A 132,369-nucleotide genomic window follows, 5' to 3' on the forward strand; every position below is an offset into this window, starting at 1 on the left:
AAGTGGAACAGTTTTATTATGATGTTCTGCACCCCTAGGAAGTCTGTACCTGTCTGCACTATACCACATATCAACACTTTGGTTGTTCTTGTCCATATCTGTTGCTGCATTTCAGCTGCTGTGATGTGGTCTCTCTTCAGATAATCAGAATCTGTTTCGTTTTCTGTTTTTGCTTGCTATGGGGCATCTTTGATATTAACTTGTTTATTTTTTATATTATAACATTTATTTTTGCTTATTATGCAGCACTAGAAGATTTACCTCATGTTGCTTGGGTCCTTAACTCAATTTTTGTTTTTTGGAAAATAAAATGAAAATGTACATGCTTCATTTAGATCATTGCACTGCAATAGGGCCACGGATGAGGGGTTCAATATGCAGGATGGCTTGATGAGAGAGGGCACTACCCTAGCTCTCTTCACTGCAGCAGTTTGGGGCCAGGTGATAAGTACCTCTCTGACCGCTGCAGCACCAGGGGGCATAGCTGGAGGAGGGGTGCATGTTCCCTAGCTGAGGCAGGCCCAGGTTCAGCTACCCTCTGTACTCCCCAGTCAGAGTGAGGAAAGCAGCAAACTACTGGCATAGTCCCCATTTCTGGCCCCTTGCTGCCCCTTGTGGTCACTCTATAGCAGGGATATCAACATGTAGATGTCTACATCAGTGTTTCCCAATTTTATTGGGCCACTGAACTCTTTTAAACTTGAAAGAATTTTGCAGAACCCCTAACAACAGTCTCATATATGGAGCTGAAAAAGTAGACCACAAATAAGTAAAAATAATAAACAAATGCTAAACAAGGTCTTGAGATCAACATTTAGTTTCTTTGCACATATTTAAAAACAAAATTCACAATATTAATTTAAAAAACATTCATAAAATATTATTGAAATATAATTTTCTCGCAGAACCCTTATTTTCACTTCGCGGAATCCTAGGGTTCCTCGGAACACTATTTGGGAAACACTGGACTACATGACTAACCTGGGTTTATCAATTAATCCTTTGGACTACATACATTTCCCTGCCCCATCGCTGCCTGCACATATCAGCTCCTGCAGAGCTACCTTCCCCCTGTGCTGCTGCTTCTGTATTAGAGGCAGCAGTGTGGGTGGGAGGGAACGGGAGGAGGGGGAGAGATGGAAACCGAAACATATGGGGAGCCAGCTTTTAAGTGGACTCTCCATCCCATGCTGGCTCTGCAGACCCACTTGCCACCCTTGCTATCTCCCACAGAGGCGGGGGGGGGGGGGGAGAAGGGCAGGTAAAGCTGGTGCTCATGGGAAGGTGGCTTTTAAGCAGGCTCCCCACAAGAACTGGCTCCTGCCTCTCCCCTTCCCCTCCTGTACTGCTGCCTCTGTTAGAGGCAGAAGCATAGGATTGGGAAAGGAGGGGAGGGCAGGGGGAAGAGTCTGCCATGGAGCAGCCTTTCTCCATGATGGGCCCGGGTTTGCTGCGGACATAGGCTGCTCCATGGATGTCAGTGCAGCCTCTGTCCATGGGGAACTTAGGTCCACCGCAATCAGGGGCTGCTGCCACCCTACATTGCTGCCTCTGTATCAGAGACAGCAGCACGAGGTAGCAGAGGGCTTCCTTGGAGTGGGGCTAGGAGCACACTGGCTGCCTGCCCTGCCCCCAGAAACTATTGAATAATCATATAACTGCGGTTACACGACTACTAAATTACATGCTATCTAACATTGCTTCTATACAGCACAACTGTCCCTGCTTTCCATCCCATAGGCCCTGCTGCCCCCATGTGATCACTCTATAGAAGACCCTCCCTTTCTGTGTTATGAGAAACGTTCACAGTCCAGGCACATCCCATTGTCCTAGTATACCATAACCAACCTCTTACCTTGTTTTAAGTTAAGCAGAAGCTGCAGACCAAATTTGGTAGTCCTAGCACTTAGGGTACGTCTAGACTACAGGCTTTTGTCGACAGAAGTTTTATCAACAGATACTGTTGACAAAGCTTCCGTTGGCAAAGAGTGTCTAGACTACATCCAGTGCTGTCGACAAAGCAAGCCGCTTTGTCGACATGACAGTGTAGACGCAAAGGACAGTGTAGATGCAACAACGCCTTCTGTCGACAGAACTCTGTCGACAAAGGTGTTATTCTTTGTAGAATGAGGTTTACAGCTGCCGACAAAACTGTTGAGTTCTGTCGACGTTATATCGATAGAACTCAACGGCTGTGTAGACGCAGGTATAGTTTTGTCAAGAAAAGTCCATTTTTGTCAACAAAACCCTATAGTCTAGACACACCATTACTGTTTAGGAGGAGTTCTTAACAGACAAACTTTCTCAAATATATATACATTGATAACTGACTATGGGCACAACAGACATGCACTACTGAAACTGGGGAGTTTTGCATCTGGCTTTAATGAAAAATACTATTTTGCCCAAATTCTTTTTCTGTATTGGAGGGGAAACCATCAAATAATGGCAGAAGGTAATTTGCGGTGTGTGTTTATTTTTTAATTCTGTACCTGGGATGTTCCTCACTTCTGTTCAACTGTCCTGGAGTTGGGCTATTCTGGCTAATACTGCCCTTTGTCAGGTTCTAATTTACTGCACCAACATGAAACAAAAGTATCAAGCAACATTCATTCAGAATGGAAACAAGGGGACATTTCATTTGTTTATTGCTCCACAAAGAACAGAATTTCTGTAGGCCACTCATTCCCCATAAAATAATTTTATGATGCTCTCAAGTTTGCCTTCACAATTCTAATAACCTCTTATGTTTGATTTATTTTCATGCACAGATTGATCCCATTAAGTTGGGCATCAATCCATAAACATCAATCATAGAAAGTTTGCAAACAGGTGCAAAGCTTGCTTTTAATAAAATATCAAGATTCAGAGGAAAATGTTTACTTGCAATTGTCCTAAAAATTATATGTATAGAAAATATATATTTACCCAGAGTAAATAAGCATTCTATATGCTAGTTGTACCTTTTGAAAGTAGTTCTGTCTGAAGAGCCAAGGATGTGTAAAAACATCTGGTGATCCACATCTTAAAAGATTTTTAGGGTTGCATTATTCTGTTGAGTGCAATGTGACTGGCATCTTCCAGCCTGACTGTATGGGGGAAGCTGCATCTTGCTTGACAAATTGTGTGCATCAATGAAGCTTTTTGCATGCAGTTTTCTAACTTCCAGGTGCAAATATGGGGTTTGGGGGGCATGATGGTTTTTTGTTTGTTTTTTGCTAGTACACTCCTTCAACACTGAATACTTGGCTCTAGACCAATATTCCCCCAAGCACAATCATTTCTGTTATGCAAGCACATTGACATTTTTTAAAACAATACACATGGCCAAAGAAATGCCTTAAATTATGGCAGGGGAATGGTAACCAAAAATTATGTATTAAACAAGTTTTTCTAGTGCTCTCATGGCAAAGGCATGCCAGTGTCTCTTTCCCAAGTCAATGGCAATCCCATTTGTTGACAGAAAGATGCTGAAATATTTTCTGACAAAATAAAGATCATGAAACCAAGTGAAATAACACTGTCTTTTTTTTTTCAAAATTCCTTGATTTTGTGAAATCTGCTGTTGATTTGTTGCCTGATCTACGATTGCTTATGAATTTCCAGTTACTACTTTAGGGTTGACAGGTTCTTTGTCCCAGGATCAGGCCCAGTATTCAATTATTCTATGGTTGGGAACCGTGATGTGCACAGCGGCAACACTCACACTCTAGGAACTCTTGTATATTTACAAGTTTTTAGGTGAAAGGTCCCAAACATATGTGAGCTATCAGTGCTGAGTGAAAGTTCCCAGATAAAAATACTAACTTTGCCTTAGCTCAATCTACAGGACATGGCCGTTAAATCTTTTGTGTTACAGCCAAACTGCCACTATAAACCTATTGTAGCTTATTATAATAAACATATAATCAAAACCAAAAGGAAATAATAAATGTGTATATCTATAGGCCAGCAAACAGTTTAGCCATAAAAGTGACAGATTAAATCTGGTAAAAGTGCAGTATCAAAAGCAAAAAAGGGAATACTGCATGGTGATAACATCAGTCACAGATAGTAACAAAGGCGAGGGTTTCATTTCCATCTGCTATAAAAATGTATAATTTATCCTATGCAGCCCTCACTGACAGTTGTGTATAATATTACGCTGACCATAATCCTCAAGATGGAAGCACACTGCAGCAGACCTTTTAATTAATTCTTTCTGGCATCCTACGCTAATCCAGTTTGGCTAAAAATAAATTCTGAGGTAGGTGTAGGGCAGATGATATTTTGATAGCTTGGCTTGATACGCTAAGGGGGAAGAAGCTGTTTATAAATATCTAAACACTTTTCAGGCATAACTAAAAAACTGTCATCGATACAGGAAACTTTGAAGCTACCTTTCTGTTGATGAAAGCTGGAGCAAGCTTAGAGTAGAAGGCTGTGTGCAAAGACCTGCCATTTACTACATGTTCATAGAAGGCCTAGTATAATGCATCCCTGCTTTGAATGCAAGCAGACACAGACACTGTTGTGGGTGGAGGCAGTTCTTTAAGGCTTCCTTGTACCAGCATCACTGTTACCTTGCCTGAGTTCAGCTTTAACCAGCTACTCGTCCCTCTTGTGGTGCATGTAACAGTGTTATCTTCAAGTCGTCATTGTCAAGTCAAAGTCCAGTCTCAAGTCACTCCAGTTCAAGTCAAGTCACGTCTCAAGGCTTAATTTTAAAAATGTCAGGTCACTTTTGTACAAGCCATCAATACTGATAAATAATAATCACTATCTGTTTTCATTTATTAATATAAATCCAAATTGTACCTGCCATACTTGCTAACTACTAGTATGTCTTGCTTAATTTGACTACTCAGCTAAAAGGTAACAAACTACACACTTTATGTATTTATACAAACATATTCATAGTAGCCTTGAGCTACAGCTATGTAAAACTAGGTGCACAAAATGAAATTAGAAATAAAAAAGTCTTCATTCATTAACAAAGTTAGTATTTAGTATTATATTTGAGAAATATTATCTTTACTACCACATTATCACCCAGTCTGGCACGATGTGGGCACATTACAATCCCTCCTCGGCTAAACACCCTTTCAACCGGTGCACTGCTGGCAGGAACCATAAACACACTCATAGCAGCCTTGTGCAACAATGGAAGGCTTTATCCACTACATTTCTAGAAAGACATAACATCAATTCCATTATCTGTTGCGGGTATCTTAGCAGCTAGCACTTGATAACGCCGCAGCTCATCATCAACATTTCCTGACTGTGGCGTGGTGGTGCTAGCTGGCCTTCAATAAACATATAGTGAGGATGCATGTTTTGATTTTTTAACTAGTGGGCCATCAGCATCAGAGTTTGAGACACTGTCACAGCCAGAACAGCTAGAGGCAGACAAACTGTGAGGATTTGAACAAAACTGCTGAAGTTGTTAAACAATATCTACTTTCATAGCATTAGTTTTAGCATCATCAGAACTATTTTTTTCCAGCCACTAGAAGCAAAAATTAGGGTTTAACACAGCCACCAGAAAGTACATGAAATGAGTGAAAGCCAATGGTGGTTTTTCTGTGCCATCCAAAGGATTTGGTAATGGTATCAGACCAGCATTAATGCAAATGCCAATGAAACGTTTTTCAATACTTCTTCTTAAAGATGTAACCATGTTCCCTAAGTATGTTGGAATAAATTCCAAAAGGTGGTGGTATAGTCCAATTATTGATGGCACCACTGCTGAAATCGTAACATGCTATTCACCTTGCACTTTATCTGTGGCGTCCAGAAATGGCTGAAGTAGCAACGCTAGTTCTCTTAGTTGGGAATAATCCCTCTGGCTGGGTTTTAAATTATACTGGTTTTGTTCTTCAAGCAAGTGTTTCAGCTTTTCTTCATCCAGGGACAAAAAAGCATTTATTTGTCTGAGAGTACTGTTCCACCTTGTAGCATTGGTTTGGGGAATACTAGATTGAAGACCAAACCTTCTTTCACAGGCTTCCTTGAATAAGGTACTTGTGTGAAGAAGGCTGCAGATTTTTGACACTTTTGCCTGGGTACCATATAACTTCGCCTCCTTGAGACCATCCCCAACAGTGAGTTGCAGAGTCTGAGCAAAGCAACTTAGTCTCTTAATTGGAGGTCCGCTTGAGTTTACATGATGGATGACTGATGTAACGACTTCTGGGTTTGTCTTCCCATAATTCTTCATTTTCCAAAGTGTCATCTTGCATATCAATTTGCTGCTGATTCATGGTTGTTAAATGCTATGGTGAATGCTTTACGCATGTTTGCAGCATTGTCTGTTATAATGTATCTAATTTTATCCTTGATTTTCTAAGAATCACATATGTTCTCAAACACTTCTGCAATGTTCTCACGAGTATGCTGGCCAAGGAACCTTTCACACAACAACAATTTTGTCACGAGTGCATACCTTATCATCATGTGGACTATTACTCCCCAAAAGCCTCTCGTTCTTCTATCTGACCAGATGTCAAGCGTCAATGCAATTGTGTCCACCTCAGTCAGAAGTGCTAACACATCAGGTTTCACATTATGATACAAATTGTCCAGTTCTGTCATAACCGAAGACCGACTTATTTCTTGTGACTGGGGATCCAACACATGACAAAATCGCCTGAACTGCAGTTTTTCTGCTATTGAAAGTGGTAGTGAGCAACCAGTTCCCTAACCAAAGAACTGACTATTCTTCTTTGTTTGGGATGATTTATTCCATAAACACCTTGATCATCATGCTTTATAATGAAATCCGATATTTTAAACTGTGAGGCGGGATCAATCGTGGTTTGTCGCAGATAGTTTTCACACTCACTGTGATTTCCCGGATGGGTTTTTATATGGCGCAAAAAATTGGAAGTTGTTGCAATGCCATCAGTGATTACAACCCCACAGAATTTGCACTTTGCTGATCGTGTTTTCTCTGTTTTTTTGGTCAAATCAATAAATCCAAAGTTCATGACATTGAGTTTTCTTGCTCATTCTTCACAGATGGATTTTAACTTTTTGTTTATTTTAATATTTTAATTTTATTTTTGTTCACTTTGAAATTCCAAAAATGGCGTATTAATGTAAAATTTCATAGACACACACATACAATCAGTAAGATTTTCACAAATCCCAAGCCAATAGACTATTTTCACATTGTTGTTGTATCTCTATGTTAAAACTGGAAATTGCGCCTAGATGTGTTCAAAACAACAAAAAACCAATGGAACACATTCACCACGTATTGCATCGTTTCAAAAGAAAAATAACCCACAACAATGTAGCATATTGTTGACAAGTAAATACGATATTTTTATCAATTTATTTTTTACAAATCTGAAATCTCACATCTTCATGCATATAATAATTGTTTACTTGACTGAAGTACTTAGGGTTGCCAGGTGTCCGGTATTCTGTATTTTCTGATTTTCCTGGCTGTGCACTGGACAGAAGCCTGGCGTGGGAGGGGAGAGCAGCTGGAAGGTGGGGCCACAATCGGCGCTAGGAGCCTGTGATTGCGCAGAAGCCTGGCGGGGGTGAGGGGAGTGGCTTGGACCTGCCCCCGCCAGGCTTCTGATGCGCCCAGAGCGCTGCTCGCGGCCCCACCTCCCAGCTGGGACTCCCAGGCTGGGCGGCGGGGCCACGATCGTCGCTCTGGGCGCGTCAGAAGTGGGAGGAGTGGCTGTGACTCCTATCCACTCCCCCCGCCCTCGCTAGGCTTCTGATGTGCCCAGAGCGGTGATCGCGGCCCCGCCTCCCAGCCTGGGAGTGCCAGCTGGGAGGCGAAGCTGTGATCACCGCTCTGGGCATGTCAGAACAGTGGCATTTTTGGACAATTTTTTCCCCAAGTCGATTTAACAAAATTAGCAAGTCTCAAGTCGAGTCTTAAGTCACAAACAATGAACCCGAGTCGAGTCACCTAGGCGACTTAAGTCGGACTCGAGTTCAAGTCATGGGACTTGAGTCACTTCCTTTCTTCTCCCACTGGTAGGGCTATTATAGGATGTGGAAATTGTCCAAGTCAAAGCCTACAGCAGTTCCCCTTGTAGGGAGAAGGAGCTTGTTAATTAAATTGGGGCCTTTTCCAACACCTGACCAGTGACAGACTCTGGTTTGCAACCAATAAGCATGTTGCACAACCCTTTATCATTGTGGAGGAACCTTCTTCATGCTTTCCATTGGTAACAGCTGCATGGAGTGAGCAAGAGGAATAGTCTTCAGTCAGTTTGGCTGCCTCTTCTCGTTCTGGCTGAGAGAGAGACAAAGACTTGGGCAGACAGCTGCAGTCCATTTTTTTCCCCTCTACATCAGCAGGCGGGGACAAAGATGTCCTTACTCAGAACATCAAGGCTACATCTACACTGCCGGCTTCTTGCACAAGGAGCCTTTTGGGCAAGAGTTTTTGTGCAAAAACTTCTTGTGCAAGAGCATGTCCACACCTCAGAGTGCATCAGAAAAGTGATGTGCTTTTGCGCAAGAGAGCGTCCACACTGCATGGATGCTCTTGCGCAAGAAAGCTCTGATTACCATTCTGTGAATAGTAATCAGAGCACCTGTGCTTTTTCCCATAGGGAAAAACCAAGAACCCTCTCTGGAGCATCCACACTTGCCGTTTTGCACAATAGCTGTAGCACAAAAGGGAGTTATGCCTTGTATAAGGAGGCTTACCTACACCGGCAAAAGCCCTCTGTTCTGCCGTTTTACTGTTGATTTACTTGTGCAAAAGCACATTTGAGGTGTGGACACACTGCAGTTTTTTGTGCAGTCATTTTTGTGCAAAAACCTTGCAGTGTAGTCGTAGCCCAAAATGAAGCACCAAGTACTTTCAATACATGTACAACATTCAGAGGCCTCACCAAGATGTTGTGTGGTCATGCCAGCAGCAGCTGCACACACCTTTAGGACTGTGAGAAACAAGGCAATTTCCCGCCCTATCCTTAGAAGACATTATTGAATTAAGTTTAAGTATCTTTGGGTTCCATTGTACTAAATGAATAGTTCATGTATGATTGTGTCCTCCTTGCGGGAGGGCTGGTATACCTCCTCCAGGAAACAAAAACAATGGGTAGTGATTAACAATGGATAGTAATTAAGGGCAGTCACTCAGATTGTCATAGCGCCAGATACCAAGACTCGCACGCACACACAAGACTTTGGAATAAGTAGCCTGACCTTAAATGGACGTAAGGATCTTTTTTCTAATCTAGCAGATAGGACTAGGGGGGCCCAAACCTTGCAGAAGGGTTGGAAAGACTTTAGCCTAACAGGGCCCAATAAGACTGATAAGCAACCTCTACTGAGCTTTTAGCATGCATACAGAAATATTTTTAATGGCTTCTGTGTAATGCTTTTATCTAAGAATGCATGTGCTTGCTTCGAGCTTACAGTTTAGGAAAAGAGCTGTACAGCCTTAAAACTCCCAGGCAGGAGGGAATGAGACATGGGTCTCTGCCCAGGAAAGAAGACATTTGGAAGCTGGAAACCTTTCAGTACATGGTTCCTCAAGGCATTAGGGTGGCTGGGGGAGGAAATACAGATGCAGTTACCCTGAAACTAATAGCCAACCCAAAACAGGATTTAGAGTTAATTATTTTGCAGCAGTGCTTCACCATGCTTGCAGGTAGAGTGCAGCAGCCTATTAACTCCGAGGCTTGAGCAACCATAATCATTATGCAATGAATATAAGGCAATTATATCTTCACCATAGGAGGCTTATGTACATACAATATACTTGCCTTTCTGCTCAGTCTATTGCTCTCTGGTGTGAAAAACATCTTTTCAGAAAGCCGTTCTTATGTATTATTCTCTTTTCTGTTTTGTGGTTTAAAGCGCTTCTGCTTCACTTCAATAGTTTTATATTTGCAAGAGAGATGTTCATTATGCTTGTCTTATTTTTAAGTAAGCTGCACATATGGAATGTCTTACTTCCCTACCACAGCACAAATGAAATCGCATACACCTATGGCCACAATTAGCTATGTGTGCACAAAACTGCAGTGAATGAACATGTAAGTTAGTCACATGATTACAGATTTCTTTTGCGTACAAAATTCAGCTATACTTCTGGTTTTATAAAGCAGAGATTAGTCCCTCAGCCTTATACACAAGAACTCAAACCATACATGAATCACCATGCCTGATATTTTGGTTTAAGTTGACAATATCAAAATCCATGTAGCAGGGATCTGGGTGGTTAGGGGAAGCAGTAGGATGAAAAGAGAAGTTTCTTCTTAGCTCAGGTAACTATAAGAGCAATTGCAGATTCCACAGTTGCAAAGACAGGTTTGAGCTTACTGCAGGGGTTTCTAAACGTCGGGTTGTGGCTTGTAAGGGTAAAGGTGCTAGCAGGCCACGTGATGTTTTGCTTCCCTGAGTATTCAGAGGATGGCCGTTCCCAGCGGGTAAGGTTCACCATTCCTGCCCAACTGGAGCTGCATGAAGTGGTGGCCCATGCCTGTGGATGCTCAGATTTAAAAAAAACAAAACAAAAAAACCACCCCCCACATCTCATGGCTGCGCAACTCAAAGTCTGAAACTCCATACCCACTGTATGTTATATTGAATTGATAGGTTTCATTGTTTTTGTTCTGCGCCGACCATAGTACCTGATGCAGGATAAAACATACAGCGAAGACCTGGGTGTAAATATGAAGTTTCAGTAGGCAACACTTGACAAATAAGTGCTTTTAAAAGCAAAGACATGATACAAAATAATTGATTTAAAAAAAGCCACAGGTGAACAAAAGTCTGGTTTATCCAATCAGAACAATACCAGTTTGTGACAATGCAACTAGAAAAAGCAATCTAAAAGCAATGAACTACACAACCTAACACTGGTATGTTTGCCAGGTCTTGGAGTAGCTGAGACTGTGAGGGTCTATATTTTCCTCAGAGGCTAGGTTTCAAGTGAAAGGATGTATTAGAGACAGGTGCTGCATTTCCTGTTTTCATTGTTACTCTCTCTCTTTTTGTGCAGCTTTGTCTTGTGTTGCCTGGTGTATGCACCTGCAACAAAAATTTAACTTTCAGATGAATAATGGTAGGTTAAGCTTGTGTTTTTAAAATTGTGTTTGAAGTATTATTTGTACTCCTTTTTTCTTGGGGGGTGTTTTCTACAACTCTTTTCCTACAGACTATGCTGTACATAGTGAGATATAACAATATTTTTGAGGATTTCTATAGTAAGACTCCAGAAACTGTTCAAGACAACATATTTATAAAAACATTTTATTAATAAAATGTTTACATCTTTTTTGCACAATACATTAACTTGGTAGTGATTTTGCATGTTATTACATTATAAAAGTTTATTATGTATGCTTAAGCGGAACCAAAGCAGTTTACAATATGCTAACTCAGATTTGCAGAATATATACTATAACGATATAAACTAAAATAAGAGATCAGAAGCCAAGCTTTCCTCATTAGCATCTATAAACCAACAATACAGACCTACTGTGTGCACTCTCAGGACCAGCCCAAGAGAAGACTGCTAAAAAAAAATCAAGTCTTAAAACATTCATAAGCTTGGCAATTCATTCTTACAATATTTCATCACTAGTAATCAGACTATATTTCATGCAGTGATACAATGGTGGTAAATCTGTGCATGGTAAAGTATTACAAATGATTCTGTAACTGAGTTTCAATTTTGTTTTAATAATGGATGTTATAGAAGGCACAGACCTTTTAACCCTTACACCAGGTTAACCCTCAACATAGTCTTTAAAGGCAGAATATTAAGGAGGACAAAAATTGCAGGTACAAACACGATTTTCCCCACTTACATATACAGGCTCTTACTCTATTGCAAGAATTATATGCATAATCAAGATTTTTACTTTTGTGCCCCAATCACAGGAATTTAAATGGTTTGCTTGTTTGTGTAAACTAAAAAACAAAACACACAAACCATCCCACTACAACATGTGGAATGATTTCTTCATTCTGAAGAAAAACAATAATTAAAAATTTGCCAACATTTATTACATGTTGCATCAAGGTCTTTCTACCATTTCCAGTCACTGTGCTATATGAGCACATAGTGTACTACACACCGTATTTGTCAGTTTCATTGCCCTGGATTCAAGAATATAAATGCTCTGAGTCTTATTAACAAAGTCTTGCAAAATTTTATCCATTCTAAGTAATGTTTTGCACAAATGAATAACACTTTTTACATCATCTTAGGAGTATGTAGAAATGTGTGTGTCTTGGTTGCAGTGTTTTCACAAACAGTTTTGCAAGTCCATATTAATATGTTATCATATTGTTTACAAATATTTGCTGCTACGGAAGACGCTTCAAGAATAATAATAAAAACACACCTGTTCCCCCTTACAACTTCAGACTCTCATAATATAGTGCAAGATGTCAAGAAAACATATTAGGTTTAAGGTACACTAAAGCTTAATGGAAAATAAAAATCAGAACAAGTTACAAACAAGGCAGGAAAGTAGAGATGAACTCATCTTCACTGACTATTCAAGTAAAAGGTTAGAATATGGTCAAGAGCAATAACTGGATGGAATTATTAGAAAGGAGAATTAAGGCTAGAGAGAAATAGGGCTGATCTTCCAACATCTGAAAAATTACAGTACATATGCAAAGAGGAGAAACAAAAATGAAGCAAAGAAAAATAAAATCACATCTAAAGACAAAACAAAAATACTTTTTAACAGATTCAGAGGTAACAGGTTTCTTTGACACAAAAGTCAACATCAATTTTGGAGATTATAAAGTGACCAACTCCAAGTTCTTAGATAACAAGGGCAAAGTTAACAATTGTTCCTTTTGGGAAAATGCCAAATCCTGTAAGTGTGCTAGAATTAGAGTAGTAACAAAATCTGTTGTAATCTTTAGAAGTTAGATTATACCCCTCATGCAGAGAAACACACAGGTGTGCAAGAGGGGTACATGGCAGCCACTCATGTCACCTCCCTTACTTGGAAAAGAAAAAAAGACCCACGACAAACCTTATTCTTAAAAATTCAATCCAATTTTAAATAGCTATGTTCACATTACATACAGGTTGTCAACATCAGGGGCAAGATTTTTATAAGAATTCCACATCTTTTGTTGTCAGACGGAGAATTTTTGAAAAAGCTGTCCATTTCATTTAAGCACCTACACAGCAGCTGAGCTCTTAAACCATAGCCAGATCCCATAGATTCAATCTTACAATATATATTACAGTATGGGACCATCTGTTAAGGGCTCAAAAAAAGCCCAGTTGCCAGTAAGGATTTCAGGTTAAAACCGAGTCTGCCTTCAAATCTATCCAAAAGTTTTCTTCTAAATACCCTCTACAGCAGAGCTACTCAACTTTGGAAGCTCCGGGGGCCACAATGATACTCACAGCACATGTTGAGGGCCGCAACTTAAGTGTGGTTGCATATGCATGCAAAAATATATGCAAATAGCTTTTTTCACACTGACGAGTATGAATACAAAGATTAAGGCAAGACTACACAACACACAGGCCCCATTTAAGTCAGTTATGTTCATATTAATAAAATGTAATATTTACCCGATTTCCACCCATATGACAGCATTTTTTAAACGAACAATGACACTCCAGGAATGTAACTACTAAAATGCATATTAACAGAAGACCATTATATTGACTACTTTTTTTGTTTTGGCTCCCACCCACAGGCCAAACAAACAAACAGGCTACAGGCCGCATGCGACTCATGGGCCACGTGTTGAGTAGCCCGGCTCTACAAGATTGCTTTGTATGACACAGTCTGGATAAACTTCAGGAGGGTAAAAAAAATGTACAGCCAAGTTGGGCCTCTTTGGTTCCAACTGTATTACGAGGAAGATCTGCAATTATTTCTCAAAGCTCTAGAGAATCAAAAGGCATTTTTTCTGAAATAGGCATTGGTGTGAAATATTACAGGCAAGTACAATCTGGTACATGGATTCTTACAAGAAACATCTGTCACCACATTCTTGGGCCAGAAAAATAGCCAACAGCTTACAGGTTTTTTTTATCCTAGAAGCCATTTTTATTTTTATCTCAAACATCCACATGCCGACACCCAATTTTACACGCAACAAATTGTCTTTTTTGTTGTTGTCTAATAAAACATACAGCTGGGAAAGCAATGTGAACATTAATTTTGCAAGTTTTCTTCGTAGAATTTTATAGTGTGCTTTTATGTAGTTTGGTTCTGGACACACGGTTCTTATAGTAAGTGACTGTAGCTCCACAAGAATGTATGAAGAGAATACTACTTGTGATCACAGACTACATAAAGATTGCAAAATCAATCTAAAACATTGATTTTTAGCTCTTATTTAGTTTCAGGTTAACTAATAAACCTAATCGATTTTTGGAAGCTTCCAAGAACTTCAAGTGAGTAAACTGAAATTATTTCAACAAACAAGAAGTGGTCTGGGATAGTGCTGGTAAGAGTCTATCTATGAATAATCCACATTCTTACCTGTTTTAGGTATTTAAATTTTTACTTGTGTTTAGTTATTGCTGTATATGAGCAAGGCTTACTGAAGGAGTGGCAGGCCATGAAGGTCAGACAGCAGTATCTACAATAAATCTGCAATTCCCAAGGTAGTCAATACACCAAAAATATAAAACCTTATTCGCAATAAATATTAGAGATACTTCCACCAGGAGGGAATCATTAAACAGCACTGATAAAATTATGATGGGGAAAAGAAGTGTTTTGTATCTAGGGCTGTCAAACAATTAAAAAGTTAATCATGATAAAATGCACAATCAGGGTTTTAAATAGAAAACTGAAGAAAACATTCAAAAATATTTAAATATTTTCAAATATTTTTATTTCAATTACCACACAGAATACAAGGTGTACAATGCTCATTTTTTGTTACAAATATTTGCATTGTAAAAAAGTAGTATTTTTCAATTCACCTAATACAAGTACTGCAGTGCAATCCCTTTATCATGAAAGCAGAACATACAAATGTAAACTTATGTATAAAAATAATTGTATTAAAAACCCCAAACAATTACAACTTTAGAACCTGGGAAGTCCACTCAGTTGTCCTTGTACAGCCAATCCTCAAATACGATTATTTATATTTGCAGGACATAATCTTGCCTCCTTCCATGTTTACAATGCCATCGGAAAGTAAGAACTGGCATTCACATGGCACTTTTGTAGCTGGCACTGCAAGGTATTTACATGCCAGATATGCTAAAGATTCACATGTCCTTTCATGCTTCAACCACCATTCCAGAGGAAAGCATCCATCATGATCACGGGTTCTGCTAGATAATCTAAAGTAGTGTGGAATTGTGCATGTTCAATTTCCTCAGATGTTACTAGCAGGTTGAGTTTCCTTTTTAGTGGTGCAGGTTCTATAATTTTTGCAACAGAGTGTTGTGCTTTTAAGACTTCTAGAAGCATGCCCTCTCAGATTTTGGAAGGCACTTTAGATTCTTAAACCTTGGGTTGAGTGTTGTAGCTACCTTTGGAAATTTTGATTGGTACCTTCTTTGTATTTTGTCAAATCTGCTGTGAAAAAGTTCTTAAAATGAGTAACATGTCGTCTGAGATGGCTACAACATGAAACATATGGCAGAATGCAGGTAAAACAGCAGGAAACATACAATTCTCCCTCAAGGAAGTCAATCACAAATTTAATTAATGCATATTTTTAAAATGACCCTTGCCAGCACAGAAGCACGTCTTCTGGAATGGTGGCTTAAGCATGAAGAGGCATATGAACGTTTAGCATATCTGACATGTAAACACCTTTCAATGCCAGCTACAAAAATGCCTTGCGAATGCTTATTCTCACTTTCAGGTGACAAGGTAAATAAGAAGTAGGCATTATCTCCTGTAAATGTAAACAAATTTATTAGGCCTACTTCTTGTTAGGGATGTAAAAATGCGCTTAAAAGTGTAACCATGTAACCACAAAAAATCATAGTGGTTACATGCACTGTGGGCTCTGCAGCATAAAGTTTAAATAACCTTTATACTGCATAGCCCGCAGTGAAGCCTGCTCGGGAGGCAAAGGCTACAGTGAAGCCACCTCACCGGAAGTAGGGTCAGCAAGGGCTGCTGGCCCCACTTTCAGGGAGGCGACTTTGCTGCACCAGCTGGCTCCCCAAGAGATGGACTGGCTAGAGTTGCCAGCCTCAATCCTGGGGAGACTTCGTGGTGGGCTCTGTAGCCAGCTCCCAAGGAGCAAGGAGCTAGTACGTAACCTGCGGTCAGAGGATGGGGAGGAGAGCTGGCTGGGCCCACCACGAACAGGGGCTGCTCCAGCAGCCCCCGCGAGGCTGGAGCCCTGCCAGGGGTGGGCAAGGAGCTGCTCCAGCCCCTATCAGTTTACCAGGTAAACTTTTACATCCTTACTTTTTATTCAGCCAAATCACTAAGACAGACTGGACTTATAGGATCTAACGTTTTACATTGTTTTGTTTTTCAGTGCAGTTCTGTAACTGCAAAAAAACCAAACCAACAACAACAACAAAATCTACATTGTAAGTTGCAGTATCACAATAAAGAGACTGCATTACAGTACTTGTATGATATAGAATTTTTCAGTTCATTTTGTTTATCATTTCTACAAGGCAATATTTATAATAACAAAATTAAAGTGAGCACTGTACACTTTTTATTCTGTGTTATAATTTAAAACATATTTGAAAATATAGAAAAACATCCAAAATAATTAATATATTTCAATTGGTGTTCTATTGTAAAACTGCCATGAATAGTGATAAAAAAATAAAACAATTTTTGAAGTGAATTGCACAAGTTAACTGAAGATATTATTGAGGCTGTCAACCTGTTTCTCAAGTAATATTAAGTAAGGAATTGTTTTATTTTTATGAAGAACCTGTTGAGGTTAGCTTTTAAATCATGCAAGACATTCACCTTGAATGATTTTATTTTCAGCCACTAAATTGAGGACTTTGCCATCTATGAAGGAAATGACTCCCTGATGAGAGCTGGGCAGTGAATGATGAATGCCCAGACTCCTGACCAATTTAAAGAATTAGATTTCCAAAACACGCATGACTATCATTATTGCCAACTAAACTGTCTCAAAGGAGATGAAACACTCCCATCACAGGTGCTTGTAGAAAGTTATATTTGTTATACCTATATTTACATAAAAGGTTTATTTTGCGCAGAATGTCCCCCTCAAAAGTATTAGAGACCAGATCCGGTAGCACTTCAAGCAAATAATACTACGGATTTCACTGGAAGTTAAGGGCTGCATCAAGTTAAATATAGGGAAGACAAATAAATGAGCTAGTAATACAAGATCTCTCTAATAAGCTTCAGCAATTACTTCAAGAATTCTAAACTTCTTGCAAGCAAACAATTTAATTCCCAAGAGAATTCCAATTTCTAGCCTCCATGGGATTTTTAATAATCTTGCCCCTAGGGGAAAAAAATGTTTCTGCCTTTTGTGTAGATAAACTAGCAGAGCAGGTCCATTAAGAGATCTAGTAGGAGGATCTCAGCATGCACACAAAGACATGGTACTGTAAAGCCACATCCATCAGAAATACAATTTCTAAGCATATCTAGGACTTAAAAGTTTAGTTCACTGTGGTTTTTCCCTATGCCTTCATTTTGGAGCATGCTTATCCAGCTCCCAAAGCTTTATCTTAGACACATCAGCCAACAGTTGCTACATTTTTGGACTTCATCTGAAAAACAATTAAGTCTTGTCCAAGGTCTGATAAAGAGCTAAAATGTTTCCACTTTGTCAGCTTCAAAAAGATACAGAAGGTCATTATTGAAGGACATACATTGCATTACAGAGGATAATGTTAGTTTCATCCATTAGTCAAATTTTACCTCAGAAAAGTACATTTCCTTTGAGGATATCAGAGGCTAGATACTCAAGAGTGCATTTCTGTCATTTAAGTTGAGACCTTAGAAGTGCTGAGCAATGGATCTACTTCAGAAAAGTGTGTGTGTGTTTTTAGAAAGTCAAGGAGAACCACCAATGCTCACCTTAGTGAAGTATTTTGTTAAAAGGCAAATAATCTCTGATCAGTTTAAACAGGCTCATAAAAATGTTATTTAGGGACAAAATACTTAAGTAATTTCAGGTGAATACTATGTAGCATAAATGAAGTCTGATGGCTTGAGGAGATGGAGTTTGCAGGAAAGCTATGTAGCTCTGTCAGAGATGAAACTACACCAATCCAAACACTAAATTACATGGACATCTCTGATCCAGGAAGAGGTTTAATCATGTATTTGTATTTCAGTTTCCAGATTATTTCCAAGTGAACAATGATGTTGGGAACTGGGATCAAAAGAATATAGATCTTAGCATTCTGACATTTTATACAAGTAAGATATTAACAAGATGCTGTTTCAGCTAATATTCATGGAAATATTTTTAGGTAATCTGATAATAAAGACATGGAAATAGTCAAATTAAATCTAGCAGTGGGTGATTCAGAATCAGACAACTTAATTGCACAGAGGGAAAAACTGTATTAATACCTCATTCAAGTGGGTAGAGCTACAAAGAAATTAAAAAGATTTCAAAATAAAAGGAAGAAAATGTATGAGGCATCAGGACTTAATCAGAAGAGGAAGGATTTAAAGATGATGATGTATTAATGTTAGCCTATCTTGCCAGTGACCAAATTTACCATATGCCAAACTGTATTCAGAAAAAAAATGCTGGTCATAAAGAGGGCATATTCCTGGGACATCGCTCCTAAATTCTTAAAGATTCACTAAGCATATGGTTATATGGCTTCACTGGACTCTTGAGTACTCTACTGGGAAGATTACTACTACAATTCTATATTCAAATATCTTCTTTTCAAGTAATGCATATGGGTGTAGCTAAACCAAGTATTCTATGAAAAAATACAATGGGATTTAAACCTCTACTTTTATGTACAAGGACATTAAAGTGATAATTTAAAGGATATGGATGTTTACAGTTCCCTGAAAGGATCTTCTGCATGAGAGATGTTCTTGATTTTTCACAGATATTTCTTTTTTAAATATGCTGTTAATATGTTGCCAGATGTCCGGTTTTGAACCAGACAGTCCAGTATTTGAGCTTTCTGTTCAGGAAACAAATTGAGAAATTATAAATGTCCGGTATTTTCTAAATAAGATGTAATGTAGATTGTGATGTAATGTCAAGTGTGTCCAGTATTTTTGTTGAAACCATCTGGCAACCCTAGCTGTTCAGTGTCTGGAAACTTGTCAGATTTCCCATAAATTCTCAAGCTCAAAACACTATTAACAAGCCTGGAGAAATCCCATGCAGGTGAACATATTGTAGAAAAGATAGTAAAGGCATCTCGTACCTTGGTGTGGAATGGGGAAGGAGACTTCTGAAGCACTGCCAGCATCAACAGTTTGCTGGCAGAATCATGACACCACGTGGTAGTAAAATATATGCAATAGTAACTCGACTGAACCTACTATTAAGTATATACTCAATCTTATCCTGGCATAAGATGATGGAACAAAAAGCAATTATTTGTAACTGAAGGTACAAAATATTTTCAGAGTGGGATTACAATAACACAATGTTATAAAACTAGCATTACAAAAACGGTGACCTGTTGCTTTCAAATAAACACTTTCTCCCCACCCCAAAAGAAGAATATATTTTTGTTTTCCTGAAATGGAACTCTGCTACAAAAGCATACTGAAGTCTCAGAAGAGCATAGTGCTTGACATCTTTTTGGGACTAGCTTTAAAATCAATTTTTAAATCTAGCTTCATTAAGTGGATAACCACATCCTGGTCTGTTATTTTTAGAACTCTGCCAGTTGGCTAACTGAAGACAGAGCAAGACTTTCTAAGAAGTTCAGCCTTCAATGACTGCCATTGTGCAAGGACTTTGAGTAACTATATCATTAAGTGGTCAGTTGCTAGCTTGCTTTGATATAACACTGTATCATAGCTTATTTAAACAAAGTTTAAAGTTTTGTGATCTGTTTGCTTCAAATGACACACAAAGATTTCAGTCACATTATTATATATCTTAGAGCTGAACCATGCTGTAAGTCATTACATAATTATATCTTTATTGTAAAATTCTTTGTTACGGCAAATTTTTTTATAGGAGCTTCAAGCCAGCCTCCATTTATGTGCACACAACTTTTTGGGCACACACAATAGACCTTATATGCTCATAAACCATCTGCATGTGCAGGAAGCTTGAGCACATGCATATCCTATTCTAACAAACAGAAGTGCAAAGTCAAAGAACAACATACCCACAGAGGTCACATTTTAAAAGCCAGGCCTTAAGAAGTTTTAACCCTAATATTACATTACAATTATTAACCCCTTTCAGAATATACTTTCTATCTCATCAAGTTACAATAGTGAAATAGTTTTGCCTGAAGATAGCATTGAAATAAGGATTTTGAATATAAATTTAATCTGAAGTAGAAGCTGTTTAATATCCTACTTATTCTTTGAAATTTCCTTCAGCTAAAATATTTAAAATTATGGAATGGCAAATTACAAATTAGGAACAAATATCACCGACATGGCTTTAATTTCAATATCAAAGCTTAAATTCAAATATTTAAAATACTTTATTAGGCTCTTCCTTTAAAAAATATGAAGTTCCCACTAGCTCCGGAGGAAACTAAAAATAAATAATGAAAATAGCATAATAGGATAAGGTCAATTTATAGTTTAATATAAAATGTAAGAAAAACAATGTAACAAAGCTAAAAGCTGATTCACTTAAAAAATGCCAAGTAGTTAAAAATGATAATTTGGACTAGACCCTGGAATCAAGAGGTAACGATCTACGCTACCATACATGCCTTGCATTTGGTTTCCTGTTTGTATTTTTGTTCCACAGCCAGCAAGAACTGGGTGATCTGCTGAATCAACAAGCCACATGCTTCACCAACAGCAACACCTACCAGCCATTTCCAAGCAGAAATGCAGAGGTGACAGGACGGGAGCATCATCCAGCCTTCTGGCAGGGTCACTGACTGCAATATAAGACCTCATGTGCAGAGACAGAATTTTTGGAGATCCCCAGGGACTCTATCCATGGGTGTGGAATGGAAAGACTGAAGAAAGCTAGATTTCTCAACTGCTTTTACATAATTTATAATACTTTAGGCACTGGTCTCATAAATATAGCACAAAAACTTTACATAAGCGAAGCAATAAAAAGCATTGCCCAAAAAAAGAAAGCCTTACTAGAACTCTAGATGGCATCTGGTGTCAGTCAGTCATGCTCAAGTTTAAATTTAGAAGGAGTTTCAGCTAGGTTCTCTTCCACCACCATTTTTAATCGTAAAAATGTTTACAGAAAACAAATAGGTGCTTATAAATGTATCAGTATGCCATTAAATGGTTAAGCCAGCATGAAAAAAATAAGATTGTCTATAGTCTAAAATTCTTTGCTTGTTTGTTCATAATACCTTTACATAAAAAGTGCAAGTGGGATGTGGGGACCAGATGGGCTGATTTGCTCATTTTTATCAGTAACTTATTCTGTAGCCATCTACAACCAATTCCCTCACTGTACTTTGAATTAGCTACAATTATATTTAAAATAATATTCATTATAGCAATTGAAAGGGTAGCAGAATAGCCTTATGATTAAAATCACAATTTCCAACATGGCTGTTTCCTCCCCCTTCCTCATCCCTCTGAACCACGAAAGTGCTCATTTCCCTTTTACAAAACATTACATATAATCTTGATTACAAAATTATTAAACATTTCAGTCCTGCCATCTACATATTGACTATCCTTTCAAGGAAGGCCAAAGAACTGATGATGGATTCCCTTTGAATACAGGAGACACTATACATGTTGTAAGTAAATAGGCCCACGTTATCATGACTGCGGTGTCTTCTGGGAGCTGTCAGATGAGCTGGTCCATTTTTGTGGGACCTTGAAGTATGAACATCAGGCAGATAAGTATCTAAGACCAATAATATATACCCAACATAAACCATTCGCTACCAAGACCACCTACTTTCAAAACAAGTCTGATTTGCTAAAGTATCCGTCAACAACAGCGGGGTTTTGTCACTGAAGGCTGTCTTCTAAGTTTGAAGCCCTTACCGCTAGATGGGGGATTGGTATCAGTTGATGGAATTCTACGACCTATACAGAGGAAAAAAAGTTTATAGTAAGATTTATATTAATTATTGTAACTATTTTTACAGAGCATCTCATATCTGCAAAAGCATTTACTCAATGGATTGTGCTTCTGAGACAGCCGCTCAGAAGGGCAGGTTTCCTTCTTCCCTGAACAAATATGGAGATTTTAGGACTCCTCACCCCTGCTCTGGCCCCTTTTCTCTGGGTAAAAGTGCCTGAGGAGGGGTGTATTAGCTCTAAGCTTAATGTTTAAACAACATGATCTGATTTGGTATTTTTCAAGCATCAAAATGTATTCAAAAATCAACTATAGAGCAATACCCTAAATCAGTGGAGGGCAACCTGCAGCCCATTGGGTTGCCAGCTGTGCTCCCCCCTCTTACCCATTCCCCAATGCCTCCAGGTGCACTGGAGCCCTGCACTTACTCATTCCTCCTCCCTCCCAGCACTTTTGAAGGGTCTGAATCAGATGATTTGCGGTGTTCAAGCTCTAGGAGGAAAGGGGAGAAGCAGAGGTGGAGCCCAAATCAGCAGATTCATGGCCCTCCAAAAGTTCTGGGAGGGAGAGGAAGGAGTAGGTAAGTGCAGGGCTTCAGCTTCCCAGTGCATAAGAGGCATGTGGAAAAGGGGCAGTGCAAGCTGCAGGTGGAACCTAATGGGCCACACGTTTGGCCACCACTGGATTTCAATCCTGTGGCCTACTGAGATGAAGGAGGGTCACTCACACGCCTCATTCATTGGTCTTCGTTGCCCATTGCTGTCCTAAATGCACAAGAAAAATACCTTCCTATTTAAATAATCATAAAAGAACCACAGTAGCAGTTAAAATATTTTTTTTTAAACTTTAAAAAAGTAAATTGAATTTTTTTTTTTACTTTAAAGTAAAAAAAAAGTAATTAGCTGTACAAGCTTTGATAGCTGTGATGTGTCTATGAAAGGATCTCCTCTAACTTTATACTGTTTACTTGACTCAGGACAAAGCTAAAGGAGATATTCGCATGTAAGTGCTCACTGTTATCATAGCCATCTGAATGACAACTCAAATCCTCACTACATAAGAGTGAAGTACTGCACTGTATTACCTTGTGGGTACTGTTTGCATTTCTTCAACGTAAAAGTCAATTTGGAATAATGTGGAAACATTATTTGTGGTCTAATTGAGTGACAGGGTAATCAAAAATTTCCTAAAGGGAATCCACACAAAAATGTGTTTTGTTTTGTTTTTTTAATTAGATTTAGTCATTGGTGTGCCATAATTACACAATTACTACTCCCCATTAGCCAATTATGCATTGGGTAAGACATTACCCTAATCAAATCTAGATGCAGTACTCTGATTGGAAATACTATTTCCCCTTTTGCATTTGTGTAGGTTTTGCATTTGTGTAGGCTCATTCATTTCCTTCCCTCATCCTTCAGTGACCTTGAACTACTAATTGAAACATTCACTAACAGACAGGGTAAAATGACACTGACTTTTATGACTTCAGTGACCTGCTTGCTATTTATCCATGGTGTGGATCATCATAGTAGATTTAGAATCTCAAGGCAGAAACTTTTAGAGGTCAGAGGAGGACCAGAAACCAACAGATCATTTTGCAATCTTGTATCTCTATCAAGTGGTGACAAATATGAACCCAGTACTCTCAGCAAAATAGAACTTCAAACTAATGTAGAAGTCAAGTTTCTGCTCAGGTTTCCATCAGAGAAAAAGGTGTTAACTAAAGAAGTACTTACTAATTTCTATAAAGAGTTCATTTATGTTAATTGCATTTTTAGCACTGGTCTCTACAAATACGGCGTGGATGGAATCTGCATAATCTTTAGCATCCTTTTCCATGACTTCTCTAAAAGGGAAAGAAAACATTGTGAACAAAACAAACATTAATTATCCCAATTTTAGAAAATTAGCTGGCTACTTAACAGTAATTTCAAGAAGTGCTTTAGTGTCAATTGTTTGGCATCCCATTATTTTCTCATGGACAGGTAAATTCTTATTCTCAATTTCATCTACTTCTTCTTTTATCTACTAAGGATGTTAAAATGCAGTTACTTTCCTAATCAAGTAGTCAATAGATTTTTTTAAAATCAACTAATCGATTAGTCAATAAGGATCGCCAGATAGCGCTCAGTCTGGCTTGCGCCAGGTCCATGCATAACTTCACCTGCTGCCCCTCTGCATTACAAGGGACAGGTGAGCAGGCGCACGAAGACACCAGTTCAGCCCCTGCTCCCGAGGGTGATGAGTCAGCCCTCATGTAATGCAGAGTGGCAGCAGGGGAGGTTGGGCAGGATGACCCATCAACAGCAGGAGCAGGAACTGAGCGGGTGTCTTTGTGCGCTGGCTGGCAAGTCTCTTAATATTGCAGAGCTGCAGCTGGGTACATGGGGGGAAATGTTACTAGTCAATATTGCTAACCAATCAACTGCTGCTTATTGGTTAGTTGATTAGTCACTTACATCCCTATTACCTGCCCCCTAATAACAGACAATAGTATGCCCTGGACAATAGTATTTGTATAGCACCATCATATAAATTCAACAGCCACCATAATTTTCCTTTCTGGAAAATATGGATGTGTTTGCTTCTTAAGGGAGGGAAGGAGACTTTATTTTCAGAAAAATGGCTCAAATTATCTAAAACCTCTTATTACTTCTAATATCTACCTCATTCAGTAGGAATCCAGATGTTGCTTACATATCCTAATATCTGGCAAACACTGTACAGAACAGTGTTAGCAGAGTTTAAAACATTCAGCTTATACAGACAAAAGAGACAGGAAATGAAAAGGTTCCCATAGGAATCAAAGCTATTCCATGTTGCCCATCCTATGTATTTCATGGTAGATATTTAACACTAATGTCATGCTTCACATTTACAGTAAATGCGGGTAGAAAATACATTTAAATTAATTTTGCTCTGAGAGGTCAGGAAACTAAAGCTAACTAGGAAACTACTGATGTCACATTACTATTTTTGCAGTCAGATGGCTTTAATTTTAAAACAAGGAGGAAAATGTTCCTTGCCAGAATTAAATGCTCTCAAATGTGTTTGCTTTCTTCTTAGTCAGGCTCTAAATCAGCAGTTACCTACATGCACTGAGAAGTACACAATTCAGGGAAACATGCATGCTCTCGACCTCCTGAAAACAATGCAAACTTTCAGAGTTAGTGAAACTGTCTATTGTCAATACTAGGGATGTAAGATTTAACTGGTTATCCGACACCTGGGAATGAAGTTTGGAGAGCTCGCAGTGTTGGGCAGCCGACTCCCCGGGAGGAAAGCCAGCACCCTGGGAGTAGAGTTTGCAGAGCCTGCAGCATTGGACAGCCGGCTCCCTAAGAGTGGCAATGGTCCTTCCCTCTCTAATCCCTCCTAGGTAAAACGGTTAACCATGTAACTGATAGGATTTTTAATGGTTACACAGTTACTGTTTTCTTTTATTTTTTACATTCCTAGTTAACACACAGTACAATTTTCAAAACATAACTTATCGATTTCTAACAATTTTTTTTCTCTAAAATTGGTCAAGGATGTGCTTCTCATAAAGGACTTCATGGTCCAAGTTTAATATTCAACGGTTTACAAATTGTCTGTGTTTTATAAAATATAGTGAACAATAGTCCCACTCCTGCCCCGGAAAACACATCTACTCCAACAACAACAACAACAACAAAAAAACACCAACCGGAGGCTTTAAGAGACTACTTCCCCAGGGGAAGATACCAAACAAAATTACAGTGAAAAATGGAATTAAAGCAAGGGCAAATATAATGGAAACTCTTGTGCACAGGGGCAGATGACCATTTTGCGGGGCCCAGGGCAGCACAATTTCGCAGGGCCCCCCTTTGCCACGGCGCATGCGTGGGGCTTCTTGAAGCGCAGGGCCCGAGGCGGCCACCCCGATCGCCCTGCCCTATATCCGCCCCTGCTTGTGCAACTTTAGTTACAATGTGACTGACAGTAAAGTGTAAGGATTCTTTAAGCCACAAAGTCATTTTCACATGTAGATTTAAATAGTTTGTATCTTAAAGTTGTGATCCCAGTCAATAAAACTGAAATTTCTAGAATGGCAAGTACACTGCATATGGGAGCAAAGGTCCTAAGTCGGTCTGCCAAAAGTTATACTAAATCATAGATTTAGATATCAGCATTTAAAGTACTACACTGATTAAAGTTCAGGGGCCTGAACACTCATCAGTTTCAATGGGAAGTATTGTGTGCACAACTTATGGTGGTGTTATCTGGCCCCAAACTGTCAGAAGGGACAGAATTATGTTTGGCTTCACCAACACCAAGAATGACTATGCAGCACATAGTATTTGTTTTACAAATATTTAGCTCTGAAGTCATTTGCTTCATATCAATTAATCCTTTATAGTCTGTTTCTTAAAGCTTTATATTGGTGTTCATTAGATAACTGAAATTTAAGTGTTTTTAAAAATGCCAGTGATTAAATTTTGCAGTCCTATCTCCCTTCAAATCAATGTCAATTAACTTTCCAATGTCTCCTTAAAAATGCATCTGCATGTTTTACCTGACACCCCAGCTGCGGTAATAAAATATAAACAAAGGAGAGGTATGTGAACAAGTGCTTTCCCAACATGCCCTGAAAAGAGTTCACACTACACAGAATCTAAACTCAATCCCTTTTTGGTGTTTGGCTTCATTGGCCAAGACATCAATAATAAAGAAACTGAATTCAAGCCTTTTCCAAGATTTGGCTGGCTCCAGAATTCCTTCCTCAGGACTTCATCTTATGTTCTAGACCCACTTGCCCCAGAGCAGCTCCCACACACTATTATTTTGGTGAGGATAACAAGGCACCTGAACCAGCAAATTGGCAAAAACCCACTTAACTTTTCCTAGAAAGATTAGCAGCTGTTAATAAGATGAAGAGTTGAAGACAGACATCACAAACCTTTGTAATATGGGCTAGACATCTTGTACTGGTTTTTAAAAAGACCTGCACTTTTAAAATTACTGTATATCCTTCAGGGGCTTGGCAAATCTTTTAATCTTTCAAAAAATATTTAGTATCATTACTTTGTATCTGAACTTACACCTGCACTGGACTGCCATCAATTTACCTTACATCATTAAGGTCACACTTATTTCCTGCAATAGCTACAACAATGTTTGGAGGTCCATGTTGTCGAAGTTCTTTCACCCAGTTCTTTAATGTTGAGAAGGTTTCCTGGTGTGGAGAAAGGAGACCGAGTTAAGATTCAAACTGGCCAAATAAAACATACGTGAGTGAGCATAGAACTACATTACAAACCGTCTCCTCTTACCTCTTTTGTGATGTCATAAACTATAATAGCTGCTGCTGAGCCTCGGTAATACATTGGTGCTAAAGCACGGAACTGCAGGGAGAAACATCATATAGAATGGATTTAATGCTGTGCCATACATCATGTGGCTTATTGACCAGTTAATCCAATTTTCACTGCTCTCATATATGAAAAGAATGAGTAGTCATATAACACCTTAGAGACTAATAGATATAAATAAATTATTTACACAGAGAGGGAGAGAGAGAATGAATCACAAGCTTTCGTGGACAAAATACACGGTCTCATCAATAGCACATGATACTATATATGTATATTTTTCGTAGCCTCTAAGACTATAGGACTACTCTTTTTTTAAAGTTACAGACTAACATGCTTATCCCTCTAAGACTTACATATTCAAAGAGTTTAGGTTAATGGAAAATGTATCTTCAAGTTTACAAAGATATTGCCAGTAGGCTATACTTCATGTGAAACATTTTTAGCCAAAGTAATCTTATACTACTGGCACCCAAAAATATTCATTGGTTAGCGAATTAATATAATAAAGCCAAATGATGACAAACAAAATTTGAGTTTAGATTAAAGTTGCTAAAAAAGTGGTTTAACTCCCAGAAGAAAGTAGAATAGGATGATAATTTAAAACTTGTAAACCACTCTGTCCCTCCAAGAGTGCTCTTGTTAAAGAACTCCATTTTATAGTTGCTATTCAGGCAGTACCGACAACCTCATTTAAGAGTGGAATGATGCTCCAAGGATTTCTGTCTCTAAACTCAGCTTCAGGGAAAGCAAGACCTAGTACAAAGAAGAAGAGGGCTGCTTCCATTGAAGTACACTGCTGAGTCTTCTAGCAATGCATGATCATATTTGAGAGAGGGCTTTTAAAGAAATATTATAAGGGGGCAATAAAGAATGCCATAAACACATGAAGCAAAATACAGTACTTGGACCTCATGCTTTCTTGGTCTCTAGTTCATAGTCCTCAGAAGAGCCAGGTTGCAAAGGTCAAATTACAGAAGGAAGCCTAATGTAGATGTGAGGTATGAAATGTTCACAGTAGTGACGGATGGCAGAACAAGGAGCAATGGTCTCAACTTACAGTGGGGGAGGTCTAGGTTGGACATTAGGAAAAACTATTTCACTAGGAGGGTGGTGAAGCACTGGAATGGGTTACCTAGGGAGGTGGTGGAATCTTCATCCCTAGAAGTTTTTAAGTCTCAGCTTGACAAAGCCCTGGCTGGGATGATTTAGTTGGGATTGGTCCTGCCTTGGGCAGGGGGATGGACTTGACGATCTCCTGAGGTCTCTTCCAGCTCTATAATTCTATGTGCCACTAATTAAAAAAGGTATTTATACACATAGACACAATACACACAGTATATATGCCTAATTTCCGGCACCCTTGGGACCTAACTGGTCCCAAATGAGGGATTTTGCTTGATCAGGGGAGATCATTTGTAGCCACACTGCTGCCGGCCCTACCCTCTGCCCTGCTGCCTCACCAAGCTTCCCACTCTTCCTCCCCCACACCCTGTCAGCCCAACTGGGCTGCCCCACTGAGATTCCTGGCCCTCCACTGCATCATGCCGGGCTTCCCTCCCTCCCTGAAGCACACTGGAACTCTGTGATCCTGAAGCATCCACGATCCTGCTGGACCATGGATGTTGCCAGACCTGAGAGTCCTGGTTTATAGAGGTGCAACTTGTACATTTCTTCCTTTCTGAAATACTCATGTCCACAGCAGAAAAAGTAAAAAGAACCAGTGTACATTACCATCAATCCAAAATGTTATGAGAATGGCTTAAAAGAATGCAGTGTTCTTTTTTGTTTATCTTTTGGTATTTAGTATTAATGTTTTCAAGTTTTTCACCTTCAAACAAAAGAGTTAGGGGGAAAAAAAATTAAAAGCCGAGTGAGTCTCAGTCACCTGACCCTTGAAGCAAAGGGTTTAGGAAATACCCCAAGTATCATAAGACATGCTAGAAATTTTAGGATTTGGCAACAGACAATTGCTACAAATCTAAATGAGCCTGCAAGTACACAAATAAGCCACTCTCCTTGAATGAATGCTATTTGCTTTTTGACTCCATAAAAAACTGCAGTGGTTTAGCACATGCTTGGCACTATAGAAAGACTACTGTTTTAGATGCCGTATTCAGAAATTTTTCTAAGAAAATGCAAACAGCTCACGTAGCACTCTGAAGTATCAGTGGAAGAACAGAATAATTAACTGACATGTAGAAGGTACGATGTATTGCTCTATGTAAACTATTTACTACTCACTAAGAAATATATAGAAATACAAATCATGGAGACAGTGTACTTTTCACAAAGACTTATTAGGTTTTAATAAAATAGTAGTTTTCTTTTGGTTAATATAATTCAAGTAAGAGCAGTACTATTCTTCCTAAAAGTCTCCTTTGTTATAAAGCAAAATTCCAGACTATTTAGATGTGTCTCACAAAATTCTTCTTTTGAGAATAAGCCTTTACACAAAGGTCACAGAATGAAAATAAATTTTTGAGAGGTGGGAGGCAGAAAATGTGGGATGCACACAACCCATCCAAGAAGAGAGTATTTCTCCCATTCCTCCAATAAATACTTAGAACGAGCAGATTTACCCGGTGCTGGTTGGCTCCATAAATGAAGGAATTCCATCAAATGTATTTTGTTTTTTCATTTCTATAAATTCTTATAATTCTCTATGATTTGATAAAAAAGGACTATTGTCAATTTGGTTTGCAATATCATTTTCTTCTAGTTTTCAAACTTTAAGACTTTATTTAGCACAACTAAATCAGAGTACTACTCCGAATTTCTCTGTTTTTATCTCTTTTCCCTAAGTTTTATTAAGAAGCAATCCTATTCCGGATTCATTCTATTTTTCTGGCTCATCTTAGTTCAGTCTCTTTCAACATTTGTTCAGTTATGTCAATTTTGAGGACTGTACTTGATTTGGTGATTGTCTCTCTTTTCTGTTTGTGTTTATGAGAAGCAATCCTATTCCAGGCACATGCCGTTTTCCTGGCACAACCAAAACCTTGTGTTTCTTTAAGTTATGATAAGCAGAATTTGCATACCGAATTTGATGGTCCTAACTTTTACCATTTAGGAAGTGTTCATGATCAAACAAAGGCAAAAACTCTCTAAAATATATACTAGATGTAATGGGAAACATATTTTAAAACCATTGCTTGGACTATTTGACTACCTGGCTTTTTTATGTCTATTTATATTGGGAAAAATCCAACTTTCACTTGATGATCTTGTATTACTCATTTCCTGCCTGCTAACACATTGATTTCTTTTCTTAGTTAGGAATAGTCAGCAGTTAAAAAAAAACATTTTCCCTTTAACAAAACAGATGTTACCAGAAACTACATTTTATTTCAGCTGTCTGTTCACACAGTTCAACTTCCTACCTCTGCAGCCCAACTGTGTTTTGAGCTTTGACACAGACCAGTGAGTGTCAGTATAATCACAAGAATTTGGCAGCACAGACAAATAGCCAAAACTCCATAATGGTTGAAGGCAGATTGATACTAACTTTAGTCAATGAAAGAGAAATAAATAGTTACTTCTGGCACTTGAGCAGAAGTGCCACAAATGAAGTGCTAAATTTAAGTGGAATGAAATCCAAAATGAAAGCTTTTATCAGGATGAATACAGAAATGCAAACTATGTCATTGAGAGAAATAGAGCAAATAAATATGGACTGGGGGAGGGGAAATGCCAGTTAGCCTTAATTAGTGCTCGTTTTTCTGAATTTGGGCTCCAAGACATTAGAACTTATTGGAAATACAGTTCTAGAATTCATAACTGAAATAGAGAATAGGATGAGAGAGGGGAAAAAAAGGAGGGGGAAAAATTTCTTGACTGAAAATGTACCTGTTGCTTTTTTAAATACTAGGGCTGGCCATTATTTGTAATAATGGAAACAGACACCTGTGATATTTTAAAGTATTACAATGCCAGTTAAGACATACTTTAAATGCAGTCAGTGATCCTCTGACTTATTTAAAAAGTTTGATCTGACTGCCCATAGAAATACACCCAACTCGAATGAAACTGCTTAACAACAAACACAGCATTAGTCATAGAATCTACATTTCTAAAGTCCTTGATACTCCCCCCCCCCATGTAAAATAAAACAAATTAAATATTGTATTCCAGCTTATAAATGATGTTGTTAATCAAGGTGTTCATAATGGCAATGAGTTGTGCAACCTGCTGCAAAAAGAACTGCTTATTAACGAGCCTTGGAAGTGCATTGTTATAAAACATGGGGAACAGCAAATGATACTGGTTGGGAACTCAATGTTTCATATTATAGACAACTGTAACCGTGTTTTAACACTGATGGCTCAGTTCAAATGTGATTTGATGCCAGTTCTTGGTAAACCTGAGAAAGCCTATTATTTATTCAAACTACAACAGTCATTACACACTTTACAATTTCTGCTGAAGATGGCCCAGCAACAGAAAACTGTCATGGAAGTTTCAGGGCAAGAGATTCACTAATGGAACTGAGTAGCAGATTCTACAAGTCCTTTCTGTACTTGGTCCATCCCCAACCAATGTTCCCGACCCTTCATTTTAAGACATACTGAGTTCCCTTGCTGTACAAAGTAAGATTTTCTCCACACTGATTTTTTTTTGAAAGTTCATAGCCAGCTGTGTTAAAGTGAATAGAAGTTATATCTAGCAGCAGTACAAATACTTTAGTAAAGTTGAAAAAAACAAAAAACAAAAAAACCCATAGTACCAGTACTGAAAAACAACACAGAAAAAATGTTGCAACTGTGCTTAAGTATGAATAAATCCTAGTTCTATGATTCATCACATCATTACTATCTCTTTAATCCTTACAAGACTTAAGTCTTTTGAGCCTGTAAGCATTGTCCAAATTAAGCAATATGTACTCCAAATTAAATAGAATGTAATTTCCTGTTAGTATATGTATCTTGTATAAGCAGAAGATGCACAAGTGATTAATAGGGTAGTTTATTATAAGAGCGGTATTACAATCACTGAAAACTTGGTATAAAATCCAATACCACATTTAGTTCTGGATATAAAGTCAAATATTGGATTAAAGAGTCCTACAACTCACATGAAGTTAGGATGAGGAGTCTACACTACAGAGTTTCGTCAGAAAAATGGCTGTTTTTCCGACAAAACTTGAGGAACGTCCACACTGCAATTTCATTCTTCCAAAAGAAAATCGAAAGAACAGAGGGGTTTTTCCGGCATTGGTAATCCTCATTCTAGGAGAAAGAAGCCTTTTTGCAAAAGAGCTCTTTCGCAAAAAGGCATGTGTGGACGGGGAAAAGGGAGTTCTTTCGGAAGAAGAGGAAAGAGGAAAAAGCACAGGTATCTAGTTGGCCATACTGTCCATAGCAATCACAGCTAACATGCAAGAGAGCATCCATTCAGTCTGGACACTCTCTCAAAAAAGCAGATCACTTTTTTGATGCACTTTTGCAGTGTGAATGCTCTCTTTCAGAAGACGTTCTTTCGGAAGAGCTCTTCCAAAAAAGCTTCTTCTGAAAGATGCCTGTAGTCTAGACGTAGCCTGAAAGTTTACCATGGTGGCTGTTCTAGTGGCTGCGCCATTTGACTGATGCGCAACCGGGAAAAACTAAATAGACTACTAACCTTGGTCAGATTCTCTTTCCTGGGACAACAAAATTTAGGAGCACCACATATGTCCCCTAATGCACAAGTCAGTTTTGCTCTTACACCAGAAGCCACTACTGAGAAACTGAGTTATTAGCAAGTGACCTGCGCTTACATGGGAGTCTGTCTGTATTTGACTGAATTGCTACGAAGTATTATTGCTTTCATGTTTTTGATCGCTTGGAAGTAGGGATGTTAAATATTGGTTAATTGAGTAGTCGATTAACCTTGAGAATGTTTTATCGTTTACTAGTCTATTCCAGTGTGCACCGACCCCATTTCTGAGGAGCCCCCTGCCACTCCATGCTGCTGCCTCTGTATTAGAGGCAGCAGAATGGGGTGCCAGGTGGGAGCTGGTCCAGAGGGGAGCCAGTTTAAAAACCAGCTCCCCTTGCAGACCGGTTGCCTGTTGCCTCACATTGTTGCCCCAGATACAAAGGCATCAGTGTGGAGTGGCAGCACTCTATGCGACATTAAATGCAGAGCTGCAGTGGGGGTACGTCCCAGACCTGAGGCAAGCCTGGACTTAGCCGGGCTGCTGGATGGCCTGCTAAAAAATTTGCTGGCAAGGGGGGAAAAATGCATGAAGTCTATAGTGTTAACCTATAAGCTATTGCTTCTTGGTTAATTGACTATACTATTACATTCCTACTTGGAAGTGTGGAAGGAAACATTTGGAAAGGAACTCTGCCTTTAAATATAAACATATATTTTGTGTGGGGCGCTGGTGAGGGAAAGGAAAATGAGGATGTGCAGGTGAAGGTGAACTTGTAGATACAGCAGCTGCTGTCAGGAGCACGCTTTAGTGGAGGTTTGGTAAAGGAACTAAGGTGACACTGGCACCTTCTTATGAACCCTCCAGAGTCTTTTTCCTACATTGCTGTAGTCTTGAGATGTACATTCTCCCCCAAGATAACTCCTCACCCTCTTGGTGCGGAGGAAGATGTCTACAGCTTGCATGGCAAAAAGAAAAGGGCGTTACTCCAGGCATAAAAATAGAAAAGAGGAAACATGAACTTTATAAAAGCCGACAGAACCAGTTGTCAGCCATTTACAGATATACTTCCTCACAGATTGCCCTATTTTGTATTCTGCATACTACATTATCTATTGGTTTCAAATAGGATTCAAATGAACAGACTGAAACTAACATATAATGAAAGTCCTTTGCCAAATAGCTTCAGGCATGTTTACGAAGCTTTATACATAATTGCAGCTTTTGTTGCTGCCTGTACTTCACGAGCAAGGTATGCAGCATAAAGACATTTCCTCCAACTCTCTATTTAATTTTAGTTTATTTAGGTTTGTTGCATCCCCTCAAAGGTGTGTGTGTCGCAGAAGTAGCCATCAAGTTTTTTCTTCTGGAAAGATCAGGTTAAAATTTGTATTTCAAATGAGAAAATTCCAGTTATGTGCTTCTAAAATAATCAGATTAGAAATGAAAAATAAAATAAAATGAAATTCCTCCAATATTGTTGTTTTAAATCCAGCATAGAACACCTAGGCCTCAATCACGCAGACACTTAAATGTCTATATAATTTTATTCTATCATTAGTTACCATATTGAAGATGATGGCACAGCTCATATCAGTAAAGCTACATAAGTACATACATTTGCAGAATAAGAGTTTTAGCTTGTGCAATTCAACTGGAGTGAGCAGTGTTGCATAGAAATGTTCAACACCAAACAGAAATGCTTCTGTGAAGTGAATTACTGCCAAAACGTATCACCTTACAAATCTTTTTTTGTGACGGATACTGTTTTTCTTAGTCTCTCTTCATAGTAATAGCCCCCCTCTTACCTATATTCTCCTCAGCTGTTCCTTTTCTAATTTGTCAATAACATTCTCATAATACTGTACTCAGGAAACCTTTCCAGTACTATAAAGATGTTATATAAATACGTTATCTTCACATTTTCTAATGATTTCTTTTCTTAGGGGAGTCAAATAACTAAGGTGAAAGATAAAATTTTGATTAAAATTTGATTAAATAAATTATCATGGGTTTGTCTCCACTATAGTTTGAAAGAATTGTGTGTGAAAACAAACATTAACATGCATAATTTACAGATTTTTATTACAAAAGGACTTTACAAACTAAGGAGAAAAACAATATCTCTACTTACTCGTTCCTGTCCAGCTGTATCCCAGATTAGGAATTTATGCAACTCGTTTTGATACTGCACAGTCTTTGTCATAAAAGATGCTCTGAAAGAGTTAGTGCAACATTATCAACACACAAATATACTAGAAATAGTTTTTTTCTTTGTAAGTAATTCAGATTTCCAAATTATTATATATAAAAAGCCAATGTCTTCAATTGACTAATACCATAATTTTTCATAAGATTGATTTTTTTTTATTAAATAAGTGCTTTTTAACTCTACATAAAACTGATTAAGACCATCATGCATATGTCTGAAAATAATTACTGTGCAAAAGACCCAGACAAGGATGCACACACCAGTTAGGTGAATAAGGCAGTGGAGAGTGTTGTCCCCAAGTCCATTCCCCATAAGCATACCCCTAAATCTGCAGATCCCCCATAAAAATGTCTTGTGGACTTCAATAGGTCACACAACTAATTGAAGTTGCCTGCTAAAAGTATGCTATGGCTTAAAAACCTATGTGATGTTATTAACATAAAAAAAGACGCTAAGTGTCAGATGGGGTGTGAATTTTTCAAATTTGAGATGAAAACCAAGGCCCTGATCCTGCAATGGATGCTACACAGGATTCAGGACACGCAAAGAGACCCACCAAAATTAGCCCAAAGCTCACTGAAAAAATGAGGCCAAAGCACGAAAGTCTTTAGCACAAGATTCAGAATTTGACATTAAAGTTTAGTGACCCAGGTTTCAGAGTACTCCGAGTATTATTAGGACACAGAAGTTAGTACTATAAGCTCTGCCTAACTTCAGTTACATATTAATGACAGCTATAGAGTATGTCAATACAGTTCAACAGTAAGGGAGCAAACAATAGTTAATATTATTGTAAGAAAAGCAAAAATCTCTAAAGTGCTCCTCAGAGGTTAAAACTTCCCATCACCTCAGATGGCTTAGCTAGAGTCTAGCACAATCAGTGCAAGATTCCTTTAAACAAATTGAATAAAAGATTACAATGATCTTAATATGAGTTAATACCAAAGCACAATGGTAAGAGAGCCAAACTTCAGTGGATTTAAACGTAACTGATTATGTACTTTATCAAAGGATAAAGGAAAGTAGCACGTCAAAAGAAAATTTCTATTATAGGCATTCTAAGAAGCAACAGTGCTTACATTATAACTTTGCTGCACAACACAAATGAGGTAAAGCATGCAGAGCATGAATATAACATCCATTAACTGATGATTGTTAGCATATATCTAAAGTGTGTGGATACACATTTTAATCCAGGATTTGAAAAACAGTCATTTATACACTGGGTGTGTCTAAACTACATGGCTCCATCGATGGAGCCATGTAGATTAGGCTGATCGGCATAGGGAAATGAAGCCGCGATTTAAATAATCGTGGCTTCATTTAAATGGCTCCCGCGCTCTGCCGACCAGCTGATGATCAGCTGTTTGTTGGCAGATCGGGGCAGTCTGATCATCAGCTGGTCGGCAGAGCGCGGCAGCCATTTAAATGAAGCTGCGATTATTTAAATCGCGGCTTCATTTCCCTATGCCGATCAGCCTAATATACATGGCTCCATCGATGGAGCCATGTAGTTTAGACACACCCACTGTGACCAAAATTGGATTGCACAGTTAATCTGAAATTCTTATTTCCTAGCTTTTACCATCTTAAATCATGGAAAATACACGCAAAAAAGAAACTGAAAAGTCCTCACCCCACATATTTTACCATGTGACATCATACTGACACCCACAGGGTTCTCTGGCTAGATTAGAATTGTTTGAGCTAGTGGACAAACCTAGCCATTTAACTGAAAGCAGTAGTAGGTTGTCATACTGTATGTGGGCACACTTTGCAAGTGGGGTTCACAAATAGTTGCAGACAGCAGAGGAACAGTGAGACTTGGGAATATGGGAATCTATTCCAGACTTTGGAAGGGAGTGTGGTGTAGCAGACACAGACACTTCTTCTCTTCTCCCTGTTTTTCTCCAAGCTTGACCTCTTCCATCCCATTCTTTTCAACCAGTCCCAGTCTAGTCTCTATCCTAATCACCTTGTCCAGCCCATCTAGAAGATCTTTCCACCTGAGCTTGCTGTCTTGAGTCCTAGCCTCCGCTACTACTCTTAATTTCTTCTTCTCCTCTCAGCCATTATCAGTTCTGCCTTCTTATTCCAACTTCTATTATCTCCTTGCCCAGCCAGTTCAAGTTACATCCTCTGGCTCCTTGTCCAATCTGTTTCTTCCTTCTGTCCCCATCCCACTGGCTTCACACCCTATGCTACCCCTCCCCCCTCCTAATTCCCCTCCTGCATCATAGCTCTTTGTCAGATGTACTGCCTCCTTTTCATTCCCATGATGGATGATTAGTCTCAGCCTTCTTGTCTGGCCAGCCTCAGTCTTCCCATGACTCCTCTCAGTTTCTCATCCAACAGAGGGTCTTTTTCCCACATCACCTATCTCTAGTGTGCTCAGTCTCAGCATCCTTCCATCCCTCTCCCTCAGCCTTTTAATACAATTTCTTGAGAAGGGACAGGTAGTGTATCCAACAGTTTTCTACAGACACACTCAAACAGTTTAGCACCAACATTTAACATAACATAAATGTCGTTGTGATTTAGAAAAGCCTTCTGGATTGTAAATATGTAGTTAAATTGGTGATGATGTTAAGAGTCAAATTTATGATTGGTAATGTGGGCATTTTTAAAATGAACAATGTCACCACCAGACATATATTGCTTGAAAGCAGTTTACTAAAATTTCTGAAGGTTCACTGTATAAAAATTCAGAGTATAAATAGGTCTTCAACAGCCCTTCAGCAAGACCACATTAAACAAGTTGGTTTTGTACTAAGCCATGAATTTTAAAACCTGGCCCAGGTGAAAGTGAATTCTGGAGTTGCAGGTGGTCCACTGAAGACATCTCATTCCCACCACAGAGCTTCAGGTACTATTAGCCCGAGTGTCTCATCTGACAACTATAGTTGGAATGAAACACATGTGGAGAAAAAGAGCATCTTTTGGGTAGTTAGAGCCAAAAATAAATGAGTCTTTAAAGATCAGTCAGCATCCTAAAGTATATATGAAGACTGTACCATCAATTGAACACCAATGTAAGGCACTATCTACAGAAATCTTCTCTTCAGCAGCTGTGCTGCTCCATTCTGAATCAGCTGAATATTCTGAGTTGTCTTTGTGGACAGTTCACATACAGCATGTTGTGTAGTCCAAAATGGAGGTCAACCAAGCTTTGCATTTGAGAGAAATGAAGATTGTCATTATGGCAAGTGATGTTAAGGAAGGAAGCTTTCCATGGCTCAAAATGCTATTTGGAATTCCAACAGCAACCAGCATTCCAAAAACACCTCTGAATTGGAGCTACCTTACCTATCCTAAATATTGGGGTAGGCAATAACTCCTAGCTTCTTGCCTCAACCAACTTGCATCACATTCAGATAAGCTGGGTTGAGCTTCAACTAGCTTGCTCTCATATCCAAAAATCTATACTAGTTAGGCACTGGAAAAGCTGAAATGGTGCACAAACTAGAGAGATCTGCTGATAAAGAAAAACAGAATGTTTCCTCAACACTCTGATGCTACTAAAGCCCAGAGGGCTGGTTTGTTTTCTTTAGCTATTTGTGCATGCAACTTTGAAATTTGTTTCATACTAGAAAAACCTTGGTCAGATATTTGCAGGAATAATATAAAAGGGACATGAACTTGGAATAACAATTTTTTAAAACTCAAAATATTCACGGATATTCACCAGCTCTAGTTACTACAGGCAGTCCCCGGGTTACGTACAAGATAGGGACTGTAGGTTTGTTCTTAAGTTGAATTTGTATGTAAGTCGGAACTGGCGTCCAGATTCAGCCGCTGGTCAGTTTCAGCAGCAGCTGACTTGGGGACACCTGGGGCAGAGCAGCTGGGGTGTTGCCGGGTTGGTCCAGTAGCGCCCCAGCTGCTCTACCCCAGGCGTCGGCGCGGAGGACGCGTGTGGCGGGACCGCGGCGCGTCTCGGCGGTCCCACCACCTGCATCTCCCTGGTCTGCTGGGGCGTCTCCCTCCCCCCAGCAGACCAGGGAGACGCGGAGCAGCTTTTCTTGCCACAGAGGACGTGGGCGGCGGGACCGCGGCTCGTCTGGGCGGTCCCGCCGACCACGTCCTCCGCGGCGAGAAAAGCCCCGTTCGTATGTAGGGATCCGACATAAGTTGGATCCACGTAACTCGGGGACTGCCTGTACTGCAAAGTATACTTCTCTTTGATTACTTCAGAGCTTGATATCCTGCCTGTTATCTTTTCTGATAATCACAATTCTGTCCCATCTCACGCCTTCAGCCACGAAGTGAAGGCATAGACTACAAATAAAAACAGCATCAAATTAACTCTCTCTTTTTTTTTTTTTTAAAACACGGTTATTGTTTGCAGGAGCTTCCTGTAATAAAATGTTGTTTGGGCAAATTTTGGTCCATCTATACTAGTTTCCCTTAATCTATGCTAACCTGATATTAAGTCTTGTGATCTTTTAATAATTTTTGGAGGATACTGCCTTGTAATACATGTAGATTTCTAATAAGCCACTTGGGAACCACTCTAGTCTCAATCTTATTATATGAAACTGTCCATGTAGAATCATTCTATGTACAGGTTAAACCTCTCTAGGCTAGCACTATCCGTAGCCTGGCATAGTTTTAGTTAGCTGGATGTCCACTTATCCTGGGTGTGGCAAAGTGTCCCATAGTCCCCTAAAGTTTGTTTAACAGCACAGAACACAGAGCCAGGACTGGTGGCTATATTTAATTCTAATTATCCTTAAATGTCTTCTAAGAGCCCAATAAGCAGTAGAAGCATTGGTAATGTGTTAGACATCTCCTATGGTTCAGCAAATTCTCTGTTTCAACACTGGTCAGGTTCCAAGGGTGCTGAACTAGAGAGGTCCAATCACTCTATCACCACAGTATCAGAGCACCTTCAAGTAGTACATTAAGTGATGTAATTAACATCCATTATGTTGAGTCAGTCTCTCATATCCTATCATGAGGGGGAGAACTGTACGCACAGTGTAGCACTGTTAATTGTTTTGTAAGTTTTTTTAGGATGTATGTGTTGCTTTGCATTCACTGCAGAGAAAGCAAGGTCAAAGAACCTTGCCCTTGGAGGGAAAGGTGGCAAGGTCTGTGATGGTCCAAAGTTCTTCTAGGAGTTAATTCCAGAGTTTGAAAGTGACCTATGAGAAAGCTTTGCCTCCTGCACAGATGAGCTTTATCATATGGTAGAAAATTTCATGTGGCCAAGAAGCAGAATTGTCAGCCCCGCCTTCATCCTGGAACTTTAAGCAATCTATTGGTCTGGACCCACAATATCTATTGAATGTACTGAACATGATTCAATATTCTAGTGGGAACAACCTGACACAGTACAAAAACAAACAAACATGGTGCACTCTCGGTAGCTCATGTTGCTGAGGAGATTTGTTCCAGTGTTCTGTTCTACTTAAGAGTTACCAAGAGCTGATGATTTCATGCCTAGGTAAGGTATATTATATTGCTACAGTCTAGGTGGGATGTAGCAAAGGCCTGGATGTCCTGATTTTGGTTATAATATAGCAGGATGGAAGAGAGCGTACTGGCCAAATGGAGAGGATAGCAAGTATTTCTTGCAGATGCTGCTGTGTAAGCGCTTAGGGACAGAAAGACCACCCTGAGCACTCCTAAACTATGGACAGAATTGAACAATCGTAAGCATGTATCCTCAGCTAAAGGAGACTGCATCTTGGCTGCAAACTCTAATCTTCAACATGAACTTGAACCAGATAGGTTCTCTTTGACCAGCTAGTTTTCATCCATTAACTGATCTTATTCAACCATTGGATTATCTTGTTGGAACTAGCATGGCTGAATGTGATACAGGATAGGTAGAGCTGTAGCCTACTAGATTATTACATCCTACTAGATTACTTAGTGATTGCATGCAGTGCATGGATCTAGTGGCAGGATCAGGATCTTCGTTGAATTCATCAGATGGTTGTATAGCTTATCAGTCCAAATAATAAGCAGAGGGCAGATGTTTACAAGTTTTCAGGTGCCTGGAGATTCAAATAAGCATCTGTACACCTTTAAATATCTGGCCCATAATGAATAAAGCTATAGATAATCACTCTCGATTTTTTTCATACCAACACAGCTTTCCCATTAACCTCTTTCCCCCACTGCATATCTAGCTAGGACTTCCCTTGCTTCCACTGTACAGGCAGTCCCCGGGTTACGTACAAGATAGGGACTGTAGGTTTGTTCTTAAGTTGAATCTGTATGTAAGTCGGAACTGGCGTCAGCCGCTGCTGAAACTGATCAGTTTCAACCGCGGCTGAATCTGGACGCCAGTTCTGACTTACATACAGACTCAATTTAAGAAACCCAGGCGTCCCCAGTCAGCTGCTGCTGAAACTGATCAGCGGCTGATTCCAGGAAGCCTGGGGCACAGCAACTCTGCCTCGGGCTTCCTGTAGTCAGCGCTGGTCAGTTTCAGCAGCGGCTGACTTGGGGACGCCTGGGGCAGAGCAGCTGGGGTGCTGCTGGGTTGCTCCAGTAGCGCGGCTCCTCGGCGCTACTGGAGCAACCCAGCAGCTGGGGTGCTGCCGGGTTGGTCCGGAGCGGCGCTGCGGGACCAACCCGGCAGCCCCCAGCTGCTCTACCCCACGGGTAGGCAAGAAAAGCCTGGTCTGCTGGGGTGAGGGGGGGCACTAGCTGCACCCCCGCCCCCAGCAGACCAGGGAGATGGGGGATGGCGGGACCGCCCAAGTCCTCCACGGCTTTGCTCCGTCTCCCTGGTCTGCTGACTTGGAAGATGGGGAGCAAAGCCGCGGAGCACGCCCGCAGCAGGACAGCCCAAGCGCGCCGCGGCTGTCCCACTGCTGGCGTGCTCCAAGGCTTTGCTCCCTGTCTCCCTGCAGACCAGGGAGACGGGGAGCAGCTTTTCTCGCCCCAGAGGACGGGGGCGGCGGACTGCGGTGCATCTGGGCGTCCCGCCGCTCCAGTCCTCCGGGGCGAGAAAAGCCCCATTCGTAAGTCGGATCCGCGTAACTCGGCGACTGCCTGTAATATAAGAAGGGCAGAAAGCTCACAGCCACTATGTGAAGAACCTTCGCTGCAGATTAAACAAACAGATAAAAACTTTCAGCCCTTAAGTTTTGACCTCAAATGATCTACATGTCTGTTCTTACATATAGCTTTTAATAAAATAACAGGATTTCTAAAGAGTATCAATGTCTTTAATCCAAATTTCTGTACCATAATTAAAACATAAAAAAGGAAAATTAGATCTCTCAAAGAAATAAAGAAACACTTTTGATCTTATGAGGAAGTGTTCTTGTATTTACCCATTTTGTTAAGGGCATATGCATTTTATTTTAATCTAATTAATGAAACAAGAGCTGGGAAAGAGAAAAAGGCTACTGTTGATAAAAGTATTTATCATTGTTAATATTTAAACCACTCTAGAAAAATCTAGGCATCTTTGTTTTTACATTAGTTTAAAATCTCAAGCAGCCTGATTATTACTGTACTCAGTTATTTGTGAAGTTCGAAGAACGAAGAACGATGCCTCAGTATAAAGTGGACCAAGATTTATGATGTTCTGTTGATCCATGAGAAACAGTTACCGAAGCGTGCACGAACAGCAGAATGTACTTGCTTGTTCATAATCCAGAAATCCTAACAGGATTTTTTTTAAGATTACTAATACAAAACAGGACAAGATTGTAAACCTCTACAACACAAAAACTGAAACTGCAGGAATCCAGAATATTAACACAATATTTCAATCTTTAAGGGTATTTAGAAATATCAGTAAGACTATGATTTTGTCATGGAGGCCACAGAATCTGTGACTTCATCCCCCACAGTTGGGAGATACAGGATCACATCACCTACCACAGTAGCAGCAGAGAGCTGTGAGGTACCCTTGCCAACCAGGAGCAAGCAAGAAAAAAACCCATTGGCAGAGGGGGTCCCAGAGCTCCCAGGTACCCTGCAGATATCCAGCCCTTTCCTATTTTATCATCATGGATTTTTTAGTAAAAATAGTCAGGGGGAGGTCACAGTCTTCAGTGAATTTTTCTTTTATTGCCTGTGACCTGTCTGTCACTTTTGCTAAAAATGTCATTGACAAAACCTTAGCCTTAAAGATCAGTCATTACAGTGACTCTTTCAGACACTTAAGGGAAAGATTTTCAAAACTACATTATTTCCACGTGCATTAGTTGTACTGAATATTCAGAATCATGTATCTGTGTATACAAATCGAGGGTTATGTATGTAATTGGTGATTTGCATGCAGTTTACACTACATGCAATTTTGAAAGTCAAGTCCCAACTGATTGACCTAAGGCTTCACCTCAAGTCATGGCAGTGCAAAGACTTAATTCAGGAGTTCCTAACCCTCACTTCAGCATTTAGTACAAGTGTTTGTCTTGTTTTGAAATATAATTTGGATAGATTTAGCCACTTTACCCAACTTCTCTTACTCTGTATAAAGTATGTTTACACTCGCGGCTTCTTGCGCGAGTAATATGCAAATGAGGCTAAGCGTGGAATATCGCCAAGCTTCATTTGCATACCTAATGAGCCACTTTTTTTTTCAGAACAGGCTCTTGTGCAAGAAGGAGCGTGTACACTGCCCCTTCTTGCACAAGAAAAATCCTCTTGCGCAATGCCGTTACACCTATTAGTTTTCAGGAAGAACGGCATTGCGCAAGAGGGTTTTCCTTGCACAAGAAGGGGCAGTGTAGATGCTCCTTCTTGAGCAAGAGCCTCTTCTGAAAAAAAATGGTGGCTCATTAGGTATGCAAATGAGGCTCTGCAATATTCCACGCTTAGCCTCATTTGCATATTACTCACCCAAGAAGCCGCGAGTGTAGACATAGCCTTAGAGATTAAAGGATATTGTTCCTCTAGCTTTGTTATAATTCAAATAAATTGTATACGTCTTACCCTATGGTCGGGTTGATGTTAGGGTCAAAGCTGTCTTCTACAAATCGCCACACAATACTTGATTTGCCTACACCAGTGTCCTGGAAAAAAAAAAAAAAAAAAAAAAAAAAAAAGAAAGAAGCGGTTACACCAGAGAGAATTTGGCCACAATAAACACTTGGGCATGTATAGACAGCAATCCTGCAACAAGTTCCTTATGGAAAGAATGAGCCCAGTTCCCTTAAAGAACATCACTAAAGTCAACAGGGGTCCAGATAAGTGGAACTTCTTTTAGGATCAGGGTCTTAATAACAACAAATATTTCAGTGCAGAAAAATTGAAAAATATAAAGGGCCACAAAATAATTATGTTGAAAATAGGAGGTAGCTCTGTAAAAGATACAGTCTTCCAAAACCGATACTTTCATAATTTTGTATAAGATAACAAAAAGTTATAATGTCTGTCTCTTGAAACAGAATTAGGGATGTTTGTCCAGGGGAAAAAGAGCTGCTGCTTCAACTGTTAAAGTGTACATGTGTAGCTGAATAAAGTAATTAATACATACAGGCAGAGCAAGGGTGTCACACTATTGCAAGCATTAGAAATATTTCAGCCTCTGAGTCATTGAGTCTCACCCTATTTAATGAAAGACCTTAAACATCTTCTGTGACATACCTGAAACGAATATATTTTTTATCTCACAGCTGCAGATGGAGCAAAGGAGGAGGAAAACTACTTCAAAAGGTGACAAACCAAGGTTTAAAATAGTTCCAAGCACCCTCAGAAATTGAATACCAGGTTGTGTGTGCATTGAGTAATAACTGGGACAGCTCAAGCTTTAAAGAAACAAAAGGCATGCTTCAAGTTGCATCTTCTTGCAGCACTAAGTTAAGATGTCTGATTGCTCACATGCCTTTTAAACACATTTCAGATGGCAATGTAGTTAACATAGCTGAACTACTTTAAAATCTTCAGCTTACAGAATCAAGTAATGTACACCCCCAAATTTAACCTTTTGAGAAAGATAGATAGTTTACCAAACCTAATGTTGAGAAATGTTTGACTATAACAAACATAGGTTTGATCTGAGGAAGTGGGTCTGGCCCACGAAAGCTCATCATCTAATAAACCATCTTGTTAGTCTTTAAAGTGCTACATCGTCCTGCATTTTGCTTTGACTATAACAAGCTTGCTTTCATTTAAACATTTTTGCAGTGTTTGCAGTCGGGATTACAGTATTAATTAGTACAAAATGTAAAGGTTCAGAAGGGTAGCCGAGTTAGTCTGTAACTGGAAAAACGACAAATAGTCTAGCAGCACCTTAAAGACTAATAAAACATATAGATAAGCTTTCATGGGTACAACCCACTTCTTCAGAAAAAGAGATAAGTTTGTACTGATCCTCTTGAGGGTTCTCTTTTTGGGAGAGGAGAAGGGAATTAAAAAAATACTAAAATATGTGACAAAAATAGTGTATTTAACAGGCAACAATACAAGTTACAAAGAAGAGAAAGGGGGAATGCAAGTAAATAAGTTTCCGAGATGAGGTGTTTAGAAGGGGAAGTGTCTCTTCCTCCTGCTTCTCCCACTCCACAAAGATTTCACAGGTAAAGTTTGATGTAAACAAAGGATAACCTATTTAGTAAGCAATAATGCAAACTACACCCTGACCCCCAATACCAGATATAAAAAGACTATATACACATTTTCCAGGGAGAAGATACATGATTATTTAGAACCAGGAAACACATGGTTTGACCTGTCAAATTCCGTTCAAGTACAGTGAATCCAGGAAAAGCTTCAATTGACTTCAGCTGGATTTGGTTTCTACACAAGCTATAAAGTCAGACCCACGTTTGTTTTTAAGTCTTCATCCATTATCTAGTGTTTGGGGAGCGATTTTGATGCCTGAAAAATGGCACTACGGGTCTGATATCCAGCTACATAAGTGCCAGAGCTAAATATTACCCACATGATCAAAGCCTTAGGCAGCGTAAGAAGTGTATGGGAGCAGAGCAATTTCAACACAGGATCATTTTTAATAGAAGCGCCTTGGAAAAAAAAAAAGGGCTGTGTTTCAGCGTGTCTCAAACACAGACAACGAACATTCTTCCTAGCCAGAAAGGCTTTGCTAGCTGCTCTGGCGTCTCAGGGACAGATGCTACCGAAATCAACACACTGGAAAAGATCAAAAATAACCTCCCTCCACGGGAGAACACCTTTAGAGCCCTCCCCTCGCCTGTAAGGGCTCTCACGACCAAATCCCTCCAGCAGGCAGGCAGGCAGGCAGAGAAATCCCCCCTCCCCGTCCTTGCCTCCTGTTCATCAAGACCACCGGGGGGAGGGAGGACTCTCCAGCAGACACCCCTTCCCTTTCAGCCCAGGTACACCCAGGAAGGTCACTTACCCCCAGCAAGCAAACTTTCAGCTCCCTCAGAGCCATGGCCAGGGAGGCTGTTGCCTTAAAGAGAACCAGAGGCGCAGCTCAGCACCACCATAGCCCCACCCTGAGCACACCCGCCGAGGAGGCCTCCCGGGCAGCGAGCTCTCCAGAGGAGACAAAGACGGCCGGCCAACTCCCCTCCAGGCACAGCTTACAGGTAGCCGCCTCTTCTCAGGCGCCACACACCAGACGCCATCTTGGGCAGCCCATTGGAGTCACCTGACCACCCCCCCTTCCTTCAGGGGCACACTTTTTGCAAGGCTGTAATTTTTCTAGGTCCCCCGAGGGCAGCTGAGCGCCTAGGGGGGCAGCTGTCCCCCCCCCCCCGGGCAGCATTTTGTATTACATTGGGAGTGTGGGGGGTAAGGGTTCAGCCGGGGTCAGGCAGCGCAGACGGCTCCGCCCTCTGCCCCCCTCCCCGGGTTCCCATGTCCATTCCAAGATGGCTGGTAAGCGGCTCTCGCTCCTCTCCGTCCTGCTCCGTGTGGGGGTGTGCGTGTGTGTTGGGGTGCGCGGGGGGCCGAGGCCAAAGCGCCCTGTCCGCTCGTGCGTGGCTCTGTCGTGCTCTGTCTCGCCGCTCTCCAGCGAGCCGTGTGAAACCAACCCCCCGTGTCTCTCTCTCTCTCTTGTTTTTGTTTGTAGGGATCCCTTTGTATTTTGTGGATTTGCAGGATGACTTAGATGATTGTGAGTAACTGTTTTTACTTTTTTGTTTTGACTTGTGCTCCTGTGTGCATTCCCTCCCCCCCCCCCCTCCCGTCTTCCTCCCCACACCTTCTCCCACATGAGGGTCAAAGAAAGAGACCTGTGAGCCTCATTTTATGCTAGGTGAAAGATCAGAGAGGGCTTTGGGTTACCCCCTTCCCCAAATGATGGCTCTGAATTTTCAAAATGCTGCTGGTAGAGTGGAGACTCTAATGGGGTAAATTTGGGGCTTTAAGCTAAATTTTTGGGACCCCCTCATCCTACCCAACAGTTGTGATTTGATTGTTTTTAAAATGACCCAGTAAAACCCTTAATGTAAGAAGGGAAAGAGGTTGGTGGCTCCACATACATGTCTTTATAAAACGATAGGTTGTTTTTATTTTAAATATCTTCCTAAACCATACAGCAGACAGCTGAGGGTATAGAAGGGAGAGAACTAACCCTAAAGGAAGAAGGCCTGTCATAATTGGATTTGCAGGATGGAGACCTGCATAATGAGGAAAAAGGGGACAAGTTGTTTCAGAACTGTCATAAACTATGATACTTTGAGGGATGTTTCCACATTTTAAAATTAATTCTTGCATCTCTAATTGTAATCCCAAATGTCAATCATTCATCATACACGGAAGATACAAGGTATTTCCTGCTTAGCAAAAAGACTAGCACACCACATAGTTGGATGATGCAGAAATAATACTTTTAAAAACTGATGGGTATAATTGGCAGTGGAGGAACCTACAGTCAGGTCTGTGTTTATAAAGTTGAGAAAGTGGGCAATGTAATATTTTTACTGGACCATGTTGGTGTGAGAGAAAAGCTTTTCTTCATGTCAGGTTTATAAAGTTGGTGTTCTGTTGCTTGCGAAGGACATTTCTAGTGGTTGGCCTAAGACAAGGACTTCTTGTTGTGATAATCTGAATGAGTGAGATTTTTAAATGATGAATTGAAACACACACCACAACAGTTTTTTTGAAAAGGTGGTTATTTGTTTTGTGTATCTTTTGCATTGTGGAGTTACAGAGATATGGAATAAGACAACACTTTCTGTGATCTAGCCTCATAGTTTCAAGGGCTTGTGAAGGATTTTAGGGGATTCATCTTCAACCTGTTAAAACTCTTTGCCTGAACCTGTTGTCTACACATTTTCTCAGTCCTACTGAGGTCTGTCTTGTCTAATTGATGTTGAAGATCTCATACATTCTCTCTTTAGCATCTTCCTCCGTGACTTTTTTTAAAAATATGATTGCATGACCTTCCAGAACTGCCACTGATTTGTTTGGATGGAAACTTTAAAGATGGATTAATTTGGAGTCTGCTTTTAAAAACCTTTTCTCTAATAATGGCAAATTTTTATGGAAGGCTTCAATGTGACATTTAAAATCTCCCTCCAAATTGTTTGCAACTCCCCACCCCAGATCCTTGTGCCTATATAAAAGCATTGTTGAAGGATTGGAGTCTCAGGTCCCAATCTAGCAAAGGGATGTGCATATCAGAAACTCCATTGAACTCAATAAAAAAACTCACAGACTTAAAGTTGAGGATATATATGTCTTGAGGACATTTATGTTTAGTGGCTTGAGGGCCACAGAGTCCTAAAATGTGTTTATATTGCAATAAAACACAGTGGTAGGATTGTTAGCTAATTCAGATTTAGGGAAAAGGGTGCTCAGGCAGCAGGGTTATAAAATTGCAGTGTAGATAATATTTGGGTTGGGCTGGAGTCCTGGCTCTAGGGATCCCAGTGAGGTACTAATTGGCATTTTGGATGACAATTTGTGTTTATCATTTGAAAATAATTGTGAATGTTTTTGAAGTTGTTGCTTGTGATGGACCAGTTCTATGTTGCTGCTTTAGACAATCCTGATTTTTTGAGGGAAGAGGAAGAAAGGAAATGGTGGTTCAGAAACTGGAGTATAAAAGTTGAATAAAAAGTAGTTGAAAATTATATGGCATCACCCTTTAAAGTGTTGAAATTTGGGAGGTCTGGTTTTTCAGGCTTATGCTTGCGTTTCCTACTTTAGTTCATACATTTATCTCTGGGATATTGGTTTTAAAGACATTGCTTGCTTAACTCTGTGTCATGACCTCAAACAACACCAAGTACTTTTGTTGAGCAGGGGATTTAAATAGGGAGCAGACTGGCTAATACACTTGTGTATACCCACACTTGATTTGAAAGAAGCTTCAAAGTTCAGTACATCCCACCTTTAAATTCATTAATAACAAGGGGAGCCAAAGCAGCTGGATCTGCAGTATAAACTCATTAGTAGAATTGAAAATCTGTTCTGTTTTGCTTTTCTCTGCCAAATTTTTAAAAAGTAAACCCTTATAATCCAATACGAAAACAGTTTAGTTTGCTTCTTGCCAGCTAATTCTTTCCCTTCTCCCCCCTTCAATTGAAAAAAATGAAAGATGCCACCTGAACTCTTCTATTTTCCGTACAAGCATGTTACAAACAATAGTCCAAATCTCCCACAGTGTCCAGCCAATGTGCCTTGACTGACTTGGAGGGGACCATCTGTAGGGGTGAGACGGCAGTATATTCTCCATGGCCAGTCAGTCCTTGGCTTTTTTGCCAATGCTATCAACAAAAGTGTAATTTGTCCTGGTAACTTGACTAAAATAGATTTATGATTGTAAGCCAGCCTTCTGGCTTTTGGAGGAAGGGGATGAAACCCAAGTTTTTCTGGGGATTTTTTTATCATTTTACAATTTTGAATTTAGAGTAGTGATCTAATAATGGGAAAAAGTGTGCTTTGTATATGTCTGTTTTACATCAATTTGTATGTCTCAATATCAACAGATCTAATGCAGCATGTTGATTTATCGTTACTGTGGCATGGACAGAGAGAGAAAAAAGTCTGACTTGAAGTGTTGTTAATGACACCTGTTTTGTTTTGAACTACTGTACTACATCTTGAACTAAAAATATAGAATATGAACTGTTCCTAGTCACTGTGAAAGAACATCTAGAATTACGATGGAAAATCTGAGAGCTCAGTGTGCATGGTCTTGACAGGTTTTTTTTATTATTATTATTACAAAATGTCCCAGTCTAGATCAGGGCTGTGATTAACCTGAAAGCGTATGTCTACATCACAATTGGGAGCTTTCTTTACACTGCAGGTAGAGGGGACTTTGCTGGAGGTACTGTGCTAAAAATAGCATGGTAGAACAGGTGGAGGCTTGGCCATCTGCTTATGAACCTGCTCAACCCTCTTGGTATGTACTTGTATGGCTAGCCTGAGCTACTGCCTTTGCCCCTATGACCACTGCTATTTTTAGCTCAGTGGTTTGAGCAGAGCTAGCGGGTGTTTATCTGCATTGGAAAACATGCTCTGAGCTGCAGTGTGGACACACACCAAGGAAAAAGATATAGGACATTTTTAAGCAACTCATTGAAGTAAATAACTAAAACTAGATCCAAGATGTCTGAAGGAAAGAAAGCATTAAATAATGGAGATATTCATGTAATATGATACAATTAATTTTATTAAAATAATCAAACAAAAGAGCTAGATGAGATCCTCGGAGTTATGGAAGGGGAAATATATCCTCAACCCAGGGGAGCTGAATGAGAAACTAATTGTGGGTAATGTGATATTGCACTTGAATAAATATTGAGGGTCAAACCAATCTGACTCTTTAATTCTCCACTGCAAAAGCTGTCAAACCTGTATACAGTTCTTTAAGAAGATTAATAAAATAGTAAATAAATCTTATTCTGTGGGGTGTTTTTTTAAAATTCCTTTTGTAAGACTATGGGAAATTATGGTTAAGAAATTATTATTTATGGTGGATTTAAAAACTGAGTAGGTGGATTTAAAAACTGAGTAGTCTCCTACTTTTGGGAGACTAATACCCACAGGGGTAAGTATTGGTGTTAATATATTTATTAGTGATTGGGTGCAGGAAATGGACAAAGAGATGGTGGCATTTGCTGATGTCATTAAATTGTCTGAATATTAATACCTATGTCAGGCTATGAAATTTAAGTACCTTTGGGACTGGGTCATACGATATATTAAATTCAATTTCAATAGTGCACCTTTGGCTACACTAGTTAAATTTCTTATACACCGAGGGATTCTGAACTTGTCCATTTGATCTGCTAAGTGGGAAAATATGCTAGGCATCTCAGTTGATAGTTTAATGGAAGTATAAACTCTCTGTGGCAGCAATTTTGAAAGCACATTGGGTGCATTAGAAATAATCATGATTTTCTGTATTTTCTTTTACATATGCTTATAACATCTAGAGTGCTATGTGCACTTTTGGTTTCCTCAGTTTAGGAAAGAGAGTTGGTATTAAAATGGTCTAGAGTAGTTTAGTGAAGATAGAGCTAGGGTGGAATTTATTTTATATGAGTTGAGATGCAGGATTATTTTGAGTCTTTACACTAAATATATACCCAGGCTATGTCTACACTCGCGGCTTCTTGCACAAGTACAGCCATTCTTGCACAAGAATCTGCAGAGCGTCCACACTGCCCGCCCGCTCTTGCACAAGGAAAGTTACAGTACGGCGTGGTAAGAGAGGGCTCCTTGCGCAAGAGTTATGCTCCTTTTTTATCAGGTGTAAGCCCTCTTGTGCAGGAGCTCTTGCGCAAGAGGGCAGTGTGAACACTCGGCAGGGATTTCTTGCGCAAGAAAGCCCTATGGCTAAAATGGCCATCAGAGTTTTCTTGCGCAAGAGAGCGTCCACACTGCCATCGGAGCTGTTGCGCAAAAGCACAGCGTGCATATCGCAGTGTGGACGTTTTCTTGTGCAAGACTTCTTGCCCAAGAAACCTTGCACAAGATGGTCTAGTGCAAGAAGCCACCAGTGTAGAAAGTGGTGTGTTCTGTAGCTGCTCTTTAGGGACCCTGATCCTGCCAGCACTTTACTCACCTTACTCAAATTACCAGCATTAAAAATGTGCTTAATTAGTGGAACTACTCAAGGTAGTAAAGTGAAGTATATGCATAAATGTTGACAGGATCGTGCCTCACTCTGGTATTACTTTAAAACATAGAACCATGATCATTGGTTTGTTTATGCATTGCAATCAGAATTGTAGGGAATTCTCCTGCAATACTCTAATACAGTAATTCCTCATTTAACACTATAGATGCGTTTCTGAAAATGTTCGTGCTAAGCGAAAACGTTCTATGCGGGGTCAATTTTCCCATTAAAAATAATGGAAAATGTGAGGGCTGCATTTCAGGTGGTGGTGGCAAAGTCATTTTTTTGTTGATGCTTAGTCGTCAACGTCAACATTAGATATCTAGCAACACAAGATATCTAGCAACACAAGTCGCCGCGGTTTGTTAAAACACGAAGATAAACACGTGAGTGAGTGGAGGAGTGCTGTGACCACATGTGTTCATCCGCTCATGTGTAATACCACTGTTTTCATCAACTTATACCACCGTACAAAGTAGTCCGCCACTTGATTATTTTCGTGTTATTTCGGGGACGGTCGTGTTATTCGAAAAAGTTCCCTAAAAAAAAATTATGCTACTGCGAAAACATGTTAAGTGGACACATGTTAAATGAGTAATTACTGTGCTGTAAAGGGAATGGTAGCAACAGATCATTTCTTTTCGTTTTAATGCTGTTTCCTAATACAAGAACAAAGGAACACTTGATAAAATTAATGGCTTATAAATGTAGTATGGATTAAAATAAATATTACTTCACGCAATATGTAATTTAAAGAATTCACTGCTCTAGAAGCATGTTTAATATGTCTGGATGCTTTTAAAAAAACTTTATTATCAGTACTACTTCTTATCTGAGATCATACAAGGGTAATCAAATTTCATGCTTCAGTATTTAAACTGATTGCTTCAGAGAGTCAGAAAGGAACTCCAAGAACCTTATACATCACACTTAACTTATTCAGAGCTTTTAGTGATGGCATCAGCTTCCTTTGAAGCATCAGGGTTTGGCTACTGCCAGTTAGGATATCAGATGTGATGGAGTGCTAGTCTGATTGAGAATGACATATCTACTGATGTTAAACTGATCTGATACTTGCCGCACAGGTTTTGGACCGTCAGTTTCACCATTTGTCAATGCTTTTTGGATCTGAGTAATGTTTTATTTAATACAGATACAAATCATAAACCTATTCAAGTACACTTATCTGTAGGCTGGTTTTGCTAAAATTTAGTAATGCTAACTACTAGAAGCAGTAATGGCTAGTTAAATGGAAGTAAATTATAATTTCCAGGCTATAGGATGCCTGTGTATAGTTTTGTATCTCTGTGTGTCATACTGTCCCCTCAAATGTCATATCTATAAAAGATAGTTTAGTAGTTTGATCTAAAATATCAACAGAAAAAATATTCAGACCATTATTTAAAGCACTATGACTCTTCCCCCTCCCTCCCTCAAAAAAAATATAAGCATGCCTAATTTGTGTAATTATGTGGTTGTGGTAGTTGAATGTGCGTGCACAAGAAAAATTGGACCTTCACGTTAATTCCAGTTTTCTTCGGCTTTGCTTTGTGTGCATGATTCAGCTCTTATGCTATATACTCTTGTTCAAATAGTTTCTTATGACATTTAATATTGCAGTTGAAGAGGCCAGATAGCTTTCTATTTTTTAGAGACTATAGTTTCAGTTATCAAGTGTGTGTGCACCATTCCCTTTGAAGTAAATTAGCTATATGCGTATCTAGAGGCAGAATTTGATCCTACAGTAGGACATCCTGTGTCAGAAACCAACCTTTTTTTTTGTTTGTTTAATTTTATCTCTTGACAGGAAGTTTGCCTCAAGAGCCCTCGTTTATAATGATGATACTAGAGGGGCATCAATCCCTTTCAGTAGTACACAAATATTCCCTGTTATTACTGATGGACGCCTCTCTGAAGTTTGGAGGGAAGGAAAGAAACCTTTTGTTTAAGATACATATGGGGGGAGGGTGAAAAGTAAAAAGCAAGTATGGCATTTCATAGTGACTTCACATCTTGTTTTTTAATTTCATATTACTCTAAAACCAGATATTGGCATCACACGTTCAAGGTTTTAATATTTGCTGATTGATACTCCAAATATATACCCATGTCAGTCCAATATTTACCTGCACTGCACTCTCAATCTAACACTATTATTGGTTTCAGAGGCTTCAAGGGGTAGCCAAGTTAGTCTGTACAGGATAAATTAAAAAAACAACAAATGGCCTAGTAGCACTTTATAGACTAACAAAACATATAGATGTGGTAGAGAAATTAAATACATTTAGAGTCATAAGATCACATTAAGGGTATATTTGGGGAAAACTGTTGACCTTTTAAAAAACTAATCAGGTAATGAACTAATTGCATGGTTCCTGGAGCTACAGCTTTAAGAATTATGCCACATATTGAATGATTTAGGATAATTTTTTAAGTTTCCTATCTTCCCGCCAATAGCTGATTTTTGCCTCCGGTGCCACAATCAAATCAGCAGTATTTTTATAGAAATGGAATATACACTCCCCAATAAAATTATTTCTTCACAGAAGACCAAAACAGTTTGCTGGGTTCTGATATGAATCCTTAAAATGTCAACACTAGGTTAAAATTTAAACAATTTATTTTTCTAAGATAAAATCAAGTTTTTATTCTTAAATGTGTTTTTAAAGCATTATAAAACCTAGTATTAATATAAATATCTTCATGGCTTAAAGAAAAATGAGAAGAATTTTTGTTTGAATTTAAACATTCACTTACAGGGTTTGGCATATAAATTCTGTAGTACTGAGCATGAGAATCTGAAAGTGAAACTGAATAGTCTTCTTTCCTGAAACTGAAGGGCAAAATGTAAGCAAACAGCAGAAACTGTGAAAAAGTAATATCATTTTTTTCATTTTTAATAATCTAAGGAATTATTAGTGACCAGTGAAGACAAGTCTCTTAGATAAGATATTTAACCTTATTAGTACTCTGGAGAACACACAAATATTGAGAGCTTTAAGGCAGCCCTGTTTCCAAAAATAAAAATGTCTATAGAAATTGATTCTGGATGTAATTGTGTAATATTTTGGGGGAATTGCTGTCTTTAAAAGATTATGTAACTTGAATTTTTGGGTGTGTCTACACAACAGCATTTTGCTGGCATAGTTACTCCAGCAAAGCCCCCTAGTGGATATTCAGTGTATATCAGCAAATGCAGCTCTGTGAGTATAGTTGCACTATCTTCCTGAATGACTTTGTGTTCCAAAGCACTCTTCTGGTGATATTGTTTGAGAATACACCTGGGATTTCTGACATAGTTACGTTGGTTGGGTGTGCATGATTTCCTCCCCCACTCCTCTACTGGCGCCAATCCTAACTGACAAATATTTTGGCAAAACTTCATAGCGTAGGCTAAACCTCAAGTATGAGCTTCACTTATAGGAAGAAGTTTTACATTTTCCAAACACAGATCAGGTAGGGCTGATACTTTCAAAGCCATCAACAGGAGTTAGATATACAGCTCTCATTAATTGCACTGGGAAATATGTGTCAAAGTAGCTTTGGAAATCTCAGCTTATATTATGTATAAAGGACAAATTATGTCTCTCTTGCAGCCATTGTTAATTCTCGTTTACTTCAATCAGACTGACTTCACTTCTGGATTCATTCTTAAAAGCTTAGTTGTTGAAGTACATAGGGGTCTGGCTACTAACCTCTGTAAGTGAAGAGTTGAATTCTGTCTGAGCCTTTCTAAGGATTGTGTTTACAGGTGGTTCTGTGACGTAGAAAGTTCTACAAGGGATGCTATCAAAGAGATGTATTTAATGCTCCGATCTTTTTCTTTTGCTGACATGTTTTTTGTTTTTTTTGTTTTTTTGTTTGTTTTTTAAAGTTGGATTTGAAGACTATGGACCAGATTGTGATAGCATGAGGATAACTGCATTCTTGGATATTCCAGGACAGGATAACTTGACTCCACTTGCTCGTTTGGAAAAATATGCCTTTAGTGAGAATATATTTAATCGGTAAGGACATGAGTATTAAACTAATAGTCTAAAGACAAAGCTAGAAATTTCTACATTGTGATTTTATTCCCCATTGTTTTTTAATTATTATTTTTTATTCTGAATCTTAAATGTGGATTTTAAATTAAGAATAAAATATTTTGTTGTCATTCCTCTTGTGTATTTTTAAATGAACATTTAGTAAAGTTTTTATTGCAGTAGAAACAGGATTTTTATTGTACATTATTTCTACAAGGGCCTGATTTTTCAGTTTTGGTCACCTTAAAAGGCCCCCTAATTAGAGATGTTACATTTTGACTAATTAATCGGAACTAAACTAATTAGCAATTTGCATCGACTATTCAATTAGTCAATAGGGCCCCTCTGCCTTTGCAGTGTAGCAACAGCCCTAGGGAGTCCCCCGCTGGCCCTGTACTCCCCACGGTGTTTCAAAGTGGCAGCGCCGTGTGGAGCCTGGAGTCAGCTGCGGACTCCCCAGCTGACCCAGGGCTCCATGCGGCACTGCCGCTTTGAAATGCCGCTGGTAGCCCAGGGTCAGGCATTTGCTTATCAAATAGTCGACTAGTCATTCACATCCCTAATCCAAGTGCCACAGTGCTGCACTTGGTTTGTGATATATCCTGTTCTGTATGCCTGAAGATTTAAAAAGAATTTTAGCTGTTCTTTTAATGTGTTATTCAGTAATGACAAAAGCAAAATGCTGCATTTAGGAAGGAAAAATCAAAGACAAAGGTACAAAATGGGGAATAACTGGTTAGAAGGAAGCATTGTTGGAAAGGATTTGGGAGTTATAGTGGACCACAAAGTGAATGTGAACCAACAATATGATGAATTTTCAAAAAAGGCTATTGCCATTCTGGAGTATATGTAAGACCATAGGAGGTAATTGTCCTACTGTACTTGACACTGGAGGCCTCAGCTTGATTATTGTATCCAGTTCTGGGCTCCACACTTGAAGAAAGATGTGATCAAATTGGAGAGAGGCCAGAAGAGTTAATATTTAGAAAACCTGACCTATGAAGCAAAGCAAAAGCAAACTGGGAACATTTAGAGAAAAGAATGACTAAGGGGAGGACCTGTTAAATCTTCAACTATATTAAAGGCTGTTATAAAGAGGACAGTGACCAGTTGTTCTCCCTGTCCAGTACAGATAGTTAGATATTAGGAAAGACTTTCTAACTCTAGGATTGCTAAGCACTGTAATAAGCTTCCAAGGGAAATTGTGGAATCTTCATCTTAGAAATGTTTAAGAACAGGCTAGATAAAGGCTTGTTAGTGATAATTTATAAATAAATAATGGCCCTGCCTCAATGCAGGAGGCTGGAATAAATGTCCTTTTGAGATCCCTTCTTGCCTTGCATTTTTATGATATTCTTCTCCATTTTTTTCCAATCTCCCCCTTGACCTCGATGTCAGCAGGATGTTAAAGTGCACATTATGTTATCCCTTCACAGACAGATTATTGCCAGAGGTCTACTTGATGTTTTTCGAGATTTCAGTAATAATGAAGAAGATTTCTTGACGGTAATGGAGATAGTGGTCAGATTGTCCGAAGATGCAGGTTTGAGACTCAGTTTCTTAATTTTAAAAAAACTCCTTATTTAGTACTTGATTTACTTGCTACTACATGGGTTGGCTTGACAAATACTATGTAAGTGTTCATTGAGCAGGAGGGACAAGTCTATGTATCTGGAACATATTGTGACCTTCTTTTATTTTCAGTAGCTGGGGGTTACTTTCAGTATCAATGTTTCAGTAGCTGGGGTTATCAATGAACTCTTATCTTCTCTTAGGGTACGTCTACACTTGCTCCCTAGTTTTAGCTAGTGATGCAAATGTAGCTGAACAAAATTGCTAACGAAGCGGGGATTTAAATATCCTGCGCTTCATTAGCATAATCTCGCCTGCACGTTTTTCCACTTAACAGCTGATTTGAACCAGGAAGTGTGCTCCAGGACACATTAGTTCGAATCAAACCCCTTGGTTTGAATTGTTAGTTTAAATTTAAATCCCCGCTTCGTTAGCAATTTCGGTCGGCTACGTTTGCATCCCTAGCTCGAACAAGGGAGCAAGTGTAGATGTACCCTTAGTTTAGAAATATACTTATTCTGGACTATATCTTTGTCTGATTCTTGAGAAGAAGAGGAGGAAGAAGAAATGTGAATGTGTTTAAAGCACAGGGTAGATTGAATAAAACACACATAAGGTACATTAAGCAAGTATCTTATTGACATCCGAACAGTCAGAGGGCTCACCTAGACTATGCTAAAGTGTCGAAAGTGGAAATCTCTCTTTCGAAACTTCATTTTTTGAGGAAAAGCAGCTTTTTGGAAAAAAGGGGGGGGGATTGCTGAAGAAAAACGCGTCTTGACTACTTTCACTTTTGAAAGCTCTGCTCTTTCGACCCTTTAGTGTAGTCTAGATGAGCCCTGAATGTTTCACAGTCTTTAATGTATTTATCGCATAAGGTAAAGAAGTGTGGATTATCACCATATTGCAACTTGGGAACTGATACCTAGAGAAGCTAAATGACTTGGCCAAGGTCACAGAGGAAGCCTTGGGCACAGCTTGGACTCGACCAAGATTTCCCAAGTCATAATCCAGTGTCTTAGCCACTGGGCAATTCTTCTCTGGAAATGATTAACTGCCATAGAGATTGGAATGCTAGCTTTTGTGTTTTTTTGCATACTGTTCTATGTGCTGTGTCTTAAAGTCTGCTCCTGACTTAGAAACAGTAGAAACTTAGACACTTTTACACCAAAAATTTCCAATCTGTTGCCTACTTAGTCACCAAGTGTAGTATTTTCTAAAGTACTAAAAGAGTTTATATACCCAGATCCCATTACAACCCAGTGGGAGTTGGGTGCTTCACTTTCTTAGGTTCCTTGGAGAATCCTGCCCATAAATCTATATTCCATCATTTAAGTTAGCAATGAGTACTTAAAATTTGGCAGAAAGAGCAGGTTTTTAGCACCTCTAAAAACCAAGGCCACTAAATATATGAGCCTAACTGTAGGCACTCAGGATTACAGTAGTTAGGGTAAAAATATAGGTGCCCACCCACACTTTGCTTGTACTGTATATATTATTGTGCGCAAGTTAACATGGACTGAAGAATTTTGTATCTGCATTTTTGTAGGGTTTAAATTTGCTACTTTAACTCTGTTACCATTTTGTTTTGGGATTGTTTTTTGGTTGCATGTAATTTATGTATATGGAATATGATCACTTTTGTATGTGATTTTTTTTTTTTGTAACTGTGCTGAGTTGACAATTGTACTAGTTAATGGTTTAAAGTTTTGTTTCTGTGATATTTTTCTGTTTATTTCTTTTAGGTGTGTCTTTTAATAATTAGAAAGTGTTAACTAAAATGAAGATAATTTCTTTTATCTTATTGGTAACTATATGATTAACAGTGAGGTGAAGTTAAACTATTAATTAGTAATTGATTACTTCCTCTATCTCTCTGTAAGGAGACTAAAAATGTTGCCCCTTCACATATCTATAGTCAGAAAGTAAAGCACAGGTTCCCAAATATTGGGATGTATTCTGTCTGGAACACTGGTGATAAAATGTAGAAAACATCTAAGTGCTTTTCTACATTCCAGTTGTGTTGTGACTTTTAATGTGTGTATGGTACTTTGCAGATGATAAGTGATCATTATTTTTATTATTAAATTATACCTGAGAATGTACGGCAATGGTGAGCAGTAAAGCAGGGGGCCACCAGGGATTAACCCTGGCAGACTGGATCTGGGCCATGGTCTGGTTTATGCCCACCCCTGATGCACAGGATGCTTTTCAAAAGATGAAAAAAAAAATCCAATGAACCTTATCAAAAGAAAGGAAAACTGTGTGAAAAATATATGTAACCCTTTTCTTTCTCACTACTAGCTACTCCTGCATGCTTTGGCTCATAGAAAATGAAGTATTAGTACACAAAAGCTGTAATGAAATTAGTTATTATGCACAAAAAGGTCCAGATTGTCAAGGAAGATCGCTATCCATTTGTTTAAAAATACGACTATTGGGCTGATGGGAGGTTATAATTGAGACTGTCTGATTTCTCAGCTCAACTTTACACAGATATTTTACATGGTGACATTTTTAAAAACAGATTATTTTGTATTTGTTTTTCATAGTTTCACAAGTGGAAGTACATTCAATAAATAGAATCTGGTTCTAACTTTAAACTTACTGAAGCCATTTTGACTTTCTCTGTGCTGCCCAGAGCCTACTGTACGGACGGAACTGATGGAACAGATACCTCCCATTGCCATTTTTCTGCAAGAAAGTCGACCAAACTTCCCAACAGCATTTTCTGACTACCTTATGCCCATTGTAGTGAGATACCTTACAGACCCTAATAACCAGGTAGGAAATCTCAGACTGAAAAGTTGTATAGGTAATTCAATTGTGGACCTTTCACAGTAGGCATACATTAATATGTTAGTAATAACAATACTTAGGTCTTATATAAGACTTTGAATGTAGATCTAAAAAACACTTTACAAAGGACACCTGAATCATTATTCCCATTTTACAGGTGGGTTAACAGAGGCTTAGAGACTAGAAATGATTTTCCTAGGGTCACCCAGCAATGACAAAGTCAGGAATAGAATCCAAGTCTCCTGAGTCCCAGTCCATTGCTCCAACCATTAGGCTAGTACCCAAAGTTGGGTTGAAAGCCTGCTTAAAATCCTCATTGCTGTTTTATAAAAACTCGGTCTTCAGATGACAAAGTGGATTGTGCCCATGAAAGCTTATGATACCATCTAAATATTTTTTGGTTAATCTCTAAGGGTACGTCTACACAGCAACATTATTTCAAAATTACTAGCGCTATTTCAAAATAACTGAGTCTGTGTCTACACCGCATGTGATTATTTTGAAATGTCAAAATACTGTCAAAATGGAGGACTTCTTACTTCTCTTACTCCTATAATCGTCATTGTATGAGGAGTAAGGGAAGTTGGAGGAAGAGTGCTCTATTTTGAAGTAAGTGCTGTGTAGATTCTCCCAAATTTGACGTAGCTCAATTTGCGTAGCTTATTTCGAGTTAAGCCCTGCTGTGTAGACTCACCCTAAGGTGCTACAGGACCATTGTTCTTTTTAAAGTATTTTAGTTACAAACTAACATGGTTACCCCTCTGAGACTTTCTAGTTTTTATGTTTATAACTAAGAATATCTTAGGTTTATTACAACTGATTAACTTATAACAGTTCACTTGACTTTTTGCACTCTGTTCAGTAAGAACAGGTATTAACTTCACTTTTATGATTCTCATAAAATAGTGCATTTATGGTGTATTGTTTTTATTCTTTTGTTTTGTGTATTACTAGGTTAGAAAAGCAAGTCAGGAAGCACTGCTGATACTGATAGAACAAGATCTCATTGCTCAAAATGATATAGAAAATAAGGTGTGCCCAATTCTGTTGGACCTCTCTGCTCCAGACAGTGATGATGAGTACAAAGTGGAAGCAGTGAATGTAAGTAGCAGCAGAAGATTTTTATTTTAAAATTGTATTCCCCCTCCCCCTTTGGACATTTAAAAAAAGAAGGTGTATAAATTGATCAGTGGAAGGCTGTGAGAGATGGACTTTATATTCAAACTTTTAACTTGCTAATTAAGTAAACTAGTTAACAGGAAGGTTTGTTTTAGTTCTGACTGTAGTGTCAGTTACCTATTTCTCAGTTGTCCAGTTACAAGAAATTGTTCTGTAAAGGACTGGCTGATCTCCCGTTCCCTTTCCAGTGTCTCAGTATGTGAAAACTTGTGAATGAGAATTATGCTATTGTGAATTATGGAATTTGCTATCTTCCAGCTTTGGCCAATGCCGATAAAACATTTTTAGATCAAGGAATATGAATAGATCAAAGTCCTCTTTTGTCAACCTTCTGGGATAGAATTGAAGCCTTATATAACGGAAAATATCCTTAAAATTATTATTTCCATCTTGCATCTCTGTTTTATTGGCCATTATTTTGAGAAGCTAGAAACTAATGTTAAAATCCTCTATAAAATGGGAATGTCAGCTTCAAATGTGGTTAGCCATTCTGGTTTGAACTTATGGGGTTATTAGTAACTTGTAGAATTGGGTCCCTTAAACTTGCATCATTGTCGTTAATGTGAGTTGTGGCATTAGCTTGAATCGAAGCGGGTTTGGGTTCTTAAAAGCTAATTTGGATCTCTTACAAAGAACCTCATCTAGCTCATAAGAGATTACCATCTAAAGCTGAAGTGGTGAAGAAAGCAAGATGGCAATGACAACAATGTCACAGTAAGGTTTTTTTAGTCTGCCAAAGATAGAAGCATTTTGTAAACCAATTCAAATAACTTTCAACTAGTAAATTTTCTGAGCCCTGTATTTGTGGTCAGACAGAAGAAAATTCTGAATCCTGCATCAACGAACTGTTTGAGGAATCCTTTGGACTCCCCTGCTTTTGAGACTGTTATTTATAATAACTCTTGTTGGAAAAATCTTTGTGTGTGTATGTGCTTGTACAAGGTGATCCCTGTAACTGTGTGCTTGTGTGGCTACTCAGAAAAGAGTCATATGCCACCCTGCTGATTAGCAGCAGGCCCATAGCTAGATTTTTTTTTTTGCTGGTGGTATACATTCACACATACTTTAGTGCACATAACATTATTCTACACATGGATAGAAAAGATTAGTGGGAACACTGCTTGTAAATGCCATCATCTTGTATAGTTTTCAGTCATGCAGTTAGTCAGACCTTCCAAATCTTATTTTCCTAAGTAATTTTCAAGAATAGGCATCATTAAGGTTTTGACAAGCTTTTCCACTTGAGACCCTGTCAGGCTACATCTACCCTGTCAGGCTACTATGAACTGGGGGAGTGACCCTCTGGTTTGCATACTAATATTCATGTTAGCTCATAGCGGTGTAGCCGTGGTAGCATGGGTAACAGTAGTAGAGGTATGATTTAGCTATGCAGAATATAAATCTACCGGAAACCAGTGGTACAATAGGCAGCACAGCTAAGCTGTGCCACAACAGGCATTACTTGTGCTACTTTGGTGTCACTGCTATTTATATTCAGAGCTTGATGAGAGCTAGTGCAAGTATATGTAAGTGAGCAGGGAAATTACACTCTTGCTTCTAGCCTAATGATGTGTTTACACTGCAGTTAGAGGTGTTATTGCAGCACATGTAGGTGTAACAGAGCTAGCTTTAATTTAGCTAGCTCAGGTACCAATAGTAATAAAGCTGTGGACGCACAGTCAGCATGGGCTAACTGTCTGACTACGTACTCAGGGTCTAGTCTGGGCTTGTACAGCCTGTGCTCTTGCAGCTTCACTGCAGTTGGTGTCTAAGCTGGTTAGATTAAAGCTGACTTTGTGTTTCGACTATATATACAGCAACTAGCAGACGGTTGCAGGCTGAGGGTATGTGTGCGAGAGTGAGGGCTGGAGATGAGGAGAGGCTCAGGGCAGAGGGTCCCTCCCTAGCTGGGTCTTGTTCTCTTCCCCTCCTCCCCAGCCTGCTAGGGGCCTGTTCTCTCTCTCCCTCTAGGCTCCCCCCAGCCCATCAGGAGTCCCCTCCCTCTTCAACACTGCAGCCTAAGGACACAAAGGGAGGAAAGGGTTTGGTGTGGGGGGCTACTTACTCTGTATACTGGCAGGCAAGCTGGCAGAACCCCAGCCCTGCTGGTCACTCCTTTGGTGGTACCGCTGCCCTCAGTGGCCACTGTCTAGGATAGCTCTCCTGCAGGCTCCCTGCCCCCAGTGGCCACTCTCATATCACATAGCATCCCTTGGAATAGCAGCTCCTCCCTTTGCATGTTATGGAAAGAAGTCTTTTTCCCAGGGCTTCCGGTCAGGGCCTTCCTTAGGCTGATTCCCCCGATTCCCCCGAATGGGGCCCCGCGCCTAAAGGGGCCCCGCGCCCTAAACCCAGAAGTGTGCCAGGCGCCATGGGCGGTGAGTTAATATCCAGAGCCGGGGGCACTGCTCCAGCAATATGTGGAGCTGGGTCTCTCCCCCGGCTCTGCCTGGAGTGGTCCCCGGCCCCCACCTGCCGGCCCCCCAGCGCGTCCTCCCACCCTGCCCCCAGAGCGTCCCCCTCGGCCCCGGACCGTCCCTGCCGTGCGCAGCTCTCAGTGTGTCTCCCCCTCGCTGGTGCGTGCTGCCGCCATGCGCGTGTTTGCAGGTGGGCGGGGAAGATGCCCGGGTGTGACGTCACGTCATGACCCGGTACTTTAAAACTTCTCGTTGCCGCATGGCGCTGCGTGGCCTAGCTCTGGGTTTGAAGTCCGGGGCCCGAGCGCAGACTCCAGCCCCGCAAAGTGGAAGGCAGAAGGTAGGGGAGTGGGAAAACTAGGGGGAGGCATTGGGAGAGGAAGGGGCTTGTGCGGAGGGAGAGGGAGGAGGGGTGGGAGAGGAAGGGGCTTGTGCAGAGGGGGAGGGGAAAGAAACAGGAAGGCAACAAGAGACAGGGTGGAGGAGAGATAAATGCCAGGGGGCCAAGTGCAGACAATGAGGAAAAGGGCAGGAGGGGAGGTGTCAGTGGGAGGGGGGACAGGGTGATGCTGGGAGGAGAGGAGAGGAGAAGGGCATTGGAGGCTAGAGGGGGGAGGGGAAGGTGCTGGGAGCAAGCTTGAAAGAAGGGGTGGGCATGAGAAAGGTGGGGATAGAGCAAGTCATGTGTGAGGGCACAGAGGAGCAGGAGGGGAACGGAGCAGAGAGTGGTGAGGGGGTGGGCATCAGGGAAAAAGGGGGCAGGGGCAGTAAGGGAAGGGGGAGGCGCCAGGAAGGTGCAGGGCCCCAGAAATTTTTTTGATTGAGGAAAAAAACCAGCAGCCAACGCACTCCTCCTCCCGGGGCCGGCAGGGATAGCAGATTTGTATAATTTTTGGTGGTGCCCCATTAGCCACGCCCCTAAGAAGCCATATACTGAATTTGGTGGCACTAGCTCTTACCATTTAGGAGGCGTTCTTGAACAAACGGACATGCAGATGGATAATCAGACAGGCACACTCTAAAATATAAATTGTACCTTTCCTCCCCTCACTGTTTTATGAAAATACCATAAAAAACACTGTCAAATGGCACAACTTCAAAATTATTTATATAAAAGTTATAATGTAAGTTGGCTTAACTGTCTAAGGAAACTAGTAGTGATTCTATAAGAAAGGGATATTTTTTTCTGTATTTAAAGTTCTTGGTATATAATGCTGTATTAAGAATCCTGGTATCAACTTGTGTCCTCTGACTGCATCATCAGTTAATTCACAATCCCAGGGTAATGCTGACATCAGATAGTGTTGATGCACACACAAGGAAATAAGCAACAAAAGCTATGTTAATTACAATTAAGTTCCAAGGGAAAAATCAATATTCTCCATATTTGGAAAAATATCAGAATCAGAGTTTATATTTTCAAGGTGTTAAAAGTATGCTAGAAACTGAAAGCAATAAAATAAAAATACTTGGCAGTAACCCTTAAGTTACTGCAAATGTCATCATTTTCCCCAGTGATTTCTTTCTAAAGTGTTCATATTTCTACTCTGGTTATGGTTAACTTTAATAAAGAGCTTGGATGATTAAAGTCTTTGGTGTCAAGCGTCTTGATGGAAAAAACAGATTATATTAATTTACAAAAAATCCAGATTTGTCTTCATCAATGACCTCTGACATTTGACCTGTAAAATAGTTTTACCAGCTAAATTCGTCTTCCTTGTTTGGGAGTTGGTTATTGATCTGGGAGACCTTCAGCATGACATCTGAATACCATATGTATTTTTGAAGCACTGACAATTCTTTAAAAGCTTCAGGGGGTAGCCGAGTTAGTCTGTACAGGATAAACTTAAAAAAACAACAAATAGTCTGGTAGCACTTTAAAGACTAACCAAACATGTTGATGGTATCATGAGCTTCCGGGGGCACAGCCCACTTCTTCAGATGACTGGAATTATGAGTAGGGGATATGAAAACTCGAAATAAATAGGAGAGGGGGGAGAAAAAGAAAAAAGGAAGGGTGTGTGTGAGACAGAGCATCATCAAGAATCTGGAGAATGAGTACCTAAACCTAAGTAGATCAAAGTAAATAGATAGATGCTAAGACAGGAAGGATACCACTCACAGCCTTTTAAATCTGCACTTGAAAGGGAATCCTCTGAACTGTCATTCATGCTAAAATTTGACACTCTACGCGGGGGAGGGGGGCTCAACAAAGACTCTGGCTATCTTACCCATTACAAAGATAGCTTCCCCAATTATCACCTCTAATACCATTATCTCACAGACATTTACCTCCCCCCCCCCTGCATCCCCCTTCTGTTCTGAAATTATTTTTCATATGTCTGCCTTATTTTTCATATGTGTTCACTTTTTTTAATTGTATCCTTTGGTATATATGGTTGTGACTATTTTCTTCCACTATTTGATCTGAGGAAGTGGGTCTGGCCCACGAAAGCTCATCATCTAATAAACTATCTTGTTAGTCTTTAAAGTGCTACATAGTCCTGTATTTTGTTTCAGCTACCCCAGACTAACACGGCTACATTTCTATCACTACTCACAGATCTGTTAGCACCTTTAGTTGTATGTTGTTTTCAGTTTAGGTGCAGATCCTGCAAAGAGCTGTGTACATGCTTACCTTTAAACACTTGAGCAGGCCTATTGAAGCTACAGAGACTACTTGTATTCTTAAAGTGGAGCTTGTGCTACAGTGTTTTCAGTATTGCGGTTTTGAACAGTACCTTCACAATGGAAAATGAGTCCTTGTACAGGCCCTCAACATTGCTATCACAAATATTTAAGTGTAATTAACATTATGACATGGTTTAATTCAAGAGTTCTCAAACTAAGTATAAATTGTTGATTTTCTGTAAGTCATCCTGTTCAATTAACAAAATAAAATCTCAGTTCTCTAATGCAGAAATGTTATACTTGGTCGCAAGCACATAAGAATGTCAAATTAATTTTGCAGTTTAATAACTCCTTGTAAGTGGGCTTCCTAAACAAGTTAATGAAAATATTCAAATAACAGAGAGGAAAGTTAAAAATAGGATATACATTTAAATAATATAATATTTATATTTTAAGGTATATATTTTAATTCATGCTTTCAAAACTATTCTTTTCATAGAAAAAAACTTGAACTAAACGTGCTCAGTGACTGTTATGTGAATGTCTCCCCCACCCCTTCTGTGTTATAGATAATTTGTAAAATGGCTTCTATGCTGAGCAAAACTACTGTTGAACATATGCTACTTCCCCGTTTTTGTGAGCTATGTGGTGATGGGAAGCTGTTCCAAGTCCGTAAGGTTGTCATGACTTATTTCAAAACTGAAACGCTTCAAGTACATTCTACAGTATTTTAACATTTACATCAAATTATCTTTAAGCATAGTATTGATGATGATATGATTTCAGACTTTAGCAGTGCCTCTAATTTTCCTTTTTCAACATAAAGGAATTTCCTTGTTTGTTTTTAATTGTGTGTGTGGAGTTTTTAAAATATGATGCTCACAAAAGTGAGGTATCTGTGACCCTAGCTTACCCCCAGAATAGTCCATAATTCAGCAAAACATGTAAGCACATGCTTGAAATTAAGCCAGTCTGGGTTATTGTGAAGATAGTTTTGATAATACACTTACGTACTGACTTGCACACATTTTTCTTCTGCTCCATTTTTGGCAGCCTCTGCTCACATCTTTAAAAGATTCAGATGGTGAATCTCTGCTGTCCATTCAGAGTCCATTGAAGTTTGTGAGACTCCTGACTGATGTAGAGGCCCAGCGTACAGTGGCATTTATTTCTATGGTGTTTTTTGTGTACCACAGGGGTCTGCCCTAATGAATCTCTGGTTCAGGACTGAGGCCTTAGTATTTACGGGATTTAAATTTTTCAGTAGGATTTGTATAGTAAAGGACAAGCAAACTGCTAAATCCAGTGCTTAATGCTCATGAATGAACAATAAGGGGTAAAATTCTTGACACCAATCAGTAGCAAAGCTCATACTCATTTCAGTGGGATCAGGAGTTCATTCATAACATTGTTATGGCTTTTTTTAGGTTTGTGCAGCTAGCTTTGGTGATATTTGTAATGCAGTTGGACAAGAAGCCACAGAGAGATTTTTGGTATGTAAAACTTAGAGATACAAATCTTTTTGTGTATTTTGCTTGAGCTTTTATTTCTTTTACAACTGAAATATTTTAACAAGGAAATTACAGATAATGCCATTTCATTTTCTTTGAGACAAAAGTGCAAATATTTGGATAACTCTTCCTTGAATTTAAACCTGATCCACTGATTTAGTCTCCACTGTGGCAAAAGTTTGTTTTTTTTAAAAGAGACTTTTTGATTGTTTTTAAGACTATGCGTATGCTGTGAGGGTAGGTTCTTTTCAGTGAATTTATTAAATTATCTGGACACAGTCAACTTGAAATCTCAGAATGGTAAAAAAAATCAAGTTAAACGTTTCACGTTTTATACCTGTAAATGAGTGACCTGGCAGTTTTTGTGGTTTTACATTATAGTACATATTGGACCTCTTTGGACGGACCCCCTCAGGATCTGGTTGGTCCTGGATGAGGGATTTTGCTGGACCCCAGGGGAGGTCAATTTTGGACCCCTGCCACTGCCCCCTGCCCAACCATTGGCCTCCCAGCTGGCTCCCCACCTCCTGCTGACCCTATTACTCTGCCAACCCTCTGGGCAGCCATCTCTGCCAATGCTGGGCTATCTCTCCAGGCAGCTGTGCGCATGGTGTGGTGGGGCTTCAGGTAGACGCATTTGCTGAGGCTGCCTGGGCAGCCCCGTGCACCCGGGGCTTCCTGAGCTGCTGTGTGCGACGCCCCGGGGCTCTGTGAACAGTCCCACTTATTGCACGCCAGGGCTCCCAGCCCCACTGGGCAGCCCCACCCCGGGTCTCCCAACTGCACTGGGTAGCCCCTCTGCCACGCGCAGGGCAGCCCCACTGTCTTGCCAGCCCCACAGGGGGTCCCTCCACCAGAACTCTCTGGTCCTGCAACATCCATGCCAGAGCATGGATGTTGCCAGTCCAGGGAATCCCGGTTAAAAAAGTTTCAACCTGTATATTATGTATTTTCTCTCTTCTCTTTATATATATATATATATTAAAAAGTTCCTGCTAGGTGACAGAATGACTTCATTCGAGGCCAGAAAGAGGGGGGCTGGTGAGAGTAGTGAGCAGGGTACAGCCCCCTAGTAAATGTTTCTTTTCTTTCTCATCCTGGGGTATAAATATGCACACAAAACGTAAGTTAAACTTAAAGTAGTCACTTCTCTTTAGTTAACAATGAGTAGTTTTTAGGTGCCATTGCAGGAGCTAGCTCTACTTTTTGCATGTGAGAGTCCTGACAGTTTGTTCCAGTAATATTCTATCTGTTGCTTTTGGAAAAAGGCCAGGAAAAATCAGTTTTGATTTGAGTGTGGTTGCTGTAAAGATATGTATAAAATTGCATTTTAACAGAAACAGAGAGGTGTTTGCAAAAATCTAATTAAAGAACATTATTTTCTTATGCAAGTAGCTAGCTATTTTCCCTTTGCTAGGTGGTGGGAGGAGTGTTCTGAAGCTAAACCCAATACTAGACTTGACTTTTCCTGAGGCAGTGTTCCCAATTGACGAACTGGTCTGGTACTGAATAGTAAGGTTTACTCTTCATCACCAACATACTTTTTTTTTTTTTAAGCACAGTTGAAAGCAGAAGAGTATTTTAAAGTGATCTGATTCTTCTGATCACTTCCCCAGACTAGAAAGAATTCATTTCCCATGCTTTATAAGCTCTCCTTACCCCCGAGATATACTTGCAGAAAGAAAGCCTGTAACTAATTTTTCCCTATTTTCTTTCTCTTAATTTAAATTATAGTAAAACAGAACTGAGATGAATGGGGGAGGGAAATTTGAATTCTTCAATAATTAATATAACTAGAATAATTTTTCTATTCAGCCACTATTTTCACATCCTTTCTCACCCATTATTCATCAACTGTAAACGGTTACCAACTATTTTTTCCAAGTACTGTAAATAAACCAACAGAAAGTGGTATTTTATATTGCAGTTTGAATTATCTTGATTATCTATAGCTCCATTCATTTTTGGCAGATTCCAAAGTTTTTTGAACTCTGCTCTGACAGTGTTTGGGGAATGCGAAAAGCTTGTGCTGAATGCTTTATGGCTGTGTCTTACACCACTTCCCCAGAAGTTCGCAGAAGCAAGTTGTCTCCTCTCTTTATCAACCTTATCAGTGACCCCTGCAGATGGGTAAGTAGGCAACCTTTGACCTAAAAGAAATTAATTCATGCAAGCTGCCTTTTCAATTACAAAGACTTTTAGGTGGCCTAACCAGTGCTTGATAGTAAAGGTAGGTCTCCTGTATAGGAGCATAAATGTTAACTTTCAGTCGTGGTCCCTCAAGTGGAGGATACTGAAAGCAGCATGGATGCAATATGTTTATGCTTCCTTCACCCACACATGCATACCCTGTAAAATTTAGCTGGGTAGGTTAGGATCATGGTGATGTGGTGTTCTGCTCTTTTTTGGTTTTCATGTTCACTTCAGAAATGTAAAACATCATGCTTAGAAAGTGGGTGTCATTCTGGGCCTGCTAAATTTTGTCCTGTCAGACTTGGAGGCTTTTATTTATTTATTTATTTATTTTATTTTTAATGTCATATTGGCGATTTACATTAAATACAGTGTAAAAGTTAAGAAGCATTTTCATTGTCATAATACTAGATGCATGGAGCTTTCAGCCTTATCTAGGAAATAATTATGTTGTGACTTGAATCATGCAGTGAAAGATTAAATAGATTAATTAGACGAGTTATATTTACTTTTTATATCCCCTTACTCTGCTGCCTGGCTTTTTCCTCAGAAGTTCTAGTAATAGAATGTATTAAATGAAGCCAGGACTGGCTTACTAGCATACTCTGAAAAACTAAGATAATAGCAAATAAAATCTTGTACATTAATTCTTAATATAGTAAGAGCCAAATTTGAGCCATATTTCATTAGTAACAATTTACCAAAAGGCAGCATGGCTACAAAATAGGTTACATCTTTATTTTTGTACTACTTACAGGTTCGTCAAGCTGCTTTTCAGTCTCTAGGCCCTTTTATTTCTACCTTTGCAAACCCTTCTAGTGCTGGCCTTTATATACGGGAGGATGGAACCCTCAGTATCCGACCATCAGCACAAGATGTGATTTTCAATTCCTGCCAAGCAGGCAACAATGCAAACATCACAGTTGCCAGTCTGAACATTGTAGCCTCCAGGTAAAGCTAGGGTTGAGGTGCAAAAAGGGGAAGGAAATTGACAAAATGTTTTTTTTCCTCACAGTCTTTCAGTTGTCTTTCATTTTAGTTTATATGATCTTATGTTTAATATGTGTGACTTAAAAAAAGACCTTTGATAATGTAGGTGTAATTTCAATAATGGTATAAAATGTGGATTATGCATAGGTCTGATGTATTGCCACATGATTAAATCTAGCTGCTACTTTAATGTTTCATCAGTAATTTCTTGGAGGGGAAGGGGAGACAGAAAGGGAGAAATGTATTGAAACTAGAGATGAAACAAGTAGTTCTAAAGCAGGATTTGTCCTCAAGTAGAATAGCTACATCTATTATAATTACTGTTGCTGCCTTATTTAGAGTCTTGTAACTGAAAAGTGCTGTTCTAGGGTCTTTACCTTTTCTTCTCCTAATGACACGTCTCTGTTCTCAGTTCAGAACAACCAATAGAAATTAAATTGGAATCATCAACTAAAGGGACGTCAGCAGAAGCCAACCCCTTGATTTGTGTTGAAATCCCAAGAACAGACCTACTGAAAGAAAATTTAAACAGTTGTGCTAGTCCTGAAGGGGATCTGACTAGATTGTCCCAGAGTGACAATACCACTGCTTGTGTGATAGAAGGCATTAAAGACTGCCATGTGAGTGATTGCCAGAAAGTGAACTCGAGGTTCCAGTCTGCTGAGGATGTCTTTAACAATTTCCTGTACTGGCGTCCTCCACTCCCTGATATAAGCCAGGATTTGGAACTGCTTCAGTCCAAGACTGAGAAGCATGAAGAAGGCTGCTCTGTGTCGAAGGCTCTGTGTAGTAACTGCGTTGCCAGTAGTGAAATTAAAAAAGTGCTGGAAAGCTTGCAGGATCACATGAATGATCCAGACGTTCAAGGTAAAAGCCTACAATAGTAGTGATATGTGGAGGTATAGTTTCTGATGCCTCATGTAGGGAGGACTCCCCACACCCTTCAAAGCCCCTTATTGCAGCAACCCTATCTTGCCTAGAGCAGAGTTTCTCAACCCATGGGTTGGGACCTAAAATTGGGTTGCTAGAATCATAGCATCACAGGGTTGGAAGAGACCTCTGGAGATCGAGTCCAACCCTCTGCCCAAAGCAGGAGCAACCTTAAATAAATCATCCCAGCCAGGGCTTTGTCAAATCTTGCCTTCAAAATCTCTAAGGATGGAGATTCTACCACCTCCTTAGGTAACCCATTCCAGTACTTTACCACCCTCCTAGTGAAATAGTTTTTCCTAATATCCAACTTAGACCTTCCCCGCTGCAACTTGAGACTATTGCTCCTTGTTCTGCCATCTGTCACTACTGAGAACAGCCTCTCTCCATCCTCTTTGGAACTTCCCTTCAGGTAGTAAAAGGCTGCTATCAAATCTCCCCCCCCTCCCCCTTCTATTCTGTAAACTAAACAAGCCCAGATCCCTCAGCCTCTCCACGTAAGCCATGTGCTCCAGACCCCTAATCATTTTTGTTGCCCTCTGCTGGACTAGAATGTTTCAAAGAGTTCCGTGGTGGTGGTTCCTGTGTCTTCTGTCCCCAAGTGTTGTCTGGGCTCATCTTCCTGCTTCAGGCAACTTCTGCCGTCTCTGCACCACTCAGATTTGGCACAGACATTGTGATGATAGAAGTCCAAGGCCAAATGTGAGTGAGTAGCACTGCAATCCTATGAGTCAGGGCACAACTCGAACCTCACCAACAGGATCCAGTCTGCAGGGCATGGCAAACCAGAGTGGGGTGAGAGCTAGGTAGGGCCCAACCATCACGGGGGGCAGGATCTGACCAAAACCACCCCAGGGTTTCCACCCCCAGTCTGATTACTTAGTAGCAACAGGCCATAAACATTTTTAAATGGAGCTGAGGCTGGAGCACTCAAGAGGAAAAATGAGTGGGTGCTGAGCACCCTCGGCAGCTAAGCTACCTCCTTCCCGCCTCCTGAGCCTGGAGGGCAACCAATGGACAACTCCTTCCTTGCCCTCCCAACACTTCCAGAGCACTGCAAACAGCTGATTCAGTTTTCAGGAAGCTCTGGAGGAGTGGGGGAAGAGTGGGGATAAGCCGTGCTTGGAAGAGGCAGGTTGGTGACATAGACTAGTGACAAGGGGTGAATGGGGGTTAGGGTAGGTGGAAGCCAAGGACAGAGTGAGGATCCAGCACCCCTGTTAGGCTATGTCTAGACTGCAAGCCTCTTTCGAAAGAGGCTCTTTCGAAAGATACTTTCGAAAGAGCCTCTTTCGAAAGAGAGCGTCTAGACTGCACGCGGAATTTCGAAAAAGCAAGCCGCTTTTTCAAAAGAAAGCACCCAGTGAGTCTGGATGCTCTCTTTCTAAAAAGCCTGTTTGCTTTCAAGAACGCCTTCTTTTGAAAGAGCACTTTCGAAAGAAGGCGTTCTTCCTCGTGGAATTAGGTTTACCACCGTCGAAAGAAAAGCCGCATTCTTTCGATTTAATTTCGAAAGAACGCGGCTGCAGTCTAGACGCAGGTGAAGTTTTTTCGAAAAAAGGCTACTTTTTTCGAAAAAACCCCTGAGTCTGGACACAGCCTTAGAGGGGAAGTTAGTACCTATGCACGGAGTCCAGAAAGACTGAAAAGATTGAAAAGTGAGTGGTGGGCATAGGAGTCAAAATAAGAAATACAAGAACTAATAGGAGAGGAGAAAGATTAGTGACAAGGAATAGAACAAGAAGGAAAGTGAAACTGGAGCATGGGAATTGGCAGCAGGGTGGCAAGTTACAAGGCTGATACATATACAATAGAAAATAAAGAGAATGGTTTGTGTGCTCATTTCTCTTCTTTTGTGACCAACTTGCCAATACCTCTTATGTACCTCTGCCTGATCTGATCATCTTTTCTCTTTTCTGTTACCCTCAACTCTTCGCATCCGCCCTTAAATAACTGTTGCTTTTGGACCTGGTATATGCTCTGGTATTTCACTGTTAAAATCTAGTCACTACGGGTTGGACCAATGTAAATATTTTGGAAGCTATTAGAAAATCTGAGTTCTAGGAGCTTCTTTTGTTCATATTTTCACAGAATGTTGCATTCCATAGAAATGGAGCTGGGTTCAAAACTACATTGGAGGAATCCTGGCAAAACACACTAATTTTTGTTCTTTTAATCCATTCCCGAAAGACCATTTGAGACACGCTAACTATATACTTCCTCTTGCTTATACTTGATCGGAAATGGGTTTAATCTGTGTGTGTGATGTTCTGTGGATGACACAAATCAGTAGGGGCCTGCCCTGTAACTTTTGGATGCCTAAATGTTGTGCTGCTATGAGTTCTATTCCTGACCACTATAGGTTGTCCGTAAGCAAAAGCTCTCACCTTGGCTTCCAGCAGCTTAGTTTCTCTTTTTTTAGGATGACACCAATAGACCTTCTAGTCCCAAGTCTCCCCTATTCCGTCCTCTCCAACTTCTTAATTACCAGAATCTCAGAGTTTTTCCCTCTGGTTCATCATATCTGAAGATGTGAAACCAGTCCCCCCTTCTTCCCTCCTGTTAGCTGCTCACTTTGATGCATATACACTACATACAGGTTACGCAACAGAGATCTTCTTGGGGTAAAAAATTCAAAGAGGAAATGTAGACTAAACAGTACACAAGGTACACAGTAAGTAAACACAAAATGCAACTTCTGGCATTTACACTTGTATATTAGATAAAATTCCTTTTCCATTACAAGTTACTGTGGCCTTTAAACTGTTTCTCAGCGTACCCCCTAACTGCAGGGGTGTCAGCCAACGGTCAGGGCAGTGTGTGTGGGTATGTCTCCTAAGTCTTTGACTGCTAAGACACGAAGTCTCGTCGCAGCGGGCAGCCCAGAAGGCTTAAAGGAGTCCCGAGAGTTTAACGTCTGACTTTACTGCTAGGACCGAGGTCCCGTCGCAGAGGGTAGCCAAACAGGCTAACAGACGCCCCAGTGTGTAGGAAGAGCTTATTACACCTTAGATTTTAGCTGCTAGAACACAAAGTTCCTTTGCAGCGGGCAGCCTGGGAAAGGTGCCCCAATGGATCTTGTCACCTGGGAGTGACACAGAACCAAACGCCCAAGCTCTCCCTATGTCTGTCCCTTTATGACCGGCTGAAGTTCTTTTAAATTGTGCTTGGTTCTGTTACAGCAACTGAAGGAGTCAGGTCAAAGCTTAAACAGTTACAGGTTTATTAAAGGAACTTATAAATCATATGGTTACAATGGCTATTGCTCTATTCCTTAATGCTAGCAAATATATATATATAGATCTTAAAAAGTGGTTACAGGAAAAAGGTAAAGATAGAAAATAGAAATAATGGTACCAAATGACAGCTTAATCTTTAAAGAGCTCTAACACTATGTGTGTGTGTGTGTGTGTGTGTGTGTGTGTATGTATGTATATATATATGTATATATATATATATATATACACACACACACACACACATACACACACAAAGGACCACATCCAGGTACAATTTTTACCCCCTTCTGTGCCTCTCGACTCCAGCGTGTCAGGCCAGGGTCGGTCCCTCAATTCCTCGGAAAGACGAATACGAGGTGGGCGTCCCCTCTGGAACCTCGGGAGGTCAAACACCAAACCCGACCAGCAGATAGGTGGTAGATTGACACACAAAGCAAGTGTGCTGCTGTACCCATCTTTATACCCCTGGGGGCCCGTATTCTCTTTATCTTAAGAGGCCAAATTTTACTGGTCCGTTTTGTGGCGCCAGTTCTTACAAGCAAGTTTCAAGTTAATTTACACTTGTAAGAGAGGAAGATAGCTAAATTAGGACTGCCGGATGTTCTTGTTGGGCGGGAGATTCCTCCCCCCGCAGACGGTTGTGTGTTCGTATCAATATGGGTTAAGTCAAGGGCACGATGTAGTGCCCTTAGTTTGACCACCCTCTTATCTCTGCTTACTGTTGGTCACGGTCACTGAGCCAGCATATCTAAACCTCCTGCTCTTATGTGCCCTGCATGGTTTCAAGCAGACAAAGATGGATGTTAAAATGGGGGTTCACGTCTGGCTACAAGGGGGACCTACAGTTTCACAGGCAGCCTCCTACCTTGATGCTGGCCCTCAGTTTCTGGATGAAGGTCTCATTTTCAAGCTTCCCTACACCCTAGTCTCCTCCATGTTAAATTGTTTTAAGGATGATGAAATAGGACATGATCCTGCGTTCCTTGCCATTGGAGGTGATCAGAGGTCTGTCTAGACAATGAAAACAGATACTTGTATGTTCTGGAAATGGTAATACTATTTCTAAATGAATACTATTTCTAAGTTTATCTGAAAGGTTTTGCTGAATTCTAGACTTTTTTTTTTGCAAAGGTAAATATTTCCTCTCGTGTTTCTTACACATTTCATTTTGTTTTAAAATCTCTTACTATAAGTAATTATAGTTTTAATACTCTTTAAAATGAAACACAGAAAGGAAACTAAAAACCTGTATACACTGTAGTGTTGAAGTGTACTAGAGGGATGTGTTCTGTGGAGCACTCTAATGTGTTGTGCTCTACCTGCCCTGTGTAGAACCTGATGGTATGTTCTAAAAGTACCTGGTTCATGAGGATGTCATCCCAGAACTACATTCATGTGAACTAGTTACCTTTCAGAGTCCACCTTCAGGAGCTACACAGGGCAGTCAGACTGTACCTCTTAGTGCTCTTTACAAATCACATCCATTTGGTGCACTTTGCCAAGTGTAAACAAGCTCTAAGTGTACCCCAAATCTCTTCACTTTATATAGCCCAGGTTCAAGTATTGTCTGCTGCGCTCCGAGCTGCTCAGTTTGAGTCCATAAGTGATTATGAGGCCAAGCACACCGAAGAAAGTAGTGGCAAACTTCAGAATGAGTTGTCTGCTTTTGAAACCAGCCATCCCACTGTGGAAAAGAGCACATTGTCATCTTCATCCTTCCAGGATGATGTGAGCAACTCATCCACTACTAGTATGCTGAAAAGCACAGTAAGTATACACTCATCTTCTGTGGACAGACAAATAAGCTTTTAAGGCCTGACAATGAGGCTAAATAGGCAAACTTTTTCACCGCGCTCATAATTTTGTCTTCATAATGGAGCTCATCATAGTGATATGCCAATACCCATTTGTCCTCTAAAATAACATTCAGTTCTACTATTTGTTTTGTAACTACAATTTAATGTTAGCCTTGAATTCCTTTTCAATGCAGAAGGAAGTATTTTACCATCAGCTTTTCATTAAGAAATCACCAGAGGGCATGCTTCACAAATTGATATATTGATCTTGAATTGGAGATCACTAGAATATTTTCCCACAGATCAGTGAAGAAACTAAAAGCAATATCTTGAGGGAAATACAGGAGTGTTGAAGTTTCCATGCGTGTACTCCAAAATAGGAATGTCAGTGTATAGTCGAGCTTAGGCTTATCGGATAATCTTATTGACTGCATGCATCTCTCTTCGCTCCCCCCCGCCCCACGCCAGGAGGAGGCAGGGGAGGCTGTTACAGAGTAGCCTCTGTCTCTAGCAGGCCCAGGATTGGAGCTGGTGCCACCTTGTGCTGCTGTCTCTGTAGAGGCAGCAACATACAGTGGTAGGGGAATCCCTGGGAGTGGGGCTGGGAGTACTCTGGCTGCTGGCCCCACCCCCAGGGACTATCAAATAGTTGTGTAACTGATAATATTTTATGTGGTTGCACAACATTTCAGTTAATCACTATTTAACCATCCCTACTCCAAAATGAATAAAACTTTTATTGGTGTATTATTTTTTCTGAAGCAAATATTGAGTTGCTTTGTCTATATCTGCTAAATTTGCTAAGCAAGTAGTACTTTTGGAGAATAAATGATAAACTATTTTTCGGTATCTGAAGAACATTGGGTTCATTGCAATTAAAGTTGTTAATTGATTATACCTTTTTAAAAGCATTAAAAATATTCATCAGTTAGCTAATTTGAACATGGTTCTAAATTCACACAATGTGATTGTGAAGATAAAGGAATTATTTCAACATTGACAAAATCAAAATAGGCTGGCTAGTGACCCATAGACATTTTAACAGTAATAAAATGTAGAAAGAAAGCCCTTTGGTGTTTTGTTTTGTTTTTGTTTTGGGGGAGGAGGTTGCTTTAGTGGGTGAATAACTAGGTGTGTAGTATCTGTTAATTGTTTTTTTTATCTGAGCTACTGTTCGTGAAGCTGAAAACTGACCCTTTGTTGATTTAAAACATTTCATAGAATCTGTTTTAAAGTGGGTGATTTTCATATGGCCAAAATCTGCTTGCATTAATCACATGTGTAATCATCTTGACTTGGCTTCTTATATGAGTACAGTGAGCATGACTGTGCTCTCAAAGACTTGCTCTGTATCTGAACTATGTTGCTCTTCAGTTCAATGCTTTGAGCTACACTAAACAGTAGTTGTGTAATGAAAGAACATAAAACTATTTTCATCATAAGTACTACATCCTTCTACAGGAATTAAAGGAACAATACAATGGGACCTTTGAATTTTTAAAGAAAGAACAACGTAATAATTCACCCTCTGAAGATGATAAATCAAAATTACAGGTGATTTAAAACATTTTATGAGACCTTACCCTCGACTCTATGATGACATTTCTTTGTAATGTGATATCTTATAAACACTTCATCCAGTCAATTCAGAATTTTCAGAAATTGTTCTAGGCATTAATGAGCAGAATCCTGTTGATATCCATAAAAAATGTGAATGGAAATCTAGACTTTTCCTTTTCGGCTCACAAAGTACAAATATGATGCTGCAAATAGAGGGATCTCTCTCTGGTGTCCCAGCTGCAGCTTAATCACAGGCAGTAGCTTAATATGTGCACTGACTGGGTGTACAGGTTGGCTTACAAGCAACAAAGTTTTCATTTTTAAATTGCCAGAGAAATTTGTATGAAATGCGATGGAAAATCTCGCTCTTAGATCTAGTTGCATCAAATAACTTGATGCAGCACCCAAAATGTTGTTATTCAGTAATAAAAATCAGTCTTCCTGATTGTGCTGCCTTCCAGATTTTGATACAGAATGTAACATGGTTATTTATTGCTCTGTCCAAGCTGGATAACAGTCCACCCAAGGTAGTGACTGTTGCTAAAGTTTGTTGTGCTAGCTTGACTTAGGGTGTGGAGTGTTCAGTAATTTGTGTCCTAACTGGTGCCCCTGCCATCCGGTTGGAAGCAAGAGAGAATGCTAGAGCAGATGTCTTTCCATACTGAAGATCTCTTCCCCTCTCTCTCTCTTATTTTGCATTTAGAACTGTTAATAATTTACTATTTTTGTTTGCAGGATATCATACCTCAGCCTTTATTAGACCAGTACTTGTCAATGACTGACCCAGCTCGAGCTCAGACTGTTGACACTGAAATAGCAAAACACTGCGCATATAGTCTCCCTGGGGTGGCCTTAACTCTGGGCAGGCAGAACTGGCACTGTTTGAAAGATACGTATGAGACCTTGGCAGCAGATGTCCAGGTAAAACTGCATTTTCAACTAAGTGTTTAGAATTTTAAGTAAATTACACAAATTAGAAATATAGGCAAATTGTGCTGTAGCTTACAAGAAATGATATCCAAAATTGACTTAGAGTAAAATTTCAATGATTCTGGAATGTTGTGCCAGATGCACTTTTTTAATTTAAGAAAGAAAACTTTACTAAGCAGCACCGGGCTTTTGTGAAATTAATTCTGCTTTTTCTGCCTCTACCTTTCATAAGTGAACTTCTATTTAAGAGTTACTCAAGAGTCTCTCAAGTGTTTAATCTAGATTGCTTGTTTGTTTTTTCTTAACTCTTGACAGTGGAAGGTCCGTCGAACACTAGCTTTCTCCATACATGAGCTGGCTGTTATTCTGGGGGATCAACTAACAGCAGCTGATCTGGTGCCAATATTCAATGGATTCTTAAAAGATCTGGATGAAGTGCGCATTGGAGTCCTTAAACATCTCTACGACTTTCTTAAGGTAAGAGATTATGTAGTTGTTAAAATCGCTGTTTTAGTTTTCTTAGACATATGAATACCTACATTTTTCATGCATCAATTACCTGCAAAACTTTTTTCTGGATTTAAATGCATAATTTAGTTGTTGTATGAGTTTTGGATTTTTTGCAGAGAAGTTATATTTTTAAATTAAAGATCCTTCACTTTCCCTTCTGAAATGCAAACTAACTTTATTTGCTTGCTTTTGTAAACTGTTCAGAACAATCTAAATGGCTATCAAGTAGGCCTACGATTAATTGAAAAATAAAAATCGGATCAGCTCATCAAGTACATCCTCAGGGGCCTTTGCAAGATTGGCCCCCGTGTTGGTATTTTTTTAAAAGATTTTTGCGCAGTCTTGTTTAAAATGCCTTCCACCAATGTCCTTGGAATAGTAAAATGTTGTACACTCAAGCAAGGGCAGGCCTGAATGTATGCTCTATTGACCTTTTCTGAGAGAAAAAAGTGTGCTTAAAATGAACCATTTAATGATTTGTGTGAATGTTAGGTGTCAGCCGACGGTCAGGGCAGTGAGTGGTGTGTGTGTGTGTGTGTGTGTGTGTGTGTGTGTGTGTGCTATACACCCGAGACTTCAACTGCTGAGACTGGGGTCCCTTGCAGCGGGCAACCTGGAGGAGGTTGACGAGCGCCCCAATAAGTTTGCAGGGAGAGCTTATTACACTTCAGATTTTAGCTGCTAGAATCTGTGATTCCTTCGCAGCGGGCAGCCTGGGGGAGGCTGAGAAGTGCCCCAACGGATCTGCCACCTGGGAGTGACAGAAATCCAAATGCCCAAGCTCTCCCTATATCTGTCCCTTAAGGCCGGCTGAAGTTCTTTTAAATTGTGCCTGGTTCTGTTACAGCAACTGAAGGAGTCAGGTTAAAGCTTAAACAGTTACAGGTTTATTGAGGAAGCTTATAAATCATACGGTTGCAATGGCTATTGCTCTATTTCTTAACTGCTAGCAAAATATAAATCTTAAAAATGGTTACAAAGAAGATAAAGATAGGAAAAACAGAAATAATAGTACCAAGTAACAGCTTAACCTTTAAAGAGCTCTCAGTCTGTGTACACTTAAGACAGAAGACCACATCCAGGTACAATTTTTACCCCCTTCTGTGCCTCTCGACTCCAGCGTGTCAGGCCAGGGCCGGTCCCTCAATTCCTAGGAAAGACGAAAATACGAGGTGGGCGTCCCCATTGAACCTCGGGAGGTCAAACACCTAACCCGACCAGCAGGGTAGACTGACACTCAAAAGTGAGTGTGCTGCTGTACCCATCTTTATACCCATGGGGTCACGTATTTCTCTTTCTTATCTTTGATGCCAAATAGTGCTGGTCTGCCTTTTGTGAGACCAGTTCTTACAAGGGAGTTGTGAACTTAATTTACACTTGTAAGAGAGAGTTGAGAGGATTAAATTGGAAGTACTGGAGATTCTTTTCTCAGTGGGGGATTCCTCTCCCAGGGATGGCTATGTGTTCGTATCAACATGGGTGCCAGCCGGGCACTTCTCGCAGCCTCGAGGCCAGCTTATTGCCTTAATCGCTCTCTCCTCATATCTATGTTTTCAGCTTCTCAGGATCAGATGAGCCAACATAGACTATGCTGATTTTATTGCTCCTTCTTTGCCCTGTATGCTTCGGGAACCTCAGAGAGGCAAATAAGATGGATGAGATTGGGGGGGGGGGGGGGGGGAGAGGCTGTCTGGCTACAGTTAGGCAGACCTAATTTGTTCATGCATTCTGTGAGTAACTGCACGGGCAGGTGTCCAAATAGCCCTTTGCATATTCAGTGATACTACTAGGGTGTGCATAATTATCAGAATCTGGGGTTTAGTTTTCTGGAGGAAAAGCATATTGCCTATGAATTGCAATCTGATTGAAAGAGTTATTTCTAGCAGAAATCTGCAAATAAACTGATATGTAAGAATAGAAAAATAACCCTGAAAGTAGTGAAGAGTTTTTATAGGTCTTCAAACTGATATTTTGAACTGCTGGATTAATCTGTGTTTACTAATCAGTTGTTTGTCGAACAACATTTCCTGTAGTTGCTTCATGCAGACAAAAGGCGCGAATACCTTTTCCAGCTTCAAGAATTTGTCGTGACTGATAACAGCAGGAATTGGAGGTTTCGTTACGAGCTGGCAGAGTAAGCAAAACTTGTTAAGTGTGGTTCTGTTATCTTTCGTGGTAGTGTTCAGAATTGTACCACACTCTAAATGTGAGGAAAAGGCAGTAGCTTTCCATTTAAAGGCATATGAACATAAAGGAAAATATTTTTAGGTTGAAAATTCAGTTACATTAAGGCCAGAAGATCTTGTATAGAAATAAGAATTTAGGTTGCAAGATATTGCCCAATCTCTAGGGAACATGTTAGGTGAGAGAGTAGATCAGTATTCATTATCATTTGCTTCTCCTGAGGCATCCAGCCAATGGTGCCAGTTACAGTGGTGGATTTTGAGATATCAACTCTGTGAGTTAGGATCAGTACCACCAACATCTTACTGAATTATGGTCTGAATGCATTTCTCATTGTTGACACATATTAGGGTTACTTCCACATAGTTATGAATAGGGACGTAATGTTACATCTGTATACAGCATTAGTTTTAGGATATGTGTACGCTGCATGGCTATTTCGGGATACGGAAGGTATCCCGAAATAGTTATCCCACATCTACACAAGTTGCCCATTATTTCAAAATATTTTTTGAAATAATAGACGTGCTGTTTCAACATCCTGGTAGCTCTTGTTCCATGAGGGTTAAAGGCTGTCTTGAAATAGCACGTTATTTCAAAATTTGGCACTGTGTAGAGGCACAGAGTTTCACAATAAGCTATTTTGAAATAGATTCGAAATAAGATATGCGATTTGCTTAGTGCAAATTGCATATGTTATTTTGAGTTTAGAGTACTGTGTAGACACATCCTTGGAGTACTGCATACATTCTAGAGTCCACACTTTAAAGAGGATGCTAAAATTAGAATGAATGTACAAAAGAGCCACAAAAGTGATTCAAGGGCAGAAATATGTTACAATGACAGACTTAGAGTTTAGTCTGTTTAAATTATCAAAAAGATTGAGAATGAAAGTTTCTTTGCCAGGAGAAAATACCAGGTTATAAAGGACCATTTTATCTAATGGTGAAAGGCATAGCAAAAATGAGGGGAGGGATAGCTCAGTGGTTTGCACATTGGCCTGCTAAACCCACGGTTGTGAGTTCAATCCTTGAGGGGGCCATTTAGGGATCTGGGGCAAATCTGTCAGCAATGGTACTTGGTCCTGTCACAAGAGTAGGGGACTAGACTTAAAGATCTCTCAAGGTTCCTTCCAGTTCTACAAGATAGCTATATCTTCATATATATGCCTGGATAGTGAAGCTAAACAAATTCAAATAAGAAATACATTTTTATCCATGAGGGTGATAAACCATTGCAAACTACCAAGGCAAGAGATGGATTTTCCCTCTCTTGATGCTTTGAGTCAAGGCTGGATGCACTTCTGGAAGACAGTATATATAAATCATGTTTATTTTGGGAGAGCCAGCCAAGAATGGTTCCTTTTTACAATAGACATGTACAAACAGAGTAAGTGGAGTCAAATGCAGGTTACTGGGCTTGATGCAGAAGTGACTTAAATAAACTTAATGGCCTTTTGTATTCAGGAGGATAGACTACATTGTCAAAAGGTCCCATGTAGTCTTAAAATCTCTGATACTCTGGCAGATATTACTGCTCATTCAGTTAGTTATAAACTTATCTTTCAGTAAATGCTTATTTACTACCACAGTTTTTTCCATTGTACAATTAGTTGACTCATTTAGGTGTTTTCTTACATAGGGAGCGACATGAGGTTGGAGTAGTAGGGTCTGGAAATGTGTCTATTAGGGATGTGAACAGTTAGCCAGGCGCAGGAGCCAACAGCCCTGCATGGAGCTGGTAGCAGTAGCCATCCCTCATAGGGCCACCAGGGCTGGGGGAGTCAGCGTCTGGGCCATGGGGGCTGGCAGCAGCCCTACGGATTGGGGCTAGAGCAGGTCCCACTCCAATTCCACTTAATTGGTTAACCAGTTAAATCTAAAGTTTAACCGGTTAACTAATTAAACAGGATTTTACATCCCTAGTTTCTATTAATGGTGCTTTATTTCAACATGATTTTAGGTTCTAAATGGCTAGCCTACAGATAGATACATTCCTTGATTGATTTATTGATTGATTGTTTCTAGTTACTTTTTTCCTTAAGCATTTTAATCCATATAATTCAAATATTTTCCTTCAAAGGAATCTTAATTTAATATGATCTTTTTGGGCTGTTGAGGTTTTAATCCCATATCATCCTGCTGGTATAATGTTACCCAATAAGGGAACCAGTTTTGAATGTTGTGTATGTTCCCTGACATCTAGTGGGAGAACTTTGTAACTTCAGAATTTTTTTTTTTTTTTGCTTGATTGGCAAAGCATCATCAGTTGCTTAATGTTCTTATGGCTATGATATGTTATTTGTAACTTAGTAGGCGATCTTTGCATTTTCACTGCAGTAATTCAAGTATTTTTCATCTTCCTAAGAGTGCGTGTGGTTATGTTCTGCAAGTAGGAAGAAATTTCCCATCATAGCATAAAAATTTCAAAATTCCTTAACATTTTCATCTAAGAATAAATCATTTTAAAGTATTAGTGAAGAAGAAGTGAAAGGAAAGAAAGATTAAGAAATTGAGAATCCCTAAATAACTTACTTTACAGTTTCTGATAATTTCCTTATGCACCTGCAATTTATGTGAAGCCTTATCACTGAAACTACATTTTTATGTATTTAACTTTATTGAAATGTAGTACTTCTGAAATGTCCACTTCATGTATAAATTTTAGACTTACTAGGAGATTTAACAGAAGAACAATATCTCAAAGCTTTGCATAATAAGAAATTATTGTTCTCCCAGATTTTTAACAGTTTTGTTTATGAAGACAAAGTGTTTTTCCTCCATCTTCAGCAGGAAGGCCATAAAGAAAAAGGAATGTTTTGACTCAATGATCCCTTCTGTTTCAGACAGCTGATTCTAATATTAGAACTCTACAACCCCAATGATGTATATGACTACTTAAGGCACATTGCATTAACTCTCTGCTCAGATAAAGTATCGGAAGTCAGGTGGATCTCCTTCAAACTGGTACAGGACTTTACTTTTTCTTTTTTAAAAAAGGTTTATTAAAATGTATTTTAATAGCAACATGCTTTATTGAAATTATACTGTAACAACAGATACTATGTACACAAATATGTTTTAACTAGTCCCGGTCAAAAAATGAAAAGACAATTTTTCATGAACTATTTTGAAGTAATTTCTGTTTTCCAAAGGGGATTTTTGTTTTTTTAATTTCAGTTGTCAAAAAATGACTGCAGGGAGGAAAAAAGAAGTGGAAAAGATTAAAAAGATTTGGTTTTTGAAAAATTTGTATTGAAATATATTTTAAAGTTCATACATTTTACTATGGAAAAATGTAGTTTTTTAATTTAAAAATATTCCAAAAAATTGTGCAGCTTTAGTTTCAACATCTTCCATGTAAACTTAGTTTTTTCTGGGCACAATACAATTGTATGATCACTCTTGCAGAGATAGAAGGTGAAATCCTGGCCTCATCTGAAGTTAGTAACAAACCTCCAATTGACTTCAATGAGGTCAGGATTTTGTGCAAACTTTTTCAGATGAATTTTACAAATGCAAAATCAGAGGTTTCTGAGCAACATGATTTGAAAAATTCTTGCCCATAATCTGTTATGTTAGAACTCTATTTCAAAGTAAAGGGAGAATCATAATGAATGCACCCGGTTTTTATGGACTTTTTTGTTCAAACCTACTGATAAGAATATATATGCATAAAAGAGATTAAGGATACTGTAGTGTTTGTTTTTTCCTGTTAAATACATATACCTACCGTGGAAAAGAACAGGCTAGTACATGAAAAATTAGTTAAATGATTTTATTTTTCACTGCTCTTTCCTGCAACTTGGTTTTATGCTGTAATATAGTTTTGTTTAATAGTATTTAGTGAGTAGACAACCTGTCTACATGCTGGCATCACAGACATCTCAGGATACTTTGCTCTGCCACAGAAAGTTTATTATTTATCAGTAATAATGTCACTGCGAACACCCCAAAGAGCTGTTGTAGCAATTCTTTTAAAACCAATGTTTGAGATCATAGCAGAGTAGATAGTTGGGTCAGAAAGCAGCTTAAAAATGGTCTCCTCTCCCCTTGAACTTTGTTTTTCAGAGCTGTGCTATCTAAGTAAAGCTTTTGTCAAAATAAACACTGCTATAGTTCAATGATGCCAATAGTTCTGCATAGATTTTGGTGTTCCTAAATAGTATTCTTAAAATGATGCCACTTAAATTCAGTCTAAGTCGCCCCTATTTTTTTTTTTTTTTTTTTACAGGTTGTAGCAATACTACAGAAGTTTTATGCAAATAATGCAAATGCGTTGGGATTAAATTTCATTAATGAACTTGTAGCAAAGTTCCGTCATTGTTCTAGGTGGATTGGAAGACAAGCTTTTGCTTTCATCTGTCAGGTTAGATTCTCTTTTTACGTGTATGGATGTATCAACAAATATTTTGAGAGGATTCATAATGCTACCAGAAATGGCCATTGGAATTGTTAAAGGAATATAGAGCCATTCACCTCCAAAGTATTTAAAAACTATTCCAAATCAGTAATGACTGAATGTTATTATTCGTTCAGAGTGGTTCAATGTTTGTATGAATTAATGTGTCTAAATGATAAAAGGAAACCTCAGAAATAGCACCCTCTATCAGCACTCTTGGCAAGAAAACCAAATATAGTTGAGATTGAAAATGAACTCTGTTTTGTATAACCCAGCTAGAGCCTGGCAGGAGCATATTGTCTTGCTGTGGCAGGGACTATATAGTTCACATGTGCTCTTTAAATTTCTGGGGTTTGTCAGATGCACAGAGCTTTAGAACAGGTATGTCTCTAAAGTGACTAAACTGGTTTGTTACTGAGAGGAGGGGGAGATGGGGAAGTGGTCACTGACTGCCCAACTCTTCAGTTTGGTGCTCAGTAGTAGGCCCTGAAAAGGCCATGCATTTTCTTTTAGCCAGGGAAATGATTCACACTAGAAGCTGCAAGGCAATTGGAAGCGGAGCAGTAAAATCAAGCTGTTAATGATTCCCAGGATGAATATTAAGTCCACTGACTTGATGGAGCCAACTTCTAATGAATCTTGACATCCTAAATTCATATATAGGTAGGGCAGAAGGATCCAATGATATTTATCCTTGATTCGGTCAATTGGATACTTTGACTGTGGTGTCCCTCCAGAAATTTGCAGGGAAGGACGGGCCATTAAAAGAAAAAAATATATACAAGTAACTTCCCCTTTGTTATAAATGTAAATTTAGGCTGCTTGTGTGGAACAATATACATTCAGTAGTCAGGAATATATCTGAAATATGCAGCCAGATAACTAACATTTTAAAAATACAAGTTAAACTTGAGGCAAGCTAGAAAGGAACAGGAGATAATTGTTTTTGTTAAAGATAAAGCAAGGTGAATAATCAGTGTGTCTTATGTTTTGCTTTCACCGCCACAGGCTATAGTAGAAGAAGAGTGTATGCCTGTTGACCATTTTGTTGAACACTTACTTCCTAGTCTTTTAAGTCTGGCTTCTGATCCTGTGCCAAATGTAAGGGTTCTGTTAGCCAAGGCTCTAAGGCAAACGCTGTTGGAGAAAGGTATGCTAAACCAATTCTTTTGATGTAAGAACTAGTTTCTCATTATTTCTATCATTTCTGTAATATCCCTGCTTTTCACAAATTGTCTTGCTTAACCAATAAAAAGAATGTTCAGATTTACTGTACAACAGAGATGGGAATCCTTTGTTTAAATCCTTTGACATCCTGTATTTAAATTCAATCTGTGCAGTACTTGATATCAGTTAGTTTGCAAAAAGAATGTAGACGTGTTTTTCTTTTTAGAAGTTTTTTTTCTGCTAACATTAAAAGGCCACTGTGGTTTGTCACCCTTTTATGATTTTGACATACATAATATCACAGATGTGATATTCTGTTCGGTGAAGGGAAGCTGTATGCTTATTTATAGTAGGAAGTCACATAACATGTTATATAAGATGTTATTTAAGGATTAGAAGAGACATATAAATTGTAGGTCCATAGAATAGAGGCTTATGAGATATACAAAGGTTCAAAATACATGAAAGTATTTGTAATTGGATTTTTAAAAAAATTCTGCACAACTTCCGTTTGGTGTATTCATAAATTATTTCTCAATTTTAGAGAATGAATAGTATAACAGACTTTCTTGCAAATATGGCCACTCATATTCATCTTCCTATATTCGTGTTTCTCAAAACATCCAAGCTGTCTCTGATGTAATTTTTTATAAAGGGAGATGCACAGGAATCTGCCTTTCCCCACTCCCCACCAGAATCATGTATAACAATGGGAGTATTTTGATAGTACTCTTTAGAAAAATGAACATGGCAGCCTGCCAATTTTTCTTTATTGCTGGTACATTTCCACTTGGGGGCCAGCAAAAGCAAAAAAAACTCTTACAGAAATATTGAGTATTCAACACAGATCTCTCCCTTTGCCAAGTCATAAGTGAAAGAAATTAAGAAAGAAAAACACAGCCGTCTTTCTCAACTTCCCTGAGCTTGCTTTAACTTCCCCAGAGAGGCTAGCCTCCAAGTTAGACACACTTATGTGGATGAAGAAAGAAGCTAACACTAAGCCCACTATGCATGTTGTTGTGTGATCTGTAACTTTAAATTAAAAGAAGAAAAAAAACAAAGCTTCATTCTCTCTCTTCTGAGCGAAAGTCAAAAAGAATTTTGTGATATGCTGGAAGTATACAGCACTTTACAGCTTTGATTAAACCTGTTTTTTCTTCTACTCCTTCTAGATTATTTTAAAAGTGTTGGCAGCCCTCATCTAGAAGCTGTGGAAGAGACTGTTCTAGCTTTACAGTCTGACAGAGACCAAGATGTGTCTTTTTTTGCCACTGTAAAACCAAAACTGACCAATATGGACACAACTTCCCTTGAAAAAGAAAACTAAACTGTTCATCTAGTACAAACCTCGAACATCAAAATGGTGATACACTTCAAATTCTTGGAGGAACATAGAACTAAGCAATTTATTGCCTCCTTGGCCTGCTACAAAAGGGCTTGTTGGAAATTCCATTATCTTCATTCAGTGACCACTTTTATATCTACAGCCATGCATCAGATGGGATCACTACCTTCATACTTTTATTCTTTTCTTTGTAAACATGGATTGTAACTCATCTCTACAAAAGGTCCAGTATTGTATACATTCTTTTACAGAGTAGCACACCTGCAACATTTCAACAGCATCCATAATAGATTTTTAAATACTGTATTTTAAAAAATTCCAGTAATAAAGTGGTTTGCTAGAAATCCTCTAAGCTTGTAAGTTTTAAAACCTAAAGTTAATAAGCATAAGTATAGATGCTTCCCTCACTTTATTATGGTTTTTATAATTTTGTTTATAGTATTGCATTTTATTATTTACCTGAAAAATGTATATATGTGAATAGCTCCTGAAACTTGGTAAAATAATTCAAAAAATATAATCCCACATCAGTGAAAATCATAGAAGCCATTTTACTTAATATAACACAGGTGGCTTGTTGGAACTAAAGCATGGCTTGCCTCTACTTTTAATATACATGTGATGCTTTTAAAATCAGAAGGGTTGACTTTCTCTGTATATTGGTCACTTTTTATTGCTTTGCCTTTTGTAAACTGTATTATGATTAACTTTTCCCCTCGTTTCCTGCTGTTAATACTTGGTCTCCTTTTTTCACTGCTAGCACTGAGGGGTAATATACATGGACTGTTAACTCCGCAAACTGGAAATAGCTAATTCTGACCTAGGAATTAAAGGACATTTCATTAAAGGAACTCAAAGTTCACAAATTATGTGAAATCTCTCCAATAAGAAGATAACATCCCTCCCTCCCCCCCCCCCCCCCCAAACTATGGTATGAAAAACACTCTCTCTGGTTTGGCATTTAGATCCCTAGACTCTGGCGTTCTGAACTGTAATAAGAGAGAGAGAGAGGTTCTTCTTTTACGGTCTGTGTACATTTCCATATAATGCAGATTTCCAAAGTACAAAAGTTGACTTATTTTATTCTATAAATTCTGTTTGTAGTATGGTATTTCTTTTTATCATTCTTTGGATGTAAATAAAAAATGAAATGGGGAAAACCAAGATTACATTAATTTGAGGGTATATTGGTTTCTTCTCATATCTAAACAGGAACTTTTCATCCTAAAAAAAGTAGGATGAAGTCCTCTGCACTAAACCTGGTAGCTCTGGAAAAATTGTCACAATCTACAAAACTGATTCTCTTTGTTGGGCCCTTCTTATTTCAGCTGTGCCTTCCCTTGTGTACAAAGACTAGAACTAATACAGGACCTGATCCAAAACCCAGTGAAGTCAGTGGGCTTTGAATCAGAAACACATTCTTTGGCCGAAAGCAAGTGTTTAATTATTGTATTATGGGGAAATGGATCTCATTTTAATGGCAAGTAAATTACTGCATTCAACATTTGCCTAATGTGTAAACAGACCAGTGACAGAATAGTTCTATCCACTTTATTTCATTGTTATGATATGAATTAGTTATAGTGTCTGGAAGTTGTTTTAAAACTGGATTGTCAGCCTCACAGCAAGTAGCTTTCCAAGCCTGATTCCTATGTGGGGGTTTGTTTGTTTGCTTTTGAGCATTTAATTTTGTATATATATTTACCAAACTAGTTTTGCATTATAATGTATAGTATTTGTAATAAATTGTTTGCTTGCAAGACCATAAGATACTTTTAGAAACTATAGGCAGAAATCTATTATTGCTATTTCAGAAAACAGTTTAAGCTCTGTAAATTCCACAAGTTTCACCCTTAATTTTTTTATATAATTTAAAACAAATGCCTCTTCAATGCAAACCAATTTTTATGACTGCAATTTCTCAGCAAAAAAATGCAAGTTAGTTTTTTTTGTAGTTTTAATATCTTTTTCTAATGCTAACATTATATTAGTATTTTTTAAACTGTTCAAATTTTCTAAGATTGTTCCAACCAGGTTTTATTTTTATTGATTGTTAACAGGTTGTTAAATTTCTCAGCACTGATCATAACTTTTTAAAGTGTAGATAGATATTTTACATGTACTGTATATAAACTGGTTACTTTGAACATTAATACAACCCAGCTTTCTGCTTCCATAATCATCTTTAAAATGACCTTATCTTGCAATAACTTACTGGAAAACATACATTTCTTTGTGTCTGTGGAAAGGTGAGATCGTTTTTCATGATGGTATTCTTAGAATCACTTGCAAGGCACCAACTAAGATCACTAAATGTCCAAACCAAAAATGTGTGTGAAATCTTTTTTAGCACCTTTATAACTCCAGAAATTCATGTCCATTTTAAATGATGTGATTTGGGGTTTTTTTTTTTAGGAGAGCTTTTAAAAATGTGTTAAAACTCAATAGCTGCATGCACCAGATGAGACCAACATAAACCTTCCTTTAACTTCAGACAACATGCAGTTCTATTAAACTAACTCACTTTTTCCAAGGTGCGTATTTTGTTTTCATTTTATAATGGAAATATGACTTCAGCATAACTTGAGACTGCACTTTACCACTCATACTAGTCAAATGGTTACAATGAAAATTAAAGCTGGGTATTCATATGCAATTCTCTGGGTTGTTTAAATTATGCAAAAACTGTATTTTAGAAGCCAGAGGGAGCAAGTGAGGTAGTCTGTCCACTTTCACAAAAGCAGCAAGAATATTGCTCTAAAACACACTTGGCCAAAGGACATGAGAATAACATTAGTGGTGCAATATTGCTTGGATGCTATAGAAAATTCAGGCACTTGTAATCCAAAGCATGCTCGTCATGTTGCTTAGAATTCAGACTCACTGTATCCACTATACATTATACACACTTGACAACTAACAGGATACTGCCCTAGTGGCAATTTTTATCTGTAACAGTGTTTAGAGCCCAAATAAGTGGAGACACTCTGGAAGTGCCACTGATTTGCCAGAATTTAGAATCTATGTAACTTTCTGTTGTATTTATCTCAATAAATCTTATGACTGTTTTATGAAATGTCTGTGTGGTAATTGCCTCATGTCATAAATAGTATATGTGACTTTTCTTCCCCTTAGTACTAGATGGTATAAAGAGGTAATTATATGGTTAAAAATAAACTACACGCAGCTGAATGAATACAAGAATATAAAATATCCTTGTGCATTTGTGCAACATTTCAGAGTTAATGTTGTTGTAGGAGCCTTAATATTGCAATTTTCTCACTTTTTTTCTATATTTGATACTTTTAATAGTGCATCGATGTGAAGTTTTCTATATAAGGGTGTATGTCCACAGCACGCTTACCTTGAAATAAGCTACGTAATTTGCACTATGCAAATCGCGTAACTTATTTTTATCTTATTTCGAAATAGCTTATTTTGAAACTTGGCGCTGTCTACCCAGTGCCAAATTTTGAAATAAAGCACTATTCCAGAATGTCCCTTTTCCCTCGTGCAATGAGGTTTACAGGGACATGGGAATAGCAAGTCTGTTATATTTCGATATAATGGACTTGCTTTTAAGATGCAGAATAGCTACCTGCAGTGTAGGTAAGAACATAAGAATGGCCGTACTGGGTCAGACCAAAGGTCCATCTAGCCCAGTAGCCTGCCTGCTGACAGTGGCCAGCGCCAGGTGCCCCAGAGGGGGTGGACCAAAGACAGTGATCAAGCGATTTGTCTCGTGCCATCCATCTCCAGCCTCTGACAAACAGAGGCTAAGGACACCATTTCTATCCCCTGGCTAATAGCCTTTTATGGACCTAACTTCCATGAAATTATCTAGCTTCTCTTTAAACTCTGTTATAGTCCTAGCCTTCACAGCCCCCTCTGGCAAGGAATTCCATAGGTTGACTATACGCTGTGTGAAGAAGAACTTTCTTTTTTTAGTTTTAAACCTACTACCCATTAATTTTATTTGGTGTCCTCTAGTTCTTCTATTATGGGAACTAATAAATAACTTTTCTTTATTCAGCCTCTCCACACCACTCATGATTTTATATACCTCTATCATATCCCCCCCTCAGTCTCCTCTTTTCTAAACTGAAAAGTACCAGTCACTTTAGCCTCTCTTCATATGGTACCCATTCCAAACGCCCAATCATTTTAGTTGCCCTTTTCTGAACCCTTTCCAAGGCCAAAATATCTTTTTTTTTAGGTGAGATGACCACATCTGTACACAGTATTCAAGATGTGGGTGTACCATAGTTTTATACAGGGGCATTAAGATATTCTGTGTCTTATTTTCTATCCCTTTCTTTATAATTCCTAATATCCTATTTGCCTTTTTGACCTCCGCTGCACACTGTGTGGAAGTTTTCAGAGACCTATCCACGATAACTCCAAGATCTCTTTCCTGATTTGTCGTAGCCAAATTAGCCCCCATCATACTGTACGTATAGTTGGGGTTATCTTTTCCAATGTGCATTACTTTACATTTATCCACATTACATTTAATTTGCCATTTTGTTGCCTATTCACTCAGTTTGGTGAGATCTTTTTGAAGTTCTTCGCAGTCTGCTTCTGTCTTGACTATCTTAAACAGTTTAGTATGGTCCGCAAACTTTACCACCTCACTGCTTACCCCTTTCTCCAGATCATTTATGAATAAGTTGAACAAGATTGGTCCCAGGACTGACCCTTGGGAGCCTAAGAGACGAGGGGACTGGGTAAGAAGGTGGGGTGGGAGAAAGGAGGGTATCCTAGGGTCCATTCACCACTAGGGGCCCTTCCTCCTCCTGGCTCATCTGAGGTTTAGCTATTTCCGGGTGCTGCTCCCTCCTGATGGTCTCTCCACCCAATTTCTTCTCTTACCCTGCAGCCCCTCTTGCTCTAGGACCTGCCACTTCCTCTTCATGACTTGGCCTCTTCATCACTCTGCATGTTTTCCTATTCCAGGGTATCAAAGTTTTTTCTTGGTAACAGTCTCAGGCAGTCTTCCCCTTCATTTCTCCATGCCACTTCTTCCATGGCTGGCAGGAGACCCTGGGCCTGCCCTTTACTCTGGATTCCAGCTCAAGGCCTCTTTCATCAGCAGCCAAGGTCTGTTCTCTCCTGGACCTTACTACCTTTCCCTGAGCCCTCTCCTATCTTTCTGGCCTCCGCAGTTTGCCTGCCCAAACTCCCTCCTCCCAGGCAGAATCTGTAGGCTACTGGTCTCTGTAGTCTCAAACGCACCTTCCTTTTTGCAGGGAGTGACTGCAGACTATTTCCTAATAGTTCCCAGTTGCTCTCAGCTATAGGGCTTGGTTCAGGTCCCTGTTGTTCCCATCTCCCTGAGCTTCATCCTGCTTCCTGGCTCCTCTTCCAGGTGCAGTGTGGGGGAGTTCCCCCTTCTAGGCTTGCGGAGGTGAACACCCTATCACAGGTAGGAAGCTGGTTACTAGCTTTCACCCATCTCCATGTTGCTCTTAAGATCTGTCATCCATTTCTTTCCCACCTCTCCTAGTTCCCTGTGTCTCTCCATAAATGAGTTACAAAGGTCTGACATACTTCGCCCCAGCTGTACTTACTGCTTCTGATCCCACCGTCCTCTCTACTTGTCTCCTCTTCTCAAGGTGCTCCTGCATTCCTTCCCCAGCTCTCCCCTGGATTTATCCCCACAGTCCCTTTGTCCTCTCTTGGGTTCCTCGCCCAATGTGCACCTTTGCTCAGCTTCAAGGACCCACTGTGTATGTTCCCCATTCCTGCCTTCACCTCAGATTCCTCCACATTATCATAAATGATCAATCTCCACGTGTCATCCCCTCTCCTCCCTACCCCCGGCTTCTGTGAAGGAGGCGAAGCTGCTGCTGATGAGGAGCCTGAACTCCTCATCCACTGCCGCAGCTGCTACACTACAAGGTTCCTGCCTTTGCCCTTTGAGCTGGGAGAAGGGAAGGGCTCCAGTCAAGCAGAACAGAGACGTCAGATGCAAGAAGGAAAAGAGTTTGCTGAGTTACTGCTTCCAACAGGTTCTCTCCTTCCCTGGCTGCCCTCCAGCCAACTCCAAGCTATTTGTCATCATCAGTGAAAGTAGGGGGGACGAGACTGAGCAAATAGGTCCTGCTTTAATCACAATGCATGAACCTAGACAGCACATATGTTCAGTAATACACCCCATACCTCTGTGATTGCAGCATGACATCATACTTAAGCTGCCTAGTTCCCTATGATGTCATATGTAGGGTCTTCATCTGAGCCTCATTGTTCATACTGCCCAGACATACTAGGACATGTGGTTGCTTCCCAGGAAACTTCACTTGGAGGGTGTTTAATAGCAACTGGCCCATTGGCAGACGGAGAGAATGGCCACCAACAAGTCCAACCCTGACCCTGCGTTTTGGTCCAGCCCTCAACCCAAGCGTGGAAAGTCTCATGACACAGCCCTGAGTAGCTTGCCCCTCCGGTTCTTCAGCATCAAACTCCACCTGGTTGAAACTAGCGAGACTTTCCCGTTGTCTGGGTGCTACCAAGGCTTGACTGTGAGGAAGCTGAAGCACCACCTGGAGCTGCTGACTGGTGTCCCCCTGCATTTCCAGCGTCTTCAGTATCTGGATGAAGGTTGGGACTCCTATCTTCCTGGGGGGTCTTCAGCCTGGGTTCCTACAACCAATGTCCCCACTTTAAGATCAAGCGCCACCCTGCCAATTCCAGTGATGTTACTGCCTGGATGAAGATCCCAGACCTTCATTCTTTTTTTCCCTTTCCATACTCGGAACCCATCTGCTCCAACTCTTAAGCCATTCCTCCACCATCTCTGGGATAACCCTGTGAGATTTCGACATCCCAATAAGACATAGCTGGTTGGTGGCTTTCCCAAGTAGGTGAGCTGTCCATTTTGGCAGAATTCAACCTTTCGCTATTTTTTTTTAAATTGCCTCTGTGCTTAAGGCTGTGGCGAAACCCTTCCAGTGTGAACAAGAGTGCAAACTCAAGTAGAGACCTCTTCTTCAGTCTGCAGACAGGCCAACCTGCAGCACAGTGTAATGAACAAGATTCTTGGACTGTTTCCCTGCTGCTGTTTAGAACCCAGCGATTACCATCAACTGTTACTTTTGCTGTCAGACTTAATATTTTTTGAGAGTCTCTAGTAATGTTTGTTGGGGTCCCCTACTCAAAGTTCACCTCTACCTTAACACCTATTTTCAAAACAAACCGCTCTTTTCCCCTCTCTGTCCTAGGCACTTTGTTTTTAGAATAAACAAACAGGATGTGTGACACACATGCACCAGACACATACACACTGTATGTATTTTGACTGTATCCCTCGTCACCTCTTACCTTCCTCCCACCATTCCACCTCTCATATATTATGTGTCATCTTAGGTTCTGATCTTTCAGTGAGCTCTGTGTTGAAATGAGCCTACCTAGATGGACCCTTTTGCAGAACCAGGGTTTTAAATGATAAACTATTCCAGGCAAGGAACCTGTGTTTGAATCATAGAATCAAGGATTGGAAGAGATCTCAGGAGATCATCGAGTCCAGCCCCCTGCCCGAAGTTTGTGTTTGCACAGCACCAGCATAATGAGGCATTGCTCTAGGTGCTATTGCAACCTACTTATTAAATAATAAATGAGTGACCAGTAATGCCAGATCAAAGTCCTGTTTAGCAGAGAAAAACGGAGAGATCTTTTAAATGATATCCATCGTCTCATGGCCAGGGAATGTCCCCAGTTGATGTTCATATTCATTTCTCTCAATAGCCCAGCTCTTTGCAAATGGTATCTTGACTTCTTGTATGTGTATGTGTTTTTCTTTATTTCCTCCAGTAGATCTGCCAGATGAGTCTACATTTAAGTACAATGACATTGTCCCTGGCGGAACAATTAGGATAAGCATCTGGCGACAAGATGACTGGGGGCTTCTTGTGGCAGCAGCTGCTGAAGGAGATCTTGCCCAGGTTGCTTCCATTGCTTTTGTAAATGAGGGGTGTGCATTGTACAGAAATTGCAAAAGGGGAGGCTGTTAAAAGATTCATGTACTAGATCAATGTGTTCTGAGAGCAGCAAATTGTGGAGAGGCTGTAAATGGGGTTTTAGGTCAAATGCCAACAGGATGATCTAGAACACCTGCTAATGGTAAAATCCAGTGAAATGTTGACCACATTAATACTCGGAGGTTCAGTACATCCATCCATTTCTGAGGAAAGTTTATAGACAATTGGGGAATGCAGTGAGGATGAACAGCTTTGAGAAGAAGCTCAGGGGAGAAGATCTTTGATGCCAACCTGCTTCTTTTGTTAAGCTATGGCCTTAGTTGTTGTGGGCTTCCTTTTGTCACCAATACAATTTGACTTTTTATTTTAATTTTTTTTGGTAGTGGTAGTTCCCAATTCTTTCCCCTGCCTACAATCATACTACTATTTATTTAATATTCCAACACATGGGAGAGTATTTCTCATTACACATTGCCACTATTTTAAATATCTCCTCTCTTCTGACACTTTTTATCCCCCTGCTTTTCCTGTGGGTAGCAACAATAATAATACTTCATATTTACATCACACTTTTCATCTATATATCACCAAGAGCTTTAGAAAGGGGAGTAAACCTTTATTATAATAGTAGAGCTAGGGGACGCTGGGGCACACAAAATATGCAAGTTGCCGAAAGTCATGTGAGTCAATAGTAGAGCTGTGAATATAGCCCAGCTCATATGGTCCTTGATCCACTAACTCCTGAATCATAGAATCCATTCTAGGCAGTTGGCTAAGGATGCCTTCAAAGCTCATGAAGCTTTCAAAATCAACAGAAGGGAGGGGCTATTGTACAAAATATGCATCTCCATGCTTCCTGGGAGATCTACAGCCATACCATCATGAGCTGTAATTTTTGACTAGCTAAGTAGGCTTTGGCTAGGTCAGGTCTGAGGTGGGAGACCTCTGTGGAACACATGGTCTTCAGTGATTCAGAAGATGGCATTCTTCTCTCTGAATTAGAGGGGATTGTGCTGCAAATTGAAGATCCTGACTAACTGTGGTCATGACATCCCATGGCATGGTAGGAGGGTTCTTTAATCTGGTTGTCTTGGCTACATTCCAACTTGGCTAATTACATTCTTCTCATCTACCTTTCCCCAGTGGTTGGATATGGTTCTTCACTTACTGTCCTACACGGTTGTGTAATGTTGCAATGCAGTTGTAAACAGCTGCTATGTTTTGACCGAAAGGTGTCTATTTCACTGTTAGGTAAAGTGAAATAGTTCATAATATATTTCACTTTAAAGTCCTGATTCATGTTCCTTTTGCACTCAAAATTCCTACTGATTCTGTACCCACTGGGCAATATAGAGGTGGGCCACACAATGCCATGGTGTCTTTTGAAATTAAACACACAGTGTATTATTTTATGAATTATCATTTTAGCTGGTCAAAACATTTCTGACAACTTTTTTCGACCAAAAATTGGGTTTTCAACAAAATTACCCTATAACTCCTATGATTCGTAGTCTCCCTTCACCAGGATGGATGATGATGGTGCGTCATGGCAAATGTCATCTGACCCGAGAACCCAGCCTATTCAGGAGACAGAGCATTAAGCTCCAAAACTACAAATCCAATGAGGCACCATGGCAGCATTTCAGAATTGAAATACTGTATTTTTGGCTTTTGATTTTTCACCAAAACCACAACATTTTTCTATGGAGGTGGGTGGGAGGGAAAATCTTTTCTGATCAGCTGCCTGCCAAGGCTCACTTCAAGTTTAGAATGCAAAACCCTATAGTTTGAGTCTTTATAGGTATCTGTGACTATGTCTACACAGCTGCGTTATTTTGGAATGACTGACATAATTCCAAAATAACATTGTGTGGTTTACACTACAAGCTTTTATTTTGAAATAATGGCGAGCTGGAGGACTTCTTACTCCGATTCATGGTAACCCTCATTTCATGAGGAGCAAAGGAAGTTGAAGGAAGAATATTCTACCTTCGACTTCTTGCTGTGTAGACAGCACCAAAAGCCAAATTAAGCTGTTTCGATTTGAGCCACACAATTGACATAGCTAAAGTTGCGTAGCTTAATTCGACTTTAACCCTGCTGTGTAGACGTACCCTATGTGCCCTTACTATACGAATTGATTGAATGATCAGTCTGTATGTTTCTGATATTTGCATTTTTTTTCCAGCTAATAGGTTTAGGAGTTGTAAAAGGCTCAGAGAGCAGCACTCCAAATTCACAGTTCATGGGACCAGCAGAGAGAAAGGAATGGATCGCGCATCGAGCATTTGTGGCATTATATATTACCAGCCACAGAGGTCATATTGATGCTATACAATTTCTCCTGCAAAATGGTAATATTTATTAATTTTTAAGGGTCCGTTTACGATCTCGACTGATTACCTGCATAAGGCAGGGGTACAATGTTTACTCAGTATTCCTGAATCAAGCATAATGATTTGTGCTTGAACTACAGCGGGCAACTTTTGAAAAGGCATTCAGTTGGGACGAGGAATTCACCTCAGCCCTTGTAAGCCATTCCTGAATTTAATTACCCTTAGTGTTAAAAATGGGCATCTGATTTCCAATTTGAAGTTTTTCTGGCTTCAGCTTCTAGCCACTGGATTGCATTATTAGTTATCGTGTGCATTACCTCTGCAGCTGTCATCACTTTGAGCTGCTGAGTGGCTTCACCAGTCAGGAAGGGGAAAAAACTCCCAGAATTATCCGTTCTTCTTTGGGTGCTTGTTCATGTGCATTCTAATCAGGGGTGCGCACGCTCACGTGCACAGCAGCCGGAAGATTTTTCCCTTAGCAGTTAGCCATAGGATTGGTCTGGGTGCCGGTGGATTGGTGCCATAATGGATTGGTGCCTTGCTGACCCCCTCCTCAGTTCCTTTTTATTGCCAGTGACAGTAGCTGGGACTTCCCCTTGCTTGTCTCTTGCCTCACAAGTGGACTAGCAATTTTCTCAGTCTTCATATATAGTTTAGTAGTTGGTTCACAGGTTAAAAGTTTAGTTAAGCTTCATTATTCTTAGGACAAGTTGTTAGCGTGTCCCCTCCGCCCCCCCCCCCCCATACACCATCCTGTCAATGTCATTCTTCCCAGGGCATGCTTCGTTCTCTAGGTTTCAAGGCTTGTCCGTTGTGCACCAACACACATCTGAAAGTGACACTCACTCCTCCTGTCTGGAATGCCTGGGCAGGGGTCACCAAAAAGACTGCTCATGAGAATGGCTCTGACACCTCAGTCAGATCCAAGCACTGTGGATCCAGCGCCTCGCTCGTCTTCATCTGTCTACAATGCTACGGCATCCACCTTGAAAGAGATGGTGCTGAGGAAGGACTCTGGCAGAGACTGGCCTTGCATGTCACTGTTCAGTATCATACTTGCTCTTGGCACAACTCCCAGGCACCAGGCCAGAAGAAAAGGAGGGTCAAGGGCCACTCTCCAACTTTATGGCCCTCAGATTGACTGGTGCAGGCACCACAGTCGGGCCACAGCACCAAGATGCTGGCTGAGACCGTGTTGAATAGTGTCCATCCCAGGCAGTCGAGTCCTGGCCAGCCTAGCTCACTAATGCCTTCAGGATGCTTACCCACGCCCTCCATGCTGGAGGCGTTTCATGAAGCCCAGAATTTGATGCTCCTTATGGCACCAGATTTACCACCCTCAGGTCACTGTATCAGCACTGCAGCCCCCAATGCAGTCCAAGGGGAAACTGATGATGATGCCAACTAGATTTCCCTCCCCGTATCCTTTAAGGGACTGTGGCAGATCTCCCACCTCTGTAAGATTGACATCCAGAGGTGCAGCTCCCACGTAGTCTCCCTACTCCATATCAGAGTCGGAGTCTGATTCCTATGGATCGGGGTACAGTGGTGCAGGGCCTCAACTTTGCACTACAGGAGGTCTTACCACTCCCAATGGCAGAACTCTCCACAGTGGCCATTGTGGAGCTAAGGGGCCTTTCACCAAGGTCAAGGCAGGGTTCGTGCTCTGGTGTGGAATCAATGACTTTCAGACCTCCACAAGCCATGGAATACTGCTCACAATCAGTGGCTCCAGCACCAAGCATGGCACCGGTGCAAACCACACCAGCACCAGAGCAGCTCACAATCGCTGCAACTTCAGGGGTTGTGAATGCTCTGAATATTTCAACCCTGGCACCAACATCAGTCCTGGCACCAATCGTGCTGTTGGATTTGCAACCAACACCGGCACCGACAGTGCGCTCAACATCAGGACACTCAGACTTTGTCCAGGATGGCTTCAGCAGCATCATCTGCTATACCATCAATAGCACTGGGCCTTTATACATTGCTGGTTCCGACAGGCCATAGAGACCCTGCTGGGGGCGATGGTAGAGAGCAGCCACCTCTGTTGCCATAATCATTCTCTTCCTTGCCTGACAAGATCTTATCAGGCTTGTCTGTGCCCTAGAGGACCCTCATGTTTTGCCAGGGCTGGGTTTTCTGGGAGAAGAAGTGATCAGCGACACCGACCCAATGTGAAGTGACCAGCGACACCTCCACTATCCTGTAATTGGATCTGGCAGACTGGGATGCCACCCTCGACTTAAAGAGCACTTACTATCAGATAGCAATCACACAGGCGTACAGGAATTACCTGAGGTTTGTGGTGAATGGCATTCACTACTAATTCATAGTACAGGCAGTCCCCGGGTTACATGGATCCGACTTACATCGGATCCCTACTTACAAACGGGGTGAGGCTACCCTGCACTAGCTGCTTCCCCCCAGCAGACCAGGGAGACGCGAAGCTAGCGCCCCCCGCCAGCAGACCAGGGAGACGCGGAGCGGCTTTTCTCAGCTTTCACCTCAGCTTGAGAATAAAGGACTGAGGGAAGTGAGGTGTGGGAGAATAAAACTGAGCTCTGGAGAAATGTTTGGCTAGAGTTTCCCCTACAATATGTACCAGTTCCGACTTACATACAAATTCAACTTAAGAACAAACCTACAGTCCCTATCTTGTACGTAACCCGGGGACTGCCTGTACTTCCTTTTGGCCTATTGGCAGCTCCCTGCATTTTTCCCCAAGTGCATGGTGATGTCTGCAGCTTACCTTCATAGACATCACATTCAAATGTTTCCTTACCTCCACGATTGGCTGATCAAAGCCTGCTCCATCATTCAGCTAGTGTTTCATTCACGTTTATTAGGTCTACATTCAACAACCTAGATTTCCTGCTGAACAAGGCAAGACCTACTCTGTTACCAGTTCAGAGAATAGTTTTTATAGAGGCAGTCCTGGAATCAACTCAAGCCAGGGCATTTCTGCCTCAGTTTAGGTTTCAACTTCTATCTGACCTCATTTTCACTCTACATTGGTTCCCCATAACCACAGTGAGTAACTATCTCAAGCTGCTCCAACACGTCTACCTGCTTGGGCGATTGAATGAAGGTAGGGCTAGGGGAGGCAAGCCCTTAGCCCCAGCCCTGCCCCTTCTGGCAAGGCCCTGCCTTCACGGGAGCCTAGACCCCTCCCCTTCACATCACAGGGAGGTAGGGCAGCGCACTGCCCTCTCTTCCCCTCACTCCCCAGCACTGGGCACCCAACCATTAATAATGCTGGTTACAGACACCTTAGACTTAGGTTGGGGAGCTCATCTGGGGGTCTCTAGATGCAGGGTCTTTGGTCCCCAGACAATTTGAGACTACACATCAATGCCAGGGAGCAAGGGGCAGTTTGCCTAGCTTTTCAGGCCTTCCAGTCTCACTTGTCAGGACATTGTGTGTCAGTCATGATGGACAATACAATGGTGATGTTCCTCTCCCCTGTGCTAAGAAGCCCTCCTTCTCTGGGACTTCTGTTTAAAACATTTTATTCTTCTGCAAGCTTCATACCTACTGGAGATGCAGAATGAATTGGCAGATTGCCTCAGGAGGTCATTTCAGGGCGACAAATGGTCTCTGCATCCAGATGTCATGATCTCAATCTACCAAAGCTGGGGTTTTCCCTAAATGAACCCATTCACCATGAAATCCAACCGGAGGTGCCAGCAGTTCTGCTCCTTCCAGAACCAGAGCCCAGGGTCAATGGCAGATGTGTTTCTCCTTCTGTGGTTGGACCCTCTACTGTATGCCTTCCAATCCATATGTCTCATTCACAAAGTACTACTCAAGATCAGGAGGGAAGAGCCTTATGTCCTATTGATCGCAGCAGCCTGTGTGCATCAACATTGGTACATGTCTCTGCTAGAAATGTCAGTGCAGGATACAATAACCCTGCCATTCCACCCAGATTTGCTGACATGGGAACCTGGGCATCTCCATCCAGACCAGCAGATATTGCACTTCATGGCCTGAAAACTCCGAGGCTGACCCCATTGGAGATGTCCTGCTCAGACCAGGTCAGGCAAGTCCTCCTTGGTAGAAGAAAGGCATTCACACGGGCTAAGTACCTTACCAAGTGGAAGAGGTTCTCTGTCTAGTCTATTCAGCATAGTGTCTCCTCATTGCAGGTATCAATGCCTCTAATTCTGGATTACCTTCTCAGCCTTACACAGCAACATCTATAGACAATCCTCCACAAAGGTTCACTTGGCTGCCATTTCAGCATTCCATCTGGGGGGGCTCATCTGTATTCTCAAACTCATTAGCTAATTGATTCCAGCTGTGCTTGGAAAGACTACCCCCCAGATCCATCAACCTCCCTTTCCCTGGTTCCTTAATCCAGTTGTTTCAAGACTCATGGGGCCTCCATTTGAACCTCTAGCCACTTGTTTCCTCCTATACCTTTCTTATAAGGTAGTGTTTCTGGTTGCTGTTACTTCCACAAGGATAGTCTCAGAGCTGAGAGCTCTCTTGGCAGAGCCTCAGTAAACTACCTTTTTAAGGCCCAGGTTCAACTCCGCCCACATCTGGCCTTCCTGCCAAAGGCGGTACATCTTTCTGCTGGTGTTTTACCCCACTCTAGTGCTAGAGAACAGAGTCTCCATACTCCTGACATCTGTAGGGTGCTGGCCTTTTACACTGATAGAATGAAACTCTTTAGGAAGTCACCACAGCTCTTTCTCACGGAGGACAGAATGACAGGCCAGCCAATATCGTCTCATTATATCTCTACATGGATAGTGTCCTGTATCAAGGAATGCGACGGCCTCGTGGGTATATCCCCACCTCCACTCACGGCACACCCCGCTAGGGTCCAGGCTTCTTCCATTACATATCTTTGCTGCACTCTGTGCAATCATACAGCAGTCTAGAGATGATGTAGAGTTTGGGTGGGCAGTGCTCCAATCAGTGCAGAACTCCCGTCCCACCTCCTAGACTTGGGCCATGAGTCACCTGATTGGAATGCTCATGAACAAGGACTTGAAGAAGAAAAGATGGGTATGTGCTTTTTGTAACTGGTGTTCTTCGAGATGTGTTGTTCATGCCCATTCCAATGCCCACCCTCCTCCTCTGTTGGAGTAGCCGGCAAAAAGGAACTGAGGAGAGGGAAGGTGGGCAGAGCCCTATATCGTATGTCATAATGGCGCGACTCCAGGGGCACCCAAACTGACCCTACAACTGGCTGCTAGGGGAACAATCTTCTAGCTACTGTGCACATGCACACACCTGATTGGAATGGGCATGAACACGTTTCAAAGAACACCAGTTATGAATGGTACGTTACTGTCTTTTTAAGGCCTGACCTTCTGGGCTTGCCTGGTCACAAACTAAAGTAAACCAACTGAAAACCACTAAACAGTAACCCCCAGAGATTTCCTCTGCTAGCAACCAGCCTGTCTCTCTCGAGACACTCCCTTCCTTTTAGAGTCACCTTTTGTACTCTGCCTGGAGCAGCCATGAGTTGAGCAGATTAACAGTTTTCAGTCTGCAGCATCTTAGAGACTAACAAAACAATGTAGATGGTATCATGAGCTTTCGTGGGCACAACCTAAATCCAGTATCTCCTCCCCACTCCTCATCCCCTGTTTTCTTTGGAGAATCTGCTAATAGAGACTAAATGGATGATTTGTTTCCATGCTCTAACCTATATATAATTTAACTGCCCTGCTGGTCCTATGAAAATTGACCATGAAAATAAGATGGAGCTGGGCAATCCTCCGCAGTGCGTGTAGAAGATGCTGCCCATGTGCTTTTTTTGTGATGGGCTCCTTGGCATTCTCGTAGGTGAACCTCAGTGCCCCCGAGGCTATTGACTGGCTTCTCAAGACTATTTAGCTGGTGTTTTCCCCTTGTCTAGCTTGTCTTGCCCATGGGCAATCGATACGTGGGAAATCACACACTTTGTCATAAGCCATGAAAAGCCAGAGGTTTGGTCTCAGGTTGTTTCAGCGCTGGGCAAAAGCTGGGTCAGTCATAGAATCATAGAACCATAGAGCTGGAAGAGACCTCAGAAGGTCATCAAGTCCAGCCCCCTGCTCTAGGCAGGACCAATCCCAACTAAATCAACCGGGCCAGTGCTTTGTCAAGCTGAGACTTAAACACCTCTAGGGATGGAGACTCCACTACTTCTCTAGGTAACCCATTCCAGTGCTTCACTACCCTCCTAGGCTGTGTCTACACTGCACCCCTTTTCCGGAAAAGGGATGCAGATTAGACACTTTGGAATAGCAAAATCTGCGGGGGATTTAAATATCCCCCGCAGTATTTGCATTAACATGGCTGCCGCTTTTTTCCGGCTTGGGGATAAGCCGGAGAAAAGCGCCAGTCTAGACGTGATTCTCCGGAAAATAAGCCCTTTTCTGGAGGATCTTTTATTCCTACACGGTACCCTCGGATGCAGTAAGTCCGGACCCATGGATTTGTGTACGTTTAGCTTTTCTAAATAGTTCCTAACCTGTTCTTTACCCACCAAGGGCTGTCCATCTTCATCCCATCTTGTGTCACTTAGCCCACCTTGTCCGTGAATACAGATGCAAATAAAGCATTGAGTACCTCAGCTTTCCCCACATCATCTGTCATTAGGTTACCTCCTTCATCCAATAGGGGCCGCACACCCTCTCTGATCACCTTCTTCTTGTTAACATGCCTGTAGAAACCTTTCTTGTTATCCTTCACATCCTTAGCTAGTCGCAATTCCATTTGTGCTTTCGCCTTCCTGATAACCCCTCCCTGGTCATTTGTCCAAATTTCCACTTTTTGTAAGCTTCCTTTTTGTACTTAAGTTGACCAAGGATTTCCCCTGTAAGCCAATCCGGTCTCCTACCATGTTTGCCTCTCTTGCTACACATCGGGATGGTTACTTTCTGTGCCTTCAATCAGGCTTCTTTAAAATACTGCCAGCTGTCCTGAACTCCTTTCCCCTTCATGTTAGCATCCCAGAGGATTCTGCCCATGAGGTCTCTGAGGGAGTCAAAATCTCCTTTTTTGAAGTCCAAGGTGTGTATTTTACTACTCTCTTTTCTTCCTTTGGTCAGGATCCTGAAATCTACCATCTCATGATCACTGCTTCCCAGGTTGTCACCCACCTCTACTTCCCCTATTAGTTCCTCTCTGTTTGTGAGCAGATGGTCAAGCTGCGCATGGCCCCTGGTCTGATCCTTCAGCACTTGTGTCAAGAAGTTATCCCCAACATTCTCCAAAAACTTCCTGGATTGCCTGTATACTGCCATATTGGTTTCCCAACAGATGTCAGGGTGATTAAAGTTGCCGATGAGAACCAGGGCCTGCGATCTGGAAGCTTCTCTCAGTTGTCCGAAGAAAGCCTCATCTACCTCATACACCTGATTCGGTGGCCTGTAGCAGACACCAACCACAACATCACAGCTGTTGTTTGCTCCTTTAAACTTAACCCATAGACAGGTTTTTCTCCCTCTTTATACTGGCGTTCAGAGCAGTCGTAGTGCTCTCTTACATATAGTGCAACTCCTTCTCCTTTTCTCCCCTGCCTGTTCTTCCTGAACAGTCTATACCCTTCCATGACAGCGCTCCAGTCATGCGAGTCATCCCACCAAGTCTCTGTTATCCCAATTAAATCATATTTCTTGGACTGGGCCAGGGCCTCCAGTTCTTCGTGTTTGTTGCCCAGGCTTCTCACATTAGTGTACAAACACCTCAGGTAACCAGTTGATTGCCCTATCTTCTCCATTCGAATCAGGGGCTTCCTTTCTTGCTCGTTCCTCTCTGCATTTCTTCCCACTCCCCTCAGGGTTTTGGTCACTGTCCCCCGACGAACCTAGTTTAAAGCCCTCCTCACTAGGTTTGCAAGCCTGCCCGTGAAGATGCTCCTTCCTCTCTTCATTAGATGGATCCCATCTCTTCCTAACAATCCTTGTGCCCGGAACAGAGTCCCGTGGTTGAAGAAATCAAAGCCCTCTCTGTGACACCACCTGCGCAACCACGCATTTACATCCTCAATTCGACAATCCCTGCCTAGTCCTTTCCCTTCAACAGGGAGGATGGACGAGAACACCACTTGCGCTCCGAATTCTTGGATCCTTCTTCCCAGCGCTACATAATCCACAGTAACCTGCTCAAGATCATTCTTGGCCGTATCATTAGTTCCCACGTGGAGAAGGAGGAAGGGGTAACGATCCGAAGGTTTGATCAGTTTGGTAAGCCTCTCAGTCACATCCTGAATGCGAGCTCCCGGTAAGCAGCACACCTCTCGAGATTCCAGGTCCGGACGGCAGATGGATGTCTCAGACCCTCTTAGGAGGGAGTCTCTGACCACCACCACCCGTCGTTTTCTTTTGGGGGTGGTGGCCATGGAACCCCCATCCCTAGGACTACGCATCCCATGCCTTCCAGTAGATGGTGTTCCCTTCCGGTTTCTTCCTTGTGAGGTCCCTTCCAAAGCATTCAGCACTGCAGAGCCTGTGGAGAAACCCTAATTGCTTTCAGGCTATGTTAGTTCGAATTAACTTTCATAGGCGTTGCACAGGCAAACCGCTAGTTCGAACTTAATTCGAACTAGCAGAGCGCTTAATTCGAACTAGGTAAACCTCATTCTACGAGGACCAACGCCTAGTTCGAATTAAGTAGTTTGAATTAAGGGCTGTGTAGCCACTTAATTCAAACTAGTGGAAGGCTAGCCCTTCCCAGCTTGCCCTGGTGGCCACTCTGGGCACAACCAGGGAAACTCGTCAGCCCCCCTCCCGGCCCCGGAGCCCTTAAAGGGGCACGGTCTGGCTATGGTGCCCGTGCCAGGTGCAAGCCTGCCAGCACCCAGCCAGCAGACCCTGCACCTGGCACAGCACGAGCCAGCCACCTGCTGCCACCCAGCCCTCCGCCTCTTCCCGGGACCAGGTGGCGGCTCCCAGGAGCCTGCCCAGGTCCGCAAGAAGTGGGCGCCCACCTGATCTAGTGCGGACATCGTGGACTTCATCCTGGTTTGGAGGGGAGGCCTCCAACATCCTCAATCTCCGCACTAGGCACAGGAAAGTGGCCGTCTAGGGCAGGATAGCTGCCAGCTTGGCCACCAAAGGCCACATGCGAACCCAGAAGCAGGTTTGCATGAAAATCAAGGTGGTCCAGTGAGACCCCTCCCAACCCTGAGCCCTGAGCTTAGAACATAAGAACGGCCATACTGGGTCAGACCAAAGGTCCATCTAGCCCAGTAGTCTGTCTGCCGACAGCGGCCAACACCAGCTACCCTGGAGGGGTTGGACCGAAGACAATGACCAAGCCATTTGTCTCGTGCCATCCATCTCCAACCTTCCACAAACAAAGGCCAGGGACACCATTCCTACCTCCTGGCTAATAGCACTCCATGGACCCAACCTCCATAACTTGATCTAACTTCTCTTTAAACTCTGTTATAGTTCTAGCATTCACAGCCTCCTGTGGCAAGGAGTTCCACAGGTTGACCATTTGCTTTGTGAAGAAGAACTTTCGCTTATTAGTTTGAAGCCTGCTACCCATTCATTTCATTTAGTGTCCTCTAGTCCTTCTATTATGGGAACTAATGAAGAACTTTTCTTTATGCACCCTCTCCACACCACTCATGCTTTTATATACCTCTATCATATCTCCCCTCAGTCTCCTCTTTTCTAAGCTGAAAAGTCCCAGTCTCTTTAGCCTCTCTTCATATGGGACCTGTTCCAAATCCCTCATCATTTTAGTTGCCCTTTTCTGAACCTTTTCCAAGGCCAAAACATCTTTTTTGAGGTGAGGAGACCACGTCTGTACACTGTACTGAAGATAGGGTTTACCATAGTTTTATACTTCCCCTCCTCCTCCTTCCCCTGGCTTCCCCCTTCCAGCTCCCTCCTCCCAGGTTTCCCCCTCCCTTCTCCCACCCTCTCTCTTCCCCTCTCCCACCTCCTTTTCCCAGTCTTCCCAGAGGCTAATCCCCCTCCCCAGTTTTGTTAAATAAAGACAGTTTCTATTTTTGAACACGTGTCCTTTATTTTGTACATCAGGAAGGGGGGCAAGGGAGGGGTAAGTGGAAGGAAGTGAGGGAGCACTGAGGTATGAGCCCCCGATGGGGAGGACTGGGATGGTTCTGCAGGCTCCTCGGGGTGGAAGCTCTCCTGCAGCCCCCCGATTGACCCCCCCCCCCCAGATGGCAGCCTGAGGGAAGTGCAGCCGAGCTGATGGCCGAGTGCTGTGATGTGCCCAGTGTGGGCACTCAGGGCACTCCAAGGGTATGTCTACACTACAAAGTTAATTCAAACTAACAGACGTTAGTTTGAATTAACTTTCATAGGCGCTACACTAGCGCTCCGCTAGTTCGAACTTAATTCAAACTAGTGGAGCGCTTAGTTCGAACTAGGAAAACCTCATTTTACGAGGATTAAGCCTAGTTCGAACTAGCTAGTTCGAATTAAGGGGTGTGTAGCCCCTTAATTCGAACTAGTGGGAGGCTAGCCCTCCCCAGCTTTCCCTGGTGGCCACTCTGGCCAACACCAGGGAAACTCGTCTGCCCCCCTCCCGGCCCCGCACCCCTTAAAGGGGCACGGGCTGGCTACGGTGCCCGTGCCAGGTGCAAACCTGCCAGCACCCAGCCAGCAGACCCTGCACCTGGCATAGATCGAGCCACCCACCCGATGTCCCCCAGCCCTCCCTCTCTTCCCGGGACCAGGCTGGCGGCTCCCGGGAGTTTGCCCGGGACCGCAAGAGGCGGGCACCCGCCTGGGCTAGTGCAGACATCGTGGACCTCGTCCATGATCTCTGCACTAGGCACAGGAAAGTGGCCATCTAGGGCAGGATAGCTGCCAGCCTGGCCACCCAGGAGCAGGTGTGCAAGAGAATCAAGGGGGTCCACTGAGACCCCCGACTCTGAGCCCTGAGCTTACAATGGCCGTCCTGGGTCAGACCAAAAGTCCATTTAGCCCAGTAGCCTGTCTGCTAACAGCGGCCAACCCTAGGGACCCTGGATAGGATGGACCGAAGACAGTGACCAAGCCATTTGTCTCGTGCCATTCCTCTCCAGCCTTCCACAATCCTTGGGCAGGGACACCACTCCTATCCCCTGGCTAATACCACTCTATGGACCCAACCTCCATGACTTGATCTCACTTCCCTTTAAACTCTGTTCTAGTTCTAGCCTTCACAGCCTCCTGCAGCAAGGAGTTCCACAGGTTGACTCTTTGCTTTGTGAAGAAGAACTTTCTGTTACTAGTTTGAAGCCTGCTACCCATTCCTTTCCTTTGGTGTCCTCTAGTCCTTCTTTATGGGAACTAATGAAGAACTTTTCTGTATGCATCCTCTCCACCCCACTCATGCTTTTAGAGACCTCTATCCTGTCCCCCCTCCGTCTCCTCTTTTCTAAGCTGAAAAGTCCCAGTCTCTTTAGCCTCTCTTCATATGGGACCTGTTCCCAACCCCTGATCATTTTAGTTGCCCTCCCCTCTCCCAGCCTGTCTCTTCCCCTCTCCCACCTCCTTTTCCCAGTCTCCCCCAATTTTGTTCAATAAAGAGAGATTCCATTTTGGAAGACACGTTATCTTTATTTTGTACATCAAGAAGAGGGGCTAGGGAAGGGTAAGTGGAAGGAGGTGAGGGAGGAATGGGGTATGAGCCCCCGATGGGGAGGACTGTGCTGGCTCTGCGGGCTTCTGGGGGTGGAAGCTCTCCTGCAGCCCCCCAATTGTCCCCTCTCCCCAGATGGCAGCCTGCGGCAAGTGCAGCCGGTCTGATGGCCGAGTGCTGTGATGTGCCCAGTGTGGGTACTCAGGGCACTCCAAGCCAGGACTGCTTTGCAAGCGGGGAACCCCTGAGAACTGTCTGTCCGGGGTGGGTGTCGGGACCCTTTAAGCACAGCCCTCGGCTAGCCTGAGACAGCATCTCCACGCTCTAAGTCCTCCTCTGATGCCCTGCCAGCACTGCTTCCGGCCATCCTTAACCCCGGTTCAGGGTCCACTTAATGTGGACGCGCTATTTCGAATTAGAAAAATGCTAATTCGAACTAGTTTTTAGTTCTAGATGCGTTAGTTCGAATTAGCTTAGTTCGAATTAACTAATTAGAACTAAGTTAGTTCGAAGTAGTGCTGTAGTGTAGACATACCCTTAGAAAGCCCCAATAACAACACATACTTCCCTCAAGAGTCCTGTATCTGCTTCTCCTTTACCTGGAGAACTCCCTCAAATGCGTTTTTGTATTTTTTTTATATCTTTCCACTATGATACTAAGAGCTTGATCCAAAGGGCATTGGGGAAAAAATGGATCCTTTCTAATGACTTCACTGGGGTTTAGAGCAAGTTGTATGCCAGCGCTAGTGTGTGCTGTGATCCAGCCCGTACACTTGCCCTTCAGTACTGTATGAGTATCACTCCATCACTGTTTTGCTTCTGGTGAGGTAAACTCCATCATGACCCACTGCGCTCAGATCCTGAAGTCAGTTGCTTTCAACCACAATACTCGACCCCACCACTGATATCAAGCTGGGAACTACGTGTCCTATAGAGTGCAGGTTTTGTGCCTACCATTAAACATTTTCCTTATACTGTATCTTTGACTGTCCTGAATCTTACCAATGACACACTGGTTCTGTTGGGGAAATGGGATTCTTGATGTTAAAGAGACATTAATACAGTTTAATCTTGAGTATTAACACATGGCACTGAAGAGCATCCCCTGATGTATTTATAACATGGGTTCAGCTGCACCTATTCAGGCTGGAATTCCATCAAAAGGGTCTAGTGATCCCGTTCAGCACATGAGCAAAGCGTGAGTGGTCTACTCATGTCACCCGAACCCCCTAAATGGAAGGACATTTCTTTATCATCACAGGCACGTCTTACTGTGGAGTTGCTAAGGGGGGAGGAAAAAGACCACCACTGCTCTTCCAATGCAAGGTTCTCACCCCCAAACTTGATTAAGATGATGGTTCCCTTCCTGATCATCATCTCGTCATGGTTTGATCTGCCCCCAGAAGCGCCAGACAAACAATCTGGGTAATGAATGATTCTTCACATGCCCTACATAAGCAAAGGGCAGACCCTGGTGCACTGCACAGAACAGGTGCAACAGTTCTCAGAAGTGATGCTCCCCAGAGCCAAGGCAGAGAGAGCATTTGGCTTATAGACATTTATTAATTTAAATAAGGGTGATTAAATTCTCCTTTAGAAAGGATCTTGAATAAATGTTCACCTTCCGCAAACATGCCAGGAGAAGTGCACTCCCCTTTTATTGGACTCTGAGAGTATATCTACACACAATTTTTATTTCCGGAGAAGGCTGCAAATAGCACTGCACATTTGCATTTTTCCTCCATTTTTTTCCCCGGAAGACACTCTTCCAGTATTTACCTGCATCTATACACAGCCGAATTTCAAAATAATTTGAAAGACCCCTTATTTTGAAAGACCCCTTATTCCTCCTCCAATGAGGTTTACAGGGGTCTTTCAAAATAGAGGTTTATTTCAAAATTTGGCTGTGTGTAGATGCAGGTAAATACCAGAAGAGTGTCTTCCGAAAAAAAAGGAGGAAGTATGCAAATGTATGGTGCAAATTTGCATCCTTCTGCCGAAATAAAAATTGTGTGTAGAGACATACTCTGAGTGTGCGTTCTGTTTTCTGCAGGGGCAAATTTGCATTCTAAAACACCGCTGGGAAGGACAGCTCTTCACGCAGCCACCGTCATGGGCCGATGTGACTGCATTGACCTGCTCCTCAGCTGGGGGGCACTACCCTTTGCCCCAGACAACGAGGGACAGACAGCGATGAGCCTAGCTCGCCTCTGGGGCCAGAAGCAGAGCGAACGCAGACTGTTCCATTTCCAGTGGCAGCAGAGATCAACGGGCACCGTGCCACCCTCCCCAAGTCAGAGCTTACATTAGAAGTTGGATTCCAGGACAAAGAGGTCTCAGTCACGTGCTGAAATACACGTGAGCTAATTAATTTAGTGCTGGCCAATTTCAGGGGAGAATCACTAATTCTTCCGGAAAGCCATGCTTTAAATATTGCGGTAGGGGGGAGAGGGTGGGGAATCTGTCTGATTCATGTACTAAATTAACTCTTGCATTGGTGATACTGCAGCCTTGATGACTGAACGCTTGACAGCACAGCTACCAGATAGACTCTTAATTTGTTGGCTATAGGGATCTGGAAAATTGTTACATAGCCATTTCAGCCATTTAATTAACAGTGCTTCCTAGTGAGAGCTCAGACCTGCCTGTGAACTCTCCTTGGAATGTGCTCATTGTTGAGGTCATTTTCTGAGGGTTGGCACTAGGTGGTGACAGTGTTGTCAAGTGGGTAGAGCAGGAGGGCTAGGAACTAGGAGTCCTAGGTTTTGAACCCCATTTTGCTGACTTGCTAGGTAATGTCTGGCAGGTCACGTAAGTCTTGCTTTATTCAGATGTGGGGGTTCTAGTCCCATGACTGTGTGTAAATCAGGTGCACAGGCAAGTGACTAATTATAGTCACTGGCGGGTGCAATAAGGATAATTGTGCATGGAAATTAGACAGGCCATTGGATCCCCAGCTTTTTAAACAATTAGACCTGGAGGAGGGTGCAGCACTTAAGGGAATGACACACCCAGCTCCCATGGACTTTCAAGAGGCATTGAGCACTTAATGTGGACACATTAAAAATCCCACTTTAATTTTTGCAGTCCCATTTTCAAGAACCCACCACCAGATCTTCCAAGAGCTCTGCTCTCATTTAGGTACCTAAACAAGGGGCAGATTTTCTAAAGTCCTCACCCCCTAGCAGCTCCTATTGGAAATCTGCCCTTCAGGTTTACTAAATGCCTCCAGATCTAGCAGCTAATGATTAGGCAACAGATGTAGTTTTCAATCCGAGCTGAGCACTCCTGAAAACCTGCCCCATAACCTGTTTGCTTGGTGGGCTCTATGCATACCCAGCACCCTTTGTAAATGGCAACAAAGCAATTCATTCATTGGTCCTTGTGTCCACCCAAAGTTATCTTAATTTGCTCAAGAGATGGCGCGAGCACAACCAATTGAAATAGCTCGTGGGTGGACTTCAGAAGGTGGAGGAGTTTTTATGAAGAGGTAAAATGAGCACAGCCCAAACGTGATGGACAACAGAGGATTGTCCTGGATCATGTCAATAGGTGGCTCAGCAGCATCTCTGAGATACTGGAATGTGAATTGACTTCAGAGTTTGTAACCAGTTCTGCTATGGATTTTACTCCATGTCCTTACCAAGTTATTTGGGGGGAAATCCATGAAGAAACTGGGCTATTGCGACTCAAAGCATCATGGGTCCCAGGTCAATCACAGACACAGCACTCTGATCCACAAAGCTGCGTTAAATGCCTCTGCGCCCTGTGCCAGGAATAGGGAACCCTAAGCTACAGGGGCATTCCCTGCCGGTCCCAATGATTGTTCGCTATGGATAAATACTGAACTACCCTGCATCAGTGCCCCTGCTCTAGTCCCTCGGGGTATGTCTACACTTGCCCCCTAGTTCGAACTAGGGAGGCAATGAAGCATACCGAAGTTGCTAATGAAGCGCGGGATTACCTTGTGCAATGAGGAGTAACAGTTAATTTGAGGGCAGGGTTTTGGATCGGACTACCGTGTCTACACGCGGCAAGTTAATTCGGGCTACCGGGTTTTTAAAATGGCTACTGGCAGTGAATATGCTAATCAAGCGCGGGATATTTAAATCCCGCACTTCATTAGCAACTTTGGTATGCTTCATTTGCCTCCCTAGTTTGAATTAGGGGGCAAGTGTAGACATACCTTCAGTCATTATTTATCCACAGTGGAACGATGGAGGGAGCCCCACCTCAGAACATCACAGAGCTCAGTTTTTAGAGTAGCCTCCTAAGAGCTCAGTTGGACCTGAGTCTCCCACCGGCTAGGTGAGTGGCCTACCCCTTTGGCCATCCGTTTCAAGGTGGCTGGTGTTGGCCCCACTTCCTACTCTGGGTTTTGGGGCTTGTTGTCACAGGTGTGCTCAGAGTCAACCTACTGGTTCAGTCCTGCACGAAAGTTGGGAGACCAAAGGTCTGTCCCTGATTCAGGGATCGCTCTGGGGCTGAGTTATCTGGATGCATGAGGTGAGGCAGCCGTTGGCATGCTCAGAGGCAAGTGACTGGGAAATTGTTTTACCTTGCAAATGAAGGGCACCGAGGGTTTGTCTACACAGTGATAAAAAACACGCAACACCAAGCCTAAGCTGAGCAGGGTTGTGGGACTATAAAATACCAGTGTGGACATTTGGGCTGGAGGCTAGACTTGGAAACTCTTCCCCCCTTTGCAGGGCCTCTAGCCCAAACATTTACACTGCTACTTTATAGCCCCACAGCCCGAGCCCTGTGAGCCCGGGGCCAGCTGTGGGAGGTTTAGGTTGGACATTAGGAAAAACTTCATAACTGTCAGGGTGGTTAAACACTGGAATATATTGCCTAGAGAGGTTGCAGAATCTCCATCTCTGGAGATACTTAAGAGTAGGTTGGATTGACATCTATCAGGGATGGTCTAGATGGTACTTAGTCCTTCCATGAGGGAAGGGGACTGGACTTGATGACCTCTCGAGGTCCCTTTCAGTTCTAGTTTTCTATGATTCTATGTCCTGTGCTGGGTCTTTTATTCCAGCAAGACCATACCTTATGCATGTTTAGGTGCCTACAAGGTTTAGTGGGAGTTTTGTGGTTCACATAGATGCCCAAGTCTAGGAGGTTGGGGGCCTAAGCTCTTATGTGGGCTCCTATCCTAGAGTCTGATTTCTCAAAGATACCGAACCTTGCCCACTTCACTGATATCAGTTCCCGTTGTGTGTGCCCATTGCCTCTCAACATCAGGCCCTTAACCTTTCTGTACCATATTCAGAAAGGTTAAGGGATACAAAAACAGGGATATTAATTCTTATCTACTTCCCAAAAAACCCTGTGAGGCTTAAATAATGGATGTTTAAAGCTGTGGGTAAAATGCAGCATGTGAGAATAAAGCAGCATTTCTATCCTGTGGACACAAGATGGCGATATGATCTCTTGCTCTTTCACACCGGCATGTATCCACTTGCTCCTCTCTCACCCCGTCATTCCACCCCAGGGGTGACCACACTACCAGTTTACTGTAAGTGGACAAATGCATGGAGAAATGGAGCTTATTATACAGATGAGAGACGTGTTTCCAATTTCCAGTGGAGCTGAAAGCAACTGCATCAGCTCAATTATACTTTATAAACTCAAACGATTCCCCTGACCCGTTGAACGTAAAATATGTTTAAACTTTCAGGAAAAACTCCAGGTTTCCCCCCCCAATCTTATTAGTAAAAGTTCTACAACAGAATTTGCGCGGTATGGAATTAGGAAATCATTTTTGAAATTCACAGCAGAGGGCACTCTGGGATCAGACATAACGATACAATAGACCAATTCTTAGAAACGGGATTATTAGCAAAGCTTGTGTTGTGGGTGCAAAAAAATCCTTAGCAGTGTTACCTGTGAGCCGTGTGCTTATGTGGCCATTCAAGAGAGAGTCAAATGCCACCTAGCTGATTAGAAGAGGGCCGTTAGCTAGGTTTTTTGTTTCTACTGTGGGTGGTACACATTCGCAGGGGGCTGCTCCAGCCTGGCCAGAGCAGCCACTGCCAGGGGAGCCCTCCAGCCCAGTGGTGGATGGCAGGACTGCTCCATTCGGCTTGAGTGCCTTCTGCCCTTTAATTGGTAAACCAGTTAAACATTAACCAGTTAACCAATTAAATGGGATTTTAAATCCCTAGTTACAAAAAAGTTTATTCTGCACACGGATTGAAAAAATCCACATATGGATGGAAAAGATTAGAAGGAACATTGAGCCTTAGTATTACATTTGAAATACCAGAGAAGACGTTGATGTTTAAGGAAGCAGACAAAATGTTGGTGTCATCTTGTTTGCCATTCATGCTGGGGGAAACCAGTGCTCTTTTTCTTTCCTTCCTTTATGATTCATGTATATCTTTATTGTTCCTGTCTATTATAAAGCAGAACATATGCTGAGTATGGGGGAGACAGCCAACTCCCATTGACTTTTTAGACCGGACACATATGTCTGTGACAATGTTATGTGATAAGTTTACAGAGTGTCCTGAGCTATTGGTCTCATAAAACAGTAAATGAGGGTTCAGAGTTTTAAAAAATATTAGATACATAATTTGCACATAGAATTACCTTGATTCTGGTAAACATTCCATAGTGCTTGCACCAACCAAGCATAATTCTAACAATTAGAGCATAGATTTCAACAATGCAAGGGCTCCAAAGTAACAGTTTAGAAAGAAATGTTTTTTTTTCTCAAGTGTGTGTGCGTGTGTATATATATCAAAATTTTAATAGGAAGTGAGATGGGTTTCTTGAAACCTTTCTCTGTTCACTCTGTTGCTTAATACTTTAAGGTTGAGCACTTGTTGTAAAATGACTGCCGAATGGTAGGCCCGGTGTTGTATAACTGACAATCAATGGAGTTGATATAAAAGATGTGGCTGCTAATGTTTTGCTGAGGAGTTGCATATTCCCTGGGAGAAAATATAGCTGGTGTCTCTGGAAGTCCTTTATCCTTCCTTCCACCTGCATGGACTGTCATTTAATCTATACCCATGATCTGAGAAAAATGCAGTGGATTTGAGCTGCCCCTGAACAGTTTGCGATCTGAGGAATGATAGCAGACGTGTGCACCTCTGCTATCAGGAAAGACTAAAGGGGGATGCTGAGTTTACAGAATTATCAGCACCCTTTGCAGTTTTTCCTTTAGCCGTTCAAAAGACCAAAAATTCTAGCTCAGCATGGTGCTTGTTTGAAAACTGGGGCAGGAACCGTGACATGATCCTTATCAACACATAGGATGAAAAAGAGCATCTTAAAGGGGTAGAAATCACTAGAAAGAAAGTGTGTTCCAATGGCTAGTGAAGCGGCTGGCAGTCTGGATTCCTAGTTGCTGTTCTTAGTTTTCTTACAAGGTGTCAAACGACTGTTCTTGGGTCTGATTTACAAAACATCAAGAGTCAGTAATGAAGAATAAAAATATACAAACACGTTGTATGTGTGTGGTACAGCTGTGTACACAAATTGTTTACTCGTGACAATGGCAAGACATAGCTCTAATTGGCCAATCATACATGCAAAGAACAGCAATTGTATCAATGTGAAAATCTGGTTACTCTTTTCCTCTTCTGTAAACTAGGGACAGTAATGTTGATCCACCCCATAGGGTACTTGTGAGGCTTCCCTACAATTTGAAAAATGCTTTGAGACCCCTGGAGAAATGTTTAAAAGTCTCAGAGGAGTAGCCGTGTTAGTCTGTTTTAACCTTTTAAAAAACAATGAATAGTCTTGTGGCACCTTAGAGACTAACAAAAATATACATATAGTATCATGCTTTCCTGGGCAAAACCCACTTCTTCGGAGGAAATGTTGTTTAGAAAGGGAAAAAAGAGACAATTATAAACAAGAGGCTGCACTAAAAAAAGCCCAGGCCCTAAAACACAGAGTTAGGACAATGCAATTTCTGCTTCTGCTTCCCAATATTAAGAAATATGAAGCAAGTGGTTTCCAGTGGATGTCAAAGGCAATAAGAGTGTAAGTTAGTAGTAATGACAAGCACAGCAATAACTTATTACACTTTCTCTGTTACCAGCTCTGCTCATTTCCCTGTTTGGAGAAGGCCTCTCCAGTGCTACTTTTGGCCATCATGTTGAATGTTCTCTCTAGAAGTTTGATAGAGTGAAGATTCAGAGATCCTGAAACCTCTGACCCTTGCTATTTAGGAATAAAGTTACCTTGAGCAATGTCTCTTAATTGTCACCCTCAATGCTGTCTGTTGGTGAAATTTTGCACAATATTCTTGCAGTTCCCTCAAATGGGATGCCCTAGAGGGTCTCATTCCTTCCCATCTGCTCCAGAATTACATTTTGATCTTGCTTATATTTGTTGTGTGATAAATTTCCTTTTTCTTGTCCAAGTGCCTTCTACATGGGTGGTGCAAGTTAGCAAGGTCTTGGCACGGTTGCCAATATCAGTTGCTCTCTGACCTCCACAAAAGCCTCTTAGCTTATGAATTGCTCAGTTCTTTGTCACAGCCACAGTGACAAGATAAAGTAAGTGGGATTAGGCCTTAAATAAATAACAATGCACTGAAATGCGCAGGCAAACATAGGTGAAGAACACGATGTCACTTTTGGAACTGGAAGGTGGCTAAGTCACATGAGTACAATACCATGGAGAGGGAAGCAATGTGGTATCTTGACTGCAAAAAAGCAGGTCTCTCTCTGACAGACTGAAATGGCATCAGCACTTCCTGTGAGTGCCCTCCTCCCTCCTGGTGAGCCCACTTCTTTCTTTGGTCTTACATTGGGATGGCACCCAACCCTCACAAGTGCTGCCCTGGTCAATTGTTCTTTCCTTGCGTCTTCAGTAGCTCATCTAGCTGAGTCAAACACACACGTCCCCTTCCCCCTTCCAGGGTATGTAGACTCTAGCTCTTGTTCACAGTGCTGGTTTGGGCCCATAGCATAAAAGCTTCCTTCCTGGAGAAACTGCTTTCTTTAATGGTTCAAAAGGGCCCATCTTGGTGCCCTCAGCTGGCAGCATGTTGTTTTCTCCCTGAACTCAATCTTCAGCCTGACTATCAAGGCCCATTATGATATACTGGCCTGGGCTGGCTAGGCTCTGGGCTCAATTTGCCCTCACTGACCTGTCCATGGTCCTGTTGCTTCTCCAGCCAGCCAGGCACCTGGTTCTCTCTCTTCAAGCTCTAGGCAGCAACCAATTGTTCTGTTTTTGCTGCTTTCTGGCCCCAAATGGTCACTCCAGCAGCTCCTCTGATTGCTAGGCTACCTGGAAAACTTCTCCTCTGCTCTTTCTGGGGTGGGATGATGCCAGGGCCAGAATTTACTTCACTCCACCACATTTACATCATGAATATAGGACATGTTGAGAGGCAAAAGTCCAAATCCTCCTTTCTGTAGTGGCCCCTTTAAGCTTCTCTGGTAGCATAAAAGGGGCTGTACAGCGGGAGTATTTTGGCATGGGAAAGTATTCTCAGCATAGGAAGAATCCCATTGGGCATAGCAGCTCTGCATTAAGCTTCTACATAAGTACTCCAGCAAAGGAGGCATGACTGGGGGGAATGGCCAGAATTCTGGCACCTATTCTGCTCCTGCATAGCTTTGAGGCTATGGCTACACTGCCATTTTTTTGCAGAAGAGGATATACAAATTGTACTCTCATTTGTATATCTTCTTCCGATTCTTTTTGTGGATGAGGTTTTGCAGATAAAAAGCTCCATGTCTACAGGGCCATTTGTTGGAAAAAACCAAACCCTTTTTCACAAGATCCCTTATTTCTCAAAAATTGAGATTTACAGGATCTTGTGAAGGGGTGGGGGAAGGGTTTTCTGACAAATGGCCCCTTCTACACGGGGCTTTTTATTAGCAAAACCTCTTCCGCAAAAAGAATCGGAAGAAGATATGCAAATGAGAGCACGATTTGCATATCCTCTTCCGCAAAAAACTGGCAGTGTAGTCATAGCCTGATAGACCAGAGAAAATCCAGTTAAGAATCAGGTGAATCCATAAAGGTAGGTAATGAAGTCAGTATGACGGGTAATTCCATATAATCTAAAACAAGCTCCTCTCCATACAGTCATGTGTCTTTCTCTTTGTATTGCCCCCTCCCATCTGTAGTGTTGCCCACTCACCTCTGAAATCACAGTCACACTTCTCTGCAGTGACCTCTTCCACGGGATACTTGTTTCTTGATACCCCAGTCAGCAATGAACTCTATGGTCCCTAGAGGGGCAGCACAGGGGATGGGAAAGGTAGGACAAGGTTCCATTAGATGTTACAGGTCTAGCCACTTTTTAATTATTTTTTTTTACTGATATCCAGCTATGAAACACTGGGTTGATATCAATGTGTAGGCACCCTATTTCAAAGGCTGTCCCAGAGATAATTACACATAGCAGTAAGACCCCACCTCCCAATATTTCCACCAAAATCTTTTGAGCTATTCAACTATAATAAGCAGAGAAGAGCCGAATCCCAGGCTCATGTGAATGGAGGGAGGCAGAGCTCCAGAAATGGCTTTATTAAAAGGTAATTGAGGCTAACCACATTAACTCATTTTCCTTCGGCTGCAGTAGAAATAATGCCTGCCGCAGCCAACCCAACACAGCCTCCCATAAGGCTAATTATCATGATATGTATCGGTGCACATTTAAATGTGGGCCTCTGTAAATGGAAATGACAGTAGAAATCAGTCGACTTCCTCCATTCGTATGTCAATAGCTTGAGCCAAAACAGAGAAGAGAAACACTTGAGGATTAAAAAAAAAATCAAGTAGTGACATTTAAGGCAGGAGGATCGGTGTGACTAGCGGTTCATAAAGCTTTTCCCATTCCCAGCCTCTGGAGGATGTCCTGCATGGAGAGCTTTGTTCGTTAATTAGCAAAATCTTTAATTCCTAATAGCACTTGCATGCATGGGTCTTGTCCTCCAAACATCCAGCCACAGAGTCCCATCTTCATTTCCTTATTGCCAATGTGTCATGGGATTTGACTCACCACCATGGAGCTCCTGCTGGTGATGCTGGGGACTAGCTCTATTGACTCTTCCCTCAGGGTGCTGCCTACTAGTGGTGCCCTGCTACCGTCTGTACTATTCTGCTCTCTGTCCAGATCTGCATTGATCCCAATTCACCCTCTGGCTGTGCCCTGGCACTATTACCCTGTCCCGGGGGAGCAGCAGCTGGCTGTCTTGTCACTTGCTGCAGCAGCCCACTGCAGTCCTCAGACTAGCCTCTCACTCCAGAGGCAAACTTCAGTCTAGTCTGGACACCTTCATCATTGGCAAGTGTACAGGAAGAAAGTGGGGAGGGGCTCAGGCCTGCCCACTATTCTAGACCCCACTCAGGGGCCCGTTAACTGTAGCCTCACTGTTCCTCCTCCAACTTTTTGGGAGAAAGTCCAGCAGAGGGCAGCCAAAATAATTAGGGGGCTGGAACACTTGACTTATGAGGAGAGGCTGAGGGATTTGGGCTTATTTAGTCTACAGAAGAGAAGAGTGCAGGGGAGAGAGGCGAATTTGTTAGCATCCTTCAACAGCCTGAAGGGGATGGAGGGAGGCTATTCTCAGTGGTCTCAGATGACAGAATGAGGAGCAATGGTCTAAAGTTGCAGTGGGGATGGTCTAGGTTGAATAGTAGGAAATACTTTTTCACTAGGAGGGTGGTGAAGCACTGGAATGGGTTACCAAGGGAGGTGGTGGAATCTCCATCCTTAGAGGTTTTCAAGTCCCAGCTTGACAAAGCCCTGGCTGGGATGATTTCTTTGGGGTTGGTCCTGCTTTGGGCAGGGGGCTGGACTCGATGACCTCCTGCAGTCTCTTGCAGCCCTAGGATTCTATGAACTCTATCACTGCTTGCTTCACTGGGCCACTTCTTGCAGCCCTGGCACCTTTGGCTCCCACCCCATGCTCTCTCTTCCCAGGGCCTCAAGCCTGCCAGAGTAGTGAGGCTATTCTCAGTGCTGGCTGTGCAGTCCTCTAGGAAGCCGGCCTTTCCACTCAATCTCCTTGCAGCAGCTTCCCTTTTATGAAATCAGCTGTGCCCTAATTACCTACTGCTGCACTTGTGGCTGCCTAACACTCAGCCTTCACAGGTTGTTTTTGACCCTTATAGAGCCAGTGTGGGGCAGAACCCCCTGTAGCCAGACAGGAACCCCCTTGTAACATCCATTTTTGCTTGCCTGGAGCATACAGGGCACACAGAGCAGAAGACCCAGGCTGCTGTGACCGTGAATGGCTGTAAACAGAGATACGCCAATTGCTGACCAAGAGGCTGCCAAGGAGTGCCCTTGACTCAAACCCATATTGATACGAACACACAGCCATCCGCGGGGGGAGGAATCTCTCGCCCAGTAAAAAAATGTCTAGTGCTCACAATTTAGTTATCTCTCTTGCAAGTGTAAATTAACTTGAAACTTGCTTGTAAGAACTGGTGCCACAAAATGGACCAGTACAATTCGGCATCTTAGATAAGAAAGAGAATACGGGCCCCCAGGGGTATAAAGATGGGTTCAGCCGCGCATTTTCTCTGAGTGTCAATCTACCATCTATCTGCTGGTCGGGTTTGGTGTTTGATCTCCCGAGGTTCCAAGGGGACACCCACCTCGTATTTGTCTTTCCGAGGAATTGAGGGACCGACCCTGGCCTGACACGCTGGAGTCGAGAGGCACAGAAGGGGGTAAAAATTGTACCTGGATGTGGTCCTTTGCTTAAGTATATATATACATAGACTTAGAGCTCTTTAAAGATTAAGCTGTCACTTGGTACCATTATTTCTATTTTCTATCTTTACCTTTTTCCTGTGATCATTTTTAAGACCTATATATATATATATATATATATATATATATTTGCTAGCATTTAAGAAATAGAGTAATAGCCATTGTAACCATATGCTTTTATAAGTCTTTTAATAAACCTGTAACTGTTTAAGCTTTAACCTGACTCCTCCAGTTGCTGTAACAGAACCAAGCACAATTTAAAAGAACTTCAGCCGGTCATAAAGGGACAGACATAGGGAGAGCTTAGGCGTTTGGATCTGTGTCACTCCCAGGTGACAAGATCCGTTGGGGCACCTTTCCAGCCTTTCCCAGGCTGCCCGCTGCGAAGGAACTTTGTGTTCTAGCAGTTAAAATCTAAGGTGTAATAAGCTCTTCTTATATAACGAGGCGTCTGTTGGCCTGCTGGCCACCCTCTGCGACGGGACCCCGGTCCTAGCAGTAAAGACACAGACGTTAAACCTTTTCTCGAAAGCATACACACACACACTGCCCTGACTGTCGGCTGACACCCCCATCATACTATGGTTTTCTAACTTTTTTCAGGGATAACTCAGTAACCATAATTAACAGTTAATTAAGCATCCCCACACATGCCTGTCTTCTCCTTTTCACACTATCCAGCTTTGGATCAGGTCTTAACACAGCCTTTTTGGGAGAGATTCCCAGTAGTTGCATGGTGGTAGCTGGCTTAGTTTTGTGAATGGATCAGAAGAGTCATCATGGAGAATGTAACCTAGAAGCCCTAATCACCATGCAAATCCTTGGATCAGCTCTCTAAGGGTATGTCTACACTACCCCGCTAGTTTGAACTAGCGGGGGTAATGTAGTCATCCGCAATTGCAAATGAAGCCCGGGATTTGAATTTCACTCCATGAGGAAAAGCGACGAGGAGTCCTGTGGCACCTTATAGACTAACTGAAGTGTAGGAGCATAAGCTTTCGTGGGCAAAGACCCACTTCGTCAGATGCATGTAGTGGAAATTTCCAGAGGCAGGAATAAATATGCAGGCCAGGATCAGGCTGGAGATGACGAGGTGGATCCAATCAAGGAGGATGAGGCCCACTTCTAGCAGCTGATCTGGAGGTGTGAATTCCAAGAGAGCAGAAGCTGCTTTTGTAGTTAGCAAGCCATTCACAGTCTTTGTTTAATCCAGAGTTGATTGTGTCAAACTTAAAGATGAACTGTAGCTCAGCAGTTTCTCTTTGAAGTCTGGTCCTGAAGTTTTTTTGCTACAGTTCATCTTTAAGTTTGACACAATCAACTCTGGATTAAACAAAGACTGTGAATGGCTTGCTAACTACAAAAGCAACTTCTGCTCTCTTGGAATTCACACCTCCAGATCAGCTGCTAGAAGTGGGCCTCATCCTCCTTGATTGGATCCACCTCGTCATCTCCAGCCTGATCCTGGCCTGCATATTTATTCCTGCCTCTGGAAATTTCTACTACATGCATCTAACGAAGTGGGTCTTTGCCCACGAAAGCTTATGCTCCTACACTTCAGTTAGTCTATAAGGTGCCACAGGACTCCTCGTCGCTTTTGCAGATTCAGACTAACACGGCTACCCCTCTGATACTTGACTCCATGAGGAGTACAGCTAGTTCAGATTAGAAGCCTAATCCGAACTAGCTACTCCGTGCCGCATGTAGCCGCGCAGCACGGGGTTCGAACTAGCCGGCATTTAAAAATGGTGCTGGCCGGCTTCATGCAAATGAAGCCCGGGAAATTCAAATCCCGGGCTTCATTTGCAATTGCGGATGACTACATTACCCCCGCTAGTTCGAACTAGCGGGGTAGTGTAGACATACCCAAAGAGACTGTGAAGGCTTGATGCAAAGATGGCTGAAATCCATAGGAGGGAGTCTTTCCACTGACTTCTGGAGGCTTTGGATCTGGTTTTCAATGACCAGCTCACTACTCAGGTGAAATATGGACTACAAAAATGACACACTTTCCTTCCTGTTGAGATCTGTGTATTTGTCTATTAACAAAATCCACCCAATAGCAAGATAACTGATCACTGTTTGTCTTGCACGTTGTCAGCTTGTACAGGTTGAATCTCTCTATTCCGGCACCCTCAAAACCTGACCAATGCCAAACCAAAGAATTTGCTAGACCATGAGAGGTCAATATCGTCTAACAGCATTACCAACACTTCCACTGCTTACTGGACTCTTAGAAGACATTTAACAGCACAGAACACTTGAAGCCAGGACTGATGGCTGTAAACAAACTTTATGGGACCACAGGAAACTTGGCCACGCCCATGATAAGTGGACATCCAGATAACTAATATAATGACAGATGTCAGATGCCGCTGGACCAGAGAGTGCCAGACTAGAGAGGTTCAATCTGTGTAGAATTTGCTAGTTCAATTAAGTATTTTAAATAAAAAAGATGCAGCTACTCAGGATCATTATTAAATCTATTCCATCATGGGATGGCCTGTGTTTAGCAGTAGGCCGCTCAGAACCATTGTGACATTTCTCCATTGCATTCATTCCTTAAAATCAATCAAATGAACAAAACATTTTAAATTCCAGAGTACAATATGGTTTTATAAAAGAAAAATCTCCCAATAGGCATCAGGAAAGTTGTGATGATGATTGGGCTCTTAGGCATTGTTTTCCTCTCCCTTTGGAAAGAGAACTGTAGTTATCTTGCAATCTTCCTGACATTGTTCATGGAGGAAGCAGACAAAAAAGCACCAGCCAAACTGAACGACTGCAATTTAGTTAATTTTATGCAAAACAGACTCAGCATTTAAGCTGGGAGCTACTGAGCATAAACATAGTGATGGAGAAACTGAATATTCCATGTATATAAATGGGTGAATTATTAAAAGAATTGCAAAAGATACTCCATGCACCTGCATCTAACTCAGTCTGTGGAGATACATGTGGTGATACAGGCCCCACTGAAGTCAATGGGGCTATAACTTGAGTGCTAAGACTGAGCATCAATTACTTAGTTTAAGAGCTCAATTAGTGCTAATTGCCCAGAATCTAATTTGGTTCTATTTGCATGTGTAACTTGAGGACCAGTTCAAGTCCTTTACCTAGGTGATGCTCCCAAGACTTTCAAGAGGAATTTTGCCTGTGTAGGAACTGCAGGATTCGGCCCATATTTATATTCTGCATCCACGTTTCCACTTTGGACCAACCATTTAGTTCACTAAATGAGTTATCGTGTTGATAAGGATAATAGTAATGTTTAAACTTGGGTGAGATTCTGGGCCCTCTGAGGTCCATGGCAAATTCTCAGTGACTTCAGTGGGGTCAGGGTTTCACCTGAAATTTGGGGTAATGTCTTTGATGGGAAGTATGATCTTGTGGTTAAGACTTGTGATGCAAGACTTGTGGGTTCAACGTGGCTGCAGCGTAGGTGTTCTGTATGATCGTAGACCAGTTGTTTGTGGTTCCATTTCCCAGAGGCGGATATAGGGCAGGGTGAGCGGGGTGGCTGCCCCAAGCCCCGCACTTCAATAGGCCCCGCGCCCTGGGCCCTGCAAAATTCCCATCTGCCCCTGCCATTTCCCACCTATAAAATGGTGATCACATTTCCATCCTTCGCAGGATACATTTGCTAATGATTGTGAGAAGTGTGGATGCAACAGTGATGAGAGCTGCTCAACTACATGCATGGAGAAGCTAATGCTAACCAATCAGATACAGATGTTTAGTTGTATAGAGCAAATTATTGGTTTTTGCCCCCCAAGGTTTCCTAGGTCTCATCACAATATCCCAGTATCTTTTAGTTGTGTTGTTTTTATATCCTGGGTCCTTTGAAAGTCACCGTCCAGTTTGCACATTTCCTCTTCTCCACTGGGGTTGCTCTTAGGCTACGTCTAGACTGCAAGCCTCTTTCAAAAGAGGCTTTTTTGAAAAAGAGCATCTAGACTACAACCAGTACTTTTGAAAAAGCAGTCTGGATGCTCTCATTGAAAACAGCACAGTTTGCATTACATAGCGCCTTTTTTCGAAAAAGCACTTTTAAAAAAAGGTTTCTTCCTCATAAAACAATGTTTTCTGCGGTCGAAAAAACTGCTGCATTCTTTTGATTTACTCTCGAAAGAACGTGGCAGCAGTATAGACACAGGGAAGTTTTTTTTAAAAAAAGGCCACTTTTTTTCGAAAAAACTCTGTAGTCTAGACACACCCTTAGGCACATTTCTCTGCCTTCATATATTTGGTTTCTAAATTGACTACATTTCATTTTTGTACTGCATTCAAAGGCAATCTGAGTTCTGCTGTGAGGAACATGTTGACCATCAACATTTGACAGGACTGGCTAAAGGCTAGTTGCAGAAGGAACCTAAAATTATGCTAATATGCTTTCAACATCTCTTTTGTATTGGTTGGTGCCTACCATAGATTTCAAATGGAGGATTAACTGAGGTTAGCGTTTTGGAGCTTCAGTTCTCCATGTATCCTTCTATTTGCTTTCTGCATTGTGTCCCTTACTTTAGATCATTGTAAGGCTCAAATGTTGATTTTGTTGTGTTATAAAGAAAACAGTTCAGGGAATAAGAAAATGTTGCAAAATGTTGACATTGTTGTGTTGTGTATTTTGGAAGGATTCTTGCACACACGTGGGAGTTGATAAAATAACTGGTGACGTTCAGAAAGTACATTTTAAGACCTGAAATCTCTAGTCTGGAGGAAGAAAGGCAGACACTCCACTTCCAAACCTCTGCAGTGGAATTTATAATCTAGTTCAACTCCTGTGGTTTTTCCAGGTAACCAAACTATTATGGAAGTTAAGTAAAAGTCAAGGTGTAAAAACTTCTTGCTTTATATGCTGAGCTATAAGTTAGAGGAGTAATACAGAAGTTGTCTCATATCCCTGATGAGCATTTGTATGCATAATTCAAGTGCATGCATGTGTTTGAATTCCAGCCTATATTGATTGAATTGGTCTCTGTTAATAAATAAAATAAATAAATCTGATGTGAGTTAAAGCAGGTACATTGATGTGTTGTAGAGAAAACATTTAAATTCAATGCTGTGACCTTGAGCAGACTGTAATTTCAAAAAATGACAAATATGCTGACACAAAAAAGGGGGTTGAGAGAGGAGGGGGGCAGAGGAACAGAACAAACATGTTCAAAATGACTTGGATATATTAGGATTATGGGCTGATAAGTGGCTTATGCAGTTCATTGTAAAGAAGTGTGAGGTAATGAAGCCAGGGACCAAAATTAATCAGAGACTGCAGCCAGAGTGTGAGAACAATGCAGAATACAGATCAGAGCAAGAAAGGCAAGCATGGTATTGGGATAGATTTTGTTTACATGGGATGATCTAACAGATATCCTCTTCCCTTCAAGAGACCGTTTCCAGCACTGTGACTGCAACATGGCAGGAATTCTGTTGGTTCCTCCACAAAGCCTTCTGCTCAATATGACTGTTTCATGAACTGGCTTATAGATCAGATTGTTTTAATACTCCCTCTCTTGTTTTAATTCCCCTTTGTTGACTGGTGCCTTACTTTGGAAGCAGGCTAATTAATTTCAAAGGACATACCTATGGCATAAAGTCCACTCAGCGTGGGTAAGGAGGACAGAATTAGGTGTTCTCTATAGGTATAAAACCACCCAAGACTCATTTAACTTTCACTTCTATGCACTACATATTTGACCATGTGAGAAATTCACCAAGGACTTGGACTGGGTTCCTGCCAATCCAATTAGAATAGAATTCCACCCAAATCTGACATACTCATTGGCCAAATTGATACTCACTATCTTCTTCAAAGACAATGTTAAATAACTAATGAGCTATATGATGTTCATCATATCTGCCTATGATTTGATCAGCTGGAACCTCTTAAACAATCAATAGTCAAAGAAGTGTCCTCAACATTTGGAGATAGGTTACCAAGGTTATTAAAATACAAGATTTCCTCTGCTTTTCCTTTTAAACTTATTTCTGTATATATATTTATTTATATATTCTTAATTCCCTCCCCCCAAACTATAAGTTTTAAATCTCACTTGAAATGTAGCCAGAAAGCTTTTGAAACCTAGTCAAGAGATAATTACAGAAAAGGGGAGTTTGTATTTCTTTCTGAATTTAAAATATATCGACTCATCTAAAGCATCACTTCATTTTATTAAATAGTACCTAACTACTCCTATTTAAAGGTACACCATAAGCCCTAAAAATCATATTTCTAAATATCAGTTTTCCTCTACAATTTTTTGCTTAACCTCTTAGAAATTTAGACATTGCTTTTCATCTGTTATATATATTTAGAGATTTTGTGTGTCTGTCTGTCTGTGTGTCCAATATGCATGAGGATAAGCTGCACCTCGGGGCATTGCATGGCATTAGGAAGATCAGTTGTATCAGATTGAAGACCACGTTCAGAGGCATCAATGTGGAATAACTCCATTGACTCCAAGCTGACTGGAAATCAGAAGCAGGCCCTAAGAGTGAGAGCCTGGTGGAACACTCAGAAGATGTCTGAGATACACCTGGCAATGCTACTATTCTGGGCCTCTTAGGGCTTTCCTACCCTTCTGTTAAGTTGTTGTTTGGTACAACTGGCACTTCCTTAGACATCTGGCTCACATTGTCCCACAGAATGCACTTTATGTGAGGAGTTATCCTGCCACACCTAGTACTGGTGTCTTAACTCTCTACACTTATAGAATCATAGAATCCTAGAACTGGGAGGGATGTCGAGGGGTCATTGAGTCCAGTCCCCTGCTGTCATTGCCTACCATGCTTTCTCTCGTCCCTTACGTCCATCTAACTCCTGTGCCCAATAATGAGGGTAACAAAGAATTGTCTCCACCTCCTATTGCTCTGTGTCTTCGCTCACCATTGAACCTCCAAGTCAAATGGTCATTACTTGTTGGAACTTGTTGTGACTTTTTCTTTCTGTTGTCAGTTTCGGCTGTTGTCACAGTGTTAGCTAATACCCTCTAGTAATTTTATTCCTTATTCACATGCACTCTTAATGTCCTTAGTGATTAAACTGAGAAATGTTAACCTTGTCATAGCTAGTGACTGGAAGCAGAAAAGTCCATTTAGTTCTCAGGGGGAATGAATTCTAATTTTCTGCCTGTCAGAAACTGACATTTTACATATTTTCCTTCCCCCCCAGTTTAGTGCTAAATTTAAATGTTTGTGTCATAGGAAAGGACCTTTTGCTCATGCCAAACCCCCCAAAGCTTTGGCAAATACCCAAAGTGTGAAGCTCTTGACTGGTAGCTGTTGCTGGAGATAATTTCATAGGCTGAAGAGAAAGGGAAGTGTGAATGAAAAGTTGCAGATGAGAGGTCTCTGCAAAGGCCACATTAGCGTTCCATGTCATAAAGCATTGCTTTTTTTCAGATGAAGTGGATGAAAAACAACTAATCAGAAAGTAAAATAGGAAACAAAGAAACAAATTATGTTAATAAAGGAGACTGGTATCTAATATTTGTCATTACGATGTAACACCTCTTATTTAGTGTCACAGGCTATTGGAAACCTTTGCTGAGCACATTGGTTGAAATGAAACATGTCTAAGGATATCAAGAGTTCTAGGCCTAGGTAATAGCCCATGTCTTGACAAGTTCATATGATATTGTGATAGACTGTATATACCCCATACAAGCCCATAAAGTGTTAAAAGGAGCCAGAGATGCTAGTTAGCCTATCTTGCACCTGTCCAACCATTCAGTGATAGACCTAGCAAGGGAGGAGCTGACTGGTCGCTGTACAGTCAGAGCAGTTGTGAGGGGAGACCTAGGCCTCAGAAGACATTATCTAAAGTCAAGGAGAGCAGCTGGTTGGAACTTGTCCCCTGGCTGGAGAGGCTGAAGGAGATTCCAGACATAGTTCTTGTCTACAGAAACCTCCACCGTCCATCTCATCTATGTGACTTCAGCTGTGCAAATAGCGTAGCTGAAATTGACATACTTACCATGGCATTTTGTGTGAGGTAAGGTTGGTGGGGGCTGCTCACCTGTTGATGCCAGCTACTCTTCTCATCCTGGCAGAGTACAATGTCTTCTCATCCTGATGGAATACGATGTCAATGGGAGAGCATTTGGAGATCACTTTATCATGTCTAAGCAGCTGTGATAAATTGATGGCCAGTGGATTGATCGCTGC

General features: G+C 41.2%; 3 protein-coding genes across 6 annotated transcripts; 2 read left to right on the forward strand and 1 right to left on the reverse strand.

Annotated features, from left to right (window-relative positions):
• Nucleotides 1-13,669: 13,669 nt before the first annotated feature.
• On the reverse strand, nt 13,670-46,701 carry RAB22A (RAB22A, member RAS oncogene family). Its single transcript, XM_014574722.3, has 8 exons — nt 46,563-46,701; nt 44,177-44,256; nt 35,192-35,273; nt 27,384-27,455; nt 27,180-27,286; nt 23,826-23,935; nt 21,961-22,091; nt 13,670-21,875 (listed from the first exon to the last, which is right to left on the reverse strand). The coding sequence occupies exons 1-7, from the start codon at nt 46,596-46,598 to the stop codon at nt 21,994-21,996; spliced, it is 585 nt and encodes a 194-aa protein (XP_014430208.2). The 5' UTR covers nt 46,599-46,701; the 3' UTR covers nt 13,670-21,875; nt 21,961-21,993.
• On the forward strand, nt 46,652-92,702 carry LOC102461321 (serine/threonine-protein phosphatase 4 regulatory subunit 1). 3 transcript variants are annotated; one of them, XM_075901137.1, is made up of 20 exons: nt 46,652-46,755; nt 47,241-47,285; nt 56,122-56,254; nt 57,709-57,815; nt 60,486-60,628; nt 61,598-61,744; nt 67,440-67,547; nt 68,298-68,363; nt 70,353-70,511; nt 71,332-71,525; nt 71,977-72,431; nt 77,283-77,500; nt 78,991-79,083; nt 79,825-80,010; nt 80,335-80,496; nt 82,563-82,663; nt 85,559-85,679; nt 86,947-87,081; nt 88,123-88,264; nt 89,454-92,702. In XM_075901137.1, the coding sequence occupies exons 3-20, from the start codon at nt 56,157-56,159 to the stop codon at nt 89,606-89,608; spliced, it is 2,790 nt and encodes a 929-aa protein (XP_075757252.1). In that variant the 5' UTR covers nt 46,652-46,755; nt 47,241-47,285; nt 56,122-56,156; the 3' UTR covers nt 89,609-92,702. The 3 variants fall into 3 exon arrangements, with proteins under 3 accessions (XP_075757252.1, XP_006125396.2, XP_006125397.2); XM_006125334.4 differs by lacking the exon at nt 46,652-46,755 and adding an exon at nt 46,920-47,047; XM_006125335.4 differs by lacking the exons at nt 46,652-46,755; nt 47,241-47,285 and adding an exon at nt 46,927-47,047.
• Nucleotides 92,703-93,817: 1,115 nt separating this feature from the next.
• On the forward strand, nt 93,818-115,356 carry ANKRD60 (ankyrin repeat domain 60). 2 transcript variants are annotated; one of them, XM_025185767.2, is made up of 4 exons: nt 93,818-96,226; nt 97,439-97,566; nt 99,791-99,956; nt 113,548-115,356. In XM_025185767.2, exons 1-4 carry the CDS (start codon nt 95,971-95,973, stop codon nt 113,802-113,804), a joined length of 807 nt encoding a protein of 268 aa, XP_025041552.2. In that variant the 5' UTR covers nt 93,818-95,970; the 3' UTR covers nt 113,805-115,356. The 2 variants fall into 2 exon arrangements, with proteins under 2 accessions (XP_025041552.2, XP_025041548.2); XM_025185763.2 differs by having other exon boundaries at nt 93,819-96,226; nt 97,436-97,566.
• Nucleotides 115,357-132,369: the final 17,013 nt, after the last annotated feature.

Source organism: Pelodiscus sinensis, chromosome 18 (genome assembly GCF_049634645.1).
Source record: "Pelodiscus sinensis isolate JC-2024 chromosome 18, ASM4963464v1, whole genome shotgun sequence".
Taxonomy (NCBI): domain Eukaryota; kingdom Metazoa; phylum Chordata; order Testudines; family Trionychidae; genus Pelodiscus; species Pelodiscus sinensis.

Coding starts and splice junctions, on each gene's coding strand:
- RAB22A (XM_014574722.3), bottom strand. CDS start 46,598: ATGGCTCTGAGGGAGCTGAAAGTTTGCTTGCTGGGG. Junction 23,936..27,179: donor TGTGACCTTAATGATGTAAG/GTAAATTGATGG, acceptor TTTCCCTTTTAG/AGAAGTCATGGAAAAGGATG. Junction 22,092..23,825: donor TGAACTCTTTATAGAAATTA/GTAAGTACTTCT, acceptor TCCTCTGTATAG/GTCGTAGAATTCCATCAACT.
- ANKRD60 (XM_025185763.2), top strand. CDS start 95,971: ATGGCCACCAACAAGTCCAACCCTGACCCTGCGTTTTGGTCCAGCCCT. Junction 97,567..99,790: donor CTGAAGGAGATCTTGCCCAG/GTTGCTTCCATT, acceptor TTTTTTTTCCAG/CTAATAGGTTTAGGAGTTGT. Junction 99,957..113,547: donor ACAATTTCTCCTGCAAAATG/GTAATATTTATT, acceptor TGTTTTCTGCAG/GGGCAAATTTGCATTCTAAA.
- LOC102461321 (XM_006125334.4), top strand. Junction 67,548..68,297: donor AGCTGTTCCAAGTCCGTAAG/GTTGTCATGACT, acceptor GGCTTTTTTTAG/GTTTGTGCAGCTAGCTTTGG. Junction 79,084..79,824: donor ATGATAAATCAAAATTACAG/GTGATTTAAAAC, acceptor TTTTGTTTGCAG/GATATCATACCTCAGCCTTT.